The sequence below is a fragment of the Oryctolagus cuniculus genome, chromosome 16 (genome assembly GCF_964237555.1).
Source record: "Oryctolagus cuniculus chromosome 16, mOryCun1.1, whole genome shotgun sequence".
Taxonomy (NCBI): domain Eukaryota; kingdom Metazoa; phylum Chordata; class Mammalia; order Lagomorpha; family Leporidae; genus Oryctolagus; species Oryctolagus cuniculus.
In genome coordinates, this window is record NC_091447.1 from 69,939,278 (window position 1) to 70,083,456 (window position 144,179).

General features: G+C 41.6%; 1 protein-coding gene and 2 long non-coding RNA genes across 3 annotated transcripts; 1 reads left to right on the forward strand and 2 right to left on the reverse strand.

The window, feature by feature from the left end:
• Window positions 1-31,478: 31,478 nt before the first annotated feature.
• Window positions 31,479-100,161, reverse strand: LOC138845733 (uncharacterized). Its single transcript, XR_011382919.1, has 3 exons — window positions 98,274-100,161; window positions 32,577-32,670; window positions 31,479-31,572 (listed from the first exon to the last, which is right to left on the reverse strand). It is a non-coding gene; the product is annotated as an uncharacterized lncRNA (long non-coding RNA).
• Window positions 32,684-35,869, forward strand: LOC138845885 (zinc finger protein 271-like). Its single transcript, XM_070059769.1, is given in 3 exon segments — window positions 32,684-34,441; window positions 34,443-34,825; window positions 35,408-35,869. Coding segments are annotated over 3 exon segments (2,400 nt in total). The 3' UTR covers window positions 35,667-35,869.
• A 4,886-nt stretch (window positions 100,162-105,047) lies between the features above and the next one.
• Window positions 105,048-120,863, reverse strand: LOC127485784 (uncharacterized). The gene is made up of 3 exons (XR_007912668.2): window positions 120,666-120,863; window positions 106,828-106,953; window positions 105,048-106,604 (listed from the first exon to the last, which is right to left on the reverse strand). It is a non-coding gene; the product is annotated as an uncharacterized lncRNA (long non-coding RNA).
• Window positions 120,864-144,179: the final 23,316 nt, after the last annotated feature.

Here is a 144,179-nt window from a genome sequence, read left to right on the forward strand (position 1 = left end):
TAAGTACACAGTGACTCCTGTTGTTGACTTTACAAATTCACACTCCTATTTATGGCATCAGTAATCACCCTAGGCTCTTGTCATGAGTTTCCAAAGCTATGGAAGCCCCCTGAGTTCACTGACTCTGATAATATTTAGACAAGGTCGGAGTCAAAGTGGAAGTTCTCTCCTCCCTTCAGAGAAAGGTACCTCCTTCTTTGATGACCCGTTCTTTCCACTGGGATCTCACTTGTGGAGATCTTTCATTTTTTTTTCCCCAGAGTGTCTTGGCTTTCCATGCCTGAAATACTCTCATGGGCTTTTCAGCTGGATCCGCATGCCTTAAGGGCTGATTCTGAGGCCAGAGTGCTGTTTAGGACATCTGCCATTCTATGGGTCTGCTGTGTATCTCACTTCCCATGTTGGATCATTCTCTCCCTTTTTGATTCTATCAGCTAGTATTTGCAGACACTATTCTTGTTTATGTGATCCCTTTGGTTCTTAGTCCTATCATTATGATCAATTGTGCACAGAAATTGATCACTGGGACTAGTGAGATGGCATTGGTACATGCCACCTTGATGGGATTGAATTGGAATCCCCTGGTATGTTTCTAACTCTACCGTTTGAGGTAAGTCAGCTTGAGCATGTCCCGAATTGCACATCTCTTCTAATGAAGAACTGGATTAAGGATTCCTCTGGGTTGCCTTTAGAAATCTTTTTTTTTTAATAATAGGTAAAATCCAACAATTTTATGTAGTACAAGCAAGTGGTATTTATCCCACGTAAGCAAGGCTGTCAGCATTTAAAAAAAATCAATAAATTGGACATACTACACAAACTGCAAAAATGTTAAATGATTACATCAACTTTTGTGGAAGATATTTGGCATAAAAAAACTGAGCAAACAAGGAACAGAAGAGAAATTCCTCATCTAGATAAAGAATATCTACCAAAACCAGCTTTAATATTGAAATTGGACAGTTTTCCCTTAAGTTGGGGAAAGGGGGAAGTGTCTTTTTCTCACCACTACTTTTCAATATTATGGTGGAATTACTAGACAGTGCAGTAACACAAAGAAAGGATACAAAATGCATACATATTGGGAAGGAAGACATAAAACTGCTAGCAAATGTCATTATTGCATGTATAGAAAATTCAAAAGTACATCATAAGTACCCCTGGAACAATGTTAGTGTAGCAAAGTGGCGAATTACATGTACAATTTAATTGTTGTTCCATGTATGGGTAAGAGCTAGGATTTGAAATTTAAAAACAAAATTAAGCATCATTTAAAATTGCATCAGGTTATGGCGGAATAGGAAGGGAGCACACTGATAGTCCGGGGAGAGATAGTTTAATAAAAGTGGAGATACTGCAGGTTCAAGGAAGAGTAGGGGAGGAAACAGCAGAAGAAACTCTTCCAGAACGCGTGATTCACAGCGGACCTGCGTGGAGAGCGTGGGAGCCCACAGTTCGGGACACCAGCGGCAGACTCAACACACCAGCGCTGGAACGCAAGGTGAGCCGAACCTCAATAGCCTGAGACACCGGCAGGCAAGCGGAGAGAGGAGACTAGAGGGAACGACCCCCGGGGGGGAAAAGTTCACCAGGCTAACTGGAAGAGAGAGAGAGAGAGAAAAAAAAAAGGTGACTGGTACGGACACGGGTTTCTCTCTCTCCGCTCACCTCTCAAGGGCGAGCAAGACAAAGAGCAGGCGCCATCTTGGACATACGTCATAAGCAGAGCGACCTCAGGTCTGCACCGGCCCTGAGCCTAGCAGAAAAACCTGACTCTGGGCGGGGCGAATTAACAGGAGATTAGGACCTAGTAAATTTGTGGTGCTACTGAACTGAGACTGAAAAAAGAGACGGTGGGGGAGAGAACTCAGGGAATTCACCTGAGTACTCTCCAGAGACGCTACAATTCTGTAACTTTGGCAACCCAGTGGGAGTCTGAAGGAGAATTTGAACCCACTCTGAGGGCCAAACAGATTCCCTGTGTGGTCCTTGGGAAAGAGCTTCCGATCTCTGGCTCCTGTGGGTATATCATTTGCCTGCTAACTACCTCCAACTTCGTTCAGCTGTGCGGAATTACTTCCCTTTTGAATCAAAAAAAGAAAGAGAGAGAGAGAGAGATTTACCACGCCTAACCTGGGAGTGTCACCTTTGGCACACCAAACAGAGCTCTCAGGCCACACCCATCTCAAGCCCTAAGGCTCCATCAAAAACAGATAGCCCACTTAATCTAGAGTCATAGGATAACAAGAAAAAGCACCACAGTGAAGAAACCAAACATCTCCAATATGCCAAATAACAAACGCAAAAACCGAGGTAATAAAAACAAGGAAGTCACCATGACGCCCTCAAATGAAAAAGATACCCCAATTCAAGATTATGAAAATGATGACATAGAAGAAATGCAAGAAGCAGATCTCAAAAAATTGATAAGAACATTAAGAAGTTCTCAAAAACAAATTCTTGAACTACATAAAGCCTTAATGGACAAGATAGAAAATCTCTCTCGTGAAAATGAAATATTAAGGAGGAATCAAAATGAAACGAAACAATTAGTACAACAGGAAACTGTGATAGTGACTGAAGTGAAGAATTCAATAGATCAAATGAAAAACACAATAGAGAGCCTTACAAACAGAATGTGTGAAGCAGAAGAGAGAATATCGGACTTAGAAGAGAGAGAACAGGAAAGGATACAGTCAGATCAAAGAAAAGAAGAGGAAATTAGAAATCTAAAACATATTGTCAGGAATCTTCAGGATACTATTAAAAAAACCAACATTCGGGTTCTAGGAGTTCCTGAAGGCATGGAGAGGGAGAAAGGATTAGAAGGCCTTTTTAGTGAGATATTAGCAGAAAATTTCCCAGGTTTGGAGAAGGACAGAGAAATCCTAGTACAGGAAGCTCACAGAACCCCTAATAAACACGACCAAAAGAGATCCTCACCACGACACGTTGTAATTAAACTCTCCACAGTGAAACATAAAGAAAAGATCCTAAAATGTGCAAGAGAGAAACGTCAGATTACTCTCAGAGGATCGCCAATCAGATTCACTGCTGACTTCTCATCAGAAACTCTACAAGCTAGGAGGGAATGGCAAGAGATAGCTCAGGTACTAAGAGAGAACAACTGCCAGCCCAGAATATTATATCCTGCAAAGCTCTCATTTGTGAATGAAGGTGAAATAAAGACTTTTCATAGCAAACAGAAATTGAAAGAATTTGTTGCCACTCGTCCAGCCCTGCAACAGATGCTTAAAGATGTGTTACACACAGAAACACGGTCATCAGTATGAAAGAAGATAAAGGAAGGAAACCTCACAGCAAAAGATCACAGGGAATTCAAAGCATATATTAGAACATATCTTTGGCAAATGGCAGGGCAAAGTTACCACTTTTCATTAGTCACATTGAACGTTAATGGGATTTGCTTTGATATACTTTGTAATTGACCTCTCTGCTTTTTGTTTTTCTTACCTTTGTGTAAATCCTCTTAGTTCATCCAAACCTTTTTCTGATTGCTCAGGTTCTCTTACTCCAATAACTAGGGAAATCATGTGGCTGGTAGTTCTTTCAACACACCACACAAAAGAATCCTCAGTAAATGCTTACTAAATAATGAATGGAATGCCTTACAAAGCTAGGGTGAACATTTAACCTGCTTGGCCATGGATGGTTTCTGTTTATACATTTCAACCCTGTGTCATTATTAATATGTCTCTTTTATGATCAAATTTATCTCTGAGCAACAAATTATACAGTCATCTAATTGTGGCAGTTATCAAATAGATATCTATTTCATTGTCTCTTCAACTAGGTAGTTCTTGGGATCAGAAATTGTATTTGTTTAATTTTTATAGCCTCATTTATTCATTCAACTAAAAGAATGACTCTATCAAGATGCTGAATTTTAATGTCAAAGCAAACATGTTTCTTGCCCTCCTGAATTTTCAATCTGGCAAGAAAAAGCAGTCTACACAAATAATATTGCCTGACATGATAAACATTAGTGTGAAATGAATGGATACATTTAAGCATTCCTAATCCAGCAATTCTAATCCCATGAATTATAATTGCCCGAAGTAATCACAAACAGAACTCCATGTCATCCTGCTTCCACTTACATTCCTACTTAAATCTTAAAAATCAGACACCACACATATACCTAAGAATGCATAATATTTATATGCTATCTTGATGCTAAACATGAGAAAATTAACCATACAGCAATAGCAACTTTGAATCTCCTTTCTTTTTTAGATAAGTTATAATCCTATGTGTTTCTCTATAGTGAAGATTAGCATTGTAGATACTCTTCCTCTCCTTCACTTTTTATTTTAGAGATGAGAAATCTGGGGTTTAGAAACTGAGCCCCAAATTAAAAGAAATATTTCCTTTTAAAGATTTATTTTTTTATTTGAAAGGCAGAGTTACAGAGAGGCAGAGGTAGAGAGAGAGAGAAGTCTTCCATCCACTGGTTCACTCCCCCAAATGGCTGCAATGGCCATAGGTAAGCTGATCCAAAGTCAGGAGCCAGGAAGTGCTGGGTCTCCAGTGTGGATGCAGAGTCCCAAGCATTTGGGCCATCTTCTACTGCTTTCCCAGGCTAGACCAGAAAGCTGGATTGGAAGTGGAGCAGCAGGGACTTGAACCTGCACCCATGTAGAATGTCAGTGCTGAAGGCAGAGGCTTAGCCCACCATGCCACAGTGCTGGTCCCAAAATATTTCTTTTTTTAAAATTTTATTTAATAAATATAAGTTTCCAAAGTACAGTTTTTGGATGTTAATAGTTCCCCCCCAATAACTTTCCTCTCACCCGCAACCCTCCCATCTCCCACTCCCTCTCCCATTCCATTCGCATCAAAATTCATTTTCAATTATCTTTATATACAGAAGATTAACTTAGTATATAATAAGTAAATATTTCAACAGTTTGCACCCACACCGAAATACAAAGTGAAAAATACTGTTTGAGTACTAGTTATAGCATTAATTCACCTTGTACAACACATTAAGGATAGAGATCCTACATGAGGAGTAAGTGCACAGTGACTCCTGTTGTTGACTTAACAAATTGACACTCTTGTTCATGGCATCAGAAATCTCCCTAGGCTCTAGTCATGAGTTGCCAAGGCTATGGAAGCCTTTTGAGTTTGCTGACTTCAATCTTATTTAGATAAGGTCATAGTCAAAGTGGACATTCTCTCCTCCCTTCACAGAAAGGTACCCTTCTTTGATGGCCCATTCTTTCCACTGGGATCTCACTCACAGAGATCTTTCATTTAGTTTTTTTTTTTTTTTTTTGAGAGTGTCTTGACTTTCCATGCCTAAAATAATTTCATGGGCTCTTCAGCCAGATCGGAATGCCTATAGTTAACTTTGGTTGGCTTTTAACCTAGACTTTTTAACCATATTTCTGTGGGCAAATTCAATTCTGAACTCTTTCCACCTCGGCTTTCTCTTTGTAAATTGATAATGCTGTCTCCAGAATTGACCTAATGTATAAATGATACAAAGTAAGGCATTTACTCTGTTAATCTGGCCCCTAGAAGATACTTGGCAATGTTAGTCCTGTATCCAGCTCTCCTCTTTTTTTTTTTTTTTTTTTTTTTTGTACTTGGTGAATTTGAGGGTGGTGTGAAATGCTTTGAAAAGAACAACAAACATCAACAAGACACAAATAAAAATTGTATTCTCACATCTATATGTTAAACTATGCCGTCTACACCTGTGCTAAGAGTTACATTGAAATAATTGCCATTTATTACTTGAGAGAAGCTGCCCAGGAATAAAGCAGCAGGGGGATTTTTCTGAGGGAAACAGCGTGTGTGAGGGAACTGGCATTTGGGACTCAGCTGCAGTGGCTGTCAGTTCTTAAGATTTTGTTCAAGAAAGGAAGAACAGCACCTGACCCTTGAGATTTGGGGTGGGAAGGAAGGGAAGGAGGGATGTAAACAAAAGCAAATGCCCTCTGGTTCCCAGCCTGTCTCCACCTACCCCACACTGAAGCCCTAGGAGAGGGCCAGTAAGTCTATCTAGGAATGCCCTGGCCTGGACTCCATTTCCCAGAGTCACCCGGTGCTCTAACGTTTTCCTCTCTGAATGCCTGTGCGCGTGAATGTGGGAGAACGTGCGCATGCACATGCCTTTCCCTGTGGCTCAGGGTTGGGAACAGATGAAGTTCATTTACTGATCAGAGTGTTCCCTGAGAGGCTGCTTTGCTCTTTCTCCCACATTCACTGGGGCGTCTTGCTCTGCAAGTGCAATTGCAGGCATTTGGGGAGCACACACCCCAGACCTACCACCCGCTGCTTCTGTGCTTCTGCATCTGCCACCCGTGGGTCCCAAATTCCAGTGACTTCTCCTGTCCCACACTCTCCACTTTGCCCTCCAGGTGTCCTGAAGAAAGGGGACGTGCTCCTAAGATTTTCCACCGCAAGTATGGAGAATAGGAAGGGGCATCTATGCATGTGTGGGAGAGGGGTGGGTGTGATGGTGGATGTCGGCTCCCAGACATTGATCACTAGCTTCTCAGTGATTCTGGGAGCTTCTCCGGCAGAGTCAAGGCTGGGGCCCAGGTGTTGTGTCTCCCACCGCCGCTTCCCAGTCTCCCAATGCTCGGCCAGTCCCACAGGTTGCCTCACTCAAATTCTCCTTAAAGTACACAGGACGAGTAACGGCACAAGGAGGGCAGTTGAGAGTAAGGTGAAGGAAGGGGTCCCATTCCCTATATTTAAATAAGCCCAGTTCTCACTTTGGGTGGGTCAAAGAATGTTTTCTGGCTGGGCCTCCTGTTATATCCCATGGTAGTTCCAGCTGGGCGGGCTTGGTGGCCTTCAGCTGGGAGCCTGAGGCAGCAGAGAGGTGGAGATAGAAGATCAGAGTAGGATCTGGCTCATGGCCCCCATGCTGGACCCCGTGGACACATCTGACAGCTGGGGCACCTTGTGTTTGGATGTATTTCCCAGCGGCAATGTGAAGCTTGTGCAGTAGCTTTGTGCATTGATCTCTCCTGTGTGTTTAATTAACAGACCCTTTTTCAATCTGGAGCTTGAGGCCATGGAAACACAGCTGATTTATTTTCCTGCTATTCAATTTCTGTCTTCACCCCTTCTTTCTTATGTTATTCGGGATGTCAACTATTACTACCTGCTGCTAATCTCTTTGCAAAGTGAGAAGTGAACTTTTTTTTTTTTTTGCAGGCAGAGTGGACAATGAGAGAGAGAGAGAGAGAGAGACAGAGAGAAATGTCTTTCTTTTCCATTGGTTCACCCTCCAATGGCCGCCGTGGCTGGCGTGCTGAGGCCAGTGCACCGTGCTGATCCAAAGGCAGGAGCCAGGTGCTTATCCTTGTCTCCCATGGGGTGCAGGGCCCAAGCACTTGGGCCATCTTCCACTGCACTCCCTGGCCACAACAGTGAGCTGGCCTGGAAGACGGGCAACTGGGACAGAATCTGGTGTACCAGTGCAGTGCCGCTAGGTGGAGGATTAACCTATTGAGCCGCAGCACTGGCGTGAACTGAAATTAATGCAAGTCTACCATGTGTGTTAATAATGAGCTACTTTAATATGGATTTTCATAAAGTGGAGAGCTATGAAAACATAAATACAGAAAAGTGCAATTTTTCTCTTCTGGTTCTTTACAGTCACTCAATGCTCCACCAAGCTGGTTATCTTACAGTCCATACAGTTTTAATTAAGAGGGCCAATTACTTTTTAAAAAGAAAACATTTATTTATTTGAAAGGCAGAGTTACAGAAAGGAAAGGCACACAGAGAGAGAGAGAGAGGTCTCCCATCTGCTGGTTCACTCCCCAGATCTTCACAATGGCCAGAACTGCATGGATCTGAAGTCAGGAGCCAGGAACTTCTTCCAGGTCTCCTACACAGATGCAGGGGACCAAGCACTTGGGTCATCTTCCACTGTTTTCCCAGGCCATAGGAGAGAGCTGGATCAGATTGGAGCAGCCAGGTCTCGAACTAGCACCCTTATGGTTTTACCCGCTCAGCCAGAACCCCAGCTTCCAATTACTTTTCTTATTCTGGGTTCTGTGTTTAACCCCATGACATTTTCAACATGGGAGGATATTAGTGATAGATTTTCATAATGACTGTGGTCTGTGTAAGCCTTTGTACAAGGTGTTAATGTGAGGAGGAGTAAAGAAGAAAAGAGAAAATATGCCCCTTCCCCCCAAGAGATGCACACACAGTACAGTAAAAGATGTGGCTTTGGGCTGGCACTGTGATTCAGCAGGTTAATCCTCTGCCTGTGGTACCAGCATCCTATATGGGCACTGGTCAAGTACCAGCTGCTCCTCTTCTGATCCAGCTCTCTGCTGTGGCCTGGGAAGGCAGTATAAGATGGCCCAAGGGCTTTGGCCTCTGCACCCATGTGGGAGACACAGAAGAAGCTCCTGGCTCCTGGCTTTAGATCAGTGCAGTTCTTCTGGCCATTTTAGCCAACTGGGGAGTGAACTAGCGAAGGAAGACCTTTCTCTCTCTCTATCTGTCTCACTATCTGTAATTCTACCTCTCAAATAAATAAATAAATCATCTTTACAAAAAGAGAGATGTGGCCCTAAAAACTATTGCTATAGACTTTCAGTATAATGAAGTTTTCACTTGATTAACTGAGTGATTCATAGATTCTGTTAGAGTCCTGTTGTCACAAGATTAATAATCTGTGAAACTCATTTAGCATAGTAAAAAATAGGAAGTATAAATAGAAAGGGAATCCTGGATAGAGGTTGTTAGGGTAACAGCATTCTTCTTGTCTAACCTAGTGTGTTTTGACCTTTTCCCCCATGTACTCCCTATCACAGTGCTTGTGAGTGGACAAGCAGTCATGTATTTCTGCTGAAAAGAGTTGCTTCACACCCAGGAAACAACTGTAAGACACTTTCTCAGCAACTATGTTGTGTGTACCTTAATACAAACTTGAAAACAGCCAAGAACAGGATTCCTAGACTACTCAGGCTAACTGACTGTTCTTAGCACATCATTCCCTGCTCTGCTCTAAGTTTCTGGCAAGTTTTTAAAATTTTAAGGAGAGATATGTTTCACATGAGAGACATCTGTTAATGTAGTAGTGATGTCTTTAAGAAAATGTGCCATGTGAGGAAGCAGTCTGATGGTATCCATTCATCTTCCCATTTTTTTTGACAGGCAGAGTTAGACAGCAAGAGAGAGAGACAGAAAGGTCTTCCTTCCATTGGTTCACCCCTCACATGGTCGCCACAGCTGGAGTGCTGCACTGATCTGAAGCCAGGAGCCAGGTGCTTCCTCCTGGTCTCCCATGGGGTGCAGGGCCCAAGCACTTGGGCCATCCTCCATTGCCTTCCTGGGCTACAGCAGAGAGCTGGACTGGAAGAGGAGCAACTAGGACAGGACTGGTGGCCCAACTGGGATTAGAACCCAGAGTACCAGTGCTGCAGGTGGAGGATTAGCCTAGGGAGCTATGGCACTGGCCCATTCATCTTCCCATTAATAACTTTCATTGATGTCTACCACAGGGTGGCAGAAGGCAATCATCCTTCTGAATTGCATCAAACCAGGAGAATTCATCTACAGTTTATCCGAGCTTTCTTTGTATGAGGGAATAACCAAAATACTACATTGTGTACAGTGTATTTTTTTAGATTCATTTTATTTACTTGAAAGGCAGATTTACAGAGAGATTGAAAGAGAGGTCTTCCATCTGTTGGTTCACTCCTCAGATGGCCACAATGACTTGGGCTGGGCCAGGTGAACCCAGGAGCTAGGAGCTTCTTCTGGTTCTCACACTTGATTTCAGGGGCCCAAACACTTGGGCCATCACCTTCTGCTTTCCTAGGTGAATTAGTAGGGAGCTATATTGGAAATGGAGCAGCCAGGTCTTGAACTAGTGCCCATGTGGGGTGCTGGCACTGCCAGGGTCTGCTTAACCTACAACACCAGCCCCATGTGCATTTTTTCAAAGTGTGGGAGGGGTTAATTTTTTTCTAATATGACTCAAAGATTATAATTTGTAGTAGATTATTTTGGTTATATTTTGAGTTTCATTAAATTTCTATATTTTTGGAGTTAATGAGTACTAGTAGTTATTTTCTAAAGATTTATTTATTTTACTTGAAAGTCAGAGTTACACACAGAGAGAAGGAGAGGTAGAGAGAGAGAAGTCTTCCATCTGCTGGTTCACTCCCCAATTGGCTACAGTGGTCGGAGCTGTGCCGATCCAAAACCAGGAGCCAGGAGCTTCTTCTGTGTGGTATTATCTTGTTATCCTTGCTTTGGAGAAACAAACTCTCTCCCATCCCTCATTTAAAATGCTTTTTAAAATAGGTTTATTTTGAGGGCTGGCACTGTGGCATGGCAGGTGAGGCTGCCACCTATAGTGCTGGCATCCCATATGGGTGCTCTTTTGAGATCCAGCTTTCTGCTGTGGCCTGGAAAAGCAGTGGAAGATGGCTCAAGTTCTTGGGTTCTGCACCTGCATGGGATATCTGACAGAAAATTCTGGCTCCTGGCTTCAGATAGATCCAGCTCTGGCTATTGCAGCCATTTTCAGAATGAATCAGTGCATGGAAGACCACTCTCTGTGCCTCTGCCTCTCTGTAATTCTGCCTTTTAAATAAACAAATAAAATTTTACATGCTGCACCACTGCACTGGACCCAAGACCTAACAGGTTTTCTGGGTGCTTATCCTGGGGTTCACTTTGAGCACTAAGCACAGTTATTCTGTGTGCCTGAATATTTCATGTTCCTTCATATGGAAAAGTTTTTCTCATGTTCTGAGTGATTGGGCTACATCTGCCCATAGTGGAAACTAAAACTTAATTTGGCATTTGAACACCCAGAGTGCTGATTCCTGTAATCTTCTGAATTTAATCAGAAAATGGGTTTTGAAACATTTGGTCTATGGATAGGCAGGGCAGTTTTCCTGGATCCCTGTGAGAATTGATGAACTGATGGTGTTTTTCTACTCCACATTATATTCTGAAATTGACTTCATTTTATTTTCTTAAAATAACTATATTTGAAATTTGCTCCCCCCTTCTGAAATGCTTGTGCTTCTGTCCTCCTTATAACCATGCACATGAGTAGCTCTTTTCATTCTCTTTATGATGCTACAAGAGCAATGAGACAATGCAGCTCTCTCCCCTGGCAGCACATTTTCCTCAGTATGTCTCTTTGATTTAGACCCTGGGTTAACTTGGATGCACAAAAGGCTTATATCTAAACCCAGTGTACCTATTGAATGAAAGTTACCATAAAACAAATATGCTTTGTAAACCTCTCATCTGTTGTTTTGAAATGTCTTGTGAATGTGTCTTTTATGTCAGTGTCTGTAAGCTGGAGACATCCCACTTAAGGCAGAAGGCTGCTGAGGGACAGCACAACTGTAGCTTTGCTCTATTACTTTACTATGGCTACTCTTTCACCCTTTCCCTTTATTTTATTAAGATTTAAAAATTTTAGTTTAAAGGCAGAGTTACAGAGAAAGAGGCAGAGACAGAAGGATGGGGATCTTGCATCTACTGGTTCATTCAAGAGACTGAAATGAATAATGCTGGCCCAGCCTGGAAGTCCAACCAAGTGTTGCATGTTGGTGCAAGGACCCAAGTACTTGTGCCATCTGTTTCTGCTTCCCCAGTTGCATTAGCAGGGAGCTGGACCAGAAGTGGAACAGCTGTGACTCAAACTGGCACTCATGAGGCTGACATTGTGGCACAATGGGGAAAGCCACCATCTGCAATGCCAGCTTCCCAGATGAGCAGCAGTTCATGTCCCAGTTGCTCCACTTCTAACCTAGCTCCCTTCTGATGGCCTGAGAAAAGCAGCAAAGGATGACTTAAGTGTTTGGGCCATTGTAAGCCATGTGAGAGACCCAGATGAAGTGCCTGGCTCCTGGTTTCTGTGTGGTTCAGCCCTGGCCATGGCAGCCATCTAAGATGGAAGATCTCTCTCTCTCTTTTAGCATTTATTTGCAAGGCAAAGATAGAGAAAGAGAGAGAATGAGAAAGAGATTTTCCATCTGCTGGTCTACTTCCTAGATGGCTGCAATGGCCAGAACTGGGCCAGGCCCAAGCCAGGTGCCAAGAGCTTCATTCAGGTCTCCCACTTGGGTGTCAAGAACCCAGGTATTGGACCATCTTCTACTTTTCCAGGGCCACTAGCAGAGAAGTGGATCAGAAGTGGAGCAGCCAGGACACGAACTGGTGCCTATATGGGATGCCAGCATTGCAGGCAGCAGCTTTACCTGCTAATCCACAATGCCATCCCATCTGACTCTCCCTCCTCTCCATAACTCTGACTATTTTTAAGATTGATTTTATTTATTTGACAGAGTTACCGATAGAGATAGAGACAGATAGAGAGGTCTTCATTCTGCTGGTTCACTCCCCAAATGGCCTCAGTGGCCAGATCTGAGCTAATCTGAAGCCAGGAGCCAGTAGCTTCTTCTGGATCTCCCATGTGGATATAGGGGGCCAAGGACTTGGGACATGCTGTGCCACTTTCCCCAGCACATTAGCAGGCAACTGGATTGTAAGTGGAGCAGCCAAGACCCAAACCGGTGACCATATGGGATGCCAGCCAGGACCTCAACCAGCTGTGCCACAGCACCAGCTCCCACAACTCTGACTTTCAAATAAATCAATCTTTTTTAAAGGGTGGACACACATATTATTTTATTTGGTGGTGGCTTAATCCACTGTGCCACAAAGCCAGCCCCACCCTTTATCCTTCTGATGACTTGTATGTCAAGATCTTGGTAATATCTGCTGAACAAATGTTGGTATTATGTTAGACTGTTCTGTTTTATTTTGGTTCTCATTTGTTGAGTTTATTTTGGCTGTCCCTTTTGGGTAGCAAGCTGTGATGTCAGCAGTGGCTAAAGCTGCCATGTGTTAGGCTGGCACTGATTCTACCTTTCCATTTCTTCAAATGGAAGTGGAATATGAAATCCTCTCAAAACTAACATGCTACAAAGTAACAACTGGAAATCAAGCTTCCTTCCTTCTCACCTAACAGACTCAACTGGTCTCTGTGTTTCTCATTTTAGCCCAAATCTGTATCAGATTTCTAGAGCAGAAGGAAGCTTATTTTTTTAAGGCAGAATTCATAGATGTGGTTGTCCACTCACCTCTGAGAATTAAAGCCATAACTCTGCTTTTTGACTGGTTTTCAGTTTGTGGTGGTGCCATCTCTCACAGGAAGACAGATTCCTCACAGAAGAATACTCCTAGGTGGAGAAAAATTTATGGAGTGGGTTTTCCAAAGTGAAATGGAATTCTGGCCTGGACATCTTTGAGATCATGATCAGCAGAGTGGGGAAATTCTTAGCTATGTCCATTCACACCTTTTCCTTTTGTGTTCAATGTATTCCTCCCTTACATAGTGCTCTGTGCTCTCCTTCTGTTGCACACACACAAGGCGTGTCTGTGATTGAGGCTGTTTGTGTACCACTGCAGTATCTGGAGTTGCCTTTGTCTCCCTCTCTAATCAGAAACTCAGATGCAAAGTGGGGAGGGGACTGTCACCCTGCCACACAGGGTTTGGGCCCCTTGCCCCTTTACTTTTCCTCAGTGCAGGAGCACCCTTAAACAGAGCTGTACTGGGTAGTATTATTTCTTTTGGATTTGAATGTTTGGATAGCAAAAGAAATAAATACTTTTTTCTTATAGAATGGATTGAGGAGACACTACATAAAGTCAGCAGCAACTTTCTTGGCTCCTGTTACATGTCAAGATGAGTCAGAATATTTAGGGCCATTTGTTAAATTTTTTAAAAAATTAAAAATATTTATTTATTTGAAAGGCAGAGTTACAAAGAGAGAGAGAGAGAGAGAGCTAGAGAGAGAGAGAGATGTAAATCATTTATCCACTATTTCACACCCCTAATGGCCACAACAGCTGGGGTTGGAGCTGGATTAAAGTCAGGAGCCAGTATCTTCTTCCACATTTCCCATGTGGGAGTAGGAGCACAAGCACCATCCTTTGCAGTTTTCCTAGGCACATGAAGGAGCTGGATCAGAAATAGAGCAACTGGGACATGAACTCATGCACAATATGGAATACCAGCATCACAGGCAATGGCTTTCCCACTATGCTCTACTGTCTGTTTTTAAAATTATTTTTATTTATTATTATTATTATTTATTTTGTTTTGTTTTCTTTGAGTTAGAGAGATGCAGAGGCAGAGAGAGAGGGAGAAAGGTCTTCCATCTTCTGGTTTACTCCCCAGATGGCTGCAATGGCTGGAGCTACCCCAAACTGAAGCCAAGAACTGGGAGCCTCTTCCAGTTATCCCACATGGGTTCAGGGGCCCACGGACTTGGGTCATCTTCTACTGCGTCCCCAGACCTTAGAAGAGAGCTGGATCAGAAATGGAGCAGCCGAGACTCAAAGCAGCACCCATAAGGGATGCCAGCAATGCAGGCAGCAGCTTTTCCTTCCAGGACACAGTACCAGCCCCTCTATTGCCTGTTTTATGGAAATATATGTTTAAGGGATATTAGAAGGCCATTCAGGCCCTTCCTACAAAACATTTTGCAATAATGATTGACAGTCTACAAGACTGGTTTGAAAGGGAGAGAACTGCAGGGACAGAGAGGCAGTGATATTGAAAGGGCATGAGGAACAAGGGAAGGCAGGAAGGCCAGAAAATCTTGAAAAGTACTCCAATGAATAAAGTAATAGGACACAGGTCATTTGTGCAGATTGCCAAAATGAACCATTTCTATTTTAGGGTTTTCCTTTTTTTTAAATTAGAGATAATTTCTAACATAATTTGTGATATACTTGACTCACTTTTCAGTTTTCTTCTTACAGATAAGATGTGTTTATAAGATGTAGAGGGGATGGTACTGTGGCACTGGCACCCCATATGGGCACCAGTTCTAGCCCCAGCTGCTCCTCTTCTGATCAAGCTCTCAGCTATGGACTGGGAAAAGATGGCTCAAGTACTTAGGCCCCTTTAACCAAGAGGGGACAAAGAAGAAGCTCCTGGCTCCTGGTTTCAGACCAGTGCAGCTCCATCTGTGAGAGCCATTTGGGGAGTGAACCAGCAGATGGAAGACTTTTATCTCTGTCTCTTCCTCTCACTGTCTATAATTTGACCTCTCAAATAAATAAAATGTGAAAAAATAAGATATAGAAAAGTACTGTAATTCAATGCAATAGAACACTCCTAAATATGCAGTTAGCATTAAATTTTTGTTGAGAAAGGGATGAGCTTGGCTTTATGTGTGTCTTGCTTAGAGCAGAATTTTTATGACTAATGATAGGATTAAGAGTCAAAGGTCTGTACTAGTTGATAGAATTAAAAAGGTGAGAATATTCCAACATGGGAAGTGGGATACACAGCAGACTCATAGAATGGCGGATGCCCTAAACAGCACTCTGGCCTCAGAATCAGCCCTTAAGGCATTCAGATATGGCTGAAAAGCCTGTGAGAGTATTTCAGGCATGGAAAGCCAAGACAGTCTGTGAAAAAAAAAAAAGAAAGATCTCCACAAGTGAGATGCCAGTTGAAAGAACAGGTCATGAAAGAAGGAGGTACCTTTCTCTGAAGGGAGGAGAGAACTTCCACTTTGACTATGATCTTGTCTAAATATGATCAGAGTCAGTGAACACAAAAGGCTTCCATAGCCTTGGCAACTCATGACAAGAGCCTAGGGTGATTACTGATGCCATAAACAAGAGTGTCAAATTGTTAAGTTCACAACAGGAGTCACTGTGCACTTACTCCTCATGTAGGATCTCTGTCCTTAATGTGTTGTACATTGTGATTTATTGCTATAACGAGTACTCAAACAGTATTTTTCACTTTGTGTTTCCATTTGGGTGCAAACTGTTGAAATATTTACTTAATATATGCTAAACTGATCTTCTGTATATAAAGAGAATCGAAAATGAATCTTGATGTGAATGGAAGGGGAGAGGGAGAGGGGGATGGGAGGGTTGTGGGTGGGAGGGAAGATATGGGGGGAAGCCATTGTAATCCTTTGGAAATTTATATTCATTAAATAAAAGTTAAAAAAATAAAATAAATAAAAAAAGAAATGAAAATGTCCTTAAGACAGTAAAAGTCATCATGACTGAGCACTGAGGAATCTATTGAAATGATTACATTTTAAAAGATTTATTTATATATTTGAAAGGTAGTGTTAGAGTGAGAAAGGGAGAGACTAATCTCTCTGCTTTGTTCTCCTCCAGAATGGCTACAATGACTGGGGCTAGACCAGGCTGATCTCGTAAGATAGGAGCTTCTTCCAGATATCACATGGGTTCAGGGGCCTAGGCATATGGGCAAGCCTTTGCTGTTTTCCCAGACACATTAGCAGGGAGCTGGATAAGTTTGAAACATCAATATCTATGACATATTCCTTGCAGTACAAAGATATAGAACCCATCTGGCACAATTAACATCCTATTTATGGATGGGCCAAGTATAACAGCTTCCAACTCTCAACACGTGGACTAGATGGGTTCTGAGAAATTGTGTTATAATAGATATTAATCCATAACTCTTGGTTTAAGCTTTTGTTAGCAGATAATGGCTGTGACTACTTTGGGTCTCTGCTTTGTCACAAGTGAAGGCATTCCGATTAACAGTAATGAGATCAACAGTCAGCAGAATGGTGTCCAGCTGAACTTAAATGGTTTTTCTATTTTATTGTTAGAATAGTGACCTCCTGCAGTACCCTGGCATCTCGATGTAGACAGTAGACATTGGAAGCCATCCCCTTTGCCAAATGCAGTATGTCAAGTTTGGGTCCATCATATATTAAGGAGGCCATAGTAGCCATTCTCATGTTTTACTGTTCTATATCCATGGCCAAAGTCCTACTAGACAACAAGGTTTGGAGAATCACAGGCTCAAGGTGTGTGGGTGACTGTTTTTCCAGTATAGCACAGTTAATAGCCATCTAATTTAATTTTACTGGCACATAGCAAGGTTCCAAGAGAGGCTATTCCTTGCATCACAGCCCTTGAGAAGTAATGGATATCATAACTGATCCAAAGAATTTAGAAGGCGTATGAGCTCCACAAGTGAAGAAGTCACTGAGAGCACTAATGAGAGTGCCTACAGAATTCAATTTGACTGATTTTAGGACTTTTCATTGGAAGGGGGGCCATATAAGCTGGGCTGATTTGTAGCATCCATGACAAATAATTTTTGAAAGGAGGCATGCATTGCACCAAAACCCAGGAAGGACTAAAAGGCATTAGCATTGTATGTTCTTCAAAGGCAGGTCAAATAGTCTCATTCAGGGAGGAAGTCATCAATGTGATGACTTCTTGCTCTCCTGATAAAAGCTGGGTACAGTTAAATTCTTTGCAAAAATTATGTTTGATGGCAAAGTCAATGAAATGCTCATGTATACCCTAGAAAAAGTATCTTTTCAAAGTGAAGGCAAACTAGACTGAGGAGCTGTTGGAAAAGCTTTGAGCAAAACACATTTTCCACTTTTGTAATAATTAAGACAGGTCCTGAAATCTGGTATTGTGATGTCTCCGGCTTTGTGTTGTTGTACAAGATTGCTTTAGCTATTTGAGGTCTCCTGTCTCTCCATATGAATTTCAGCATAATTTTTCCAAATCTGAGAAGAATGGCTTCAGTATTTTGATTGGTATTGCATTGAATCTATAAATTGCTTTTGGAAGTATGGACATTTTGATGATATTCTTCCAATCCATGAGCATGGAAGATTTTTCCATTTTTTGGTATCCTCTTCTATTCCTTTCTTTAAGGTTTTGTAATCCTCATCGTAGAGATCTTTAATGTCCTTGGTTAAGTTTATTCCAAGGTATTTGATTGTTTTGGTGGCTATTTTGAATGGGATTGATCTTACCAGTTCATTCTCAGCCGTGGCATTGCCTGTGTATACAAAGGGTGTTGATTTTTGTGCATTGATTTTATATCATGCTACTTTGCCAAACTCTTCTATGAGTTCCAATAGTCTCTCAGTAGAGTTCTTTGGATCCCCTTAATAAAGAACCATATCATCTGCCAAGAGGGATCGTTTGACTTCTTCCTTCCCAATTTGTATCCCTTTAATTTCTTTTTCTTGCCTAATGGCTCTGGATAAAACTTTCAAACTATATTGAATAGCAGTGGTGAGAGTGGGCATCCCTGTCTGGTGCTACATCTCAGTGGAAATGCTTTCAACTTTTCCCCATTCAATAGGATGCTGGCCATGGGTTTTTCATAAATTGCTTTGATTGTATTGAGGAATTTTCCTTATATGACCAGTTTTCTTGGAGTTTTCATTATGAAAGTGTATTGTATTTATCAAATGCTTACTCTGCATCTTTTGAGATAATCGTATGGTTTTTCTTCGGCAATCTGTTAATGTGGTGTATCACACTGATTGATTTGCAAACACTGAATCATCCCTGCATACCAGGGCAGAATCCCACCTGGTATGGGTGGATGATCTTTCTGATGTGTTGTTGCACTCTATTGGCCAGAATTTTATTGAGGATTTTTGTGTCTATGTTGATCAGGGATATTGGTCTATAATTGTCTTTCAGTGCTGCATCTTTTTCCGGCTTAGGAATTAAGGTGATGCTGGCTTCATAGAAAGAATTTGGGAGGATTCCCTCTTTTTCTATTGTTCTGAGTAGTTTGAGAAGAATTGGAGTCAGTTCTTCTTTAAATGTCTGGTAGAATTCAGCAGTGAATCCATCTGGTCCTGGGCTTTTCTTTGTTGGGAGGGCCTTTATTACTGTTTCAATTTCTGTCTCAGTTATGGGTCTGTTTAGGTTTTCGATGTCTTCCTGGTTCAATTTAGGTAGGTTACATGTGTCCAGGAATCTATCCATTTCTGATAGATTTTCCTGTTTGCTGGCATACCAGTCCTTGTAGTAATTTCTGATGATTCTTTTTATTTCTGTGGTGTCTGTAGTTATGTTTCCCTTTTCATTTCTGATTTTATTGATTTGGGTCTTTTCCCTTCATTTTTAGTTAGTTGGGCCAATGGGGTGTCAATTTGGTTTATTTTTTCAAAGAACAAGCTCCTCCTCATTTGGCTGATTTTTTGTAATTTTTTTTAGATTCAATGCTATTCATTTCTTCTCTGATTTTAATGATTTCTCTTCTCCTACTAGATTTGGGTCTGGTTTGCTTCAGTTTTTCTAGATCCTGGAGATGCATTGAAAGCTCATTTATTTGGTGCCTTTCCAATTTCTTGATGTAGGCACCTATTGCTATAAACTTCCTCTTAACACTGCTTTTGCTGTATCCCATAAGTTTTGGTATGTTGTGTTGTTATCCTCATTTACTTCCAGAAAGTTCCTGATTTCTCTTTTGATTTCTTCTATGACCCATTGTGCATTCAGGAGCATGTTGTTCATTCTCCATGTTTTTGCATATGCTCTAGGGATTCCTGAGTTGCTAATTTCCAACTTCATTGCTCTATGGTCTGAGAAGCTGCATGGTATGATTCTAATTCTTTTGAATTTGCTGAGACTTGCTTTATGGCCTAGTATGTGGTCAGTCCTAGAGTAGGTTCCATGCACTGCTGAGAAAAATGTGTATTCTGGAACTGTAGGATGAAAAGTTCTGTAGATATCTGTTAGATCCATTTGGGCTATAGTGCCAATTAAATATGCTGTTTCCTTTTTGATCTTCTGTACAGTTTATCTGTCTATTTCTGAGAGTGGAGTATTGAAGTCCCCTGTTCTATTGTATTGGGGTCTAAGTCTCCCTTTAAGTCGCATAAAAATTTTTAAATAAACCAGTCCCCTGTAATAAGGTGCATACATATTTATAATAGTTACATCTTCCTGTTGAATTGATCCCTTCTCATTATATAAAGCCCCTCTTTGTCTCTCTTAACAGTTTTTTGTTAAAGTTTATTTTATCTGATATTACAATGGCTACACCAGCTCTTTTTTCATTTCTGTTAGCATGGAATAACTTTTTCAAACCTTCCACTTTCAGTCTGCATGCATCTTTGTTGGAAAGATGTGTTTCTTTTAAGCAGCAAATAGATGGGTTTGGTTCCTTAATCCACTCAGTCAGTCTGTCTTTTAACTTGACAGTTGAGGCCATTAACGTTCAATGTGACTACTGATAAGTAGTAACTTTGCCCTGCCATTTGCCAAAGATATTTTCTAATATGTGCTTTGAACGTCCTATGATCTTTTACTGTGAGGTTTTCTTCCTTTACCTTCTTTCATATTGATGGCTGTTTCTGTGTTTCTGTGTGTATCACATCTTAAACATCTTTTGCAGGGCTGGACGAGTGATGACAATTTCTTTCAATTTCTGTTTGCTATGAAAGGTCTTTATTTCACCTTCATTCACAAATGTGAGCTTTGCAGGATATAATATTATGGGCTGGCAGTTTTCCTCTCTTAGTAGTTGCGCTATATCTTGCCATTCCCTGCTATCCTGTAGGGTTTCTGATGAGAAGTCTGCTGTGAGTCTAATTGGAGATCCTCTGAGAGTAATCTGACGTTTCTCTTTTGCACATTTTAGGATCTTTTCTTTGTATTTCACTGTGGTGAGTTTGATTACAACGTGTTGTGATGAGGATCTCTTCTGATCATATTTAGTAGGAGTTCTATGAGCTTCCTGTACTAGGATGTCTGTGTTCTTCTCCAAACCTGGGAAGTTTTCTGCTAGTATCTCACTGAAAAGGCCTTCTAATCCTTTCTCTCCATGCCTTCAGGAACTCCTAGAACCCAAATGTTGTTTTTTTTTTTAATAGTATCCTGTAGATTCCCAACAATATTTGTTAGATTTCTAATTTCCTCTTCTTTTCTTTGGTTTGACTGTATACATTCTTGTGCTCTGTCTTCGAAGTCCAATATTTTCTCTTCTGCTTCACTCATTCTGCTTTTAAGGCTCTCTAATGTGTTTGTCATTTGATCTATTGAATTCTTCATTTCATTATGATTTCTCATCACTATCACAGTTTCATCTTCTACTAGTTTTTCATTTCATTTGCTCCTTAAGATTTCATTTTCATGAGAGAGAAAATGTCAATTAAGGATTTCTGTAGTTCAAGAATTTGTTTTTGAGAACTTCTAAATGTTGTTTTCATAAATTTTTTGAATCCGTATCTTGCGTTTCTTCTATCTCATCATCTTCATAGTCTTGAATTAGGGTGTCTTGTTCATTCAGGGGTGTTATGATATCTTCTTTTTTCTTTTTTCCTCAGTTTCCTCATTCATTGCTTGGCATTGTGAATATATTCTTTGGTTTCTATCTCTATTTTTTTTTGCTGTGGTGGTTTTTCTCTTATACATTGACTCTAGATTAAGTGGACTGTCTGCTTTTGATGGATTCTTAGAGGCTTGTGATGGGTGTGGCCACAGAGCTCTGTTCGGTTCTTCAGGGTTAATGGTGACACACCCAGGTTAGGCATGCTAAATATTCTCTTTCTCTCCTTTTTTTTTCAATTCAGAAGGGAAGTAATTCCACACAGCTGAGTGTAATTGAAGGCAGTCATTGTCTGAGCTCTGGCCCCTGTGGGTATAATATTCATCTGCTCTGTCACAAGGACCACCCAAAGGATCTGTGCAGTCCTCAGTGTAAGCTCACATTTCCCTGCAATCTCTCATAAGGTTGCCAAGTTTACCAAGTTTGTGGCAACTCCCGAGAGTACTCACGTCTCAGGCACTCCATGAGTTCTCTCACACACCTTCAGCTTTTTTTTTTTTCACAGTCTCAGTTCATAAGCTCCACACATTCACTAGGTCCTAACCTCCTGTTATTTCTCCCCACCAGAGTCAGGTTTTTCTGTTTGGCTTAGGGCAGGCACAGCCCTGAGGTGGCATAGCTTTTATGTATATCCAGAATGGTGCCTGCTCTTTGTCTTGCTCACCTTTGTAAGGTGAGTGAGAAAAAGAATCGTGTCCGTACTGGTCCCTTTTATTTTATTTTATTTTATTTATTTTTTTCTCTCCTCTAGTTAGACTGGTGGACTTTCCCCCATGGGGCTTCAAGCCTCATTCCCTCTAGGCTCTTCCTGCTGCTTCCCCACCAGTGTCAGGCTACTGAGGTTTCACCTCACCTCCCTTTCCAGAGCTGGTGCATAGACTTGGCAGCTGGGGTCCTGAGCCGTGGGCACCTGTGTCCTCCACATAGGTTCACCGTGTCCCACTACTTCTGGAAGAGTTTCCTCTGAAGTTTTTTCTGTAACTCTTCCCTGAAACTACAGTATCTCCACTTTTATTAAACTATCTTTTCCTGGATTATCAGTGTGCTCCCTCCCTATTCCACCATCTTGGAGGACTCCTTCCCCCTGTATTCTAATAGTCCTCCCTGGTAGCTCAAGGAAGTTTTGCCAGGATCTTTGTAAAAAAGATGAAACATATTGTATTTCAGGAGAAAAGTGCTTTGTGTAGTGTCACATGATTTGTAAATGCCTGGCACCCTAACTTCTGTCTAATGTGCTCCACTTTGCCACACTTAATTAAAAAACATTTATTTTTCAGATCCATTTCAGAAATTGTCACCAGTTCACATAGTATTGCTTTAGAAAATTTTCCTGAGCATGTCTTCCCTTTTGCTACTAATGCTATGTTTAGAGTGTGTGACTTCAAAAAGCATATCATGAGGCCGGTGCTGTGGCACAGTGGGATAATGCCCTGTCCTGAAGCACCCACATCCCATATGGGCATGGGCTCAGGACTTGGCTGTTCCACTTCTGCTATGGCCTGGGAAAGCAGTAGAATATGGCTGAAATACTTGGGTCCTTGTACCCATGTGGGAGACCTGGAAGAAGCTCCTGGCTTTGGATTGGTGCAGCTCTGGCCATTGCAGCCATTTGCGGAGTGAGCCATTGGATGGGAGACCTCTCTCTCTCTCTCTCTCTCTGTGCCTCTCCTCTCTCTGTGTAACTTTGACTTTCAAATAAATAAATAAATCTTTAAAAAAAAGCATATCATAAAAATTTCCCCCTTTCAGTAATTTCTTCTTGAACAATATGCAGTATACATGCAGCTACAGAAAACTACTCTGAACCTTTATCCTGCTTTCTGAAATAGTAAAATTATATTAAACTAGATTTCATGCAATAATAAGCTTATTAAAATATAAACCAAAAGAACACAATGACCATATATAAGCTGAAATGTGAAGCACAACCATATGATCTCCAGATAATTTATTTGTATGAATCCCAGGAATTTTTTTTTTTAGTGTCAGCAGCTTTCCTAAGTTCTAACTGATAGGCAAAGATTGTGTTTATAGGAGCTTTTTTCTAAGCTTTTAAAAAATTTATTTGAAAATATTGTATATAGAGGAGAGACCCAGAGAGATCTTCCTTCTGCTTTTTCACGTCACAGATGGCCTCATTGAGCAGGGCTGGGACAGAATGAGGCCAGGAACCAAGATCTTCATCTGGATTTCCCACATTGGTAGCATTTGCCCAAGTATTTGGATCATCTTTCATTGCTTTGCTCAGGCCATCAGCAGGAAGCTAGATCAAAAGCAGAACAGCCAGAACATGAACCAGTGCTCATATGGGGGGCTTGCATTGCAGACAGCAGGTTTACTTGCTATGTGACAATGCTGGCCTTGTTTTAATGCAACTTCTAAATGAAATTTTGAAGTTGTATGCATTGTAGTTTGCATGTAACTCAACTTTCTGCCATACTTAATGATATGTATCAGCATTTGAAGTAAGACAAATCAGAAAACACAATGGCTTAACAAATAGCCATTTGATTTGCAGTTCTTTTATTTATTTTTTGACAGGCAGAGTGGACAGTGAGAGAGAGAGAAAGGTCTTCCTTTTCCGTTGGTTCACTCCCCATTGGCCGCTGTGGCAGGCGTGCTGTGGCCGGCGCACCACGCTGATCTGAAGCCAGGAACCAAGTGCTTCTCCTGGTCTCCCATGTGGGTGCAGGGCTCAAGGACTTGGGCCATTCTCCACTGCACTCCTGGGCCACAGCAGAGAGCTGGACTGGAAGAGGAGCAACTGGGACAGAATCTGGCACCCCAACTGGGACTAGAACCCGGGGTGCCAGCACCTCAGGCAGAGGATTAGCCTATTGAGCCATGGTGCCAGCCCTGATTTGCAGTTCTGACCCAATGTTATGGGCTGCACTCAGCTGGGCAGTTCCTGTGATCACTCCAGGAGCAGAAATGAGAGTTTAGTCACTTGGAGAACTTATTGAGGCTTCACTTAAGTGTCTTGGGTTTGTGGTGAATCTTGGCTACATATTATCATTTTTTTGACAGGCAGAGTTAGTGAGAGAGAAAGGTCTTCCTTCTGTTGGTTCACCCCTAAATGGCCACTATGGCTAGCATGCTGCGCCAATCCAAAGCCAGGGCCACATGCTTCCTCCTGATCTCCCATGTGTGTGCAGAGGCCCAAGCACTTGGGTCATCCTCCACTCTGCCTTCCCAGGCCACAGCAGAGAGCTGGACTGGAAGAGGAGCAACCAGGACAGAACCAGCACCCCAACTGGGACTAGAACCTGGAGTACTGGTGCCACAAGCGGAGGATTAGCCTAGTGAGCTGCAACGCCAGCCTACATACTATCTCTTCAACAGGCAGGCCCCAGGGTTTTTCAGAAGATAACAACTGTCAGAAAAAGAAAATCTGAAAAGGCAAATACTTTACAAATTGTCTATTTCTGGTGCTGGTTCTGTGGCATAGCAGGTAAGGCCACCACCTGCAGTGCCAGCATCCCATATGGGTGTCAGTTCGAGACTCGGCTGCTCCACTTCTGATCCAGCTCTTTGCTATGGCCTGGGAAAACAGTAGAAGATGGACAAAGTCCTTGGGCCCCTGCTCCCATGTGGGAGACCTTGAAGAAGCTCCTGGCTCCTATCTTTGTATCTACACAGCTCCAGCCTTTCACTGCCATCTCAGGAGTGAACCTGTGGTTCGAAGACCTCTCTCCCTCCCTCCCTCCCTCCCTTTCTGTGTCTCTCTCCCTCTCTCTGTATAGCTCTTTCAAATAAATAAATTTTTTATCAAATTGTCTATTTGTATCACATTTTCACATTTACTGGTATCTCATGGGGTAAATGAAGTGAAATGGTGAAATTCAGGGTCTTTTTAAAAAAGATTTATTTATTTATTTGAAAGAGTTTCACACACAGAGAGTGAGAGGCAGAGAGAGAAAGGTCTTCCATCTGCTGGTTCACTCCCAGTTCGCTGCAATGGATAGAGTTGTGCCAATCCAAAGCCAGGATCCAGGAGCTTCCTCTGGGTCTCCCACATGGGTGCAGGGGCCCAAGGACTTGGGCCATCTTCTACTGCTTTCCCAGGCCATAGCAGAAAGCTGGATCAGAAGTGGAGCAGCTGGGAATTGAACCAGTGCCCATATGGGATGCCAGCGCTACAGGTGGCAGCTTTTGCCACTAGGTCACATTTCCAGCCCCAATCCAGGGTTTTGTGAAGGGATGAATACAGGGAAAGGTTCTATTTAGAATCATTACTGGTAAAGTGTACTGCATGAAATATACAGTATGTGTATTTGTTAACTTTCTTTAGTATAAACGTTGATAACAACATAATGTTTATCTATGATAACCTCATTTATTTCAACACTCTGAATATTTCTCTTTACTTTTACATTATTATTTTACAAAATTTGTACATAATGCTTTTATTAAACCAATGATACCTTCTGTTTAATCTCTGCCACTTAATATAGGTGGGTGCATTTTCCTATATACATGTATATTCCTCCACAGTGAAGCTGATGTTTTCTTGGTTATTGTATTTATTATTCTTTATTCATTCCATCATATTCTTTTTTTCCCACTGTTCAGTGCATAAGGAAACCAGAGGGTTTTTTTTAAGTTTCATTTATTTATTGAAAGAGTTGCAGAGAGAGAGAAAGAAAGCCTTCTATCTGCTGTCTCACCCTCCAAATTACTGCAAAGGCCAAAAGCTGAGCTGATCCAAAGCCAAGACCCAAGAGCTTCTGGGTCTCCCATGCAGGTGTAGTGTCCCAAGGACTTGGGCCATGTTCCACTGCTTTCTCAGGACATAGCAGGGAGCTAGATTGTACATTCAGCAGGAAGGATTTGAACCAGCCCCCATATGGAATGCTGGCACTGCAGGCAGCAACTTTACCTGTTATGCCACAGTGTTGGCCTCCAGAGTTTTCTTTGAACTCCTGCCATTCACCTTCTCTCCCAGGTATGATTCTAGGCCCTCCACATGATTCTAGGAGGAAGGAAAATCAATATATCACTTGTAAGTGTTTTTTTTTTTTTTCTCAAATTATTCCCCAGCTTGTCAGTACTCATTTTAGGAGTTTAATGATAGTTTTTTTTTTAGATTTTTTTTATTTATTTGAAAGTCAGAGTTACAGAGAAGCAGAGGGAGAGAGAGAGTCTTCCATCCACTGGTTCACCCCCCAGTTTGCCACAATGGCTGGAGTTGCACTGATCCAAAGCTAGAACTGAAGAGCTTCTTCTGGGTCTCCCACATGAGTACAGGGGCCCAAGGATGTAGGTCATCTTCTACTGCTTTTCCAGGCCATAGCAGAGAACTGGATTGGAAGCAAAGCCACTGGGACTTGAACTGGCACCAATATGGGATGCCAGCACTGCAGGTAGTGGCTTTACCTGCTATGTCACAGTGCTGGTCCCAGTACACTAGTTAATTAAAATGGAAAAATACAGGGCTGGCTCTGTGGCTCAGTGGGTTAATGCCCTGGTCTGAAGTATCGGAATAAAATTTGTCCTCATGAAATATGCAGAAATGAATGATGAATTTGGCATTATTGTGAAACATTATCGTCATCTTTAATAATGCAGTTTGGTCTCTTGTTTTTCTGTTGCTATAGCAAAATATATATTTGTTACATGAATTGAGTTGAAACTAAGCACAATGTGCCACATTTTGGGGGTCATGTTGTGTGAATCAGTCTTTGTTGTCACATAGATGATGTACTGAGCAGTGTTTTAGTGCTATCTATGAAGTTAACACAGCATTCTGCAAGAGGAAGAGTTACCGAGTGCTAAAGCACAAATCAGTTAAGTTTGTTTTTGAATTTTTAGAGTAATGGAGTCCTTAATACCTTTGAGAAGCTTAATTGGATTCGGGAATAGGATAAGGAATGTGTGGAGAAGAGAATCTACTAGAGGCTCATTTATTTTTTAAGATTATTTCGTTGAAAGGCAGACTTACAGAGATTGGGAGAGACAGGGAGACAAAAGGAGATATCTTCTATCTACTGTTTCCTTCCCCAAATGCCTGCAATGGCTGGGACTGGACCAGGCCAAAGCCAGCAGCCTGGAACTCCATCTAGGTCTCCCATATTGGTGGAAGGGTCCAAATACTCAGGACATTTTCACTTCTCTTTCAGTCAGATTAGCAGGGAACTGGATTGGAAGTGGAGCAGCCAGGACTCAAATCCTCTGTTTACATGGGATGCCAGCAGTGATGGTGGAGGCTTAGGTTGCTGCATCACAATTCTGGTGACTATTGCAGGTTCTTAAACAAATCTCTAAGCATTTTTCTCAGTGAGTCACAAGTGCAGATTGTACTGCAGACATTCCCAGGTTCTCTTTTTGGGCAAATAATTCCATTGCTTTCACCTTAATTATGTATAATGTTATTTCAAATGTTTATCATTTGAATGTTTTGGGCAAGTAATTCCATTGCTTTCTTTCTTTTTTTTTTTTTTTTTTTTTTTTGGACAGGCAGAGTGGACAGTGAGAGAGAGAGACAGAAATGTTTTCCTTTTGCCATTGGTTCACCCTCCAATGGCTGCCATGTCTGGCACACTGTGGCAGGCGCACCACGCTGATCCAAAGGCAGGAGCCACGTGCTTCTCCTGGTCTCCCATGGAGTGCTGGGCCCAAGTACTTGGGCCATCCTCCACTGCTCTCCCGGGCCACAGCAGAGAGCTGGCCTGGAAGAGGGGTAACCGGGAAAGAATCCGGCACCTCGACCGGGACTAGAACCTGGTGTGCCAGCGCCGCAAGGCAGAGGATTAAGCTAGTGAGCCATGGAGCTGGCCACCATTGCTTTCACTTTAATTAGGTATAATGTTATTTCAATTGTTTATCAGTAGAATAATCATAGACTAGGGCAAAAACTAATTTGTATTCTTTGTCTTACCTGTATTTTCTCTCTTACTTAAAAATATTTATTAGCTTGATAGAGAAAGAAGTTGATGGACTGAGAGATAGAGAGCTTTGACACATTAATTCACTCCCTAGATAACCATACCAAACAAAGTTGGGGCAGGACTGAAGCCAGAATTAAGAAATGGAATCTAGGCCTCCTTCATTGGTGACATCACAACTCTTTCCCCAGGTCTGCATTATCTGTGAGCTAAAAACTGCAGCTGGCATTGGAAATCAAACATAGACACTCTGAGGTGGCACCAGAAACACTAAGCTTAATGCCTGTCCTGTCTTTTAATGTATTTTTTCTCTGACATATTGGAAATGATAGGCATGGTGTTTTCCTGAAAATTATCTTCTGTTCATTCCCATCATAGTTTCACTGATGCTTTCTTGCCTTTTTTCCTCAATGCTTCTACATACTTCTCCTTAACCCTGCCCATTCAAGAGTCAATATTGCCCCTCTGTTAGCCTGCTGTGCAATTCCCCTTGACAAATGTGGCCTTTGTGATTTGAACTACTTGTTTCCCTCCAGCTTAGGCATTTCTCACAGCCTGTAGATCATGGGTTTGACTCTGTTGAATGCTTCTGTGTGGATTTCTAAACACTCAACAAGTTTAATGAGAAACCATATCCTTTCTTTTTTCCTTTGTATCCACACACAACTGTGGGTGTTTATTTTGTGATAGAATTAATATGTTGACTGGAAGTGTAATATTACAGGTGATGATAGCATTTGAAGACCTGGCTGTGTACTTTACTTGGGAGGAATGGCAGAAAATGAACAATGCTCAGAAAATCCTGTACAGAGATGTGATGCTGGAGACCTACAGCAGCCTGTTCTCCTCGGGTGAGTAACACCCATCACATACCCAGTGATAACATTTTCTTGCTATTTGACAAATAAGGGAACACATTATAATGTTTAATATTGGGCTGGTGTAGAATTTGAGTCCAGGAATGATCTGAATATCTACCCTCTAATAAAAGATTCAAATTGGAACATTTGTTACATAGCTCCTGGACCAAGCTGCAGTCCTTTAAATAACCCAAGATAGTGATTTCACAAAGTCTTACATGTTTCCATGAATAGGGCACTGCATTACCAAACCTGACTTGATCTTCAAGTTGGAGCAAGGAGCAGAGCCATGGATAGTGGAAGAATGCCTGAATCAGAGCCTTCCAGGTCAGTCTGCACATAAGAGAGAGGGAGACCAAGGCAGAAATTCTGCAGATGGTGACTGGTGTTCTTTCCATGAATTTTTCTCAAGCCTTACTCCTGATGACAGCTGGTTTTGTGCATCAGACACAGGCATTCTAGAGTATTTAGTGATACCAGTGTCTTTCTAACTTCTGTTCTTAGTGAAGATGTTCTTTGAATAAAAAAAATCCAATCATTTTCTGATGTTACTAAGGCTTTTATCTAGGTTTGATAATTCCCCAAATTCTAACTTGTCCTTCTCTAAACTTTCATACCTTTTCCTTCATGCACTTATTAGTTCCTTCAGTGCTTGTTAATTAGGCAATGTACAGAAACATTTTTTTTAAGATTAATGTTTCTGTTTTTTTTTTTTAAAGATTTATTTATTTATTTGAAAGTCAGAGAGAGGAGAAGGAGAGGGAGAGAGAGAGATTTTCCATCCACTGGTTCACTTCCCAATTGGCTGTCATGGCTGGAGCTGCACTGATCCAAAGCCAGGAGCCAGGAGCTTCTTCCAGGTCTCCCACATGGGTACAGGGGTCCAAGGACTTGGGCCATTTTCTACTGCTTTCCCAGGCCATAGCAGAGTGCTGGATCAGAAGTGCATCAGCTAGGACTTGAACTGGTGCCCATAAGTGATGTTGGCACTGCAGGTGGTGGCTTTACCTGCTATGCTACAATGCTGGCCCCCAGAAACATATTTCTAACTCATTGCTCAAATTGAGTACCCACTCATGATTTTGCGCAGGCATAGAACTTTCTCAGGACGGAATCAATAAATGTGAACTCTCTCTCACTTAGTCTCTTTCCTTTTTTTTCCTCTGTGCCTCTCAAATAAATAAGAAAATTATAGTTTGTTGGAAACATTTGAGGAGTGAGCCTATAGCTGGCAAACCTCTGTTCAGTCTTTATCTCTCATTCTGTGTCTCTGACTCTCAAGTAAGTAAATGAGTAAATGCTAAAATATGGTCACGGGGCTGGTGCTGTGGTGCAACAAGTTAACACCCTGGCCTGAAGTGCCGGCATCCCATATGGCCACCAGTTCAAGACCCAGTTGTTCCACTTCCAATTCAGCTCTCTGCTATGACCTGGGAAAGCAGTAGAAGATGGTCCAAGTCCTTGGACCCCTGCACCCAAGGGAGACCCAGAAGAAGCTACTGGCTCCTGGCTTCAGATCAGCACAATTCTGGCCATTGAGGCCAATTGGGGAGTGAACCATTGGATGGAAGACTGTACTCTCTCTTTGCCTCTCCTCTCTCTGTGTAACTCTGACTTTCAAATAAATAAATAAATCTTTCAAAAAAGGTGGTCATGAGTAAGCCTCTGTGCTGTAACATCAGAAATTATGAAGCTAGGAATGACACTGTGGTGCAGTGTGTTAAAGCTCCAGCCTGCAGCACTAGCATTGCATATGGGTGCCAGCTCAAGTCCCAGCTGGTCCTCTTCTAATCCAGCTCTCTGCTAATGCACCTGAGAAAGGAGCAGAGGTTGGCCCAAGTCCTTGGTTCCCTGTACCCATGTGGGAGACAAGAAAGACACTCCTGGCTCCTAACTTCATCTTGGCCCAGTATTGGTTGTTGTGTCCATATAGGGAGTGAACCACTTCTCTCTGCCTCTCCCTCTCTCTATAATTCTAGCTTTCAAATAAATAAAGTAAATCTTTGAAAAAAGAAATCATAAACTAAGCATGAATTTATATAAAACATGATAATAAGTGATCCTAGACTAACCAAGAAAGTAATGAGATTTTGAGACCCAGGTCAAGTAGCCTCGTGGGTTTATGTTGAGTGGTTCAGATTTCTTTAAGGGTGGAGTTTGAAGTATGATTTCTCTCCTATTTTTCAGTATCATTGAAAAATAAGCAAACAAAAAGATGAGAAATGCATAGGAAATGAATCTTTCTGTGCAAATAGGAGGCAATTGATCAAAAGCCTCCAGAAATTCAAATTATCACATAGGAATGTTTATAGAAAGAATTTAGAGGAGGTAACCAGCACTGATGATTTCAGAATGAGCTAGAAAACACTTTTAAAGAAGATGAGCACGTCCCAGTTTGCAGAAACACATTCTTCAAACTGATTGGAAGTGTTTAACTACAGTGGTATATTCTGACTTTTCTCTACCTGTTGCACTTCTGAGAAGCTGAAGGTATTGGGTGTCCTTAGGAATTTGGGGGAGCTGTCCTAGAGTAGAGGCAAAGTATTTTTTCATTTGAAAAATCCCACAAATGATGTTTACCTGGGAAGACTGAATGTAAGACAATCATAGATTCCAATCATACTCTTTAAATGTTGTCTTGCTTAAAGTACAGGAACATTTCACTCTTCTCCACCTACAAGTAAGTGATCAGTAAAACTTTTTCATGTTTATATTTGAAATATCAGAGAAGCACAAAACACACAGTTTTTATAAAAATAAACTGGAGAAAAAGGACAGGGAAAATGGTTGCTAGATAGTGGGTGAATATTTTTATTAAACATTTGTCCATTCTTTAGAATACTTTATAGTTATTTCATCTTTGTGAAAGGCAGAGTGATAGTGAGAGGAGAAAGAGAGAGAAAGAGGTCCTCTCTTAGCTCACTTCCCAGATGCCTGCAACACTTAGGTCTAACTAGTCTGAAGCCAAAACTCTAGAATTCATCTAGTCTTCCCTGGTGTCTCACAGGTTCCCAGGCACATGAACCATTATCTACTTCCTCTCTGTTTACATGGGTAGAGAGCTGTACTGAAAGCAGAGTAGCCAGGGCTGAAACTGACACTGTTTTGAGATGCAGGGATCACACACATCATAGCACAAATGAAATTCTACCATCCTTGAAAAATTCTCATAGTAAAAAGAATCATGTTTCAACTTTGGGAAATCTCACGGTACAATTTAATATATGAATGTATTAAGGAGAAAAGCCATATAATGGTCATAAATAAGTACCTCATACTGATTTTGTGAAAATATTATGCCACTTGGATAACAAGTGACTTCATTCCCTTTACATGAGTATGCCAGGAGAAATAGTTACATGTGATTCAGTAACATGATTGCTTTTTTTCTCATTTCAGTGGTCATGGAAAGGGATAACCTGATTAGGATCAACCAGGAAAGTCATGACAAAAATCTGAATCAGGATTTTATGAAAAATAATAAGACATCAGCTCTCAAGAGAGTTGAATTAAGAAAAACACTTAGTTTAAATTCAAGCCATATTCCAACACTGATTATTAAAAAAGGAACCTATACAGGATTGAAGCCTGAGGAATGCAGTAAATGTCACAATGTGTATCCCCCCAGTGGGCCTGATCAACTACAGGCTGGAGAGAAATTTGATAACACCAAGATACCTGGAAATTCTCTCCAGTTCTGTGAGCCTCTTGGTCAGTATGACAATATTCACATCATGAAGCAGCCATTTGGACCCACTGGACAAGCAAACGTCTGCACAAGAAAGATGTTTTATAAATCCGAGAGGATTCATATGGCAGAAAACTATAATAAATCAACTGTCACTTTTGGAAAAGCAACTCAAATAGAAAAAGCTAAACATGAAAATTTTAGCCTCAATATGCACCAACAAACCCACACAAGAGAGAAACTTTATAAGTACATTAGGTATGTTGAACCTGTCATTCACCAGTCACATCCTGCAATAAATCAGAGATTAAATACAAGGGAAAAACTCTACACATGTAAACCTTGTGGAAAATCAATCAGTTTTAATTCACCTTATGAATGTAATGACTGCGGAAAAGCTTTTGGACAAAAGTCAGTCCTCAGGAAACATCAGCAGATTCACACAGGGGAGAAGTCTCATGAATGTAATGACAGTGGAAAAGCCTTTACACAAAAGTCACACTACATGAATCATCAACAAATTCACACAGGAAAGAAACTTCCTGAATTTAATGACTGCAGAAAAGCCTTTGCACAAAAGTCACAAGTCATAAACCATCAGCGAATTCACAGAGGGGAGAAACTTTATAAATGCCTTCATTGTGGAAAAGGCTTTCTGTGGAAGTCAGTCCTCATAGTACACCAGAGAATTCACACAGGGGAGAGACCCTATGAATGTAATGACTGTGGAAAAGCCTTTGGACAAAAGTCAAACCTCATAATGCACCAGAGAATTCACACAGGAGAGAAACCTCATAAATGTAATGACTGTGGAAAAGCCTTTGCACGAAAGTCAGCCCTCCTCGTACATCAGCGAATTCACACAGGGGAGAAACCTCATAAATGTAATGATTGTGGAAAAGCCTTTGCACGAAAGTCAGACCTCCTCATGCACCAGCGAATTCACACAGGGGAGAAACCTCATAAATGTAATGACTGTGGAAAAGCCTTTGGACGAAAGTCAAACCTCATCATACATCAGCGAATTCACAGAGGGGAGAAATCTCATCAATGTAATGACTGTGGAAAAGCCTTTGGACAAAAGTCAAACCTCATAATGCACCAGCGAATTCACACAGGGGAGAAACCTCATAAATGTAATGACTGTGGAAAAGCCTTTGGGCAAAAGTCAGCCCTACTCATACACCAGCAAATTCACACAGGGGAGAAACCTCATAAATGTAATGACTGTGGAAAAGCCTTTGGGCGAAAATCAGTCCTCATCATACACCAGCGAATTCATACAGGGGAGAAACCTCATAAATGTAATGACTGCGGAAAAGCCTTTGTGCGAATGTCAGACCTCATCATACACCAGCGAATTCACACAGGGGAGAAACCTCATAAATGTAATGACTGTGGAAAAGCCTTTGGGCAAAAGTCAGCCTTCATCAAACACCAGCGAATTCACACAGGGGAGAAACCTCATAAATGTAATGACTGTGGAAAAGCCTTTGCACGAAAGTCAGCCCTCCTCGTACATCAGCGAATTCACACAGGGGAGAAACCTCATAAATGTAATGACTGTGGAAAAGCCTTTGGACGAAAGTCAAACCTCATCATACATCAGCGAATTCACACAGGGGAGAAACCTCATAAATGTAACGACTGTGGAAAAGCCTTTGGACAAAAGTCAAACCTCATAATGCACCAGCGAATTCACACAGGGGAGAAACCTCATAAATGTAATGACTGTAGAAAAGCCTTTGGACGAAAGTCAGACCTCATCATACACCAGCGAATTCACACAGGGCAGAAACCTCATGAATGTAATGACTGTGGAAAAGCCTTTGGGCAAAAGTCAGACCTCCGTCATACACCAGCGAATTCACACAGGGGAGAAACCTCATAAATGTAATGACTGTGGAAAAGCCTTTGGGCAAAAGTCAGCCCTCCTCATACACCAGCAAATTCACACAGGGGAGAAGCCTCATAAATGTAATGACTGTGGAAAAGCCTTTGGACAAAAGTCAAACCTCATCATACACCAGCGAATTCACACAGGGGAGAAACCTCATGAATGTAATGACTGTGGAAAAGCCTTTGTGCGAATGTCAGACCTCATCATACACCAGCGAATTCACACAGGGGAGAAACCTCATAAATGTAATGAGTGTGGAAAAGCCTTTGGACGAAAATCAGCCCTCTTCAAAATCCAGCAAATTCACATGGGACAGAAACCTCATGAATGTAATGACTGTGGAAAGCCTTTGGATGAAATTCAGCCCTCATCATACACCAGCGAATTCACACAGGGGAGAAACCTCATGAATGTAATGACTGTGGAAAAGCCTTTACACAAAAGTCACACCTCATAAACCACTAGCAAATTCACATAGATGAGAAGCCCTATGAGTATAATGACTATGGGAAAGCTGTTGGATGAAAGTCAGACCTCCTCATACATCAGTGAATTCACACAGGGCAGAAACCTCATAAATGTAATGACTGTGGCAAAACCTTTTTATGAATGTCACACCTCATATCACACTGAAGAATTCACACAGAGGAGACCCATGAATGTAATGACCAGGGGAAAGCCTCTTGATAAAAGTCAGTCCTTTGGAAACATCAGAGAATTCACACAGGTGAGAAACCTCATGAGTGTAATTACTGTGGAAAAGCCTTTGGACAAAAGACAAACCTCATATCATAGAAGAGAATTAACACAGGGTAGAAAACTCATGAATGGAATAACTGTGGAAAAGCATTTAGCCATAAGTCAACCCTCATCGTGCATCAGAGAATTCACACAGGGCAGAAACCTTATGAATTTAATGACTGGAAAACCCTTTGGACAAATGTCAAACCTCATAATGCACCAGAGAATGCACACAGTGTTGAAAATTCATGAGTATAATGACTGTGGAAAAACTTTTGGTTCCAACTCCAAATGCATCAGAGGATTCACCCAGGGAAATAATCTTATAAATGTAATGACTGCAGAAAAGCATTTTTCTATAAATTATACCTCATATCAAACAGAATTCACACAGGGCATAAACCTTATGAATCTAATGAGTGTGGAAAAGCCTTCATAAATCATATGTTATAAATCATAGCTCATATCACACCAGAGACTTCACACCAGGGAGAAACTTCATGAATGCAATGACTGTAGAAAATTTCTAGGGAATAAGTCACATCTCAGAATGCATCAGAAAATTCACATGAAGAGAAGCCTTTTGAACATAATGACTTGGAAAGCTTTTTCCCATAATTCAGCCCTCATTGCACATCATCTAATTCATATGAGGGAAAACACTTTGGATATAATGCATATGGAAAAGCTTTTATCCTCAAGTAACACCTCATAAAACATCAGAATTCACATCGGGGTGAAACCTTATGAATGGAATGAGTGTTGAAAACTGCCAAAATCACACAATATAACAGCAGAGAATTTAGTACATGGTGGAAATCTTGTAATAAATGTGAGAAAGACTTTTTTCAGAAGGAATACCTCATAACACATGCAGTTCAAACAAGGGAGAGAACTTGAATATAATGAATAAGAAGGACTTTTTCCAAAATCAACATAACCATGTGACAGAGCCTTTTAATGGAAATCCCATAAGGAAGAAAGTTGGGGACCAGCGCTGTGGCACAGTAGGTTAAACCCTGGCCTGAAGTGCCAGCATGCCATGTGGGCACTGGTTCTAGTCCCAACTGCTCCTCTTCTGACCCAGCTCTCTGCTATGGCCTGGGAAAGCAGTAGAAGATGGCCCTGCACCCAGGTGGGAAACCTAGAAGAAGCTCCTGACTCCTGGCTTTGGATCTCTGTAGCTCCAGCCATTGCATCCATCTGGGGAGTGAACCAGTGGATGGAAGACCTCTTTATGCTTCCCTGTCTCTCTGTAACAATCTTTCAAATAAATAAAGTAAATCAATAAAAAATGAAGAAGTTCAGAAATATTATTAGTGTGACAAAAAGCCATTTGTCAGAAATCGATCATTATACATCAGAGAATTCACATAAGGGGTTTCTTAGGAGTGTAATGAATGTGGAAGTATATTTTCATGGAATTCAGGCTTGAATAAATATGCAACGCAATAAAGGTGATGTCCTTCAAGTGCAGTAGATTTGAACAAACCATAGCCAGAAATTAAACATCAGGCTGGCACCGTAGAGCAGTAGGTTAATCCTCCCCCCGCAATGCTGACATCCCATATGGGTGCCAGTTCTTATCCCAGATGCCCCTCTTCCAGTCCAGCTGTATGCTGTGCCCTGAGAAAGCAGTAGAAGATGGCCTAAGTGCTTGGGCCTCTGCACCCACATGGGAGACCAGGAAGAAGCACCTGGCTCCTGGCTTTGGATTAGTGCAGCTCTGGCCATTGCAGCCATTTGAGGAGTGAACCCACAGAAGGAAGACCTTTCTCTCTGTCTCTCTCACTGTCTGTAACTCTACCTGTCAAATAAATAAATAAAAATCTTAAAAAACAAGAAATTAAACATCAACAAACAAGAGAATTCAAATAGTAAAATGTCAATTTAATGAATGTGAAAAATTCTTCTGCCATTAATCAATTCACATGAAGAGACTCAGAAATGAGAAAACATACATGCATAGGAAAGTCATGTATCATACATCATCTCTCAATGGTTACCTGACAGCTCACAGAAAGAAAAAATCCTATGATTGTATTGTAATGGGAAATACCTTTATTATTAGGTGAACTTCCACAAAACATAGCAAGATTACAGAGAAGTCCCTGAAATATAATTTGTCTGGAAGAATTCTTTGGTGGAATCACACCTTAGTAGGTATTGGGCAGTTTTCATGATGAATTGTGACAGAGTGGTTAACCGTTCTTCAGACATTTTTCTCTTATACAACCTACAGTTTTGGTTTCTCATTGAGAGTGGGATCAAGTATATGAATTGAACTGTGCTCTCTTGTGTAAATTTTGTTAATAAATATTTCAAAGTTGAGTAACAGTTATTGCAACAGTTATTTGGAATACCATCTTCATCAATTACAAAGTTATTTGTTTATAGCTGCTTTGTTGGCCACCCAGGATTCTTTCCCCACATTATTGTAGTGCAAATCATAGGCATATGAAGTGACACATGTTCCAGCCATAATAGTGTACCCTGACCCTGGATAAGTGTTGTGTGCAGCACAAAGGAATGCGTTTGTGGTGACCTATATACCCATGAGAAATTTCAACTTATCTGTGTGCACATCTGGATTAGACTCCACTATCCAAGGTCTATTTGAATATGCAAGTAGATGTTGTCCCACACATCACCCTCATTCTTTAAAGGGACAACCTCAAACACTATAAGTTGCAATACTCATCTGAATTTTCCTGTATTACTGAGTGCATAATACCTTTTTCATTCATGATCCCCCTATTCTACATGTCTTCATTCTATTCCTAATTGCCTTGAGACAAGAACATGCAATGAAGTCTGTCCAGGTGGTACCCATTGCAACGGAGAAGCAGGAGCATAAATGTAGTACACTTTTTTTTAAAAAAAGATTTATTTATTTATTTGAAAGAGTTACACAGAAAGAGCAGAGGAAGTGAGAGAGGGAGATCTTCCATCCAATGGTTCACTCTCCAATTGGCCACAATGGCCAGAACTGTGCTGATACAAAGCCAGGAGCTTCCTCCGGATCTCCCATGTGAGGCGCAGGGGCCCAAGGACTTGGGCCTTCTACTATTTCCCAGACCATAGCAGAGAGCTTGATTGGAAGTGGAGCAGCCGGGTCTCGAGCCAGCACCCATATGGGATGCCGGTACTTCAGGTCAGGGCGATAACCTGCTGTGACACAGCACTGACCCCTGTAGTGTACTTTTGTATTAATTTAACTTTACTATAATTTTTATAAACTTTTACTGTTGTATTATTTCCTGCTCCTACAGGTGGCTCTCATTTTTACAGAAAATGTGTGTTTTTATCCCTTCCAATTTACAATGTCATTTCTTGATTTATATAAACCTGATTTACATTCAGGTAATTCCTCAGGATCCCCTCAGTAGGAACACTTTTCCTAGGTTGCATGGCTATCCCATGATAACAGGGCTACAAATGCTATGATGCATCTAGTTGCAGTAGCTCTTTTATTTCCTATCTAGAGAATAGCTGTGCAAGTCATCCATTCCACCTCCATTACTACCCATTAGAAACAGCTCTTCATCCCTGTTTAAGTCCCCATGGCTTCTTACAAGTGTTCATCAAATTAAGTCTTATATAAACAGATTTAATAGAAAATGAATGGTGTGTCTGCTGGTAGTTTCAGTGAGGTTGAATGATTTGCTGGACTGCTGTTTTGTCTGGGTTATCTTTCATATTACTTAGAACTAATTTTTCACAATATTGCTTGCCTGAGCACTTTTTCTAGGCTCCCAGCTAAACAGGTGTTTGAAGACTAGATTTACTATTAATTCTCATAGTACAACTCATTAAGGACAGAGGTCTCAATGGGGAGCATAGATCTTTATGTGGTACTTGGGACAGAGTAAATATTATACACACTTGATTTAATGCTCAGGCACTGGGCTCCATCAAGGAGAAGAGCTCAGCTGAACAGAATATAACTCCCTTCTGATTAAAAAAAGAGAGATTTACCATGCCAAACCTGGATGTGTCACCTTAGGCATACCCTTTACCCTTGAGAACTGAACAGAGCTCTCTGGCCATACCCACTATAAGCCTCTAGAGATTCACTGAAAGCAGAAAGTCCATTTCTAGCCCCAGTGATTATATTTGTCTGCTCTTTCCAAAGAACCACACAAAGGATCTATGTAGTCCTCAGTATAAGTTCAGATTCTCTAGAAATGTCTCTCATCTGGTAACCAGGAACCCCCAAGCTTGTGGCATCTCCCATTGAGAGTGCTCAAAGTCCCAGCCACACCATGAGTCTTCCCACACATGCTGAGTTTTTTTTTTTTCATTTTTTTCTCATTCCTGCTTCAGAAGCTTCACACAGTCACAAGTTCCTAATTCCATGTTATTTCTCCCCACCAGAGACAGGAGTCTCCTCTCAGCTACTTGCCAGGTGCAGACACAAGCTGGCATAGTTGTTATGCATGTCCATCATGGCTCTTGCTCTATCAGCTTGCACACCTTTCTGAGGTGACTGGAGAGAGAGAAACATGTCTGTACTGTCCCTTTTTTTCTCTCCTCTAGTTTGGCTGGCACACTTTCTCCCATGGAGATTTAAGCCTCATTCCCTCTAGGTTCCTGCCACTATCCTTTCCTTGTTTAGAGCAGTAAGCTCCCTGCCTACTCCACCATCCAACTATTGGCTCATCTCTATATGATTATGACTCTGTTTCTGCCAAATTACTAATTTATACACCATATAATCAAAATTAAATGCCTTCCATGGAATGCATATTTATTTTGTCATTTACTACTCTCACCTGCATGTGTAATGAGTAACCTGATTTGTGACAGTCCTAACACAGGGACATGATGGGTACCATGGTTTGGTTCATAATTGTGTGGGCATCAACTCACTCTAAATGCTTGGAGTTGTCCCAGCAACTGTCATGTGTATAGGATTTGAGTATATTGCAGTGCCAGCATCATCATGGTCATCAGCATGGTGTACATTCTTAATGTTTCTAGATGCTCCTGGAACTTTAAATTATTTTCTGATTGTGGAAATTTTCTGAACTATAAGTCTGTATCATACTTTAACTTTTCCAGTTTATTCTGGACTGTTTTTCACCAAATATTCCTCCACATATTTGTTTTTAAATTATGGCTCACATTAAAATACACATTGTTACCAAGGGCAAAGCAAAGTTTTAACTTCCATGTGCATCAGGTTTCTATTTTTTATTTTGCCTTTCATTTTATTAATTTCAACTGAGTATGTCAATATCCACATGGAAACCAATCTTAGCACTGCCAAGGTATGATGATTCTTTTGGGCACTTACATTTTCATGTCATGAATGCACCAAATAATGTTCAAGTTGTCTTAGCAACCTCCATCTTTATGGCCTATCAAATAATTTTAGAACGTTAGCATTCTTTTACACTTTCAAGGACACTTTTATATAGCTTCTTTATATTTAGAGAATCAAAATTGTCATTCTCTTTAAAATTTCCATGCATTAGATTGAGACAATTTTATCTTGGTTTTAAAATTACTGAATTCAATGGCATAAGCTTTCTTTGATTTAAGAGAGCACACATTTTCTGTATTTAAATGTGTACTTAGGGCTATTTTTGTTAATATCTGTTACATCTCCTTGTAATCTTATTCCTGCTTCTACTAAATTTACCATTTGTACACACAACTGTCAATATACAACATATATTGAACTGAAAACATCTCTTTTTCATGTTGATTCAAATTTATTATTACCACCTCAATAAATAGTCAATAACCTAATTTGTGCCAATTCTAGTGCAGGGAACTTCAGGCTACCATGATTTACTTTATCATTGTAAGGCCATCAACTATCTAAATTCTGGAAGATGTCCAAATTTCATTTTCACAGTATATGAGAACAATTTAGGGCCAGTTCCATCACTCATTAGCAGATTTAATTTTAGCCTTAGAGACATTCATGGAACTTGAAGTTAACCTTTAATTATGAAAATTTAAGTTAATTTTTAAATTCACTGGAGTCACTCTTTTGCACAAATATTTTAGGCTAGGCCAATCCCAGCACTGTGAATCTGTAGCCAGGGTGATTTAACATTTATTGTAAGATCATCACCCCCAACATTCTGTAAATTGCCCTGGAAACTGTCAGGTACACAGTGTCTCAGGGCCATTTTAGCCAAGGGTAATATTTTTTTCTCCTCAGTGTAAAATATATATGAATATATGTAACATATATAACATACATATATTATATATATATATATATATATATATATATAAATTTACCACTGTGTGTAGATACTAGTATATTTCCTGAAAATTATGCAGGAAAATAGTGAGATCTTAATGTTATTTTTATCCTAAAATTATGTATGTTTATTTAATTTTAGAGGTTGGTAGACTTGGAGACACAGAGAAACAGATTATGAGCTACAACTTGGTAGCTTACTCTTCATTCTTGTAATGATCAGAAACTGGTTTATTACAGAAATCTGAGCTATTCTTTGCTGATGATAAATACATTATAAAAATTTCAAAGTGTTGCTCTATATACATTTATATTACAAATTATATATATGTACATTTACATTATAATGTCATAAATCACACACACACATATGATTATATATAAACACCTTTAAAATTCTCCTGGTTATTGGTATAATTTTTTTGAATTTTAAATGTTTACTTCTTTTTAAAATTTTATTTAAGTAATATAAATTTGATATATTTCATATATACAGATTAATGAATGTGACACTTCCCCCAATACCCTCCCTCCCACACACACTCCAACCCTTTCTCCTCTTCCCTCTCACATTCCCACTTAACTTTTACAAAATATGTTTTCAGTTTATTTAATGATTGTATAGTTAACCTTACACTAAGTAAGAGTTCAGCAAGTCAGCAAATAGTATGAAGAAAAAATAAATTAAAAAAATCACTGTTCCTCAATGGAAGAGACAAGGGCTGTAAACAATCATCAAATCTCAAAATGTGTATCTAACTCCAATACATTACATTTGAGGTACTCTATTAGGTACCTCAGATCAGGGAAAACATATGATATCTGTCTTTTGGGGTCTGGCTTATTTCACTAAGTATAATGGATTCCAGTTGCATCTATCTTGTTGCAAAAGACAGGGTTTCCTTTTCTTTCTTTCTTTTTTATAACTGAGTAGTATGCCATAGTGTGCATATCCCATAATTTTCTTATCAAGTCAACCATTGATTGATATCTGGATTGTTCCCAGATCTCAGCTATTGTGAATTGTGCTGCAATGAACATGGGGTTATAGATAACTCTTTCATATGCTAATTTCTTTTGGTTTGGGTAAATTCCAAGGAGTGGGATGGCTGGATCATATGATAGGTCTATAATCAGATTTGTAAGATATCTCCATACGGTCTTTCACAGTGGCTTGCACCAGTTTACATTCCCACCAATAGTGGACCAGGGTAACTTTTTCCCCACATCCTCATCAGTTTTGTCACTGTTGATTTTTTTTTTGGACAGAGAGTTAGTGAGAGAGAGACAGAGAGAAAGGTCTTCCTTCCATTGGTTCACCCCCAAATGGCCACTATGGCTGCTGCGCTGCAGCTGGCACACTGCAGCCAGCACACTGCGCAGATGTGAAGCCAGGAGCCAGAACTTAAGAGGCATTACGAGAACATAATATATTACTTTAAAATAACACAGAATCTGTCTCTCTGGTTGTTAAAAAGTCAGAAATAAAACCTTAAATTTAAGACCTGGTGCATTGAATCAAATCCCATAATTTGGAACAGCTTTAACAGAGTCAGAACTAGGGAAGAAAGAATAGCACCCACATGGGAGACCAGGAGGAAGCACCTGGCTCCTGGCTTCGCATCTGCGCAGTGTGCTGGGCTCCAGTTCAAGTCCCAGCTGCTACACTTCTGATCCAGCTCTCTGCTTTGGCCTGGGAAAGCAGTGAAAGATGCCCCAAGGTGTTAGGCCCTTGCACCCATGTGAGAGACTTGGAATGAGGCTCATGGCTTTGGATTGGTCCAGCTCCAGCCATTTGGGGAGTGACCAGCAGATAGAAGATCTTTTTGTCTGTCTCTCTCTTTGTCTATAAATCTGTCCAATAAATAAATAAAATCTTTGAAAAGAAAAGATAAAGTCGGCCTGATTTTGTATCACTGTTTTCTGTTGTTGCTGAGGCCTGAGGCAGCTTTCCTAGTTTATTTCTGCCTGCATAGGGGGGTTCATTCCCTATACTTTTTCAGTGGATAGGGGTGTTTGACAAATTTAACATGGTCTCCTGACTTAAAAAATCTCAGGAAATTGAAAATACAATAATACTCCATCAATATGAAAAAGAGTATATACAATAAAACTCCAAAACATATTTAATGACAAAAAATAAAATACTTTACTGTTAATATCAGGAACAAGATAGTAATTTGTTTGCACTACTTTTATTCAACTTTGTAGTGAAGATTCTAGCAATAAAAATAAATAAAAGTAGTGAAATTGAAAGGAAGAAGGAAAGATGTCTATTCACAAATATGATCACAACATAGGGGTGAGAATTCTCCACCCTCAAACTCTCACTTGTAGGCAGCTTCAGGTTTTAGTGATAAAGTTTTATTGGAACACAGCTATGCTCATGGATTTATTTATCTATGACTACTGTCACACTAAAATGACAAAAAGTTGTCACAGAAAATGTATTGGTACAAATAAAAAATATTTACTATCATTAGTAAGAGAGTAGTTTGAGAAAGAAAACAACTGACAAGAATTGGTCTAGACAAAAATTCTGATGGCATAAACCAAAAACATAATGCAGCAATAAGTGAGTTTAGTAAAATGAGAAGAAACAAAATCAATACAGAAGAATAAAATGCATTTAATGTAACACCAATGAAAATCAAAATTTTAGAATCACCACTAGTTCACTTAAAATATGAAATGCACATCTGATGAAATACTGACAGACCTACAAAAACAACTTAATATTAAATGAAATTAAGTATTCCTCTCTAAGTGGAAACATTTTATTCAAGAATCTCAGGATTCATCAATGTTAAAATATTAATTATCCTAACATTATATTACAGACTCAACACAATTTCAATCTTTTTTCCAGCAAGCTACCTGGTTTTTTTAAAGTAACAAGCTGATATAAGCTCATATGAAAATGCAAAGAATCTATGATAGCCAAAATAACTCTGTAAAAATTATAAAATCAAAGGGATGATTTTAAGTGTTATAAATGTTTACTAACTAAAGTGTGCTGTTGACATACAGAAAGCCAAACAGATTAATGGAACACAAGAGGTTGCATAGAAGATCTGAACACAAACAGTAAACAGGTTTTCTACAGAGTCTCAATTGCAATGCAGTGGAGAAAGTATAGCCTTTTCAACACATAGTGTTAGCACAATAAGATATTTCCAATAAAATAGCTTCTACTTACAAAATTGAAAAAAAAATGTGCCACAGATATAACTATAGTACTGAAAACTGCAATACTTCCAGAAAAATTCATAGAAGAAAATTTTCTTTTAAGTTAGGGAAAGATTTACTAGATATGAGAAAAACTTAAGAGAACATCCATTCACTGGTTCCCTCCCCAGATGGCCACAATGGCCAGAGCTGGGGTGATCTGAAGTCAGAAGCCAATAGCTTCTTCTGGATTTCCCAAGCAGTTGGGCCATCTTCTACTGCTTTCCCAGGCCATAACAGTGAGTTGGATCAGACGTGGAGCAGCCAGGACTCAAATTGGTACCCAGGCAACAGTTTTATGCACTATGCCACAGCACTGGCCCCAAAAACTTCTTTTCAAAACACTGTTTAAAGAATGAAAGTCAAAGCAAAAAAAAATCCTTGAAAAATATATCATGGGACCAGCTCTGTGGCATAGTGGGTAAAGCTTCTGCCTAGAGCGCCAGTATCTCATATGTGCTCCAGTTTGAGTCCCAGCTGCTCCACTTCTGATCCAGCTCTCTGCTATGGCATGGGAAAACAGTAGTAGATGGCCTGAGTCCTTGGGCCCTGAAGTCCTCATGGGAGATTTGGAGGAAGTGCCTGCCTCCTGGCTTTGGATCGGCACAGTTCCAGGCATTATGGCCAACTGGGAATGAACCAACAGATGGATGACCTCTCTCTCCTGCCTCTCCTTCTCGCTCTGTGTAACTCTGACTTTCAAGTAAATAAATAAATCTTTAAAAAAAAAGGAAAAGGAAAATATACCTGATAAATTAATGGTATCCATAATATATGAAGAAATTTTATAGTGCAACACATAAGATGCCAACAAAACAACCCTTAATTCTAAAATAGTAAGCATGTTAGATATAGTTCACCACAGAAGATGTGAGAGGGTGCTGTTGTTTAATGATGGGTTGAACCACCCCCTACAATACTAGCATTCTATAAGAGTGCTGATTTGAATTCTGTCTGCTATACTTCCAAACCAGTCATGTTGTTAATGCTCCTGGGAAAGCAGCAGTAGATTCTATATATATTCTGACCCCTGGCACATATGTGGGAGACCTATATTCAGTGATCCTCACCAGGTAATCAGTGAGCCCTGAGTATGTGTAACTTCCCACAGTGACCGCCCAAAGTACCAGCCATACCCTGAGCCCTCCCATGCAACCTCAGTGTTTTCACAGTCCCAGCACACAAGCTTCCCACAGTCATGAGCACCAAGTCCCCTATTAGTCCTCCCCACCAAATTCAGGTTTCTCTGCTCTGCTGGTTGCTGGGTGTGCAGATACGAACTGGCGCATCTGTTACATATGTCCAAAATGGTGCCTGCCCTCCATCAGCTTGTTACAGGATGCCAGTATCAGGGTGGTCATGGAGAGAGAAACAAGCCTAGTTTGGCATGTACACTGTCCCACCTAGGGCTCCTAGCTGGATTCCCACCAGGATCTTTCTGCAACTTTATTACCAGTGGCTTGGGCTGCTCCAGTCTGGTCTCACCTCCTAAGCTACTGTTGAGGTTCTTGGCTGCTGGGTTTCTGAGTTGTACATGTCCACACCCTGCATATGGTCCACAGTGTCCCTCTAATTTGTGTGGAGTTTCCTCTGACATTTTTTCCCTAACTCTTCCTTGAGACTGTACTCTCCATTTTTTCATACTATCTTCTCCTAGATTACAACAGTAAGCTTCCTCTCTACTCCTCTATTTTAACACAATCCCTGATTTATTTTTCTCAAGAAATTCATCAATAGGCTTTTTTATACTCATCTGTTCAATTGTTTATTATTGTGTTCAACAAATACTTATTGAACAACCAAGGCATGTCCGTGATAGCCACAGTGGAAAGAAGCATGGCTTTAAAATTTTATAATAAAAATAATAATCTGTGATAGATTACCAATATTTTATTTTCTAGAGTATGTATACCAAGTCCTCTTATTTTCCCTAGAGTTTAAACCACTATTATATAGCATGTTGAAAAATCATAGCCATTTGGCCAGCGCCACAGCTCACTAGGCTAATCCTCTGCCTTGCGGCACCATTACACCGGGTTCTAGTCCCCATCAGGGCTCCGGATTATGTCCCGGTTGCCCCTCTTCCAGGCCAGCTCTCTGCTGTAGAAAGGGAGTACAGTGGAGGATGGCCCTAGTGCTAGGGCCCTGCACCCCATGGGAGACCAGGATAAGTACCTGGCTCCTGCCTTTGGATCAGCGTGGTGTGCCGGCTGCAGCGTGCTGGCCGCGGTGGCCATTGGAGGGTGAACCAACAGCAAAAGAAAGACCTTTCTCTCTCTGTCTCTCTCTTTCACTGTCCACCTGCCTGTCAAAAAAAAAAGAAAAATCATAGCCATTTATGATGATAGTGTCAATGACACTGTCATATATATAATGCTAAGGAATGGCTAAATTTCATCTTTCAAATTGCTTTTATTGGATGCATGATTGTGAGAACATTATTAGAAAGGCTTCACCCTAAGCTCATTTTCCCAACCTCACCTCCCTCCCTACAAACTACCCTCTCTAACTTGGATTCTGTATCATATTCACTCTCTCTTTTTTTTTTTTTGACAGTCAGAGTGGACAGTGAGAGAGAGAGAGACAGAGAGAAAGGTCTTCCTTTGCCGTTGGTTCACCCTCCAATGGCCGCCGTGGCTGGAGTGCAGTGTCCTGCGCACCGCACTGATCTGATGGCAGGAGCCAGGTACTTATCCTGGTCTACCATGGGGTGCAGGGCCCAAGGACTTGGGCCATTCTCCACTGCACTCCCGGGCCACAGCAGAGAGCTGGCCTGGAAGAGGGGCAACCAGGACAGAATCTGGCACCCTGACCGGGACTAGAACCCGGTGTGGTGGTGCCACAAGACGGAGGATTTGCCTAATGAGCTGCAGCACCAGCCCATCTTCACTCTCTAACAGAGAATGCACCTGCCAACTAATGTGAAGAGCAAATCACTTCATCTCCTGTTTAGATGTTGCTTTGTGGATACTTGTGTGCTTCTACCTCCAAAAGCAGCCACTCTGTCATTCAACGGTCACTGTTACCTCCTTCAACAAACAGGCACTAAAAAAAGACAAGAGAAATCTCATACTTCGTGGAGTTTGTGTCTTCACAGAGCCTGTAGTTACAATTTTCATTGCTAAGGTCACCAAGGAGTTAGATCAAGACAGAATGGAGTTCCCTGTTAAAAAAAAATCTTCCTCTAACATATTTGTGTTAGCCCATTAATATTTATTAGATTATTATATAAGGTAGTTACTATGTTAGGACAAAGAGATAACAGCATCATGGAATGCACAAGAAAAATAAACCTAGGGTGCAGCTATTTTTTCCTTTTTTCATGGAGGTAGCTGGCAGTTTGAGAAAGGAAAGAGTTTGGGCAAGAGTGCAGGCTCTGGAGCAGCAAAAGCCAATTTTAGCTGAAGGAGTGATGATCCACACTAAAAAGTTCTTGCTTTCCAAAATTCAGATACAAGCTTCCCAAATAACTAACAAGTAACTGAGATGCCCCAGGAAGAAAAGGCAGCTAAAGGATTCAGCTAGGTTGACTCCAATGAGACAAGAAGAGAAATCCATTTTTCAACATGATTCTTGAAGGATACTCTGTACCACATGAAGCATCTGTCCAGGGTCTGGTGTCCTCTTGGTAATGTCAGCCATCAAACAGACATCATAATTCCCAGCTAGCTGAACTGTACCCATCATCATTCATTGGCTGGCCCCTACCCTGGTCAGCAGCACTGAAGCCTATACCCTCTCCCAAGCCCTACTTCAACATCCCCAGCTTCCGCAGGACCAGAGACTGGTAAACCAAACTCAAGTGAAGACAAGGCACAATAAAAAGAAATATGGGGAAATGTGTGATTCAGGTTTGAGTAGTAGAGGCAATATGTGCTTAACTAACCAGTCTTGGTTCTAACCCAGGTCCTGCAACATGTTAGTCTGTGACAAGACTGAGCCAATTATCTTGCTCCTCAGCATCTGTCTCCTCATCTGCAAAGATAAAACACCTACTCTGCAGAGCTGATATGAAACTTAAATATATATGAAGTGGCCTTCAAAAAACAGTAATTAAAATTCTTATTTCTTTATTAAAGGACAATCCCAAATGGAAGTGAGGCAACAATCAGATTTTACTAGACATAAATCCTACAGTATAACTCTAAGAATATAAAAAATCAAACCTGAATAACATATAGCAGCTACTTTGATGCAGCAAAATATACATGCACATGCAACAGGTCTACAAATTCCCAGCTTGTGAAATCAGAATTATCTAAACAAAACAGATGTTAATAACCAAAGTGTCTGATGACTTCTGCTCATTTCTTTACCACAAATGAAAACCTTCCAGGATGAAGTCAATGTCCTAATTTGCTTTCTCTAAGTTTGGGGATGGTTAGGATCACTTCATTGACACTCTGGGGTTTCCAAGGCAACTGTTAGGGTAATTCTCAAAAGGAAAAGAACACCAATTCTGTGGCAACTGTTCTAGAGACACTCATACAGTAATAGACATTATTACTAGAAATGCAGTGCTCTCAACAGCAGCTATCTCCTTTGGATAATTTACTACATTCAACGCTCTAAGTAGGTAAACTTACACTTCTGCATAAAGAGTAATAATTATTACTACAAGAAATAATCAGAACTCTAAATGGAAAATAAAATTAATTTCATAAAAATAAATTATGAAACCTAAAGCCCAAATTTGCAGCATAACCCAGTATTGTCTTTCTAATAAAAATGTTAATTCTCAAGTGTCTACACCTAAGAGATTCCCACAGCTGCCTCATGCCATCCTTTTCTAGGTGTCCTAGGGAGGGAAAGAAATGGATAAATTATATTCAGCATCCTGAGTGTTTCTGTTTATTATCACATAAATTTATGAGAGGTCAACTTTCAGTTCAGCATTTCAATGTTCAGTTATGCTAGAATATTTTATTTGTGGAGCAGGTATGTAACCTAGCAGTTAAAATGCTTGCATACCATGTAAGAGTCCCTGGGTTTCATTTCTGGCTCTAGAACCTGACTCAAGCTTCCTGATAATCCAGATCCTGGGAGACAGATAACTGCTCTTGCTACCGACCTAGGAGACCTTGACTGAGTGCCATTTCTGCTGACTCAACCCCAAGTGGACATGAAGAATTTAGCTCTTTCATTACATCCCTATATCTTTGTCTCTATGCCTTCCAAATTTAAAAAATGAAACTAATTCTATTTCTGAGCCATTTAATAATGAACCACATCTAACCCTAAACTATAAAGCAACTGAAGTTCTAAACAGAATTTTTTTTTAATTTTTTATTTACATAAGGTGAACAAATTCCATGCATTTCATATGTACTGATTTAGGAGCATAGTAATACTTCCCACCAACCCTCTCTCTCGCTCTTGCTCCCATCTTCCCTTTTCCTTCTTTTCTTGATTTTTCTTTTAATTTTTACAATGACATACTTTTAAAACACCACCAAGTAAAGAATTCAATAGATATCAAGAAAACCACTGTTCTTAAAGAGTATAGACAAGGACAGTAAACAATATTGACATTTTAAAGTCTCAATTTTGCTAACATACATTATATTTTGTCACAGTAAATTTATAAAATATGTTTCAAGATTTGTACTACCTACACAAACAAAAGTATATAGAATAAACACAGCCTTCTCTACCAGATCACTTAAAGCACTGTAAAAACATATTGTAGTTGATTTATTTTTAAAAGAAAACTTCTTAGAATTCCACATTCCTCAATTATCACCAGTTTTTCTATTGCCTTTCTTAGTAAAAATTCTTTAAATTCTCTGAACTTATCCATACCAGTCAAAATTCCATAGCAACCATGTATTGAAATGGTCCCTTAACAAACTTAATTATTATCTACTTATAAACCATTCAAGGTCATTGATATAATGAAATATTTTCTTGCTATGCCCCAGGGAAGATACAATCCTATTTTATTTCCAGCAAACGTTATCACTGCTAAAATTTTTGCAAAAGAAAATGAAGAATTTATAGTTTATCTTTTTTATCCTGATCACATAAACAGTTTTCATCATTCACTTGTAGCAGACTCCTGCATTAAAATCAATTAACTGAGTATTTTATTAAAAAATGAAGAAAAGCAATTAGCCTACTAATATAGACTGCAGCTGTTGGTGAATTAAAGGTAGATATTTCTAGCCTCTGGACACATCTTTGAAGTAAACTTGATAGGATTTCTTTACAGACAAGAGAGGAATTGTGAAAGAGATATCAATCAAGAATTGTACTGTGGATCTCAGCAGAGCAACTGCAGAAGCTGCCATTAACTCAAGTAGAGAAGACTACCCAAGGGACAGGTATGAGAAAGAAATTGGCAAGAAAAAGAAACTAAAGGGATACAAAATGGGAAGGAAGAACTCAAACGATCCCTCTTTGCAGATGATATGGTTCTTTATTAAGGGGATCCAAAGAACTCTACTAAGAGACTATTGGAACTCAGAAGAGTTTGGCAAAGTAGCATGATATAAAATCAGTTTACAAAAATCAATAGCCTTTGTATACACAGGCAATGCCACAGCTGAGAAAGAACTTCTAAGATCAATCCCATTCACAATAGCCACAAAATCAATCAAATACCTTGGAATAAACTTGACCAAGGTCGTTAAAGATCTCTACAATGAGAATTAGAAAACATTAAAGAAAGGAATAGAAGAGGATACCAAAAAATGGAAAAATCTTCCATGCTCATGGATTGGAAGAATCAACATCATCAAAATGCCCATTCTCCCAAAAGCAATTTACTGATTCAAGGCAATACCAATCAATATACCAAAGACATTCTTCACAGATCTGGAAATTGATCATGAAATGCATATAGAGATACAGGAGACCTCGGATAGCTAAAGCAATCTTGTACAACAAAAACAAAGCCGGAGGCATCACAATACCAGATTTCAGGACATACTACAGGGCAGTTGTTATCCAAACAGCATGGGACTGGTACAGAAACAGATGGATAGACCAATAGAACAGAATAGAAACACCAGAAATCAATCCAAACATCTACAGGCAACTTATATTTGATCAAGGATCTAAAACCAATTCCTGGAGCAAGGACAGTCTATTCAATAAATGGTGCTGGGAAAATTGGATTTCCACATGCAGAAGCATGAAGAAAGACCCCTACCTTACACCTTACACAAAAATGCACTCAACATGGATTAAAGACCTAAATCTATGACCCAACACGATCAAATTATTAGAGAACATTGGTGAAACCCTTCAAGATATTGGCACTGGCAATGACTTCTTGGAAAAGACCCCAGAGGCACAGGCAGTCAAAGCCAAAATTGACATTTGGGATTGCATCAAATTGAGAAGTTTCTGTACTGCAAAAGAAACAGGCAGGAAAGTGAAGAGGCAACTGACCTAATGGGAAAAATATTTGAAACTATGCTACAGATAAATGGTGAATAACCAGATTCTCAAAGAGATCAAGGAACTCCACAACAAGAAAATAACCAACCAACTCAGGAGATGGGCCAAGGATCTCAATAGACATTTTTCAAAAGAGGAAATCCAAAGGGCCTACAGACACATGAAAAATGTTCAAGATCACTAGCAATCAGGGAAATGCCATTCAAAACCACAATGAAGATTCACCTCACCCCGGTGAATGGCTCACATTCAGAAATGTACCAACAATAGATGCTGAAGAGGATGTGGGGAAAAAGGAACACTAACCCACTGTTGGTGGGAATGCAAACTGGTGAAGCCACTATGGAAGTCAGTCTGGAGATTCCTCAGAAGCCTGAATATAACCCTACCATACAAGCCAGCCATCCCACTCCTTGGAATTTACCCAAAGGAAATTAAATTGGCAAAGAAAAGAGCAGTCTGAACCTTAATGTTTATTGCAGCTCGATTCACAATATCTAAGATCTGGAACCAACTCAAATGCCCAACAACAGTAGACTGGATAAAGAAATTATGGGACATGTACTCTATAGAATACTATACAGCAGTCAAAAACAATGAAACCCGGTCATTTGCAACAAGATGGAGGAATCTGGAAAACATTATGCTGAGTGAAGCAAGCCAGTCCCAAAGGGGGAAATATCATATGTTCTCCCTGATCAGTGACAACTAACTGAGCACCAAAAAGGAAACGTGTTGAAGTGAAATGGACACTTTGAGAAACAGTGACTTGATCAGACCTTTTACTGACTGGTGATGTACAATTTAATATTTTATCCCTTTTAGTATTTTTTGTTCTAGTTAATACTATTGGTTGAACTCTATAATCAACACACATTTATTCTTCGGTGTTGAAATTTAACTGCAAAATAATTCCTGTTAAATATAAGAGTGGGAACAAGAGAGGGAGCAGATGTACACTTTGGGACATGCTCAAACGGTCTTGCCCCAAATGGTTGAGTTAGAAATGTGCCAGGGGATTTCAACTCAATCCCATCAAGGTGGCATGTAGCAATGCCATCTCACTAGTCCAAATGATCAATTTCAGTTAAGAATTGATCACACTGATAGGTCTCAGAGTCAAAGGGATCACACAAACAAGACTAGCATCCGTGAATACTAATAGAATAAAAAAGGGAGAGAACGATCTAAAATGGGAAGCAGGATACACAGCAGACTCATAGAATGGCAGATGTCCTAAACAGCACTCTGGCCTCAGAATCAGCCCTTAAGGCATTCAGATCTGGCTGAAGAGCCCATGAGAGTATTTTAGGCATGGAAAGCCAAGAGACTCTGGAAAAAATGACCCAAATGAAAGATCTCTGTGAGTGAGATCCCAGTAGAAAGAACAGGCCATCAAAGAAGGAGGTACCTTTCTCTGAAGGGAGGAGAGAAATTCCACTTTGACTATGACCTTTTCTTAATAAGATCTAAGTCAGCGAACTCAAGAGGCTTCCATAGCCTCAGAAACTCATGACTAGAGACTAAGGAGATTCTGATGCCATAAACAAGAGTGTCAAATTGTTAATCAACAACAGGAGTCACTCTGTACTTACTCCTCATGTGGGATCTCTGTCCTTAATGTGTTGTCCAATGTGAAGTAATGCTATAACTAGTACTCAAAAAGTATTTTTCACTTTGTGTTTCTATGCGGGTGCAAACTCTTGAAATCTTTACTTAATATATGCTAAGCTGATCTTCTTTATAGAAAGAGAATTGAAAATGAATCTTGATGTGAATGGAATGGGAGAGGGAGTGGGAGATGGGACGGGTGTGAGTGGGAGGGAAGTTATGGCGGGGGAAGCCATTGTAATCCATAAACTGTATTTGGAAAATTATATTTACTAAATAAAAGCTTAAAAAACATAGAGCTGCTGAAAATCCAGTGAAAGCATTTTGGGCATGGAATGCCAAGACACTGTGGCAAAAAAATGATCTACATGAAGCATCCCTGTGAGATCGAAGTGGAAAGAAGGGGCCACCAAAGAAGGATGTACTTTTCTCTGAAGGGAGGAGAGAACTTCCACTTTGACTATGGCCCTATCTAAATACTGACAGAGTTTTTGGGCTCAAAAGGCTTCCATAGCCTTGCCAGCTCATGACAAGAGCCTCGGGTGATCATTGACATCATAAATAAGAGTGTCAGTTGTTCAATCAACAACAGGAGTCACTGCGCCCTTGCTCCACATGTAGAACCTCTGTCTTTCATAAATTGTTCTATGAGAGTTAATGGGAAAACTTGCTTCAAACAGTACTTTATACTTTGTGTGTCTGTGTAGGTGCAAACTGTTAAAATCTTTACTTAGTATAGAGTTGATCTTCTGTATATAAAGATAATTAAAAATTAATCTTAATGATGAATGGGATGGGAGAGGCAGTAAGAGATGTGATGACTTGGGGGTGGGAGGGTGGGTATGGGGGATGAATTACTATATTCCAAAAGTTGTAACTATGAAATTTATATTTATTAAATAAAAGCTTTCTTAAAAAAAGATATAGGGTGTGTTCCCTAAGAAGCTAAAAGTGCTGATATCTTTCAGACTAACCTTAGCATTTAAAGCTCTGGCTTTGTTTGAGATTGAATGATGACTATTTGTGCTTGAAGATCCTCCCTGTTAGTTCCTTTTCAGTACGTGTGGCTCAGGTAATCCTTGAGTGGGAAAAAAAGAATTCTAAATTCTGACTTCTGCAAGTTGGATTGTGGAAATGAGGGTTGCCACTGATCTGAAAATAACTGCAGTGGAGCTGTCATCCTACCACTGATTGTTCAGTATCAGTCTAATCCTGCACTTGGAGACTACATGTATCTGACGTTCTCCCTTTGTGTATCTATTCCTTCGGGTATGTGCAGTCATCTCTGTCCATCCTTTTTCTAAAGATTGGTTTACTTATTTAATTGAAAGGCAGAGTTACAAAGAGGGAGGGGGAAGAAGACAGATCTTAAATTAAAAAAAAAACATAAAGCCACAATGAAATAGATCCGCTATGGCCTTTTTTATGAAATGCATTTTTCATTCTCATAAACTCCATAGTTTTCAAGATTTTTGCAACTGTTAACCTGTTTATATTTTCATAGTATTAAAATCATTGGTGTTCAATTATTTTCTTTGCTTGAGTTCAGATCCAAATATTTGAAGAAAGAAACTATTATGGCAAATTAGGTACAGATTTTATGGTTGAGAGATTTCAGTATGTTGTGCATATTCAAACTTCTACAGCTTCATGCCTCCTGCTTTTGAAGCAGTGTATGCTGAGCACTTGAGAGACTGTTATGCATTTGCATGTATATTTTTAATATAAATATGTAATTTCCTTTTCGCTCTATATTGCTAAGTCATAATTCACATGTGTGGTTATCCTATTAATAATGGGCTTTGTAAGCTTTGAACCATTTGAAAATAATAAATATGTACTGCTGCATATTAGTAATGCTTTCTTTTCTTGTATTTACTTCTCTTTTTTAAAGATCATTTTACATTCTTATCTAATATTTGATGCATACAAAATAATATAATTGCTATGCTGAGATAACAAACACAACAAACTAGCACTCCAAACCACTTAAGATTAGCACTGTATTTGTTTTTGGCAAGTGCTTGTTCTTTTATTATATATATAATAAAAGAAATAACATAAATATTATATAATGCATTAATATAATAATATAATGAATATTATATAATACATAAATATAATAAAATATATTATATATATATATATATAAAACCTGGTACATTTGGGAAAAATTCCTTAAATGACCTCTGATTTCCTGTTTATTCTACTTTACTGAGCTGGCATGGAAAGGGATCTCAGCATTTCTTCAATCTTTCCATTACAGGCCCTTGCCAAGAGCATTGTGGTTGTAAAATGAAAGCAGCATTCCCACCTAAAAACATAAAACATAGCAAACAAGGAATCTTCTCTGTAATGGAAACAAGTCTGGGAGACATCTGCTGGAAAGGAATGAAAAGCAAAAGTCAGCTCCATCTCTTACTGAATTGGCAGATTTTGCTATTGAGTTCCTCAGGTTTCATGAACTTACAGTGTCAGCAGCAAATGATAACATCAGTCACAACACCCATTTTATATTATATGAATTTATGGTTGAAAGAAATTTCTACAAATATTTTTGTCAAAATATTGTGGTTGCTACCAAAAGTAAGCATCTAAAAATGAAACCATCTAAACCTTGAATTATGTATTTAAAATAAATACTCAGGTGAATTTTTACAAACAGCACTTCAGTTATTCTGGGTAAATATAATAAATCTCTGTAATTCCATAGCATCTGGCTTCAGAGTCAACACAAAGTCAGAAAATTAAACTGCCATGTACACAATAGTGAATCCATTAAAGAAACCAGCACTGCTTGCTATGAGGCAAGTGGTGGGAATAGGCTGGGAGTGGGGGGCAGGGAGGCATCAGCATCCTGTCCTGTAGCACAGACTTTGGCACCTGGGGAAATCTGGCAGAGCCTGGCAAGATGAGACACCCCAGCCTCCAGGACCTGCTAGGAAGCTGAGATACCTCAGCCAGCCCCCAGAGTCCTCAGGTCTAACTTCAGAACTGGACCCCATTGCTGATCTTGGTGCCTTCAGTTCCTGCATCTAAGGCAGCCCACAAGGTGGCAGTGGTCCAGGTGACTTCCTGTGCCCCTATGCCAACCTACTTCCCAAAGCCAATGCACCACAAGAAGATAAAAAGACAAAGTTAATTTAAAATGGGCAGTTTTTTTTATTTTTATTTTTATTTTTGATAGGCAGAGTTAGTGAGAGAGACAGAGAAAGGTCTTCCTTCCATTGGTTCACCCCCAAATGGCCAATCCGAAGCCAAGAGCCAGGTGCTTCCTTCTGGTCTCCTATGTGGATGCAGGTCCCAAGCACTTGAGCCATCCTGCACTGCCATTCCAGGTCACAGCAGAAAGCTGGACTGGAAGAGGAGCAACCAGGACAGAACTGGCACTCCAACCAGCACTAGAACCTGGAGTATAAGCGCCGCAGGCAGAGGATTAGCCTAGTGAGCCATGGTACCTGCAAAATGGACAGTTTTGAGGTCAGGTGCAAAGCCACAGCACCATTAAATCACAAACAGATTTAAGTTCGCTCAGTTTCTCAGTCCTCCACTTCCTCTCTGCTCTGATGATTGCATATTTTGCTGCTATTCTGATGGGGAAAATGTAAAATGCCATTTTCTCTTTTGTGTTTTGAAGAGTTATCTAGAGCTGGACTTGGGATCAAATCCAAGGTTTTCTTTTTCTGTGGAGTGTTTTAGCCATTACATCTACATGCTTGACTGTGAGCATCACTTTTCCAGGCCTTCCTGAGAGGGTGCAGTTTATTTTCACAAGTACTACTCAGATATTACCTTTCATCATAAAACACAGCCACTGTTGGCATTCAGCTCATTTCTTCATTTGTAGACAATACAATTCATTTGATCTGCCTTCTATATTTGATATTTCCACTTAATATCTTTCAAATGATACATTTTCGGTATTTTGTCTGTTTTCCTCCTGTTACAAACTTTACACTAGGACTGGAGGGCCAATCCGTGGCAGTTACTCACAAAGCCTCTATTAGACTTCAATAACTGACTGATGTTTCCTGAAATTTTTTTGCCAAGTTGCAGTTTTTTTCATCCTAACCCACAAGTTTTCCCATATGTATCACCACAGTAACACCTAGAAGTTTAACAACAATTTGTTTGAAAATGGGGCGTTTTCAGAATTGATGACTAATGATGGCACTATTTGTACACAGATGGGCTTGGGCTCTCTTTCTGTTTCTCTAACCATTTCAGTTACTCAAGTGCACATAAACTCTGACAGCTCATGTGAATGCAAATTCTGTCATTTAGGGTTAGAAGTAAGTTTAGGGCTAGGTATAGGATGAGTGTTAGTGTTAGTATTAGGATTAGGATGAGAGCTAGTATTGGTGTTAAGGTTTAGAATGAGTGTTATTATTAAGGCTATTATTAGGATTGGGGTTAGGGTAAGATTTAGAGCTAGGTTTATGTTTAGTGTCGGTGTTAGTATTAGGCTTATGGCAAGAGTTAGGGCTAGTTTTAGGATTAGGGTTCTGTTAAGTTTAGGCTTAGGTCTAGGGTTAGATTAAAAGCCATGGTTAGGGTTATGGTTAGGGCTAGGCTTAAGGTTAGGGCTACACATAGAGCTATGTTTAGCTTTAGGGTTAGAATAAGGATTAGGTCTAGGACTAGGGTTATATTTAGGATTAGATTTGTGATTAGAGTTATAGATAGGGTTAAGGCTATTGTGAGGCCTAGGGATAGAGCTAGGGTTATGGATAAGTTTAGGTGTAGGGTTAGGTATAGAGTTAGAGATGTGGTTATATATATATATATATATATACATACATATATAATATGGTTACATATATATATAATATATGGAGAGAGCTGTGATTATATTATATATATATATACATATATATATAATATACAGTTATAGTTGAAGTTATGGTCATCATCACCAGGATGAGGCTTAGTCTTTGGGTTAGCATGATGGTTAGTTTAAGGCTAGTGTTAGATACAGCATTAAAGTTATCATCAGGAGTATGGTCAAATTAATGCTGAAATCTGGTTTGTTTTAGGGTTAGGCCTAAGCAGAAAGATAAGATTAGTGTTGGGGTGAGATTCAAAATTAGTTTAAAATTAAGGTTAGATTTAGTTCTGTGGTAAATTTTAGAGTTAGAACCAGAGTTAGGACTAAGGTTAGAGCTAGTTAACATTAAAAAAATGTTAACTAAATATTTTCAAGATTTATGTATCTATTTACTTGAAGGCAATGTGATGGAGAGGCAGAGAGAGAGAAAGGGGTGGAGAGAGAGGAGTGAGAAAAGAGAACTTCCATACCTTGTTTGACTCACCAAATTGCTGCAACAGCCAGGCCAGGGCTGGGCAAGACCAATGCCAGGAGCCAGGAACCACATCTGGGTCCCCCACATGTGTTAGGAACCCAGAAAACCAGATCTTGGGCCATCTTTCACTACCTTCCCAGGTGCATTAGCAAGAAAGTTGTACTGGAACTGGAGCATAAAGGACTTAGATCTACTCTGATAAATGAAATTTGGGCATAAGTGCAGTGGCATAGCCTGATGTGGCATACAACAGTTCCAAGGGGAAATTATTTTTTACAGTCTGGAGGCTGGATAGTCTAAGGGGCTGTATCTTTCAGAGGTGATATTTTTGCTTCATAACATGGCATATGGCATTTCATAGTGAGAGAAAGCAACAGGTGGCACCCACAAACTCAGGCCCTTTTTATTTATTGCTTAAAAAGGTTTATTTTATGTGTAAGGCTTAATTACAGAGAATGAGGGTGAGACAGAAATCTCCCATCCATTGGTTCATTCCCCAACTGGCCACAACGCCTAGGCTGCACCAGTCTGAAGCCCAGAGCCAGTAGCGTCACCTAGGTGTTCCATGTAGGTGGCAGCAGCCCAAGTACTTGGCCCATCCTGTGCTGCCTTCTCAGTCTCATCACCAGAGAGCTGGATCAGAGATGAATTATCTGGAACTCAAACTTGTGCGCTTATGAGATGCTGGCATCACAGGTAGAGGCATAACAATGTTTCCTCCAGTACTGGCCGCTCAGGCACTTAAAAAGTTGTGTGAATCTATTCCTAAGCACAGAAAATATCACCCTGGAAAATTTGTTTCCCACACATCATTGTTGGGTGATATGAAAATTCTGTAATATTTCAAATTTGATAGTGTGATTCTTTTCTTTTTCTAGTGTTTGTTTAACACCCTATTCTGTTCATTGGTTTATGTGTCTAATTTTTTTTTGCCAGTACCAGGCTGTATGTAACTGCCCTGTATTATGTCTTGAAATCTGGTGTTGTGGAGAGGAGGCAAGATGGCGGAATAGGAAGGGAGCACACTGATAGTCCGGGGAGAGACAGTTTAATAACAGTGGAGCTACTGCAGATTCAAGGAAGAGTAGGGGAGGAAACAGCAGAAGAAACTCTTCCGGAACGCGTGATTCACAGTGGACCTGCGTGGAGAGCGTGGGAGCCCACAGTTCGGGACACCAGCGGCAGACTAAACACACCAGCGCTGGAATGCGAGGTGAGCCGAACCTCAATAGCCCGAGACATCGGCAGGCAAGCAGAGAGAGGAGACTAGAGGGAATGACCCCCGGGGGGGAAAAGTTCACCAGGCTAACTGGAAGAGAGAGAGAGAGAGAGAAAAAAAAAGGTGACTGGTACGGACACGGGTTTCTCTCTCCCCGCTCACCTCTCAAGGGCAAGCAAGACAAAGAGCAGGTGCCATCTTGGACATACATCATAAGCAGAGCGACCTCAGGTCTGCACCGGCCCTGAGCGTAGCAGAAAAACCTGACTCTGGGCGGGGTGAATTAACAGGAGATTAGGACCTAGTAAATTTGTGGTGCTACTGAACTGAGACCGTGAAAAAAAAAGATGGGGGGGAAGAGAACTCATGGAATTCACGTGAGTACTCTCCAGAGATGCTATAATTCCGTAACTTTGGCAACTGAGTGGGAGACTGAATGAGAATCTGAGCCCACCCTGAGGGCAGAACAGATTCCCTGTGTGGTCCTTGGAAAAGAGCTTCTGATCTCTAGCTCCTGTGGGTATATAATTTGCCTGCTAACTATGTCCAACTTCGTTCAGCTGTGTGGAATTACTTCCCTTTTGAATCAAAAAAAGAGAGAGAGAGAGATCTACCACGCTTAACCTGGGAGTGTCACCTTTGGCACACCAAACAGAGCTCTCAGGCCACACCCATCTCAAGCCTCTAAGGCTCCATCAAAAACAGACAGTCCACTTAATCTAGAGTCAAGGTATAACAAGAAAAAGCACCACAGTGAAGAAACCAAATATCTCCAATATTCCAAATAACAAACGCAAAAACCGAGGTAATAAAAACAAGGAAGTCACCATGATGCCCCCAAATGAAAAAGACACCCCAATTCAAGATTATGAAGATGATGAGTTAGAAGAAATGCATGAAGCAGATCTCAAAAAATTGATAAGAACATTAAGAAGTTCTCCAAAACAAATTCTTGAACTACAGAAATCCTTAATGGACAAGGTGAAAATGAAATATTAAGGAGGAATCAAAATGAAACGAAACAACTAGTACAACAGGAAACTGTGATAGTGATGAGAAATCATAATGAAGTGAAGAATTCAATAGATCAAATGAAAAACACAATAGAGAGAGCCTTACGAACAGAATGGGTGAAGCAGAAGAGAGAATATCGGACTTAGAAGACAGAGAACATGAAAGCATTCAGTCAGACCAAAGAAAAGAAGAGGAAACTAGAAATCTAAAACATATTGTCAGGAATCTGCAGGATACTATTAAAAAACCCAACATTCGGGTTCTAGGAGTTCCTGAAGGCATGGAGAGGGAGAAAGGATTAGAAGGCCTTTTTAGTGAGCTATTAGCAGAAAATTTCCCAGGTTTGGAGAAGGACAGAGAAATCCTAGTACAGGAAGCTCACAGAACCCCTAAGAAACACGACCAAAAGAGATCCTCACCACGACACGTTGTAATTAAACTCTCCACAGTGAAACATAAAGAAAAGATCCTAAAATGTGCAAGAGAGAAACGTCAGATTACTCTCAGAGGATCTCCAATCAGACTCACAGCTGACTTCTCATCAGAAACTCTACAAGCTAGGAGGGAATGGCAAGATATAGCCCAGGTACTAAGAGAGAAAAACTGCCAGCCCAGAAAATTATATCCTGCTAAGCTATCATTTGTGAATGAAGGTGAAATAAAGACTTTTCATAGCAAACAGAAATTGAAAGAATTTGTCACCACTCGTCCAGCCCTGCAAAAGATGCTTAAAGATGTGTTACACACAGAAACACAGAAACATGATCATCAATATGAAAGAAGGTAAAGGAAGGAAAACTCACAGCAAAAGATCACAGGGAATTCAAAGCATATATTAGAACTTATCTTTGGCAAATGGCAGGGCTAAGTTACCACTTATCATTAGTCACATTGAACGTGAATGGCCTGAACTGTCCAGTTAAAAAACACCAATTGTCTGATTGGGTTAAGAAACAAAACCCATCTATTTGCTGCTTACAAGAAACACATCTTGCCAACAAAGATGCATACAGACTGAAAGTGAAAGGCTGGAAAAAGATATACCATGCCAACAGAAATGAAAAAAGAGCAGGCATAGCCATCTTAATATCGGACAACATAAACTTTACCATAAAAACTGTTAAGAGAGACAAAGAGGGACACTATATAATGATTAAGGGATCAATACAACAAGAACATAAAACAATTATCAATGTATATGCACCTAACTACATAGCAACGGTTTATCTAAAAGATTTGTTAAGGGAATTAAAGGGAGACTTAGACCCCAATCCAATAGTCTTGGGGGACTTCAATACTCAATCCAGAAATAGATCAACAGGACAGAAGCTCAACAAGGATACAGTAGATTTAAACAACACCATAGCCCAAATGGATCTAACAGATTTATACAGAACTTTCAATCCTACAGCTAAAGATTTTACATTCTTCTCAGCAGTACATGGAACCTTCTCTAGGATTGACCACATACTAGGCCATAAAGCAAGTCTCAGCAAATTCAAAAGAATTAGAATCATACCATGCATCTTCTCACACCATAAAGGAATGAAGTTGGAAATTAGCAACTCAGGAATCCCTAGAGCATACGCAAACACATGGAGATTGAACAACATGCTCCTGAATGAACAATGGGTCATAGAAGAAATTAAACGAGAAATCAAAAATGTTCTGGAAGTAAATGAGGATAACACCAAAACATACCAAAACTTATGGGACGCAGCGAAAGCAGTGTTAAGAGGAAAGTTTATATCAATAGGTGCATACATCAAGAAATTGGAAAGGCATCAAATAGATGAGCTTTCAACACATCTCAAGGATCTAGAAAAACTGCAGCAAACCAGACCCAAATCTAGTAGGAGAAGAGAAATAATTAAAATCAGAGAAGAAATCAACAGGATTGAATCCAAAAAAAAAAAATTACAAAAAATCAGCGAAGCGAACACCTGGTGTTTTGAAAAAAGAAACAAAATTGACACCCCATTGGCCCAACTAACTAAAAAAAGAAAAGATCCAAATCAATAAAATCAGAGATGAAAAAGGAAATGTAACAACAGACACCACAGAAATAAAAAGAATCATCAAAAATTACTACAAGGACTTGTATGCCAGCAAACAGGGAAACCTATCAGAAATGGATAGATTCCTGGACACATGCAACCTACCTAAATTGAACCAGGAAGATGTAGAAAATCTAAACAGACCCATAACTGAAACAGAAATTGAAACAGTAATAAAGGCCCTCCCAACAAAGAAAAGCCCAGGACCAGATGGATTCACTACTGAATTCTACCAGACATTTAAAGAAGAACTAACTCCAATTCTTCTCAAACTATTCAGAACAATTGAAAAGGAGAGAATCCTCCCAAATTCTTTCTATGAAGCCAGCATCACCTTAATCCCTAAGCCGGAAAAAGATGCAGCACTGAAAGAGAATTACAGACCAATATCCCTGAAGAACATAGATGCAAAAATCCTCAATAAAATTCTTGCCAATAGAATGCAACAACACATCAGAAAGATCATCCACCCAGACCAAGTGGGATTTATCCCTGGTATGCAGGGATGGTTTAACGTGCACAAGACAGTCAATGTGATACACCACATAAACAGACTGCAGAAGAAAAACAATATGATTATCTCAATAGAAGCCGAGAAAGCATTTGATAAAATATAACACCCGTTCATGATGAAAACTCTAAGCAAACTGGGTTTGGAGGGAACATTCTTCAACATAATCAAAGCAATCTATGAAAAACCCACAGCCAACATCCTATTGAATGGGGAAAAGTTGGAAGCATTTCTACTGAGTTCGGGTACCAGACAGGGATGCCCACTCTCACCACTGCTATTCAATATAGTTCTGGAAGTTCTAGCCAGAGCTATTAGGCAAGAAAAAGAAATTAAAGGGATACAAATTGGGAAGGAAGAACTCAAACTATCCCTCTATGCAGATGATAAGATTCTTTACTTAGGGGACCCAAAGAACTCTACTAAGAGACTATTGGAACTCATAGAAGATTTTGGCAAAGTAGCAGGGTATAAAATCAATGCACAAAAATCAACAGCCTTTGTATACACAGACAATGCCATGGCTGAGGAAGAACTTCTAAGATCAATCCCATTCACAATAGCTACAAAAACAATCAAATACCTTGGAATAAACTTAACCAAGGACAGTCAAGATCTCTATGATGAAAATTACAAAACCTTAAAGAAAGAAATAGAAGAGGATACCAAAAAATGGAAAAATCTTCCATGCTCATGGATTGGAAGAATCAATATCATCAAAATGTCCATTCTCCCAAAAGCAATTTATAGATTCAATGCAATACCAATCAAGATACCGAAGACCTTCTCAGATCTAGAAAAAATGATGCTGAAATTTATATGGAGACACAGGAGACCTCGAATAGCTAAAGCAATCTTGTGCATAAAACACGAAGCTGGAGTCATCACAATACCAGATTTCAGGACATACTACTGGGCAGTTGTAATCAAAACAGCATGGTACTGGTACAGAAACAGATGTATAGACCAATGGAACAGAATTGAAACTCCAGAAATCAATGCAAACATCTATAGCCAACTCATATTTGATCAAGGGTCCAAAACCAATTCTGGAGTAAGGACAGTCTATTCAATAAATGGTGCTGGGAAAATTGGATTTCCACTTGCAGAATCATGAAGCAAAACCCCTACCTTTCACCTTACAAAAAAATCCACTCATCATGGATTAAAGACTTAAATCTACGACCTGACACCATCAAATTATTAGAGAGCATTGGTGAAACCCTTCAAGATATTGGCATCGGCAATGACTTCTTGCAAAACACCCCAGAAGCACAGGCAGTCAAAGCAAAATTAACTTTTGGGATTGTATCAAATTGAGAAGTTTCTGTACTGCAAAAGATACAGTCAGGAAAGTGAAGAGACAACCGACAGAATGGGAAAATATATTTGCAAACTATGCAACTGATAAAGGGTTGATAACCAGAATCTACAAAAAAATCAAGAAACTCCACAAGATCAAAACAAACAACCCACTCAAGAGATGGGCCAAGGACCTCAATAGACATTTTTCAAAAGAGGAAATCCAAATGGCCAACAGACACATGAAAAAATGTTCAAGATCACTAGCAATCAGGGAAATGCAAATCAAAACCACAATGAGGTTTCACCTCACCCCGGTTAGAATGGCTCACATGCAGAAATCTACAAACAATAGATGCTCGCCAGGATGTGGGTAAAAAGGGACACTAATCCACTGTTGGTGGGAATGCAAACTGGTCAAGCCACTATGGAAGTCAGTCTGGAGATTCCTCAGAAACCTGAATATAACCCTACCATTCAACCCAGCCATCAACTCCTTGGAATTTACCCAAAGGAAATTAAATTGGCAAAGAAAAAAGCAGTCTGCACATTAATGTTTATTGCAGCTCAATTCATAATATCTAAGACCTGGAATCAACCCAAATGCCCATCAACAGTAGACTGGATAAAGAAATTATGGGACATGTACTCTATTGAATACTATACAGCAGTCAAAAACAATGAAACCCAGTCATTTGCAACAAGAAGGAGGAATTTGGAAAACATCATGCTGAGTGAATTAAGCCAGTCCCAAAGGGACAAATATCATATATTCTCCCTGACTGGCGACAACCAACTGAGCACCAAAGGGGAAACTTGTTGAAGTGAAATGGACACTATGAGAAACAATGACTTGATCAGCTCTTGTCCTGACGGTTGATGTACAATGTAATACTTTATCCATTTTAGTATTTTTTTTTGTTCTAGTTCCATTGGTTGAACTCTGTAATTAACACACAATTATTCTTAGGTGTTTAAATTTTAACTGAAAAGTGATCCCTGTTAGGAATTTGGAAAACATTATGTTGAGTGAAATCAGCCAATCCCAAAGGGACAAATACCACTTGTTCTCCTTGATAGGTGACAACTAACTGAGCACCAAAAAGGAAACCTGTTAAAGTGAAATGAATATTATGAGAAACAGTGACTTGATCAGCCCTCCCCCTGACTGTTGATCAGCAGCTTAATATGTTATCCCTCTTAGAATTTTTTTCTGTTTGTTCTACTTAATACTTTTGGTTGAATACTGTAATCAATACACAATTCTTCTTAAGTGCTGAAACTTAACTGAAAAGTGACCGCTGTTAAATATAAGAGTGGGAATAAGAGAGGGAAGAGATGTGCAATTTGGGACATGCTCAAGCTGACTTACCTCAAACAGTAGAGTTAGAAACATACCAGGGGATTCGAATTCAATCCCATAGAGGTGGCATGTACCAATGCCATCTCACTAGTCCCAGTGATCAATTTCTGTTCACAATTGATCATAATGATAGGACTAAAAACCAAAGGGATCACATAAACAAGAATAGTGTCTGGAAATACTAGCTGATAGAATCAAAAAGGGAGAGAATGATCCAACATGGGAAGTGAAATACACAGCAGACCCATAGAATGGCAAATGTCCTAACAGCACTGTGGCCTCATAATCAGCCCTTAAGGCATGCGAATCCGGCTGAAATGCCCATGAGAGTATTTCAGGCATGGAAAGCCAAGACACTCTGGGGGAAAAAAAACCTAAATGAAAGATCTCCACGAGTGAGATCCCAGTGGAAAGAATGGGTCATCAAGGAAGGAGGTACATTTCTCTGAAGGGAGGAGAGAACTTCCACTTTGACCATGGCCTTGTCTAAAATGATCAGAGTCAGTGAACTCAGGGGGCTTCCATAGCCTTGGCAACTCACGATAAGAGCCTAGGGTTATTACTGATGCCATAAACAAGAGTGTCAATTTGTTAAGTCCACAACAGGAGTCACTGTGCACTTACTCCTCATGTAGGATCTTTGTCCTTAGTGTGCTGTACATTGAGATTTAATGCTATAACTAGTACTCAAACAGTATTTTTCACTTTATGTTTCTGTATGGGAGCAAACTGTTGAAATCTTTACTTAATGTATGCTAAACTGATCTTCTGTATATAAAGATAATCAAAAATGAATCTTGATATGAAAGGAAGGGGAGATGGAGTGAATAAGGGGAGGGTTGCGGGTTGGAGGGACGTTATGGGGGGGAAGCAATTGTAATCAATATTCTGTACTTTGGCAATTTATATTCATTAATGAAAAGTTAAAAAAAAGAAATCTGGTGTTGTGATGACTCCAGCTTTGTTTTTGATGCATAAGATTGCTTTAGGTATTTGAAGTCTCTTGTTTCCATATGCATTTCAGCCTTCTTTTTTCTTGATCTGAGAGGAATGTCATTGGTATTTTGCTTAGGATTGCATTGAATCTGTAAGTTACTTTCAGTAGTATGAACATTTTGATTATATTCATTCTTCAAGTCCATGAACTTGGGGGATTTTTCCATTTTTTGGTGTTTTCTTCTATTTATTTCTTTAATGTGTTGTAATTTTCATTGTGGAGATCTATGACATCCATGGTTAAATTTATTCCATGGTATCTAATTACTTTCTTTAGCTAACATGGATGGGATTGATCTTCTAAGTTTTTCCTAGACATGGCATTGTCTGTACACAAAGGCTGTTGATTTTTGTGTTAATTGTATATACTGCCACTTTACCAAACTCTTGCATGAGTTCCAGTAGTCTATCAGTGGAATCTTTTGGTTCCTATATGTATAGAAGCATGGCATTTGCAATTAGGGATAAGTTTGATTTTCTTCTTCCCAATTTGTATGCCTTTGATTTCTCTTTCTTGCCTGATGGCCCTAGATAAAACTTCCAGGACTATATTGAATAGTAATGGTGAGAAAAAAATTAGTAATGGGGAGAGTGGGCCTCTTGGGTTCCAAATCTCAGGGGGAAGGCATCCAACTTTTCCCCATTCAATAACATACTCGCTGTGGGTTTGTCATAAATCACCTTGATTATGTTGAGGCATGTTCCTTCTATACCCAATTTCTTTAAGGTTTTTGTCATGATAGGATGTTGCATTTTATCAAATGCTTTTTCTTCATCTACTGAAATAATCAAGTGGTTTTTGTTCAGTTTGTTAATGTCTTAACACTGCTTTTGCTGCATCCCATAAGTTTGGATAATGTTGTATTGTCACCTTCATTCATTTCCAGAGACAGTTTTGCTTTCTCTTTCAGTTTCTTCTTTGTTCATTCAGCAGCATGTTGTTCAGTCTCCATGTGTTTGTATATGTTCTTGAGACTATTGAGTTGTTAACTCCAGCTTCATTTCATTGTGGTCAGAAAAGAGGCACAGTGTGATTTTGATTGTTTGAATTTGCTGAGACTTGCTTTATGACCTAGCATGTGGTCTGTCCTAGAGAAACTTCCATGCACTGATGAAAAGAATGTGTATTCTGCTTCTGTGAGATGAAAGGTTGTGTACATATCAGTTAGGTCTATTGGGTCCATAGTGTAGATTAGCTCAATTGCTTCTTTGTTGAATTTCTATCTGGTTGATCTGTCCATTGATGAAACTAGGGTCTTGAAATCTCCCATTACTATTGTTTTGGAATCTGTCCCCCTTGAGTTTTTTTAAAGATTTATTAATTTATTTGTAAGGCAGAGTTACAGAGACAGAGGCATATACACACAGAGGTCTTCCATCTGCTAATTTACTCCCTAAATGGCCACAACAGCCAAAGCTGGCCTGACCAGAAGCCAGGAGCCAAGATTTGTACCATCTTCGACTGCTTTCCCATGCCATAGCAAGGACCTGAATTGGAAGTGGAGCAGCTAGGACTTGAACTGGTGCCCATATGGGATGCCAGCACTGCAGGCAGTGGGCATACCTGCTATATCACAGCACCAGCCCTCTGTCTCACTTTAGAGACATAAACATTTTTTTAAATAGCCAGGCACCCTGTGATTGGATTCATATACATTTATTATAGTCACTTCTTCCTGTTGAATCGAACCCTTCATCATTACATAGTGTCTTTTCTTTCTCTTTTTAACAATTTTTGTCTTAAAGTCTATTTTGTCTGATATCAGGATGGCTACAGAAGCTAATTTCTACTTTCTGTTAGCATAGAATATCTCTTTTTCCATCATTTCACTTTTAGTTTGCATATATCTTTGTTGGTGAGATTTTTTTTAACTTTTATTTAATGAATATAGATTTCCAAAGTACAGCTTATGGACTACATTTGCTCTCCCCCCGATGACTTCCCTCCCACCCACAACCCTCCCCTTTCCCACTCTCTCTCCCCTTCGATTTATATCACGATTCATTTTCAATTTTCTATATATTCAGAAGATCAGTTTAGTATACATAAGTAAAGATTTCAAAAGTTTGCACCCACATAGAAACACAAAGTGAAATATACTGTTTGAGTACTCGTTATAGCATCAAATCTCAATGTACAGCACATTAAGGACAGAGATCCTACATGAGGAGTAAGTGCACAGTGACTCCTGTTGTTGACTTTACCAATTGACACTCCTGTTTATGACATCAGTAATCTCCCTATGCTCCAGTCATGATTTTCCAAGGCTATGGAAGCTTTTGAGTTCTCCGACTCTTATCTTATTTAGAAAATGTCATAGTCAAAGTGGAAGTTCTCTCCTCCCTTCAGAGAAAGGTACCTCCTTCTTTGAAGACCTGTTCTTTCCACTGGGATCTCACTCACAGAGATCTTTCATTTAGGTGTTTTTTTGTTTGTTTTTTTTTTTTTTTTTTTTTTTTTTTGCCAGAGAGTCTTGGCTTTCCATGCCTGAAATACTCTCATGAGCTTTTCAGCCAGATCCGAATGCCTTTAGTGCTGATTCTGAGGCCAGAGTGCTGTTTAGGACATCTGCCATTCTATGAGTCTGCTGTGTATCCCGCTTCCCATGTTGGATCGCTCTCCCCTTTATTTATTCTATTGGTTAGTATTAGCAGGCACTAGACTTGTTTATGTGATCCCTTTGACTCTTAGTCCTTTCATTATGATCAATTGTGAACTGAAATTGAACACTTGGACTAGTGAGATGGCATTGGTACATGCCACCTTGATGGGATTGAATTGGAATCCCCTGGTATGTTTCTAACTCCACCATTTGGGGCAAGTCAGCTTGAGCATGTCCCAAATTGCACATCTCTTCCCTCTCTTATTCCCACTCTTATATTTAGCAGGGATCACATTTCAGTTAATTTTCAACACTTAAGAATAACTGTGTATTAATTACAGAATTAAACCAGTAGTATTAAGTAGAACAGACAAAAAGAAAAAAATACTAAGAGGGATAATGTGTTAAGTTGTTCATTAACAGTCAGTGCTTTGCTGATCAAGTCACGATTTTTCATAGTGTCCATTTCACTTCAACAGGTTTCCTTTTTGGTGTTCAGTCAGTTGTCACTGATCAGGGAGAACATAAGATATTTGTCCCTTTGGGACAGGCTTAATTCACTCAGCATGATGTGTTCCAGATTCCTCCATTTTGTTGCAAATGACGGAATTTCATTGTTTCTTACTGTGGTATAGTATTCTAAAGAGTACATATCCCATAATTTCTTTATCCAGTCTACCGTTGATGGGCATTTAGGTTGGTTCCAGGTCTTGGCTATTGTGAATTGTGCTGCGATAAACATTAGGGTGCAGACCGCTTTTTTGTTTGCCAATTTAAATTCCTTTGGGTAAATTCCAAGGAGTGGGATGGCTGGGTCTAACGGTAGGGTTATATTCAGGTTTCTGAGGAATCTCCAGACTGACTTCCATAGTGGCTTGACCAGTTTGCATTCCCACCAACAGTGGGTTAGTGTCCCTTTTTCCCCATATCCTCGCCAGAATCTGTTGTTGGTAGATTTCTGAATTTGAGCCATTCTAACCGGGGTGAGGTGAAACCTCATTGTGCTTTTGATTTGCATTTCCCTGATTGCTAGTGACCTTGAACATTTTTTATTGTGTCTTTTGGCCATTTGGATTTCCTCTTTTGAAAAATGTCTATTGAGGTCCTTGGCCCATCACCTGAGTTGGATGTTTGTTTTGTTGTTGTGGAGTTTCTTGATCTCTTTTTAGATCCTGGTTATTAACCCTTTATCTGTTGCATAGTTTGCTAATATTTTTCACGTTAGGTCAGTTGTCTCTTCACTCACCTGTTTCTTTTGCAGTACAGAAACTTCTCAATTTGATGCAATCCCAGTACTTGATTTTGGCTTTGACTGCCTGTGCCACCTGGGTCTTTTCCAGAAACTGTTTGCCTGTGCCAATATCTTGAAGGGTTTCTCCAAAGTTCTCTAATAACTTGATGGTGTCAGGTCGTAGATTTAAGTTTTAACCCATGTTGAGTGTATTTTTGTGTAAGGGGTAAGGTAGGGGTCTTGCTTCATGCTTCTACATGTGGAAATCCAGTTTTCCCAGCACCATTTATTGAATAGACTGTCCTTGCTCCAGGAATTGGTTTTAGATCCTTGATCAAATATAAGTTGGCTGTAGATGTTTGGGTTGATTTCTGGTGTTTCAATTCTGTTCCATTGGTCTATCCATCTGTTTCTGTACCAGTACCATGCTGTTTTGATTACAACTGCCCAATAGTATGTCCTGAAATCTGGTATTGTGATGCCTCTGGCTTTGTTTTTGTTGTACAAGATTGCTTTAGCTATTCTAGGTCTCTTGTGCCTCCAAATGAATTTCAGCATCATTTTTTCCAGATCTGAGAAGAAGGTCTTTTTTATTTTGATTGGTATTGCATTGGATCTATAAATTGCTTTTGGGATAATGGACATTTTGATGATGTTGATTCTTCCAATCCATGATCATGGAAGATTTTTCCATTTTTTGGTATCCTCTTCTATTTCTTTTTTTAAGGTTTTGTAATTTTCATCGTGGAGACTTTACCATCCTTGGTTAAGTTTATTCCAAGGTATTTGATTGTTTTTGTAGGTATTGTGAATGGGATCGATCTTAGCAGTTTTTCTCAGCCTTGGCATTGCCTGTATATGCAAAGGCTGTTGATTTTATATCCTGCCACTTTGCTAAACTCCTCTATGGGTTTCAATAGTCTCTTAGTAGAGTTCTATGGATCCTCTAAGTAAAGAATCATATCATCTGCAAGGAGGGATCGTTTGACTTCTTGATTCTCAATTTGTATCCATTTAAATTCTTTTTGTTGTCTAATCGCTCTGGCTAAAACTTCCAGAACTATGTTAAATAGCAGTGGTGAGAGTGGTCATCCCTGTCTGGTGCCAGATCTCAGTGGAAATGCTTCCAACATTTCCCCATTCAATAGGATGCTGGCCGTGGGTTTTTCATAAATTGTTTTGATTATATTGAGGAATGTTCCTTCTATACCCAATTTGCTTAGAGTTTTCACCATGAAAGGGTGTTGCATTTTATCGAATGCTTTCTCTGCATCTATTGAGATAATCATATGGATTTTCTTCTGCAGTCTGTTAATGTGGTGAATCATATTGATTGATTTGCGAATGTTCAACCATCCCTGCATACCAGGGATAAATCCCACTTGGTCTGGGTGGATGATCTTTCTGATGTGTTGTTGTATTCTATTGGCAAGAATTTTATTGAGGATTTTTGCATCTATGTTCATCAGGGATATTGGTCTATAATTTTCTTTCAGTGCTGCATCTTTTTCTGACTTTGGGATTAAGGTGATGCTGGCTTCATAGAAAGAATTTGGGAGGACTCCCTCTTTTTCAAATGTTCTGAATAGTTTGAGAAGAAATGGAATTAGTTTTTCTTTAAATGTCTGGTAGAATTCAGCAGTGAATCCATCTGGTCCTGGGCTTTTCTTTGTTGGGAGGGCCTTCATTACTGTTTCAATTTCTGTTTCAGTTATGGGTCTGTTTAGGTTTACTACATCTTCCTGGTTCAATTTAGGTAGGTTGCATGTGTCCAGGAATCTATCCATTTCTGATAGGTTTCCCTGTTTGCTGGCATACAAGTCCTTGTAGTAATTTCTGATGATTCTTTTTATTTCTGTGGTGTCTGTTGTTACATTTCCTTTTTCATCTCTGATTTTATTGATTTGGGTCTTTTTTCTTCTTTTTTTAGTTAGTTGGGCCAATGGGGTGTCAATTTTGTTTCTTTTTTCAAAACACCAGGTGTTCGCTTCGCTGATTTTTTGTAATTTTTTTTTTTGGATTGAATCCTGTTCATTTCTTCTCTGATTTTAATTATTTCTCTTCTCCTACTAGATTTGGGTCTGGTTTGCTGCAGTTTTTCTAGTTCCTTGAGATGCGCTGAAAGCTCATTTATTTGGTACCTTTCCAATGTCTTGATATAGGCACCTATTGCTATAAACTTGCCTCTGAATACTGCTTTTGCCGTATCCAATAAGGTTTGATATGTTGTGTTGTTATCCTCATTTACTTCCAGAAAGTTTTTGATTTCTCTTTGGATTTCTTCTATGACCCATTGTTCATTCAGGAGCATGTTGTTCAGTCTCCATGTGTTTCCATACTTTCTAGGTTTTCCTGAGTTGCTAATTTCCAGCTTCATTCAGCTGTGGTCTCAGAAGCTTCATGGTATGATTCTAATTCTTTTAAATTTGCTGAGGCTTGCTTTATGGCCTAGTATGTGATCAATCCTAGAGAAGGTTCCATGCACTGCTAAGAAGAATTTGAAGTCTTTACCTGTAGGATTGAAAGTTCTGTAGATATCTGTTAGATCCATTTGGGCAATAGTGTTGATTAAATCTGCTGTTTCCTTGTTGATATTCTGTCCGGGTGATCTGTGTATTTCTGAGAGAGGAGTATTGAAGTCCCCCAGTACTATTGCATTGGTATCTAAGTCTCCCTTTAAGTCCCTTAACAAATCTTTTAAATAAACCGGTGCCATCTAATTAGGTGCATATACATTTATAATAGTTACATCTTGCTGTTGAATTGAACCCTTAATCATTATATAGTGCCCCTCTTTGTCTCTCTTAACAGTTTTTGTATTAAAGTTTATGTTGTCTGATATTAATAGGGCTACACCTGCTGTTTTTTTGGTTTCTGTTGGCATCGAATATCTTTTTCCAACCTTTCACTTTCAGTCTGCATGCATCTTTGTTAGAGATGTGTTTCTTGTAGGTAACAAATAGTTCGGTTTGTTCCTTAAGCCAGTCAGCCAATTTGTGTCTTTTAACTGAAGAGTTAAGTCCATTAATGTTTAATGTGAGTATTGATACATAGTGATTTTGCCCTGCCATTTTCCTGGAGATATTTTCTAGTATATGCTTTGAGCTTCCCATGCTCTTTTACTGGTATGTTTTCTTCCTTTCCCTTCTTTCATATTGATGGCTGTGTTTCTGTGTTTCTGAGTGTAGCACATCTTTAAGTATCTTTTGCAGGGCCGGATGAGTGGCGGCAAAGTCTTTCAATTTCTGTTTGCTATGAAAGGTCTTTATTTCACCTTCATTCACAAATGAGAGCTTAGCAGGATATAATATTCTGGGCTGGCAATTTTTCTCTCTTAGCACCTGTGCTATGTCTCGCCATTCCCTCCTAGCCTGTAGTGTTTCTGATGAGAAGTCTGATGTGAGTCTAATTGGAGATCCTCTGAGAGTAATCTGACGTTTCTCTCATGCACATTTTAGGGTCTTTTCTTTATGTTTCACTGTGGTGAGTTTAATTACAACGTGTCGTGGTGAGGATCTCTTTTGGTCATGTTTACTGGGGGTTCTATGAGCTTCCTGTACTAGCATGTCTCTGTCCTTCTCCAAACCCGGAAAGTTCTCTGGTAGTATCTCACTAAAAAGGCCTTCTAATCCTTTCTCCCTCTCCATGCCTTCAGGAACTCCTAGAACCCGAATGTTGGTTTTTTTTTTTTAATAGTATCCTGCAGATTCCTGGCAATATTTTTTAGATTTCTAATTTCCTCTTCTTTGGTTTGACTGTATGTTTTCCTGTGCTCTGTCTTCTAAGTCTGATATTCTCTCTTTTGTTTCACTGACTGTGCTTTTCAGACTTTCTAATGTGTTTGTCATTTGATCTATTGAGCTCTTCATTTCATTTTGATTTCTCTTCACTATCACACTTTCCTGTTCTACTAGTTTCTGCGTTTCATTTTGATTCTTCCTTCAAATTTCATTTTCACGAGAGAGATTTTCAATCCTGTCCAATAAGGATTTCTGTAGTTCAAGGATTTGCTTTTGAAAACTTCTAAATGTTCTTATCATAAATTTTTTGAAATCCGTATCTTACATTTCTTCTATCTCCTCATCTTCATAATCTTGGCTTGGGGTGTTTTGTTTATTTGGAGGCATCATAGTGTAATCGTTGATCTTGTTCACTCGATTTTTGTGTTTGTTGCTTGGCATTGTTAATTCTTCTTCCCTCACTGTGGTTTCTTTATTTTATTTTATACTATGTCTGTGTTAAGTGGACTGCCTGCTGTTGGAGGAGCCTTGGAGGCTTGAGATGGGTGTGGCCTGAGAGCTCTGCTTTGTTCTTCTGGGTTATGTGTGTGCAAAGGTGACACCCTCAGATTATGCATGGTAAATCTCTCCTTTTATTTATTTATTTATTTTATTTTTTATTCAGGAGGTAAGTAATACCACACAGCTGTGCAGAATTGATGGTATTTAGCTTCTGATCTCTGGCTTCTACCCAAAGAGTCTGTGCAGGCTCACTTTCTGCTGTGGACTCCCACTGGGTTGCCTAGGCTACTGAATTGTAGCCTTAGCTCTCCCCTTTTGTTACGTATATTCCGAGTGGGGCCTGCTCTTTGTCTCTTGATCGCCTTTGCAAGGTTGGCGGAGAGAGAAACTTGTTTGTACCAGTACCCCCCACCCTTTTTTCCCCCTTCTCTCCTGTAGTCAGTCTGGTGAACTTTCCCGCCTCAAAGCCCACTTCCCTCTCGAGTCTGTCTGCCGGTTCCCCACCAATGTTTCTGGTTACTGGGCTCACCTCCCCTTCCAGCGCTGATGTGTAGACTTGGAGACCTGGGCATCCCTGCTCTCCCCACTGCTGTCTGTGTCACATCCACTCCCCTTCCCACAGTGGTGCACAGATCCTGCGGCTCCCACAGCTTGGCTTCCATGTGGTGGGCAACCTTGCTCTCCCAGTAGGTCCTCTGAGTCACAGCCACTAGATCTGGAAGAGTTTATTCTGCAATTTTTTCCTCATCCTTTTTCTGAGGCTACTGTAACTCCACTTTTATTAAACTAAATTTTCCTGGACTATCAGTGCATGCGCTCACTATTCTGCCATCTTGGCTCTGCCCCTCCCACTCTTATCGAGATGTTTGTTATAGGCAGCAAATACATGGGTCTTGTTTTTTAGTACATTCAGCTACCCCGTACCTTTTTTATTAAGATTAGATTATTTGAGAGGCAGAGCTATAGACAGAGAGAAGGAGAGGCAGAGTGAATGATCTTCCAACTTTTGTTTCACTCCCCAAATGTTTGTAATGGCCAGTAGCCATTCTGAAGCCAGGAGCCAGGAGCTTCCTCCAAGTCTCCCATGCAGGTTCAGGGGCCCAAGCACTTGGGCCTTCTTTCATTTTCTAGGCCATAGCAGAGAGCTGGATTGGAAGGGAAGCAACTGGGCCTTGAACTGGCACCCATATGGGATGCCAGTATGGCAGGTAGCAGCTTTACCAGATGTGCCACAGTTCCAGCCCCCAGCCCTTTTTACCAATTAAAGAGTTTAGACCATTTGCATTCAAGGTAACAAATTGGCCCTCCCATTTTAATGTAAATATTTTTATTTTTTGCTTCATATTTCCTTTGTACTTTTCTGGAAGATTTTCTGCCTTCACATTTCTTTCATAATAATGATTGTCTTCTCTGTCAAAAAAATGACCTAAATGAAAGATCTCTGTGAGTGAGATCCCAGTGGAAAGAACAGGTCATCAAAGAAGGAGGTACCTTTTCTGAAGGGAGGAGAGAACTTCCACTTTGACTATGACCTTGTCTAAATATTATAAGAGTCAAGACTTGCTTTATGGCCTAGTATGTGACCAATCCTAGAGAAGGTTCCATGTACTGCTGAGAAGAATGTAAATGCTTTATGTATAGGATGAAAAGTTCTGTAGATATCTGTTAGATCCACTTGGGCTATACTGTCATTTAAATCTACTGTCTCCTTGCTGAACTTCTGTCCTGTTGATCTTTCTATTTCTGAGAGTGGAGTATTGAAGTCCCCCAGTACTATTGCATTGGAATTTAAGTCTCCCTTTAAGTGTCTTAACAAATCTTTTAAATAAACCAGTGCTCTGTAATTAGGTGCATATACATTGATAATTGTTATATTTTCCTGTTGAATTGATCCCTTAATCGTTATATAGTCCTCCTCTTAGTCTCTCTTAACAGTTTTTGTGTTAAAGTTTATGTTGTCTGATATTAAGATGGCTACACCTGCTCTTTTTTCATTTCTGTTGGCATGGAATATCTTTTTACAGCCTTTCACTTTCAGTCTGTATGCATCTCTGGTGGAAAGATGTGTTTCTTGTAAGCAGCAAATAGATGGGTTTTATTCCTTAAGCCACTCAGCCAATCAGTGTCTTTTAACTGGACATTTGAGACCTTTAACGTTCCATGTGACTACTGATAAGTGGTAATTTTGCCCTGCCATTTTCCATAGATATTTTCTAATATATGCTTTGAATTCCCTGTGATCTTCTGCTGTGAGTTTTCCTTCGTTTAACTTCTTTTATATTGATGACCGTGTTTCTGTGTTTCTGTGTTTCTGTGTGCAACACATCTTTAAGAATCTTTTGTAGGGCTGGATGACTGGCGACAAATTCTTTCAATTTCTGTTTGCTATGAAAATTCTTTATTTCACCTTCATTCACAAATGAGAGCGTAGCAGGATATAATATTCTGGGCTGGCAATTTTTCTCTCTTAGCACCTGTGCTATGTCTCGCCATTCCCTTCTAGCTTGTAGGATTTCTGATGAGAAGTCTGCTGTGAGTCTAATTGGAGATCCTCAGAGTAATTTGATGTTTCTCTCTTGCACATTTTAGGGTCTTTTCTTTATGTTTCACTTGGTGAGTTTAATTACAATGTGTCGTGGTGAGGATCTGTTTTGGTCATGTTTACTATGGGTTCTAGGAGCTTCCTGTACTAGGATGTCTCTGTCCTTCTCCAAAACCTGGGAAATTTTCTGCTAATATCTCACTAAAAAAGCCTTCTAATCCTTTCTCCCTCTCCATGCCTTCAGGAACTCCTAAAACCCGAATGCTGGGTTTTTTAATAGTATCCTGTAGATTCCCCACAATACTTTTTAGATTTCTAATTTCCTCTTTTTTCTTTGGTTCCACTGTAACCTTTCCTGCTCTCTGTCTCCCATGTCCAATATTCTCCCTTCTGCTTCATCCATTCTGTTTTTAAGGCTCTCTAATGTGTTTGTCAATTGATCTATTAAATTCTTCATTTCATTATGGTTTCTCATCACTATCTCAGTTTCATATTCTACTGGTTTTTCCTTTCATTTTCATTCCTCTTTAATATTTCATTTTCACGAGAAAGATTTTCTATCTTGTCCATTAAGGATTTCTGTAGTTCAAGAATTTGTTTTTGAGAACTTCTTAATGTTCTTATCGATTTTTTGAGATGCACTTCTTGCATTTCTTCTATCTCGTCATCTTCATAATCTTGAATTGGGGTGTCTTTTTCATTTGGGGGCATCATAGTGTCATCCTTGTTCTTGATACCTTCTGACTTTAACTACAGGTACTCATTGAGAGAAGCTCTTCACAATAACCAGTGCTTCCATTTTTATGGTATCTAAATATCCTACTGTTTAACATAAGCAGAAGATTGAGGAATGCATTCCTTTCCTAATGGGTAACCCCATGCCATTCAGTATATTCCCTTATGTTGGAAATTTTGTGCATTTTTTCCATTCATTTCCTTTCATTTTCATTCATTGTAACCCAAATATTTGCTTACTATCATAGCCATCTGTAACAGTTTTCAAAAGCTTACTGTGAATTTTAATTTGAAAACTGGGTTTCCATTAAGAAGACATGGTAAAAACCTAATACAATAGTACTGGGGACTTAAATACTCCTCTCTCAGAAACGGACACATCAACCAGACAGAAGATCAACAAGGAAAAAGCAGGTTTAATCAACACTATAGCCCAAATGGATCTAATAGATATATACAGAACTTTCAATCCTACATTTAAAGATTTTACATTCTACTCAGCAGTGCATGGAACCTACTCTAGGATTGACCACATACTAGGCCATAAAGCAAGTCTCAGCAAATTCAAAAGAATTAGAATCATACCATGCAGCTTCTCAGACCATAAAGGAATGAAGTTGGAAATTAGCAACTCAGGAATCCCTAGAGCATACGCAAACACATGGAGATTGAACAACATGCTCCTGAATGAACAATGGGTCATAGAAGAAATTAAAACAGAAATAAAAAACTTTCTGGAAGTAAATGATAATAACAGCACAACATACCAAAACTTATGGGACACAGCAAAAGCAGTGTTAAGGGGAAAGTTTATATCAATAGGTGCCTACATCAAGAAATTGGAAAGGCACCAAAGAGATGAGCTTTCAATTCATCTCAAGGATCTAGAAAATCTGCAGCAAACCAGACCCAAATCCAGTAGGAGAAGAGAAATAATTAAAATCAGAGAAGAAATCAACAGGATTATATCCAAAAAAAACATAACCAAAAATCAGCCAAACGAAGAGCTGGTTTTTTTAAAAAAGAAACAAAATTGACACCCATTGGCCCAACTAACTAAAAAAAAGAAGAGAAAAGACCCAAATCAATAAAATCAGAGATGAAAAAGGAAATGTAACACAGACACCATAGAAATAAAAAGAATCATCAGAAATTACTACAAGGACTTGTATGCCAGCAAACAGGGAAACCTATCAGAAATGGATAGATTCCTGGACACATGCAACCTACCTAATTTAACCAAGAAGACATAGAAAACCTAAACAGACTCATAACTGAGACAGAAACTGAAACAGTAATAAAAGCCCTCCCAACAAAGAAAAGCCCAGGACCAGATGGATTCACTGCTGAATTCTACCAGACATTTAAAGAAGAACTAAGCTGACACCATCAAATTATTAGAGAACATTGGAGAAACCCTGCAGAATATTGGTACCGGCAATGACTTCTTGGAAAACACCCCAGAAGCACAGGCAGTCAAAGCCAAAATTAACATTTGGGATTTCATCAAATTGAGAAGTTTCTGTACTGCAAAAGAAACAGTCAGGAAAGTGAAGAGGCAACTAACAGAATGGGAAAATATATTTGCAAACTATGCAACTGATAAAGGGTTGATAACCAAAATCTACAAAGAAATCAAGAAACTCCACAAAAACACAACCAACAACCCATTCAAGAGATGGGCCAAGGACCTCAATAGACCTTTTTCAAAAGAGGAAATCCAAATGGCCAACAGACACATGAAAAAATGTTCAAGATCACTAGCAATCAGGGAAATGCAAATCAAAACCACAATGAGGTTTCACCTCACCCCCGTGAACGGCTCACTTTCAGAAATGTACCAATAGATGCTGGCGAGGATGTGGGGAAAAAGGGACACTAACCCACTGTTGGTGGGAATGCAAACTGGTCAAGCCACTATGGAAGTCAGTCTGGAGATTCCTCAGAAACCTGAATATAACCTTACTATTCAACCCAGCCATCCCACTCCTTGGAATTTACCCAAAGGAAATTAAATTGGCAAAGAAAAAAGCAGTCTGCACATTAATGTTTATTGCAGCTCAATTCATAATATCTAAGACCTGGAACCAACCCAAATGCCCATCAACAATAGACTGGATAAAGAAATAATGGGACATGTACTCTATAGAATGCTATACAGTAGTCAAAAACAATGATATCCAGTCATTTGCAACAAGATGGAGGAATCTGTAAAACATTATGCATAGTGAATTAAGCTAGTCCCAAAGGGGCAAATATATGTTCTCCCTGATCAGGGACAACTGACTGAACACTGTCGCTCCCCCTCTACGTGGAGGAATGACACTAGACCCTGCGCTGTTCTTTCGTCTGCTCGGCCCTTCCCGGGTTTGCTAGTGGTTCTTCCCGGGTTGGCTACCGACCCTTCCACCTCTGTGGAAGGGCGGTTCCCCCTAGCCACTTTCCCCACTTCCACGGGGGAGCGGCACACCACCGGCCAGCTCTCTCGGGGGCTGCTCAGGTGTTCCTTCAGATAGATGTTCCCCTTAGATGTTCCTGGTGCATGTTTTCTCTCTCCTCCTTTATAGTCCTCTTCCACCAATCCCAACTCTGCTACCCACACGCCGAGTACGCTGCACTCCTCCAATCAGGAGCAGGTCCTGCTGTTTATTGGTTGAACTGGAGGCAGCTGTGTAGAAGCTGTTTCCTCCTCTCCCAGCGCCATATTGTGGGAGAGCAGATTTATAGAATAAGTCTTAATTCGAGTAACAGTCTAGTCTGAGTTGCTCCCCACAGATACCCCTTTCTTTTTATTTTTGGCATTGATACGCGCCTGTCTTTGGTGCCCCGCGGCACACACTCTGCTCCACTTGCTAGAGTTGCCCACAGGTGCTTACAAGCCCTACCAATCAGGCAAACCGAACCCGGGTCCTCTCTTCGCCATGTTGTGATGAGGTTTTTAGGCGCTGATGCGTGCCTGTGTTCGGTGCCCTGCAGCGCATGCTCTACTCTGCTAGAACTGCCTGCAGGTGCTTACAAGCCCTATCAATCAGGCAAACCGAATCCGAGCCTTCTCATTGCCGTATTGTGGGGAGACTTATGTTGATAACGTGCCTGTCTTTGGTGACCTGCAGCCACCCACAGGTGCTTATCATCTTACTAATCAGGCAGACCGAATCCAAGCTCTCTCATTGCCATGTTGTGGGGAGGCCTTATTTTTCTCTATTTCTCTATCTCCGGGCATTCCTATCTCTCCTATTTTACTTCTATCTGCCAGCATTCCTATTTCTCTCATTTTACTTCTATACTTCTGTTTCTCTTATCCCCACGGCTTCCTGGCACCCGCCCTGAGGCTGCTTCTCTGCGCCTCACCCCGCGGCGGCTTCCCTGCTCTGCGCCGCTTCAGCCCAAGCTTTTCTCATCTGCGTGGCTTCCTGGCATCGTGCACACCGCAGTCTTGGCGCCCTTTGCGCCTGCACCACGGCCTTCGCGCCAGCCCCACATTTCCTACTCGTGCCCCATGCGCTCTCCCCGTTTGTACCCGTGCGCTCTCTGTGCGCGGCGGCTTCCGCGAGTCACACAGCCTAGCTCACGTTTCTGCCACCAGTATTCAGTCTAAGTTCCCCGGGCTAACCTGGCGAAATCCAACGTAGCCTACATTTCCGCCTTACGGTTTGGCTTCCCGTGTTTTGCTCCCCGGGCTAATCTGAAGGATTCCAACCTAGCTTACATGTCTCCACCTCTGGTTTTAGATTTTTGCCTTTTGCTCCCCGGGCTGACTTGACGAATCCCAACATAGCTTACGTCTCCGCCTCAGCCTGCCCCCGTGGCTTCATCCTCCCTAACATATTTTTCTCTACCCGGTATGTTTCCTAACTTTTCTTCCAACAACATTCCCCTCTCATTTCTCCTGGCTTCTCCCCACAGTCCATATCCGAGTCTAAGTTTCTTCTAGGTTTCACTTTCGCTTTTAATCTCCTAGCTTCCCCGCCATTGTCCGCAACCTAGTCTATGTTTCCTCCAGCTTTCACTTTCGCTTTCAACCTTAGAGATTTCTCCCAGCTTTCACTTTCGCTTTCAATCCTAATGTCCAATCCTAACTTCTTTCCCACAGTCCATATCCGAGTCAATGCCTAGGCTTTCGATAGCTTCTTCCGGCACCTTTTCAGTCCAGCTTTCCCCTAGGCTCTTCTAGTCTCTCTCTCCGGTATTTTCCTACTTCTTCCCATTTCTTCCCTTCTAGGTTTCCTATCCGAGTCACGGCACCATTATGTCGCTCCCCCTCTTCATGGAGGAACGACACTAAGCCCTGCCTAGGCTTCCTATCCGAGTCACGGCACCATTATGTCGCTCCCCCTCTTCATGGAGGAACGACACTAAGCCCTGCCTAGGCTTCATATCCGAGTCACGGCACAATTATGTCACTCCCCCTCTTCGCAGAGGAACGACACTAGAACCTGTGCTGTTCTTTTGTCTGCTCAGATCTCCCTGGGTTTGCTGGTGGTTCTTCCTGGGTTGGCTACCGACCCTTCCACCTCTGTGGAAGGGCGGTTCCCCCTGCCACTTTCCCCACTTCCACGGGGGAATGGCACACCACCGGCCGGCTCTCTCGGGGGCTGCTCAGGTGTTCCTTCAGATAGATGTTCCCCTTAGATGTTCCTGGAACATGTTGTCTCTCTCCTCCTTTATAGTCCTCTTCCACCAATCCCAACTCTGCTACCCACACACCGAGTATGCTGCTCTCCTCCAATCAGGAGCAGGTCCTGCTGTTTATTGGTTGAACTGGAGGCAGCTGTGTAGAAGCTGTTTCCTCCTCTCCCAGCGCCATATTGTGGGAGAGCAGATGCATACAATAAGTCTTAAGTCTAGTAACGGTCTAGTCCGAGTTGCTCCCCACAAAAACTAAAGGGGAAACTTGTTGAAGTGAAATGGACACTATGAGAAACAGTGACTGGATCAGCTCTTGTCCTGACAGTTGATGTACAATGTAATACTTTATCCATTTTAGTATTTTTTTTTGTTCTAGTACTATTGGTTGAACTCTGTAATTAACACACAATTATGCTTAGGTGGTTAAATTTAACTGAAAAGTGATCCCTGTTAGGAATTTGAAAACATTATGCTGAGTGAAATAAGCCAATCCCAAAGGGAAAAATACCACTTGTTCTCCTTGATAGGTGACAACTAACGGAGCAGAAAAAAGGAAACATGTTGAAGTGAAAGGAACACTATGAGAAACAGTGATTTCATCAGCCCTTGCCCTGACTGTTGATGAACAACTTAATACTTTAACCCTCTTAGTATTTTTTTGTTTGTTCTACTTAATATTTTTGGTTGAATACTGTAATCAATACACAGGTATTCTTAAGTGTTGAAATTTAACTGATAAGTGATCATTGTTAAATATAGGTGTGGGAATAAGGAGGAAATTGATGTGAAATTCGGGACATGCTCAAGCTGACTTACCTCAAACGGGAGAGTTAGGAAAATACCAGGGGATTCCAAATCAATCCCATCAAGGTATCATATACCAATGCCATCTCACTAGTCCCAGTGATCAATTTCTATTCACAATTGATCATAATGATAGGACTAAGAGCCAAAGGGAGCACATAAACAAGACTAGTGTCTGCAAATACTAGCTGATAGACTAAAAAACGGAGAGAACGATCCATCATGGGAAGTGAGATACACAGCAGACCCATAGAATGGCAGATGTCCTAAACAGCACTCTGGCCTCAGAATCAGCTCTATAACGAGTACTCAAACAGTATTTTTCACTGTGTTTCTATGTGGGTGCAAGCTGTTGAAATCTTTACTTAATATATGCTAAACTGATCTTCTGTATATAAAGAGAATTGAAAATGAATCTTGATGTGAATGGAAGGGGGGAGGGAGGGGGAAAAGGGAGGGTTGCGGGTGGGATGGAGGTTATGGGGGGAAGTCATTGTAATCCATAAACTGTACTTTGGAAATTTATATTCATTAAATAAAAGTTATAAAAATTGAATTATGTAAATTTGAAATGGGAAATTATAAAGATATGAATAAAGTCTTATCTTGTAGGAGAAAATAGGACATGTACTCTATAGAATACTATACAGCAGTCAAAAACAATGAAATCCAGTCATTTGCAACAAAATGGAGGAATCTGGAAAACATTATGCTGAGTGAATTAAGCCAGTCTCAAAGGGGCAAATATCATATGTTCTCCCTGATCGGCAACAACTAACTGAGCACCAAAGGCGAAATCTGTTGAAGTGAAATGGACACTGTGAGAAACAGTGACTTGATCAGCTCTTGTGCTGACTGTTGATTTATAATGTAATACGTTTCCATTTAGTATTTTCTCTTTGTTCTGTTCTAGTACTATTGGTTGAACCCTGTGATTAACACACAATTCTTCTTAGGTGTTTAAATTTTAACTGAAAAGTGATCCCTGTTAAATATAAGAGTGGGAATAAAAGAGGGAGGAGATGTAGATTTTGGGACATGCTCAAACGGACTTGCCCCAAATGGTGGAGTTAGAATCATACCAGGGGATCCCAATACAATCTCATCAAGGTGGCATGTACCAATGCCATCTCACTAGTCCAAGTGATCAATTTCAGTTCACAATTTATCACACTGATAGGTCTAAGAGTCAAAGGATTCACACAAGCAAGACTAGTGTCTGCTAATACTAGCTGATAGAATCAAAAAGGGAGAGAACGATCCATCATGGGAAGCAGGATACACAGCAGACTCATAGAATGGCACATGTTCTAAACAGCACTCTGGCCTCAGAATCAGCCCTAAAGGCATTTGGATATGGCTGAAGAGCCCATGAGAGTATTTTAGGCATGGGAAGCCAAGACACCGTAAAAAAAAAAAAAAAAAAAAAAAAAAAGAAGCCCTAAATGGAAGATCTCTGTGAGATCCCAGTTTAAAGAACGGGGCCATCAGAGAAGGAGGTACCTTTCTCTGAAGGGAAGAGAGAACTTCCACTTTGACTATGACCCTGTCAGAATAAAATCGAAATCGGCAAACTCAAAAGGCATCCATAGGCTTGGCAACTCATGACTAGAGCCTAGGGAGATTACTGATCCCATAAACAAGAGTGTCAAATTATTAAGTCAACAACAGGAGTCACTGTATACTTACTTCTCATGTGGGATCTGTCCTTAGTGTGTTGTCCAATGTGAAGTAATGCTATAACTAGTACTGAAACAGTATTTTACACTTTGTGTTTCTGTGTGGGTGCAAACTGATGAAATCTTTACTTAATATATACTGAATTGATCTTCTGTACATAAGGATAATTGAAAATGAATCTACATGTGAATGGAATGGGAGAGGGAGCGGGAGATGGGAGGGGTGTGAGTGGGAGGGAAATTATGGGGGGGTGAAGCCATTGTAATCCATTTACTGTACTTTGGAAATTTATATTTACTAAATAAAAAATAAATTAAAAATATAAAAAATATGATAAGAGTCGGTGAACTCAAAAGGCTTCCATAGCCATGGCAACTCATGACAAGTGCCTAGGGTGATTACTGATGCCATAAATAAGAGTGTCAATTTGTTAAGTCAACAACAGGGTTCACTGTGCACTTACTCCTCATGTAGGATCTCTGTCCTTTTTTCTTTTATTTTTTGACAGGCAGAGTGGACAGTGAGAGAGAGAGAGAGAGAGAAAAATCTTCCATTTGCTGTTGGTTCACCCTCCAATGGCCACTGTGTTTGGCACGCTGCAGCCAGTGCACACCGCTGATCCGAAACCAGGAGCCAGGTACTTATCCTGGTCTCCCATGGGTTTCATGGCGCAAGGACTTGGGCCATCCTCCACTGCACTGCCTGGCCATTGCAGAGAGCTGGCCTGGAAGAGGGGCAACCAGGACAGAATCCGGTGCCCCCACCTGGACTAGAAGCCGGTGTGCCGGCGCTGCAAGGCAGCGGATTAGCCTACTGAGCCACAGCGCCTGCTAGGATCTCTGTCCTTAATGTGCTGTACATTGTGATTTAATGCTATAACTAGTACTCAAACAGTAGTTTTCACATTGTGTTTATGTGGGTGAAAACTGTTGAAATCTTTAGTTAATATATACTAAAATGATCTTCTGTATATAAGAGAAATGAAAACGAATCTTGATGTGAATGGAAGGGGAGAGGGAGCGGGAAAGGGTAAAGTTCCTGGTGGGAGGGAAGTTATTTGGGGGCAAGCCATTGTAATCCATAAGCTGTACTTTGGAAATTTATATTCATTAAATAAAAGTTTAAAAAAAGTCACGTCACACAACTAACTGAGCACCAAAGGGGAAACTTGTTGAAGTGAAATGGACACTATGAGAAACAATGACTTGATCAGCTCTTGTCCTGACGGTTGATGTACAATGTAATACTTTATCCATTTTAGTATTTTTTTTTGTTCTAGTTCCATTGGTTGAACTCTGTAATTAACACACAATTATTCTTAGGTGTTTAAATTTTAACTGAAAAGTGATCCCTGTTAGGAATTTGGAAAACATTATGTTGAGTGAAATCAGCCAATCCCAAAGGGACAAATACCACTTGTTCTCCTTGATAGGTGACAACTAACTGAGCACCAAAAAGGAAACCTGTTAAAGTGAAATGAACACTATGAGAAACGGTGACTTGATCAGCCCTCACCCTGACTGTTGATGAGCAGCTTAATATGTAATCCCTCTTAGTATTTTTTTGTTTGTTCTACTTAATACTTTTGGTTGAATACTGTAATCAATACACAATTCTTCTTAAGTGCTGAAACTTAACTAAAAAGTAATCGCTGTTAAATATAAGAGTGGGAATAAGAGAGGGAAGAGATGTGCAATTTGGGACATGCTCAAGCTGACTTACCTCAAACGGTAGAGTTAGAAACATACCAGGGGATTCGAATTCAATCCCATAGAGGTGGCATGTACCAATGCCATCTCACTAGTCCAGAGATCAAATTCTGTTCACAATTGATCGTAATGATAGGACTAAGAACCAAAGGGATCACATAAACAAGAATAGTGTCTGCAAATACTAGCTGATGGAATCAAAATGGGAGAGAATGATCCAACATGACAAGTGAGATACACAGCAGACCCATAGAATGGCAGATGTCCTAAATAGCACTCTGGCCTCATAATCAGCCCTTAAGGCATGCGAATCCGGCTGAAATGCCCATGAGAGTATTTCAGGCATGGAAAGCCAAGATAAGACACTCTGGGGGGGGGGGGAACCTAAATTAAGGATCTCCGTGAGTGAGATCCCAGTGGAAAGAATGGGTCATCAAAGAAGGAGGTACCTTTCTCTGAAGGGAGGAGAGAACTTCCACTTTGACCATGGCCTTGTCTAAAAATGATCAGAGTCAGTGAACTCAGGGGGCTTCCATAGCCTTGGCAACTCACGATAAGAGCCTAGGGTTATTACTGATGACATAATCAAGAGTGTCAATTTGTTAAGTCCACAACAGGAGTCACTGTGCACTTACTCCTCATGTAGGATCTTTGTCCTTAGTGTGCTGTACATTGAGATTTAATGCTATAACTAGTACTCAAACAGTACTTTTCACTTTATGTTTCTGTGTGGGAGCAAACTGTTGAAATCTTTACTTAATGTATGCTAAACTGATCTTCTGTATATAAAGAGAATCTAAAATGAATCTTGATGTGAATGGAAGGGGAGAGGGAGTGGATAAGGGGAGGGTTGCGGGTTGGAGGGACGTTATGGGGGGGAAGCAATTGTAATCAATATTCTGTACTTTGGAAATTTATATTCATTAAATAAAAGCTAAAAAAAGAGCAGTTGTAAATAAACTATGATGGTAATTATTATGTAAATGTCTATATCATTGCAACTACATGAATGCCTGTAGTACTGTAGTTTGAATTCTATCCAATAAAAAAAATTCCATCCTGTAAAAAAAAATTTATTACAGAGATCCTTCATATCCTGGGATAAATTTATTCCAGGGTATTTTGATTTTTTGTGGCTATTGTGAATCTGATAGGCTTATCATTTCCTCCTCAGCTAGTTCACTATTGGTGTATGAAAGTACTTCTGATTTGTTTGTGTTCAGTTGGTATCCTGCAACTTTACTAAGTTCCTTCATCAGCTCTAACAGTCTCTTGGTGGAGTGGTTAGGTGGTTACTCTATAAATATAACCACTCACCTGGAAATGAAAATAATTGAATTTCTTCTTTCCTATTTTCACACATTTTCTTTCCTTATTTTCTTTGGTTGGTTTTGACCAAAACATTACAGTGCAATTTTGAATAACATGGGAGAGAGTAAGCATCCTTGTGTGGTTCTAGATCTTATTGGAAACACTTTCAACTTTTTGCCGTTCGGTAGGGTGTTGGCAACATGTTTGTCCTAAAGAGGCTTCATTTTATTTGTGTTTGTTCCTTCTGCAGGTATTCTGCTCAAAGTTTTGCTCATAAATGAATGTGGGGTTTTATTGAATGCTTTTCCTACATCTGTTGCGATTGTTATAATGATGTTTATCTCTCATTCTATTGGAATGAATTATTTGGCTTATCAATTTGCATATTATATTCATTTCCCTACATTCCCAGGTTGCTGCTGATTCAATTATGATATCTGAGATTTTTGATGTTTTTTCTAGATTCAATTATCTTGTATTATGTTAAGAATTTTTTTCTATATTCATCATATATACTGGTCATAATCTTTTTTATTTGTAAGGCAGAGAATGAGATTGAGAGCTTCCATCTTCTGCTTCACTCTGATTAGATTTCTAATTTCCTCTTCTTTTCTTTGGTCTGACTGTATCCTTTCCTGTTCCCTGTCTTCTAAGTCCGATATTCTCTCTTCTGCTTCACCCATTCTGTTTGTAAGGCTCTCTATTGTGTTTTTCATTTGATCTATTGAATTCTTCACTTCATTATGATTTCTCATCACTATCACAGTTTCCTGTTGTACTAGTTGTTTCGTTTCATTTTGATTCCTCCTTAATATTTCATTTTCATGAGAGAGATTTTCTATCTTGTCCATTAAGGATTTCTGTAGTTCAAGAATTTGTTTTGGAGAACTTCTTAATGTTCTTATCAATTTTTTGAGACCTGCTTCTTGCATTTCTTCTAACTCATCATCTTCATAATCTTGAATTGGGGTGTCTTTTTCATTTGGGGGCATCATGGTGACTTCCTTGTTTTTATTACCTCGGTTTTTGCGTTTGTTATTTGGAATATTGGAGATATTTGGTTTCTTCACTGTGGTGCTTTTTCTTGTTATACTATGACACTAGATTAAGTGGACTGTCTGTTTTTGATGGAGCCTTAGAGGCCTGAGATGGGTGTGGCCTGAGAGCTCTGTTTGGTGTGCCAAAGGTGACACTCCCTGGTTAGGCATGGTAGATCTCTCTCTCTCTCTTTCTTTCTTTGATTCAAAAGGGAAGTAATTCCGCACAGCTGAACGAAGTTGGACATAGTTAGCAGGCAAATGATATACCCACAGGAGCTAGAGATCAGAAGCTCTTTTCCAAGGACCACACAGGGAATCTGTTCTGCCCTCAGGGTGGGCTCAGATTCTCCTTCAGTCTCCCACTCGGTTGCCAAAGTTACGGAATTATAGCGTCTCTGGAGAGTACTCACGTGAATTCCGTGAGTTCTCTCCCCCACCGTCTCTTTTTTCACAGTCTCAGTTCAGTAGCACCACAAATTTACTAGGTCCTAATCTCCTGTTAATTCGCCCCACCCAGAGTCAGGTTTTTCTGCTAGGCTCAGGGCCGGTGCAGACCTGAGGTCACTCTGCTTATGACGTATGTCCAAGATGGCGCCTGCTCTTTGTCTTGCTCACCCTTGAGAGGTGAGCGGAGAGAGAGAAACCCGTGTCCGTACCAGTCACCTTTTTTTTTTCTCTCTCTCTCTCTCTCTTCCAGTTAGCCTGGTGAACTTTTCCCCCCCGGGGGTCATTCCCTCTAGTCTCATCTCTCTGCTTGCCTGCCGGTGTCTCGGGCTATTGAGGTTTGGCTTACCTCGCGTTCCAGAGCTGGTGTGCTGAGTCTGCCGCTGGTGTCCCAAACTGTGGGCTCCCACGCTCTCCACGCAGGTCCACTGTGAATCACGCGTTCCGGAAGAGTTTCTTCTGCTGTTTCCTCCCCTACTCTTCCTTGAATCTGCAGTATCTCCACTTTTATTAAACTGTCTCTCCCCAGACTATCAGTGTGCTCCCTTCCTATTCTGCCATCTTGCCTCCTCCTACCATAAAATTTTTTTTTTTAAAAATCACGATGAGGGTCTGGTGCTGTGGTGTAGTGGGTAAAGCTGCTGTCTGCAGTGCCAGCATGCCATATGGGCACTGGTTCGAGTCCCAGCTGCTCCACTTCCAATCCAGCTCTCTGCTATGGCCTCATAAAGCAGTGGAAGATGGCCCACATCCTTGGGCCTCTGTACCCATGTGGGAGACCTAGAAGAAGCTCCTGGACCCTGGCTTTGGATCCCAACTCCAGCCATTGCAGCCATCATGGGAGTAAATCAGTGGATGGAAGAGCTCTCTCTCTACCTCTGCCTCTCTGTATCTCTGCCTTTCAATAAATAAATAAATATTTTTAAAAAAAATCACTAATAAAAGAAACTGAAGATAAAAACAATGGAAGGATCTCTCAAGTTTAGGGATTGGAAGAATTCATAACATTTCCATGCTATCCAAAGTAATTTATAGATTCAACACAATTTCCAACAAATGCTAATGAAATTCCTCACATAACTAGAAAAAAGAAACTTAACATTCACATGGATTAAACAAAAGGCAATCTTGAGATACAGAAGAAGTCTGGAGGTATCAAAATATCTGAATTCAAGACATACTACAGAGGGATGCTAACCACTATCATAAAAACAGATGCACAGACCAGTGACAGAGAATGGAGGTCCCAGAAATTAATCTAATCTCTAACATCTAAGGGAATGGAACTTTAATAAAGACAACATTAATGTGCAAGAGAAGGAATATCTCTTTAGTAAATGGTTCAGGGGAAACCGATTATTCATATGGAGAGAACTGAACCTAGAATCCCTCCTCTCTTATCCTACATGAAAATCAACTCAAAGTGAGTCAAAGATCTAAATGTAAGAACTGAACCTAACAAAACTTAGAAAAAACTCTATAAGAAATTGGCATAGGCATGGGCTTTTGGAAGATTCCAAAATCACACAAGTACATGAATTTGAGATCAAAGTAAGATGGTTCTTCTCAACAAAGGAAACAACACCCAGAGTGAAGACAGAACCAATAGTATGGGGTAACAATTTGCAAACTATGCATTCTGGAAATGGCTGATATCCAGAATATATGCAGAACTGGGAAAATTATTAAACAGCAATAAATATAGCTAAGAATTGGGAATGGGCCTGAGTAGACATCACTCAGAAGAAGAAATACTAATGGTCAACGAATAGGTGGGAAAATATGAAATATCACTATTCTTTATGGAAATGCAAATAAATACAAATAAATACACTCCAAAAACCTCAAAAATACCAAATGCTAGTGAGAAAATCAAGAATTCAAATTAGTGCAAGCATTATAGAACACAGCATGGTCATTTCTAAAAAAAAAAAAAAAACTAAAATACAATACAACTATATAACTCCTGTGTATATATCAGAAAGAAATAAAATCAGCATACCATAAAGGTATTTGCTTCCTCTTGTTGACTACAACAGTAGTGACTGTGGCCAAGATATGGAACCAATCTAGGTGTCCATTGATGGATAGATGGACAACAGAACAATGAACAGTTAAAAGGAATGAAGTATTATTTGCTACAAAATGAATCAAACAAGGTGATAGTTAATTTAAATGAAAGTAGTCAACAAAAAGAAATAAATCTTGCATATATGGAAGCTTTAAAAAACCAGTGGATATGAACTTAGAATTGTGACTACTTGAGATTGCAAAGGATGAGGACTGGGGATAGAGGGAGGAAGGATTAGGGAGTGAGACAGAAAAACTAAATTCCTGTGTAGACAACACAGTGTGGTAGCTACAGTTTACAATATGATATACTGCATAAAAAAACTGGAATGTAGCCTGCACTGTGGCTCATTTGGCTAATCCTCCACCTGCGGAGCGGTATCCTGGATTCCAGTCCTGGTTGGGGCACCGGATTCTGTCCTGGTTGCTCCTCTTCCAGTCCAGTTCTCTGCTGTGGCCTGGGAGAGCAGTGGAGATGGTCCAAGTGCTTGGGCCCTGCACCTGCATGGGAGACCAGGAGAAGTACCTGGTTCCTGGCTTTGGATAGGCACAGCATGCAAGCTGCATGAAAAAACAAACTAAGAAAACAGTCCCACTTACAATGTATAAAAAAGCAGTTAGCCAATATCTGTTAATGCAGTTAGGTGTTATTTAAGTTAAAAAATAACCTTAAAATCATCAACAAATCAAGGTTGCCTTTCCCAGTAAGACATCTGTATGATTTACAACTGGGTTGTCTGGTATTCTACAAAAGCCACTATTGGAAAGCTAGCTTTAAACTTACACAGGATGGCTATACTGTTTTTGTTAACATTTGTTTATTCATTTGAAAGAGTTACAGCAGACATATAGAGGTGTTCCATCTACTGGCTCATTTCCCAGTGCCTGAAATAGCTGGGGCTGGGCCAGGCTGAATCCAGCCAGGAGCCAGAAATTCCTTTTGCATACTTGGTCACAAGCTGCTGCCTCCCAGGTGCATTAGCAGGAAGCTGGATTAAAAGTGTGGAGTGCCAGGACATGAATTACACATGTCAATATGGGATGCAGGCATCTCAAGTGTTGGCTACCGCAGTGTGCCACATCTCCCTGTCATGCTTATACTGCTTTATTCATTACTAATGCTGTGAAATTATAGGCAAGGTGTTCATCCTTGGGCCTAAGTGTCTCAGCTCAAAAAGCAGACTGGGGACGGGTGTTTAACCTAGTAGTTTGAAACTTATGGCCTACAATGGAGTACCTGGGTTCAGTTCCTGGTTCTGATCTCGAGTCCAAATTCCTATTAGTGTTGGTCCTGGAAAGCAGTGGTGATAGCAAAAGTCACTGTGTTCCTACCATCTACATGGAAAACCTGGATTGAGTCCTCAACTCCCAGCTTTAGCCCTGGTCCCTTCCTGGCAGTTGTGGGCATTTAGAAAGTGAATCAGTGAAAAGGAACCCACTGTCTGTCTCTGTCTCTGTCTCTCAAATAAATAAACAACAAGAAATGAATTCATTAGAGAGGTTTTGAATGCCAGAATATGTAAATAAAAGGCTGTGCTTGAAAACAAATGAAAGTACAGCAACATATTTACTTGATTCCCTTGATTGAATAGATAAATGTTTATTCAAAAGGTTAGTATCAATAAAGATCAGGATTAATCCCACTTCTAATAGCTAGAAGGAATGAGAGGGCCAGCACAGTGGTTCATAGGCTAATCCTCCACCTGAAGCACCAGTACCCCAGGTTCTAGTCCTGGTTGGGGCACGGGATTCTGTCCAGGTTGCTCCTCTTCCAGTCCAGCTCTCTTCTGTGGCCCTGGAAGGCAGTGGAGGATGGCCCAGGTCCTTGGGCCCTCCACCTGCATGGAAGACCAGGAGAAGCACCTGGCTCCTGGCCAGGGACACTATATAATGATTAAGGGATCAATTCAACAAGAAGATATAACAATTATCAATGTATATGCACCTAATTACAGGGCACCGGTTTATTTAAAAGATTTGTTAAGGGACTTAAAGGGAGACTTAGACCCCAATACAATAGTACTGGGGGACTTCAATACTCCACTCTCAGAAATAGACAGATCAACAGGACAGAAGATCAACAAGGAGACTGTAGATTTAAATGACACTATAGCCTTAATGGATCTAACAGATATCTACAGAACTTTCAATCCCACATTTAAAGATTTTACATTCTTCTCAGCAGTACATGGAACCTTCTCTAGGATTGATCACATACTAGGCCATAAAGCAAGTTTCAGCAAATTCAAAAGAATTAGAATCATACCATGCAGCTTCTCAGGCCATAAAGGAATGAAGTTGGAAATTAGCAATTCAAGAATCCCTACAGCATACGTAAACACATGGAGATTGAACAACATGCTCCTGAATGAACAATGGGTCATAGAAGAAATTAAAACAGAAATAAAAATTTTCTGGAAGTAAATGAGGATAACAGCACAACATACCAAAACTTATGGGACACAGCAAAAGCAGTGTTAAGAGGAAATTTTATATCAACAGGTGCTTACATCAAGAAATTGGAAAGGCACCAAATAGATGAGCTTTCAATTCACCTCAAGGATCTAGAAAATCTACAGCAAACCAGACCCAAATCTAGTAGGAGAAGAGAAATAATTAAAATCAGAGAAGAAATCAACAGGATTGAATCTAAAAAAAAAATTACAAAAAATCAGCCAAACGAGGAGCTGTTTTTTTTTTTTAAAACATAAAAAAAATTGACACCCCATTGGCCCAATTAACTAAAAAAAAAAGAATTGAAAAGACCCAAATCAATAAAATCAGAAATGAAAATGGAAACATAACAACAGACACCACAGAAATAAAAAGAATCATCAGAAATTACTACAAGGACTTGTATGCCAGCAAACAGGGAAACCTATCAGAAATGGATAGATTCCTGGACACATGCAACCTACCTAAATTGAACCAGGAAGATGTAGAAAACCTAAACAGACCCATAACTGAAACAGAAATTGAAACAGTAATGAAGGCCCTCCCAACAAAGAAAAGCCCAGGACCAGATGGATTCACTGCTGAATTCTACCAGACATTTAAAGAAGAACTAACTCCAATTCTTCTCAAACTATTCAGAACAATTGAAAAAGAGGGAGTCCTCCCAAATTCTTTCTATGAAGCCAGCATCACCTTAATCCCTAAGCCGGAAAAAGATGCAGCATTGAAAGACAATTACAGACCAATATCCCTGATGAACATAGATGCAAAAATCCTCAATAAAATTCTCGCCAATAGAATGCAACAACACATCAGAAAGATCATCCACCCAGACCAAGTGGGATTTATCCCTGGTATGCAGGGATGGTTCAACATTTGCAAAACAATCAATGGGATACACCACATTAACAGACTGCAGAAGAAAAACCATATGATTATCTCAATAGATGCCGAGAAAGCATTTGATAAAATACAACACCCTTTCATGATGAAAACCCTTAGCAAACTGGGTATAAAAGGAACATTCCTCAATACAATCAAAACATTCTATGAAAAACCCATGGCCAACATCCTATTGAATGGGAAAAAGTTGGAAGAATTTCTACTGAGATCGGGTACCAGACAGGGATGCCCACTCTCACCACTGCTATTCAATATAGTTCTGGAAGTTCTAGCCAGAGCTATTAGGCAAGAAAAAGAAATTAAAGGGATACAAATTGGGAAGGAAGAACTCAAACTATCCCTCTTTGCAGATGATATGATTCTTTATTTAGGGGACCCAAAGAACTCTACTGAGAGACTATTGGAACTCATAGAAGAGTTTGGCAAAGTAGCAGGGTATAAAATCAATGCACAAAAATCAACAGCCTTTGTATACACAGGTAATGTCACGCCTAAGAACTTCTAAGATCAATCCCATTCAAAATAGCTACAAAAACAAATACCTGAGAATAAACTTAACCACGGCTGTTAAGGATCACTACGATGAAAATTACAAAACCTTAAAGAAAGAAATAGAAGAGGATACCAAAAAATGGAAAAATCTTCCATGCTCATGGATTGGAAGAATCAATATCATTAAAATGTCCATTCTCCCAAAAGCAATTTATACATTCAATGCAATACCAATCAAGATACCAAAGACCTTCTTCTCAGATCTAGAAAAAATGTTGCTGAAATTCATATGGAGACACAGGAGACCTCGAATAGCTAAAGCAATCTTGTACAACAAAAACGAAGCTGGAGTCATCAATTAAATAATTATTTGTGGACTTCTGTGTCTCAAGGCCTGTGCTAGTTTTGGGAGTACAAAGTGCTCATCCATGATTTGAGGTATTCTCATGGTGCTTGGTGGAACGACAAACAGCAAAAAATCAGGATTCTAAGCAATCTATTAGGAGTCTCCAGAGAAGCAGAACTTATAGGATGTAAAGAGATGAGAGATAGGTAGATGACAGATTTATGGAACAATGATAGACAATAGGAAGATGATAGGGAAGTATACTTCAAAAACTTTATGGAAATGGAATTAGATAAAGTCATTCTGCTGCTGATATCTTTGAAATACATTTATACAAGGTACTTAAAAGTGTTGAAGGAGAATGCATATTATGAAAAAAGTACATCAATTTCTAAAATTTTTGCACAATTATAAAGTGCTTTTATTTTTTAAATTATTTTATTTTATTTTATTTTTGACAGGCAGAGTGGACAGTGAGAGAGACAGAGAGAAAGGTCTTCCTTTTCCATTGGTTCACCCTCCAGTGGCCACTGCAGCCAGTGCACTGTGGCTGGAACACCATGCTGATCTGAAGCCAGGAGCCAGGTGCTTCCTCCTGCTCTCCCATGTGGGTGCAGGGCCCAAGGACTTGGGTCCTCCTCCACTGCACTCCTGGGCCACAGCAGAGAGCTGCACTGCAAGAGGAGCAAGCAGGACAGAATCTGGCAGTGGGACTGGGACTAGAACCCAGTGTGCCATTGCTGCAGGCAGAGGATTAGCCTATTGAGCTGTGGCCCCGGCCAGTAAACTGCTTTTGTTTTTATTTATTTTATTTTTTTTGACAGGCAGAGTGGATAGTGAGAGAGAGAGAGACAGAGAGAAAGCTCTTCCTTTTCCATTGGTTCACCCTCCAATGGCCGCCGCGGCTGGCACACCACACTGATCCAAAGGCAGGAGCCAGGTGCTTCTTCTGGTCTCCCATGGGGTGCAGGGACCAAGGACTTGAGCCATCCTCCACTGCACTCCCAGGCCACAGCAGACTGCTGGTTGGAAGAGGAGCAACCAGGACAGAATCCGGCACCCCAACTGAGACTAGAACCCAGGGTGCTAGTGCCACAGGTGGAGGATTAGCCTATTGAGCCATGGCACTGGCCAGTGAACTGCTTTTAAAAACTGTTCTTTAAAAGATTTATTTTATTTATTTGAAATACAGAGTTACACAGAGAGAGGTAGGTACAGAGAGAGATGTCTTGCATCCATTGCTTCACTCCCTAGATAGCCACAATGGCCAGAACTGCACTGATCTGAAGCCAGGGTCCAGTAGCTTTTTCTTGGTCTCCCACATGGGTGCAGGGGCCCAAGGACTTGGGCCATCTCCCACTGCTTTCCCAGGCCATAGCAGAGAGCTGGATCAGAAGAGGAGCAGCCTGCTAGAACCGGCAACCATATGGGATGCTGGTGCTCAGGCCAGGGCTTTAACCCACTGTGCCACAGCACTGGCCCACTTTATTTTTTAATATGTGTTTTTTTATTTGAAAAGCAGAGTTAGTTACAAAGAGTCAAAGGCAGAGAGAGACATCCTCCATCTACTAGTTTACTCACCAGAAGGCTACAATGGCTGAAGCTGCACAGATCTGAACCAGGAGCCAGGAGCCAAGAGCCAGGAGCTTCCTCCAGGTATCTCACATGGGTGCAGGGACCCAAGGACTTGGGCCATCTTCTACTGCTTTCCCAGGCCATAAAAGAGAGCTGGATCAGAAGTGGAGCAGCCAGGATTTGAACCAGGGCCCATATGAGATGCCTGCACCTCAGGTGGTGGCTCCACCCACTACACCACAGTGCCAGCCCTTTTATAAACTTTAAAGCACCCTTAAAAACATATAGAAAGAAACACAATGGATAGCACGTAGATGGGTAGGTAGATAAATATTTATCATAAGGTATTGGCTCACGCAGTTATGGAAACTGAGAAATCTCATACTGCAACTACTAATTTAAATTCCAGGAAACCCATTGATGTAGTTTTAAGCCCTGAGAGTCATATAATTAATGATGTAGACTCCAATTTTAGTCTGAAGACATGAGAAACAAGAGCATCAAGGGCAGGGGATGATAAATGTCACACTCATGCTGGCAGATGGGGTGAGCATCAATTCTTCTCTGCTCTTTTTCTCTCTGTGTCAGATTAGTCGATGGCCACCCTCCTTGGTGAGAGCCATCTATTTTATTCTGTCCACTAATTTGAATGCTAATCTTTTCCAAGAACATCCTCACAAACACATCTAAAAGCAATGTTTAGTTAGATATCGGGCATCTCACAATGCAACTAGTGGATACATGAAATTTATCATCACATGAATCATGTTCTAAGGGTAGCAATATAGACAAGATTATTACAGTTTGAGATGTATTGGTCAAATATTCCCTTATTATTGGAGTCCACTGTTGTTCCAATGGGAAACTTTTGACCCCATCCCCAAAAAGACATTTTTTTTTTTTTATTTCTGGAGACATGTTTGATTGTTCTGAGGGAATGATAGGTATGCTATAACTTCTAATAGGTCAAGGCCAAGGATGCTGCTGATCATTCTATAATACAAAAAACAGAACCCACCTCCCCATGTCAATGTGGCCAAGGATGACAAATATTGCTGTATTCATTCAACAAACATTTATTGACTACCTACTTTTCTAGGTACCACTGGCGATATAACCTTGAACCATTTAAAAAAACATGTTTATCAGCTTGAGAGGAGTGGCTATTGATTTTAAGGAAATGACCATATAATTGCCCTTCAAAAACTATATAAGTTCTGCCTTTTTGAATTTGATCAACTATGGCTCAAAATATATTCAATTGCATCTGCAAGGCAGATGTTGTGGCACAGTGGGTTAAGTTGCCATTTGGGATGCTCAAATTCCACAACAGAGTGCTTGGTTTCAGTCCTGACTACCCTGGCCCAGATCCAGCCTAATGGTAATGTGAATTATGGGAGGGAGCTGGTGATTGTTCAAGTGATTGAATCTCTGTTTGCCGTGTGGAAGACCAGGAGTTCCAGGATCTCAGTTTCATCTTGGCCTATTCTAAGGCTTTGGGGGGGGCATTTAGGAAATGAAGCAGGGGCAAGCGCTGTGGCGCAGTGGGTTAACAGCATGGCCTGAAGTGCCGGCATTTCATATTGGTGCCGGTTCAAGACCTGGCTGCTCCACTTGCAATCCAGCTCTCTGCTATGGCCTGGGAAAGCAGTGAGAGATCACCCAAGTCCTGGGGCCCCTGCACCCATGTGGGAGACCCAGAGGAAGCTCCTGGACCCTGGCTTCACATCAGCACAGCTCAGGACATTGGGGCCAACTGGGGAGTGAACCATTGGATGGAAGACCTCTCTCTCTCTCTCTCTCTCTCTCTCTCTCTCTCTGCCTCTCCTTTCTCTCTGCGTAACTCTGACTTCAAATAAATAAATCAATCTTTCAAAGAAAGGAAATGTAGCAGTAAATTGAAAAAATTTATTTTTTTATATCTCTCTCATTCTCTCCCTTTGCAAATAAAAACTGAATAAATAAAAATTTTATAAATTCATATAAAAGTAAGATTAAAAGAAAAATATTTTAATTGCATCTACACTGAAGACTTACAGATTATTGGCATGTCACTACTCCATAAACAATACAGTATAACAACAATTTATATAGCATTTATATTGTATTAAGTATACATAACTTTCATTTTAAAATATGCAGGAGGATGTGCATAGCTTATATGCAAATATTATGCCATTTCATTCAAGGGACTTAAGTGTCCATGTATTTTTGTTAACCATAATGAATACATTTTCTTTTCCTTTCTCACAGCCTAATCCTGTGACTAATCATGTACCTACAACTAAAAAAAAAGTATATTCCTTTCACTTTTCACATTCTTCTCGATCAAAGCTAATTGCTAGCTACTCAGAATTGTGTTTAAACAAATAATTCTTGCTTAAGAATTCCAGGAACTGACTTCAGAGAAATCACCAGAATGACAAACCAGACCAACAACTAGGACCACCTGTTGTAACTAGTCAAGCCTTATATCAAATGAACAACTGCCCAATCAGTTTCAAGCACAACCAGTTGTCAAGTACTTTGGACATATGCTTATCAATCATCTGTGCTCATTTTATCTCCCAATATCTTTTTTATACACATATAAGATATTTTATTTCAAAAAGCACAAGAACATTATACAAGTTTTAAATTTACATTTTTGCAATAGGTTATCAATATATGCATTATTTGTATAACTTCATCATGGATGGAATTTGAATCAGTGCTATAAACCTGTTGTCCCAATATCTTTTAACCCTCATTTATACCTTAAGATTCTCTGATAAATAGTGAGGTTGGAATGTCCACCATTCCCACAACGCTGGTAGCCTCTCAAGTAAACCCATCCCCTTGCATCTATTCTTATCTCTGGTGAACTTGCCATTCAGCAACAAGCAGCTTGGGCCCACTTAAGGTTTTTCCTGTACTATTTTGGTAACTTCTGGGTTCCTGGAGCAAATATGTCACTGATACTGAGGGATGATTAGGTTAATTACCACAGACGCTAAATGGTGATATAAGTTCTGGGAGAAACAAATGTGTTGTGATGAGGTTGTGTACCAAAGGTATAGAGTTATAGAGAGTAGGGTAATTAAGAAAAGCTTCTTAAGGAAGTTTCTTTTAAGTATGGCCTATGTGTGTGTAAAAGTAGACAGGGGGAAGGTGTTACAGGTGGAAGTTTGAGAAGGTGCAAATGTCCTGAAGTCCCAGTGTACTTGGTTTTCTGTAGGAAACATGCGAAAGCCACTGGGGCTACAGAGCTGGCAGGGGCTGGGTAATGGATTCGGAGATGAAGCATGGAACGGTCCTGTGAGCTTTTATAACCAAATTAGAGTCTGAATCATATACTAAGAAAAAAAGGAAGGTTAGGGGCCAGTGTTGTGGCATAGCTGGTAAAGCCACCACCTGCAGTGCCAGCATAACATGTGGGCACCGGTTCAAGTCCTGGCTGCTCCACTTCCAATCCAGCTCTCTGAAAGACCTGGCAAAGCAGTAGAAGATGGCCCAAGTGCTTGTGCCCCTGCACCTGCATGGGAGACCTGGAGGGAGCTCCTGTCTCCTGGCTTCAGACTGGTGTAGCTCCGGCCATTGTGTCCATCTGGGAGAGTGAACCGGAGGATGGAAGACCTCTTTCTTCCTTTCTCTCTCTCTCTGCCTCTCTATAACTCTGCCTTTCAAACAAATAGGAAAATCTTTTTTTTAAAAAAAAAGGAAAAGAGCCGGCGCCATGGCTCACTAGGCTAACCCTCTGCCTTGCAGCGCCGGCACACCGGCTTCTAGTCCTGGTCGGGGTACCGGATTCTGTCCTGGTTGCCCCTCTTCCTGGCCAGCTCTCTGCTGTGGCCAGGGAGTGCAGTGGAGGATGGCCCAAGTGCTTGGGCCCTGCACCCCATGGAAGACCAGGAGAAGCACCTGGCTCCTGCCATGGGATCAGCGCGGTGTGCCGGCCGCGGCGGCCATTGGAGGGTGAACCAATGGCAAAGGAAGACCTTTCTCTCTGTTTCTCTCTCTCACTGTCCACTCTGCCTGTCAAAAATTTTAAAAAAAGGAAAAGAAAAGAAAAATGGAAGATTAAATAGCAGATTTATTTTTAAGAATTTCGTTTCAGAAATAATTTCTCTCCAGTTAAGCAGAGGCAGTCTGGAGAGTTGTGGGGTTGGAGGAGTGATCAAGATGGAAAATACCCTTGAGTAAAAGACTAAAATTTCATCCAGAAGCAAAGAGCTTGTGTCAACATCTGGAAAGAGCAAAACAAGAGAAATGACAGAAGCAAGTCACATCTCACAAGAGGGCATCTGGAAATTAGCATCCCAATACTGGTCCACACTTACTTCAAGGAGTGAATGCCCTAAATTCTAGAGAGTTACCATCAACAGGCTTTCTTCGTGATCCTAATCCTTAATCAGCTCTGTGGGTTCTGAACATGCCCTTGGGATGGCAAAGAATGTGTCACAGATGGGACCATAAGCAAGCACTGCAAACAGTGAGGAATGCAGGGTGGAGAATATAGAATGCAGAAACTGCTTATTGGGAGTATATGAGAATGGGGATCCTGTGTCCACTCCTGCAATGTGGAGGTACATAACCTCAACACCATGGATGGGTTTACATAGATATTTTGACATTTTGGCATTTATTCCTATATCTCCACCACCAGTTAAGTTAATAATGCTTTCATTTTGAGTCTTAAATATTTATTTTATTTGCTTGAAAGGCAGGGTCACAGACAATGAGAGAGGGAGAGAGGGAGAGAGGAAGGGGGAGAGAGAGGGAGGGAGGGAGGGAGAGCGAGCTTCCATTTGCTGGTTCACTCTCCAAATGGCTGCAATGACCACAGTTGGCCAGGCTGAAATCAGGAACCAAGAACTCCATCCAAGTCTCCCACATGTGTAGCTGGGGTCCTAACATGCACCCATTTACAAAGTTTCATCAGTATAATCAATACTGTGGTCCAAATTGGAATTTTATCTAGAGACCTCAATAAGTTTAATCAGAGAATCATGTATGATTTTAGGAAAATTATCAAGCATAAAACAGAAGTAACTTATTTACATTTTACACTTCACTTTAATTATAACATTACTTCAATTTTCCATAGTTAAATGAACCCACTTATTTCATAGGAGGCAGAGAGTCTCTAACTCCATGAGTACAAATTCAAAGTAAATAAAGTTTGTGGAAGCTATAACTTAGCTAGATAAAACAGGACTTCACAGACCCCAAATTAAAAATAATTAAGATGGTCCAATATTGGCTGGCACTGTGGCTCACTAGGCTAATCCTCCGCCTTGCAGCACTGACACACCGGGTTCTAGTACCGGTCAGGGCACCGGATTCTCTCCCGGTTGCCCCTCTTCCAGGCCAGCTCTCTGCTGTGGCCCGGGAGTGCAGTGGAGGATGGCCCAAGTGCTTGGGCCCTGCACCCCATGGGAGACCAGGATAAGTACCTGGCTCCTGCCATCAGATCAGTGTGGTGCGCCAGCTGCAGTGCACCAGCCATGGCGGCCATTGGAGGGTGAACCAACGGCAAAAGGAAGACCTTTCTCTCTGTCTCTCTCTCTCTCTCACTACCCACTCTGCCAGTCAAAAAAAAAAAAAAAAAAAAAAGATGGTCCAATATAAAGAAACTCAAGGCCTTCAAGGAGTGCGATTTATGATGAAAGACTTAATTAACAAAGGGGTGATTAGTGCCACATCTTTCCCTTGCAGCCCAAGTTTTCCTGTTCTTAAACCTGGAAAGTATACCATACAATAAGTAACTGAGTAGATGTCTTGATATTTCTAAGTAGAGCAACATGCTGTTCAGTGGTTTTTCAAAAGCCTCTCAGTTTGCCTTCACCTTAAAGGTGACAATCATGATAAAAATGAGTGCAAAATAACAGGGGCCTTAGCTGTGAAAACAAAAACAGTCAGCCTCCCTGTGCAGAAATAGTGTTTTACCCATGAGAAGAGGCAGGAAAGAACTCCTTGAAAGAGCATGCACAATTATCCTAATTGGCAATAATAAAACACAAGTTGTTAATGGGTTAATAGAAATATTTTATACTTATTTTGTAAAAAAATTGCCATTACTGAAAACAAATAATTTATATATATATATATTAAATATTTATGTATTTATTTGAAAGTCAGAGTTACACAGAGAGAGAAAGAGAGGCAGAGAGAGAGAGAGAGAGAGAGAGAGGTCTTCCATCTGTTGGTTCAGTCCCCAGTTGGCCACAATGGCCAGAGCTGAGCTGATCTGAAGGCAGGAGCCAGGAGCTTCTTCTGAGTCTCACACATGGGTGCAGCAGCCCAAGGACTTGGGCCATCTTCTACTGCTTTCCCAAGCCATAGCAGAGAGCTGGATTGGAAGTGGAGCAGCTGAGACTTGAACCAGCACCCATAGGGGATGCTGTTGCTTCAGTCCAGGGCTTTAACCCACTGCACCACAGTGCTGGACCCCTTAATAAGCATTTCTAAAAGCAGGTAATTTCTTAGTAAACATATTCAACCACTGTCCACTGTCTTACTAGAGTAATAAGTTGAAAAGCTGAGCGCTTTCCAGGAGCCATCTGTTTTATGTATTCTTTGCTGATTGTTCAGCCTTGAAGATAGCAAAGCTTTACTGAGCCACTTACTTGCAGGTGCACGATAGAGGCATTTCTTAGTCCTTCACAGCATATATGCCTATGCTCATCTCATGTTCAGTCCTCAAAAGGGAATGGCTATAGGCATCTCTGGGGTTTTTCAAGCAAAAAAAAAAAAAAAAAAAAAAAAAAAAAACTTTTATCTGCATTCATGGTGATATCATTCCCTCTCTTCCTAAGGAAATCTGAGATCTTCAGCTTCTCACTATCACAAAAGGTACAGAAAAGTCCCAGCATACCATCATAGATTTGCTCTCTATACCAGTTCAAGAAAGTAGGTTCTGCAACCCAGGTTGTGTCCACATACTTTATAAAGTGTTTTCCACCTCAATCTGAGATCAGCATACTTGGTATTCTCTCAAATCCTGATATACACATGCCTGCTTGATAATTTGAAGTTCCCAAGCCCTGATTTCTGTTGGAGGATCAATTGTCTTATTTACACCAACAACTAAGTCTTGTATATTTGCTTATCTCCTTCTCATTTTACAAATACAAAAAAAAGAACAAGGGTTGCATTGTGACACATCAAGTTAAGCTGCTGCCTGCAAAACTGTCATCCCATACAGGAGTGCTACTTTGAGAAAGCTGGTATCTGTGTATGAGACCCAGATGTTGTTCAGGGCTACTGGCTTCAACCAGGAACAGTCCTGGCCATAGTGGCCATTTGCAGAAGAAGCTATTTGTGGAGTGAACCAGATGGATTTTTTTTTCCCTTTCTGCTTTTCCAATTCTCTCTAACTCTGTGTTTTAAATAAAAATTTCTCTCTAAAAGAAAGAAGAAGAAGGGAGAATACTGGGTACAAACTTGCTTTCCAAACAACCATTAGTCTTTCAACATGACTGTATGGGGGTCATTTGACCTTGGTAACCCGAATTTCCTGATTCTCTTGGTGAGTCTAGAAACACTCATTTTCATGTTTCTATTCCAGGTCATTCTTAGTGTCATGATGTCACAATACAGATGCTTCCTCCTGGACCTCTTTCTTCATTTTCTTCTTGATTTATTTGTGAGCCAGAGAATGAGAGAAATACACAGAATCCACTCCATTGGTTCACTCTTCAAATGCATGCAAATCATATCATTTTCTTGTTCATATATTTGCAAGTGAGAGACAGAGAGAGAGAGAGAATGAGAGAGAGAGAGACAATGAGAGAGCTTCAATTCACTGGTTTAGTTCTCAAATTTATGCAAATGCAAGGCCTGTGCCTGAGCAAAACCAGAGGCAGGGGCTCAATTTCTGCAACTAGTCAGAGAAAAGTGCCCATGAATGGCACATCAATAAGTATTGAAACAATAATTATATGAATAAATTTCTGAATAAAACCAAAATGTGAAAGTAGAGAGGATGAGTTAGAATTTAGAGGATGTATCTATCCTAGAAAATAGCCTTATTAGACCCTGAAAGTGATTGCATTTTTGGCAAATCTAAGACAATATTCACCAAATACCGAAAAGCAGCAGATAAATATACACATGAAAGCCTTCCTTAGACAATGGAATGCCTATGTCTGATAAATGACACCAGCTGTTCTTAGGGCAGAGACTTGGGAAAAATTCATAAAAGCTCTACACGGTCGACATGTGCTGAGTGCTTTCTGTCCCAGCCTCCTTGTCCAGTGTTTACTGACTGACCTAGGAAGCTTTGGTTTCCCACCATCTATGGCTCCTCTCCTTGCTCCAACTTGACGATCACCTCAGGTTTGGTACTGCAATATCCTGCGAAAAGGAAAAAATGCTGAACTTTGTGACCACTAACATATATTTTTGAAGGACAACTTGGTATCAGGAGCTGTGTGACAAAAGTGTCAATCTGAATCCTTTCCTCATTTTTCATGGCTTTAAATCTATACCTACACTGCACTAAACTTATAAAGTGTTCATTTATTTACCAAATGGGAAGAAAGTGTTCCATCTGGCAAGAAAGGGGTATGTCACTCACTCAAGGACAGCAGGCTGCTGTAGGTCTCCAACATAATATCCCTGTGCAGGATCCTTTGAGCATGGTCCAGTTCCTGCCATTCCTCTGAGTGAAGTACACAGCCAGCTCTTCAAATGACACCAACATCTATAACAGCACATTTTTCATCAATATATACACTCTGGGTCACTAAGTAGAAAAACTAGACATGCATTCTCCTATGCATATCTGATTTGCTTCTTTTTAAATTTTTATTAATTAATTTTATTAATTAATTTTTATTTATTTAAAAGACAGAGTTACAAAGAGAGGTAGAGACCAAGACAGAGGTCTTCCATCTGCTTGCTCACTCCCCAGAGGGCTGCCACGGCCAGAGCTGCACTGATCAGAAACCAGGAGCTTCCTTGGGTCTTTCATGTGGGTGCAGAGGCCCAAGGACTTGGGCCATCTTATACTGATTTCCCAGGCCATAGCAGAGAGCTAGATCAGAAGGGGAGCAGCAGGGACTCAGACTGGCACCCATGTGGGATGCCAGTGCTTCAGGCCAGGGCTTTAACCCACAGCGCCACAGTTGCTTCTTACATAACATGCAGCTTACTTTGTAAACTACATGGCAACAGGAAGTAAAATCACAATCAATCATAATAGAGTTTCCCTTACTTCTGGAATAGATCTAATTATTCTGAAAGGCGCTCACACTGTAATCTGTTGATGTAAGTATAAACAAATGACTGAAATAACATGTTAGATGATTTACAGGAGAATACATTCACTATCAATCAGGGTAATGAGGAAATTGCTTATAAAATAATTTTTCTTCATTATCAGGTTACTGTTCACTGAGGCACGGAATAAGGCTAGATTTTAAGTACAAATTGCATACATAAATATGATCCAAAAAGTCAGTTGGTAAAAGCACAAAAAACACAGACCTGGTAATAGGGCCAAAATTTTCACTACTACTAGGAGTGGTAATGGACTGTGAGAAGAAAAAAAATGCAGTTATAGTGTTCAAGGAACTCATAATTAAGTGAACTTTTTCTTATATATTAGACATAATTCCAAAAAAACTTCTCTGATTGATTTCCATAAAGCTGTTTGTAAATTATGTTCCTCAGCACTGTAATATTTCCTCCAGCAATAACTGACAACACAGAATCCTGTACCCTACATAGCACTCATTTATGAATGATTGTGAAATACCGACCTTCCATAACAAACAGTTGAAAGAATTTGTCACCACTCATCCAGGCTTACAAAAAATGCTTAAAGATGTGCTACACAGAAAACACAAAAAGACAATCATTATTATATCAGTAATCTCCCCAGGCTCCAGTCATGAGTTGCCAAGGCTATGGAAGTCTTTTGAGTTCACCGACTCTTATCATATTTAGACAAGGTCATAGTCAAAGTGGAAGTTCTCTCCTCCCTTCAGAGAAAGGTACCTCCTTCTTTGATGACCCGTTCTTTCCACTGGGATCTCACTTGCGGAGATCTTTCATGTAGGTCAATTTTTTGTGTGTGTGTGAAGACACACATTAGTCCATAACAAAACAGACCAGTTTACTGCTTCCTAGGCAACCATCTCTAAGGAAGACCTGGCTTTGAGATGAGTGTTAGCATTTCTCATGGTATCATTGTTGATGCTATTTCGGTCAACATTAGCACATGAGTGGACACACACACGAAACTGTTGTATACAGGTAAAATGAATACAGCAATCCCTTTGGTGATATATTAGCAGACATTGATGATGAAAAGTAGAATGATGAGAAAAATGAATATGTATTATTCAATATTTATAGTGTCTAAAAAATAAATATCAGAAATAAAAGAATACAAAAATTACACCTCATAATCCTCTAGAACAGTCAACACGAGGGGTGATTTCCCAAAACTTGCACATTTTACATCACTGCTACTCAGCACTAATATTTAGGAATATATGGACATGTAGGAAAGGTGCATTCCCCAAAAGTGTAAAGCAAGATTTTTAATTAGGGTTTCTTCTTTTCTCAGCATTATCTACTAAATTAACCACACAGTAAATAATTGTGGGTTTTTCTGATCTTTGACCACCGCTTGTAATACCCAAGAGTTTAAATTTATCATTGGGCATGTCTTTTTCAACACATGCACTGATATTACCAGTTCAATGAACATGGGGGCCACCTTTATAGGGGTTAAAATAAAGTTTAATATTATAATTATACAAATCCCCTTAATATCTTCACAACTTCCAAGGCACATAAGTAATATTGTGGGTCATTTATAGGAGATGTTCGATTGAGGTTTTTTTTTTTTTTGTTAACTCACATGTAATTACTGTGTGGACATTAGAAACACAATTCTCAGAGCATGCAGCTTTAAAGTTTTTGGCATGACAGGGTGAGTAACTATGTGGACCAGGGTGCTGGTCTGTCCCAGTTGCTCCTCTTCCAGTTCAGCTCTCTGCTGTGGCCCTGAAAGGCAGTGGAGGATGGCCCAAGTGCTTGGGCCCTGCACCTGCATGGGAGACCAGGAGGGAGACCTGGCTCCTGGCTTCAGATCTGCACAGTGTGCTGGCTGTAGCAGCCATTTGGGGAATTAACCAGTGGAAGGAAGACATTTCTCTCTCTCTCTCTCTCTCTCTCTCTCTCTCTCTCTCTCTTCCACTGTCTATCTTTGCTTGTCAAAAAAAAAAACTATGTGAACCTTCATTCTAGAAATGATAAAATTATTTTAAAAAACTTATTCATTTATGTATTTGAAAGGCAAAGTGACAATGAGAGAAGGAAATATAGAAAGATCCTCCATCCTGCACTTCACTCCCCCAATGTCCTAGGCTTGGCTGGGCCAAAGCCAGAAGCCCAGAATTCCATTTGGGTCTCCCATGCAGGTGGCAAGGGCCATGCACTTGGGGCCATCCTTTGCTGCCATCCCAAGTGTATTATCAGGAAACTGCATGAGAAGCATAATGACTAGGTCTGGAACCAGCACTGTGAAACAGGACGCAAGCCTTGGAAATGGTGGTTCAACCTGCTGTGTCACAGTGCTAACCCTGGTCAAAATTATGGTGAAACAAAAGTAAAGTCTCTAGACATGGTCCTAAAGTTGCAGCAAATTAAGAAATATTTACTGAAGAAAATTTAGTATTTGTTGAAAGCAGGGAGATTCAGTGCCATTTGAATGCAGAGCTGTTTCCTCTCTCCCCTCTCAGAAAACTCCACTCCATACCTGTGGAATGAGAACACTGGGCTCCCTCTCCTGCTAGCTGACAGCTGGGTTCTGTTTCCAGAACTGTGCTCTGAGTGGGGACAGCTGAAAGACTGGAATCTCAAAACTGAGCTTCCTGCATTTACAGTATTGTCATTCAAGGGCAATGGCAGGATTAGAGAAGAATCAGGATTTTAAGCAGGGTAAATCATGTCTTGGGCACAGAGAAGGAAGTGCACATCAATCCTGATCTTCCCCATTTGGAGAGGAGCAGCAGTAGCAGTGGGAACCCCATGCAACCCTGTGCTGACCTTGTTTTGTCTATAGCAGCATGCAGATCCAGCTCTCAGATTTGTGAAGATGTGTCAGATGGACAGATGGATAAAGGAACAGATGGATTTTCAGGAGTTCCTAGCTGAGTAATTATCAGAGTTGGAATTTTGTATTTCCACAATGAGTTTCAAATGCACCCGACTTGAGACCCGCTATTTTATTCCAATATGTGCACTAGTAGAGTTTTCCCAGGTGTGTAATATGATCCATTGATGCATCGCTGATGATTTCACTACATGAGAGCAAGCATCTTTATAAAGGGTTAGACATGAGTAGCCCTAAGAAGCTTGTTTATTTGTTTCAGTGTCTTAAAGTAGAATAGAGTCATTGTTCCTATCCTTGTGCTTTAAGCAAGCATCCATATGAAGTAACAGGGGTTCTATAACTACAACATAACTACCAGAACTTAAAATAAAAGTAGTGACAATTATCATCAAGTCTTGTGCTCACTTTTGATTTTCTCCATTCCTCATACGTTTCTTTGAAACATGAGTTTGCTAAGCTAAGATTCTTCAGAATTTGACTTGGATAGCACAGGGTTGCAGGTGAATTCTGATACATCATGTATGCTGTCCAGACAGCAGGACTGAGTACCCAGGAAATAGATGAATCATTCTTATTACCTGATAGGAGGAGTGCCGGGGCTGTGGGAAATGTGTTTTCCCATGCCATGGCATCCCTGGCACAAAACCATGTGAGAAGATTTTTCAGGATCATTCAGAGCATTGGCCATTCTGCTCTCTCCTTTCCCAGAAATTTCAGGCTTTGTGGCCCCCAATGCTGCCTGATGGATTAAATGGATTCTGTATCCCTGAAGGTTGATCCCAGGAGAAAAGGTGATTGTACAGGCCACAGGGGAGCACTGGGAAGTGGGACATACATTCTCCACTTTTGTGGAGCAGAAACACCCATGATACCCAGGGGGCCGAATCCTGATATTGAGGTGTTAGCCATAAGCCTCAGTCTGTGTGGGAGCACAATGGCACTGGATCCTCTGAACGGGAATCAGGAAAGGGGTTCTGTGGGCTGTGCTTCAAGAGCTTCCCATGTCAGTGGCTGAGATTGTGGTATAGCAGTTAAGCTAAATGACTCTGTGTGCTTACAGATGTTCAGAAGCTGATTACAGAAGCTCCATGAATGTGGTCGATGCAAGATTGCAGTGGGGCACGGGGACTGTGCAGACCACATGAGCAGGAAAGTGTGCAGTATGAGTGGTTCAAGCTCAGCCACTGAAGGATCCTGTTACTGACCTGTATAACATTGGTTTATCCATTTGAAGCATGAGGGCATTCCACATACCAGTAAAATATCTCCCAAATCCTGATCGAAATCACTGTGAAGTGTGTGCAAGATCTATTACTATGGGGCAGTTTGGTTTGTGGAGTCTTTGTGGTGTCTCACCAACAAGTAAAAGGTATGTTCCATTTCTGTGATGTGTGGCCTGCCTAGTACCTTCCTTGAGTTCATAGAAGTCTATACACAGTGTGGTTTTCATGAGCAGTGGGTTTATGGTGGAAATTAGGGTTCTGGATGAAGATCCTATTTCCTCTCTAACAAAGTGGTTCATGCTGAATGAAGGAGTGGACTCCATCAGTTGGAATCCACATGAAAGGACACCCCTTTGATGCACACCCTCGCCCTAGAGCATCATGGACTAGGCAAGGGAATCCTAGAATGCCTAAGGCCCAAACAGTTGTTGATCCTTCTGCCCAGAGTGAGCAAGATTTTAGCGATGCTCTCTTATGTTAACTGTAAGCAAAAACTGGGTGATGTTACAAGTTTCACATGATCTTTGAGAAGGATGACACAGGTGACTTCAGAAACATACTCCCGAAATGTCCATAACTACGAGACTGATGTCAAGTAGAATGTAGTATATCTGGGTTTTCCCTTTGGGATGGCAAGAACCCAAGTTCTTATCCTCCCAGGCACATTAGCAGGAAGTTGCACTGCAGGTATCGAATAGCCAGGACACAAACCAAGCTCTTTGATCTGGGATGTGATTCATCCCAAGAAGCAGTTTAATCTGCTGCACCACAATACCCATCCCTCCTTTGGTGATTTTCTGTAGTTCTTGCTTGCACCCACGTCTCCCATCAAGCAAGTCCCAGGTTTCATCACCAGATGACTGTCTGATAAGGCAAATTCCAGCAGGTACCTACTTTTCAAAGTATGTTAGTATTGTAGTCACTGATGTCCCATGGAATAAAGGAAGTGAAATGGCAAAGGCAAGGATTATTGTGTTGAAGGAATCTGTGAAAGCTTGGGTCCTGGAAGGTGTGTCATTTGGACCAAGTACCAGAAAAATGCACTGCAATGATGTACTACAGTTTGTCCATTTTTTCTATATAGTTGTGGGGAGAAAAATCTAAATGACAAGGTGCATAAATTCTATGGATTTGGATTTGTAGGGATACAACCACAAGAGGTGTTCTACTATAAACAGTAACATGGAGCCCTGCATTGTGCATCTGTATCAATTAGAAATGCTTAACACCGACCAAGCATTTTTTAATGTAGGTTTTAGTGACAGCATTATATTTCTTTCCATGGTGTACTGAAAATGATTTGAACAATAATCCTTAAAATAGAAATTAGTTCTCTTCAGTAACATTTTTCTTACAGAATTGAGGCTGACATTGTGGCACAGCAGGTTAAGCTATGATTTGCATTGCCAGCATCCCATATGGGTGCTGGTTTTGATCCCATCTATTGTAGTCTTTAGGGGAGCAAACCAGCAAAGTAAGTAGCAAATAAATATTTTCACTAACTTGATAATTTGTAAAGCACTGTTCCCATACAGGGAGGCTCATTGCTTTTGTTTCTTGGCTCATGCCTGTTATTCTGTATTCTTTGTTCTACACAGTATGATTTGCTTAGTGCAGTAGAATGTAGGAGCAAGCCAGATCAGCTCTCTCACAACTCCCTCCATTCACCTTCCTTTACAGATACAGTTCTAGAGACTTCTACATAGGTCCGAGTAATGAAGACATCTCCAGTAAATTATTTATTAACTTATTTCCCCATTTGTTTTATGTTGTATTTTAGGAGCTTTAAGAGGTTGTGATAATTAAAATGGAAAAGTAAAAGTAATTAAAACTCATTGTTATAGAATATACATAAAAAAGATAGTTATGTTTACAACACACTAGAACCATGTATTCTAATTGCAAATTGCCCTCTGGTTTTTCTGATTAATAACAAAAGACTATTAGTTACATAATTCAAGCTGAAACTTAGAGCACTCATGTGGGATGTAAAACCTGAAATAGTCTTTAATGGTCCTGTGGTGATATAGTGGACAGTGGTTTTCTTAATAAATTCTCTTATACATTTCTTCCAGCCATGCTAGAGCTAGTGTTAATTTTTATGTCCAGGCAAATCATTCTATTCTTCATTTGGAGTTTAACCTACTCAAAATAGTCAAAATTCAATTCTTCAAGTATTTCAAAAGAACATATAGTCAAAGCCTATATATACATACATATATATATATATATATATATATATATATATTTGAGAGGTTGACAGAGAGAGAGGGAGATCAAGACAGAAAAAAGAGACAGAACTCAATTGACTCACTTCTGAAATACCCAGTGCAGCCAGGACTGGCCTAAGGCTACAGCTGAGAGGCAGGAATGTAGTCCTTGCCCACCTTGCACAGTTACTTGAGTTATCACTACTGCCTCACAGCATCTGCATTAGCAAGCTGCTGGAATCATGAATCAGGGTTGGGACTCAAACCATGACACTCTGAATTTGGATTAGAGTTTCTCAGATGACATCATAGACAGTAGTCTAAATGCCTGCCCTCTTCTTCAATTTTTTTCTCTGAAATATTTGAAACCAATGTAAGTGATCTGCTCCTGAATTTTTCTCTTTTTTTCTTTTTTTTTTCTAACATGACCTCACTGGTGATTTCTCATCTTTCTCCTTGAACTCTTCTATTTTCTTCTCCTTAACATCACTCACCCAGGTATTCCATGTGGTCTACCAGTCAACCCACACTGCATGTCCTATCACTAATAAGCCCCAGATGTCACTGTTATGGGATCATTTGTTCAACATACTTTCTAATTTACCTTGTGAGTTCTTCTCTCACTCATAGATTATTTGGAAATGTATTTCTTCATTTTTAAATATTGGAGACTCTTCTGGTTTTCTTTTTCTTACTGACTTCTACCTTGAAAGTGTGATCAGACAGAACACTTTATTATTTTAGTCCTTAATTATTACTCAGCATATGTTTGTTTGGTGATTATTTTTCACAGAGTGGCCTAGGAATATTAATTAGGTCAACATGCTGTCATTCACATTTATAATTGACTGATTTTTATGTTTTAGCACTATAACAGATATACTAATTGTTTAATATTACTTGTGTTTTTTTTAATTACTTGTTAAATTGTGTGAATTTTGCTTTCTGCCTTTTGAGGCTTTGTTTTTTGGTACATTAACATTTATAATTGTTATATCATCCTGATGTGTAATCCATTTATTATGATGTAATGCCTCTCTATATCTGTGGTAATATATTTTTTGTTGAAGATATTTTGTTTGCTGCTAACTAAGTTGTCAACTTGAGCTTTTTTTTTTAGAGACTTATCTTATTTATGTGAAAGCAGAGTTGCAAAGAGATGTAGAGCCAGAAATAGGTCATCTATCTGCTGGTTCACTTCTCAAATGACCACAATGTGCAGAGCTGAGCTGATGTGAAGCTGGGAGACAGGAGCTTCTTCCAGTCTCCCATGTGGGTGTGTGGGCCCAAGGACTTGGGCCATCTTCTGCTTTCTCAGGCCATAGCAAAGAGCTGGAATGGAAGATGAACAGCCAGGACTCTAACGGTGCCCATATGTTATGCCAGCACTGCAGGCTAGGGATTTAACCCACTGCACCATAGTGCTGACTCCAGCTTTTTTTATTTTAAGATTTATATATTTGAAAGGCAGAGTTACAGGTAGGTAGAAAGAGAGAGAAAGAGGTCTTCCACCTGCTAGTTCACACCCCAGATGGCCACGATGTGTGGAGCTGCTCTGATCTGAAGAAAGGAGCCATCAGCTTCTTCTAGGTCTCCCACATGGGTACAGGGGCCCAAGGGCTTGAGCCATCTTGTACTATTTCCCAGGCCATAGCAGAGAATTGGATCAGAAGTGGAGCAGCTGAGACTTGAACAAACACCCACATGGGATGCTGGCACTGCAGCTTCTACCTGCTACACCACAGAGCCGGCCCCAAGAGGGTTTTATAATTAGTTCTTAAGTCAACAACAGGAGTCACTGTGTACTTAATCCTCATGTAGGATCTCTGTACTTAATGTGTTGTTCAATGTGAATTCATGCTATAACTAGTACTGAAACAGTATTTTACACATTGTGTTCTGTGTGGGTGCAAACTGATGAAATCTTGACTTAATATATATTAAATTGATCTTCTCTATATAAAGATAATTTAAAATGAATCTTGATGTGAATGGAATGGGAGAGGGAGCGGGAGCTGGGGGGGTTGCGAGTGGGAGGAATGTTGGAGGGGGAAGCCATTGTAATCCATAAACTGTACTTTGGAAATGTATATTTACTAATTAAAAGTTAAAAAAAGACCTCCCTGTCTGTCTCTTCCTCTCTCTGTAAATCTTTCAAATAAATAAAATAAATCTTTGAAAAATGAATAAACCTTATTTTATAGTAACAAAAGATCATGAGTTATAGAAACATTTCATCACTATTCCAAATATATCATCCACTATATAATAAATTTCACTTGCTTGCCTTTGCCAGAAAATTTTATAAGGATGTAAGGATGCTTGGAGAAAGATCAGTTTCCTTGCTGTTAGGACCTACTAGACCCATTTTAAGAAGAGAGTTAAGGGCTGGCGCTGTGGAGTAGTGGGTACAGTCACCAACTGCATTGCTGGCATCCCATATGGGTGCTGGTTCAAGTTCCAGCTGCTCCACTTCTGATCCAGCTCTCTGCTATAGCCTGGGAAAGCAGTGAAAGATGAACTGTCGGGGACCACGCAGCATGTGACCTCTTAGTGGAGAGACAGGGCTAGACAGGCCAGACCAGATAGTACTGATAACGCAACCTTGTGTGACCTTGTGCCTTAAGGCCTTGTAACCTTTCCCCTACTTGCACTAGCCTTGCAGCTACAAGATAAGCCCCCCCTCCTTCCCCCTCCCGATACCCTGCCTCGATGATATATAAGTGTGTGGTTGAAAAATAAAGTCGCAGCTTGATCGGCACCTGTCTTGCTGCCATCTTTTTGTCTCCTGTCCCTTTCATTTCTCCTTCTAGGTGCTCGGCCCCAGTTGCTGTCCCGCGGGACGGGACAATGAACCAAGTCCTTGGGCTCCTGCTCCTGCAGAGGAGACCTGGAAGAACTCCTGGCTCCTGGCTTTGGATCAGCCCAGTTCCTGCCATTGTGGCCATTTGGAGAGTGAACCAGTGGATGGAAGACCTCTCTCTCTCTGCCTCTGCCTCTCTGTCACTCTGCCTTTCAAATAAATCAATACAACTTCAAAAAGAATAGAAGGGGGTGAATGAACCATTGAATGGAGAGACCTTGGAGTCTTTCCACTGCAAGATTAGCTCTTCCAGGTTGTGTCATCTTGTGATTCAGTTTTCCCTCCATCAAATGGAGGAAGTATGATTCTACCTGTCCTTATGTCACCTTGTGAAAGTGGTAATAGGGAACATTGGTGTACCAGATATTCTCAATAAGGGACTTCTCTAGTCCTCCAGTCCAGACTAAAATTATTTCTCCCATACTCCCATTGTATATTGACACAGAATGTTTTTACTATTCAAGTTATAGAGAAGGAATGAATTCACACTTCATGACAAATGTTTTACACATACTTTCTACTCAACTTAACCATGGAGATATCTACATTCAACACATAAAATATGCCATGCAGTAGGGTTGACATTAAATTCTTCCTCAGTGAGAAGAAGGGTAAACATTAAGCTTGTGTGACTCTGGATCAACTTTCATTCTAGGCTCTGAATTCATTGTCTTTTTCAACAGAGTTCGGTTCCTTCATGTCCTGTGTGCTCTTGCATTCTCAGACACAGCAGTTAATCCTTCACAGTGGAATATTTTTCATTAACCAACTGTGAAGACATCTTTCTCACTCAGCATCTATTTAAGATTCACATTTGAAATCCCAAGGTTCCCTTGAATTCTTTGGAGTTGAATCTATTATCTGTAACTTCTACCATATGGATCTGTGCAATGTTAAAATTGAGAATGCTTTTCCCCTCTCTGCTGTAATCTGGAGTATTCTTTTGCAGTCTCACACAACATGAGTTGTGGCTACTTGGTGCTGTCAGGTAGAAAGTGGGGCATGAAGTGTTCTCTATCTTCTTCCTTTGTGTGTATGTATTGTTGGCAGTAGTAGATGGCCTTGAGTTTCAAAGGAGGAAAACAGATTCAAGGATTGTAGCTAATTGAGAATGTGTCCTGCTGCAGGTAGAAATAATAAAGTATTATTTTTTGGGTTATCAATTCTTATTTTCCAAATAAATCTCTCATGTTGAAAATTCCTATGAAAACATTGTGGGTAGTCAACAAATGTCAGGACACATCTCTGAGCTCCCAGTAACTGTTGCCAAGCAATGTCTGAACACACAACTGCACAGGCATGCCTGGCTCACGAGCTCGGTGGGCTGCGCATGTGCACAGAAGCCTGGTGGCCAGGAGTGCTCAGTGCACATGAACAGGGTGAATCTGAACACTTGGGTTGCTTTCCAAGGTCAACAGGACTTGACTAAGCATTGGTGATGTTTGTGAAACTGGTCCTTGCAGTCCAGAAGAACTAAGCTAGTAAAAAGTGTCAGGACGCTGAAGCAGGGCTGCCATGTCCAGGGGCAGGACAAAGGAGGACTGCCACAACCAGAGGTGTGGTACAAAGCAGGGCTGTCATGCCCACAGGGGTGGAACAAAACAAGACTGCCACAGCCAAAGGGCTGGGAAAAAGCAGGGCAGACACTCTGAGAGGGGGGGACAAAGCAGGCCTATCATCACAGGGGGCCAGGGAAGCAGGGCTCTCAAACCAAAAAGGGCAGGATACAGCAAGGCTGTGAGTCCCAGGGGGCAGTACAAAGCAGGGCTGTCACCCCCTGAGGGTCGGGACAAATCAGGGCTGTCAGTCCCAGGGGGCTGTATAAAGCAGGGCTGTCAGTCACAGGGGGCTGTATAAAGCAGGGCTGTCACTCCCACAGGAGCAGGATAAAGCGGGGCTGTCAATCCCACGGTGCGGGAATAAGCAAAACTGTCACAGCCAGAGGGCCCGGACAAACAAAATCTGTCACTCTGAGAGGGGATGGACAAAGCAGGGCTCTCAGGCACAGGGTGTGGGATAAAAAGAAAAACCAAAGTTCATATCTGCACATGACATGATTAGACCCTCAGAAACACCTCCACAGCCCATCAAAAAGCTGATATATAATGAATTGCACGCAGATTATTTTTTCTGGTTTAATCAACTAAAGTCAATTTGTCATTATTTTCTTTTCTCACAGAAAATTTTCATGAATATCAACATTTTCCAATGACTGGTTTGGCCACTCGTTCCCATTACAGGGAAACAATATGACTTCAGGAAGCATTGTGTTGATTCACTCATTTACCCACTCACTCATGAAAGCAACACTCCCTGGGACTATCAAGTCACAGTCACAATCCAAAGAGAAGCCAGAAGGATGAAAACTTGATTGTACCCATTATGCAAGTGGAGGACCAGATGGAGGAAAACTAGAAGAGCAAAGCCATCTGTCAGTTCCCCTCAGACCTGGAACCAAAGATATCAACTCCGACTGCTCTTATTTCATGGAGTCTTGGAAGCCATATCAAGAGCAGTTCGAAAAAGAGAAAGCCAGCAGGAGTCAGACATGGGGCTGTCACTCTTGGGTGGGGGGCTAGGACAAAGAAGGGCTGTCACTCCCAGAGGGGAAGAACAAAGCAGCACAGTCAATCCCAGGGGTTGGGAAAAAGCAGGGCTCCCATGCCCAGAGGGGCAGGACAAAGCAAGACTGCCACAGGCCTAGGGCCAGGACAAAGCAGGGTTGTCACCATCAGGGAGCAGGACAAAGCAGGGCTGTCACTGCCAGGTGGCAGGACAAAGCAGGGCTGTAACTCCCAGGGGGTGGTACAAAGCAGGCTATCACTCCTAGAGAGGGCCAGGAGGAAGCAGGGCTCTCACTCCCAAAGGGAGGAGATAAAGCAGCGCTGTCATTCCCAGGGGTCAGGACAAAGAGGGCTGTCAGTTCCACAGGGCAGTACAAAGCAAGGCTGTCAGTCCCAGGGGGCAGGACAAAGCAGGGATGCCATGCCCAGAGAGGCGGGACAAAGCAAGACTGCCACAGCCAGAGGGCCTGCACAAACCAGGTCTGTCCCTCTGACAGGGGCTGGACAGAGCAGGGCTGTCACTACTGGGGTTGGAACAAAGCAGGGCTGTCACACCCAGAGGGGTGCAGCAAAGCAGGGGTGTCACTCCCTGAGGGGTGGTACAAAGCAGGCTGCCATGCCCAGAGGGGCGGGAAAAAGCAAGACTGCCACAGCCAGAGGGCCTGGACAAACCAGGTCTGTCCCTCTGACAGGGGCTGGACAAAGCAGGGCTATCACCCCCAGAGGAGCAGGGCAAAACAGGGCTGTGAGTCCCAGGGGGCAGTACAAAGCAGGGCTGTGACTCCCTGAGAGGTGGTACAAAGCAGGTTGCCATGCCCAGAGGGGCAGGACAAAGCAAGACTGCCACAGCCAGAGGGCCAAAGCAGGTTGCCATGCCCAGAGGGGCAGGACAAAGCAAGACTGCCACAGCCAGGGGGCCGGGACAAAGCAAGGCTGTCACTTCTGGGTTCCAAAAAAGCAGGGCTGTCACACCCAGAGGGGAGGGGCAAAGCATGTCTGTCAGTCCCAGGGGGTGGTACAAAGCAGGGCTATCACCCACTGAGGGGTGGCACAAAACAAAGCTGTCAGTCCCGGGGTCAGGACAAAGAAGGGCTATCAAGCCCAGGGTGCACAGAAAAAGCAAGACTGTCACAACCGGAGGGGCGGGAAAAAGCAAAACTGCCACAACCAGAGGTCCCCGACAAACCAGGCTTGTCACTCTGACAGGGTCTGCACAAGCAGGGCTCTCACTCACAGGGTGTGGGATGAAAAAAAAAAAAAAGAAAGAAAAAAAGGAAAACAAGCCATCAAATTTCACAGGAGGAAAACCAAAAGTCCATATCTGCAGATCACATGATTAGACCCTCAGAAACAGCTCCACAGCCCATCAAAAACCTGTGACAATAAATGAAGTATTCAAGGAGGAGGTCAGTCAGGTAGTCCGTACCTAAGGTGGTCTTGGGCCACTCCACCCGCGCTGACAGATCCCGGACTGGGATTTCATCAGATCCACCGTTTTCACACCTGATCCCCCTTCTGATATGGGAAGCAGCAAGCCTTCTTCCGGGCCGAGACTGGCGGCCACCTCTCACAGACTCCCAGGCCTGAGGCACCTGTGGCAGCTGTTTGGAGCCACAAGCCAGGGCCTCGGGCACTTCTCTGAGCTCACAGTACCTGTTGCCAAGCAACGCCTGAATACACAACTGCACAGGCACGCCTGGCTCTCGAGCTCTGTGGGTTACACATGTGCACAGAAGCCTGGTGGCCAGGAGTGTTCAGTGCGCATGCGCACTTGGGTTGCTTTCCAAGGTCAGTGGGACTTGACTGATCATTGGTGATGTGTTGGAATCTGGGAGAGTGAACCAGCAGATGTGAGATCTCTCACTCCCTCACTCTTCCATTCAAGTATATACATGTCTGATATAATGCAGTAAAGTGTTACAAAGAATAACTTCTAATAACAATATCTGAAAGAAATGAACATCCTATTTGGATCTGAAGAATATAGCAAAAATAGTTGTCCAGCACCAGTTTTTTTTTTAATTGCAAAGTATCTATTATCATAATTCCTTTTTACATTATGTTTTCAACCTAGATTCAGGTAAGTATCTGTGTCTCCCATCAAAGGAGAATGGTCCTGCACATTACAAAGAGCAAATTTTTTTCAGAAATAAAACTTTAAATTGATCCATTTCTATTTTCTAAAGTTTCTTGAGTATATTGCAGAGTGGAAAAAAGAAAGAGGAACAAATATAGCTCAAACAGGGTCATTGTGATAACTTTAGGTTGGTAGGCTATATGTTCTTTTATCTGTAATTCAGACCCTGAACCCTCTGACATCCCCCTCAAAATTCCTAAATCACAATGCTCTAAATTCTCCTACATCTCAATGTCAAAGAGCTCATTGGTAACCACAAATCTATTATCCTTCCCCAAGAAGGCTGACAAAAAGCAGCAGGCTATTGTAGTGTTTTGTTAGTGCTGAGGTCCAGCTTTATTTAAAGGCCACTGGAGATCTATGTTTTTAGAGCCTGGCTGCAGTACCAGTTCTTTAAAAATCCATAGACTCTCAAGTTCAGATACATCTGGGCTTGGATATCAGCTCTAGCAATTACCAGCTCTGTGACTAAGGCACTGGTTTTATCTTGCTTAGGCTCCCTTTTTGTTATCTCTATGAATATATATATTCATATGCATAGCATATATATAGAATATATGTATATATGTAATATACACAGTGCCTATGCTAAGGCACAATAATAAGAATAGTAATAACCAAGTGAGCTAACAGTGTATGTCTGCACATGCTTCATAAGCATTTAACAAGTAGAGGATGAATTTTAATGCTCTCTAGAATCAATACTTTTCAGACCTTGGTTTACTAAACTTCCCCGGAACCCACCTATCTTTCCAATGGAGCCAAAGAAATGTACTTGTCAGAAAGATTAAATACCAGTTTCACTGGATGCTTGAAAGGTGTCATACAAAAAAAAAAAAAAGAGAGAGACCATTTTGCAGGACAAACATGTTTGGGAAATCCTGGGTTAACCAACATTTAATAAAAAAAAAAAACAGTCTCTCTCTTTTGAGACTTCTGAGGACTTCTACTCTAACATGCATTATGGTCTCTAAAAGATGGCGCGAGTACAGCTTGATGTCATTTATCCAGCGCTCACTGTGTGCTAGCCTCTGTTTTAAATGGTTCACGAGTATTAATCCTTGCTTAATCTTGTCACATAACATAGATGATATCGTTACCTTAATGCTATAGATGAAGAAGTGAAGGCATAGAGTGGTTAAGTACCCCATCCAAGATTGCAAGCAAGAAATCAGCAGAGCTGATACTCTGGGGACAGCACAGATGTTCATTGAATCCATTTCCTCTTTTCATAGGGCTCACCACTGAAGCCAATTCCCCAGGCCCTTTGGAAGTTGAACAGATGGGCCCCCACCCTATACTCTGGAGTTGTATGTATGTATTTATTTGAGAGAGAGAGAGAGAGAGAGAGAGAGAGAGAGAGAGAATCTTCCATCTGCTGCTTCACTCTCAAATACCAGGGTTGGCCAGGGCAAAGTTGGGAGACTGAAACCCCCACATGGGGGGTCAGAGCCCCAAGGACTTAATGTCATCACTTGCTACCTTCTAGAGTGTGCATTAGAGGGAATCTGAATTGGAGGTGAAGTCCTGGGACTTGAACCAGGCCCTCTGGAATTGGATGAGGGTGTGCCAAGGGGCAGCTTAATTGCTGTGCCAAATGTCTGCCTTTATATTCCCTTTTCCCTTATCTGTTGGCAGATTACAGAGGACTCAATAAGAGATTCTAAGGATGTAAAAAGATGGACAAGAAACACCATGAAATGAACTTGGACGCCAGAATGACTGCACAAGTAGTCCATCAACCAAACCCACCCCCACCCTTTCCAAGCAGCACCAGACTGTGACACTGATTAGATTTATTGATTACCTTAAACCCCTGAGATTTGGATGGTACCTGTTACAGAATTTATGCTGTCCTATCATGACTAACAGTCAGGACGTCCTTTTTTCCTATGGAATCTCTTGTGCCCAAGATCTGGGGGAGTGTTGGCACTGAGGAATGACTGACTGACTAACATAGCAAACACTAACTTTAAAGTGATCAGAACTGGACTCAAATTTTGGGTCTGCACCAGCTGTGTAACTTCAGGCAAGCCACTTAACTTTTCTGAGTTCCTTTTGCCTAATTTAACAGTGGAGATTTTAATGACCAACTCACAGAGTAATCACAGAGTAATCACTGTGAAGTAAGTGAGTTCATGGACAGAAAGTACCTGAGACTCAATGGATGCTCATTCAAAGGTAGCTATTATGAAAGGGAGACCATGGCACCTGCCTGGCATAATGAGGACCTGATTGATAGTAATTCCCCTAACTCCTTTCCCCACTCTGATGCCTATAGGCTGGCTTAATTTGGCAGGCACCTTGTGCTGGACTGCTGCTCTCCCAGCTCCATCCTGGCCAGCGTCTTCTTGGTGGCATTTTTTCCCTCACTCTTAAGAGCTGGTCCATGACCCATCTTCACCTACCCCAAATGCCAAAGCCCCAGGTGAAGCCACTCTGCTGAGCACCTTCCCCTTGAGAATGCCTTGTGCAGTGAATACTGTCCCTCTTCTGTAGATACTTGTGATCTCATTGTTATCACAGCATTATTCACAATGGCTAAGATAGAGAAGTTTCCTAGGTGTCCATTGACCCATGAACAGATGAATATTATATACAACGGAATCCTATTTAGTCAGAAAAACAAATGAAATTCTGGGGGCTGCTGTTGTGGTTCAGTGGGTTAAGCCACTGCTCACAACTCTGGCATCCATATGAGCTCCAGTTCCAGTCCTGACTGCTCAACTTTTGATCCAGATCCCTGTGAATGTGTTTGTGAAAACATCAGAAGATGGACCAAATGCTTGGATCCCTGATATTCACTTGAGAGACTCAGGTGGAGTTCCAGGCTCCTGACTTTGGCCTGGCCCAGCTCTGACTATTGCAGCCATTTAGGGAGTAAACCAAGCAGATGGAAGATCTCTCTCTGTCTCTCTCTTGCTCTCTCTTGCATGCGCTATTCTCCTCTCTCTTTCTATAACTCTGCCTTTCAAATAAATAAAATAAATCTTAAAAAAATCCAGTCACTTGTAGCATGGATGGAACTGCAGGGCATGCTAAGTGAAATAACCCAGCCATAGAAGGACAAATACCACATGTTCTGTCTCATATCTAAAAGCTAAAATGTTGATTTCACAGAAGCAGAGAGAATGGTTACCAGATCCTGGGAATGGAGAGAAAAAACTATGTACACCAGCTTGATGGGTACAAAAATAGTTATATAGAAGAATTGGTTTCTAGCATTTTATAGCATAACAGGGTAACGGCAGTTAACAATAATAATTTATTGTGTATTCCAAAGTAGCTATTAAGAGAGAATTCTGAATGTTTTAATCACAATAACAAATTGATAAAGGTCTGAGGTGATAGATAATGCCTATTACTCTGTTCTGAGCATTACATTTGGTCTTCATGTATTGAAACCTCACACCAGACCTGATAAATATGGACAATTATCATGTGTCAATTAAAAATCTTTAAAAATGATGTCTGTCTCCTATACCCAGTCTCTCAGCCTCAATCCCCTCCTATGCCTGGAATGGTGTTCTCGTCATTCCTCAGTGCCCAGTCTAATGCTACTGGAGGTGTACAGGGACCAAATGGGAATTCATCAAGTGTCACCTGTAGGCAGAGGCTGGTGGGGGCATAGGGGATTCTGGTGACAAGGGAATCCTTGATCTGTGTGTAGTGAGTAAGTGCTCTGGGCAGTGACCCAGAAAATTTCATTCACAAGTATCTTCTCCTCCCAGAGAATACAAAACAAATGCTTCTTGTGTCCCAGCCAGCACTGGCCATCCTAAGTCTGCCTCCACCATCCAGAGAGAGAAGAAAAAAGATCCAAAGTTCCACTTTTTTAGTTCTCTGCTTCTCCAATGTTGGCCTGGATCTTTCCACTCTCATTTCCTTTCCCAGTATACCAGAGTTTTCGTTGATTTGAATCTCAGTGATTCCCTGTGCCTTGGACTGCTGAGTCTCCTGAGCCTCTTTGTCTGGCTGCATTGCTGGATGTTGGTTGGGAGTTTGCTCTTGCTGGAAGTTGTGCAGGGCCTTCTCTTGGGTGCTGCCAACCTCGTCAGAACTCTGCAGTATCTGTGCCTTGGTTGTCTTTCCCACAAAATGGGGACATTTTACAGATTCCATGCATACTTATCTATGAGCTATACAGAGCAGAGGTTCCAAAAGTTGTAGGGGTGACGGTGTTCAGGAGCAATAAGACATTCAGATCACTTTTGTAAGAAAGAAATTATTTATTTGAGAGGTCGAGGTATAGACAGTGAGAGGGAGAGACAGAGAGAAAGGTCTTCCATAGCACTCACTTGGCCCCATTTACTTTTCTCTTTGGTTTTAATATGAATTTGTTGAAAATTTCAGTGACCAAAACCAAGTGCAGCAGCACATTGGTGTTTACAGGCCTACAAGTGCCTAGAAACCTACGGGCATGTGAATGCACGACCTCCCTGGGAGACCCCTCATGGCAAGGGCGAACTCCCTGGGGACACATATGCTGCAGTTCAATATGTTTTCTAAAAATTTAATTATTTATTTGAATGTTAGAGGAGAGAGAGAGAGAGAGAGAGAGAGAGAGATTTTCCATCCACTGCTTCACTGCCCAGATGGTTGCAATGGCAAGGGCTGGGCTGTGCCAAAACCAGGAGACCAGGAGCCAGGAGCTTCTTTCAGGTCTCCTACGTGTGTGGCAGGGGCCCAAGCACTTGGAGCATCTTCCACTGCATTTCTGAGACCATTAACAGGGAGCTGGATTGGAAGTGGAGCAGCCAGGACTTGAACCGATGTCCATTTGGGATGCTAGAGTCATAGGCAATGGGTTTATCTTCTATGCTACAAGCCAGTGCAATATATATATATATATATATATTACACATATATATGTATATATATTGCAATATATATATGTAATTATTTATTTGAAGATCAGAGTTACACAAAGAGGAGACACACATACACACACGCACACACAGAGAGAGAGAGAGAGGGAGAGAGAGAGAGAGAGAGAGAGATAGAGAGGTTGTTTCACTCCCCAATTGGCCACAATGCCAGAGCTGAACCAATCTGAAGCAAGGAGCCAGGAGCTTTTTTCAGGTCTATAACACGGGTGCAGGGGCCCAAGCACTTGGGCTGTCTTTTGCTGCTTTCCAAGGCCATTAGCAGGGAGCTGTATTGGAAGTGGAGCAGCCAGGACTTGAACCAGTGTCCCTATGGGTTGCCAGAGTCACAGGCAGTGGCTTCACCTGCTATACTACAATGCCAGTGTCTAATAGATTTTTTAAATTAGCCTTTTTCTTGTTGGCTTTACAAACCTCCCATTTGATCAGAAACCAAAGGAAGCCACCTGCCAAGAGTGGAGCTCTTCCTCTAGCTGCTCCACACTCTACTTCCTGTGTTTCATCTCTTCTCCTCACCTCCTCTGTTGTCATTCAGCCAACCTTGCCTGCTGGTCCAGAGTGGTGCATGCACATGCCCCAGAGGAATGGGTCACAAACTCAATGACGCCTACAGCCTGTCCCAATGCACAAGGCCTGCTTGAGCTATGCATCCACTGGCCACAGACTACGCATCTCTACAAATGTTGGAGCCCAGGGTCCCTGAGCTACGGGGCTCACAGGGGAAGAAAGAAGCAAAGGTTTACTTTTTCTGAGGCAGCCAATCCTGCAGTTTATTTTCTCCTCCTAACCCAAGAATTTGCATCCTTCCTTCTCATATCAACAGTGCTATTCCACATATGCCCTCTCCTCTCCACCCTAGCTCAAGAGCCCTCTACTCCCTTGTCCTCAGGTTGTTTTGTTCATGAGCAACCTGGTTTCCTACCTCCAGTGGCTCCCAAAGCCAGAACCATTATCACCTCTAGACTCTGGAGACAACCCTTCCCATGGGACGGATCACTATGGCTTGTTCACTTTGGAGACATATATCACCATCTCTTCTGGGTCTGAATTGCTGCTGGATTACTTGTAGATGCTGCTTCCCAATTCCCAACATCCTCTCTTTGCTCTTAAAAACTCCCTGCCAGCAACAAGGACCACTGCTCCTCTGAAATGTACTGTGCGTTAGGATGCTAACTAAAAGCTGGCCCACTAAGGTGGTGAAGTTCACACCCAGATAGTCCAGGATTTGAATGCTGCCTCTCACACTGACTGATCTTATGGCTTCATTGTACCTTGTCTAAGCATCCTCGTATAATATGATGATTTGCCTCTATCTCCTATGATATTCGGAGCTTCTTGGGAAAATATTACACATCTATAGGTTCCTTGTGTATATATTTGATGAATAAGTGAAATCATCTTTTCTAGGCCTGCTTTCTCAATTATAAAATGGAGCTATTACTTACCTGCCCGATTGAGTTAAGAGGGCACCCATCACATGCCCACTGGCATATGTTGGGCTCTTAATGGGTGAAGTTTTCTTCAATTTCCTCTTCGGTTTGCTCAACAATTTTCACCCAATTCTATCTCAAATCCAAGCTCAGCTTACTGGGGCTTTCCATTTTCTCCCACATGGGTGCAGGTGCCTAAGCCCTTGGAACATCTTCCACCACTTTCCCACACTATAAGCAAAGAGCTGGATAGGAAATGGAGCAGCTGGGAGATGGACTGACACCCATATGGGGGTTGCTGGCACTGCAGGTGGAGGCTTAGCCTATTACGCCACAACACTGGACCCCCAAAATTCTTTTATTAATATAAAGATTTTATGCATTTTATGGGCATGGTTCCAAGAAGATAACCACACTTCCCTTAATTATATATTTGTGTGTGTGTGTGTGTGTGTGAGCGCGCGTATGATTTCTCTATCTATTTGAAAAGTAGATTAATAGAGAGAGAAGGAGAGACAGGGAGAGAGAGAGAGAGAGGGAGAGAGAGAAATCTTCCATCCACTGGTTCACTCCCCCAAAAGCCACAGTACCTCTGGGCTAGATAAAGCCAGAAGTCTGGACTCCATTCGAATCTCCCACATAGGTGACGGGGGCTCAAGTACTTGGGTCATCTTCCATTGCTTTCCCAGGCACATTAACAGGGAACTGGATCAGAAGTTAAACAGCTAGGACTTGAACTGGAACTCATATGGGGGGCCAGTGTCACAGGCAGCGGGAGACCAGAAGCACCTGGCTCCTGCCTTCAGATAGGCGCAGTGCACCGGCCACAGCGCACCGGCCATGACGGCCATTGGAGGGTGAACCAATGGCAAAGGAAGACCTTTCTCTCTGCCTCTGTCTCTCACTGTACACTCTGCCTGTCAAAAAAAATTAAACATAAAAAATGACCATGAAATAATAAGAGTGAGACTTTGAGTGTAATTCATTTTTTTTGACAATTTGCAATCCTACGTGGATTTTTGCAGTGTGTTCTTCTACAGGTATTCTTCCTCTTTCTCACATTGTTTTGGGAAAGATTTATTTATTTGGAAGGCAGAGTAACAGAGAGGGGTCAGAGAGAGCAATCTTTCATCTGTAGGCTCACTCCCCACATGGCCACAATAGCCAGGGCTGCGGCAGGTTGAAGCCAGAACCCTGGAACTCCATCTTGGTCTCCTACATGTGTGCAGGGGCCCAATGACTTGAGTCATCTTACACTGCTTTATCAGGCACATTTTCAGGGACTGGGATCAGAAGTGGAGCAGTAGAGACTCAAATTGACACCCATTTGGAATGCCAGCCTTGCAGCTGGTGGCTTAAGCCACTGTGCTACATTGCTGGTCCTCTCATTTTTTTTTTTTTTCAGTTGGGAAATCTGAGGTTTGAGAAACTGAGCCATAAGACAAAACAATGATTTCTTAAGCTATGTTAGACTTCAGCTGGTATTCCTTCTAACCTAAAAGACTATATTCCCCATGGGCAAATGACAAAACCTTTTCCACCTGAGTCTCCTCTTAGCAAACTAGTGATAATATGGTCCCCAGAATTAATCTATGGGCTAAAAGATATGATGTAAGGCATTTAGTCTCTCAGGAATGTTAGTTCTCTATCCAGGTCTCCTGTTATTCTTTCTGTACTTGGTGAACTAAAGGATGACTTAAAATGATTTGAAAATAACTAGCAAATATCAATAAAACACCATACAAATTTTATTCTCAAATCTGGATGCTAAGCTTTCCCCTCTGCAACTCATCAAAATTATTTTGCATTCATTCTCATTTATTATTTGACTGTTACAGGTAAAAACCCAGAGGAATCTTCCAGGTAAGCAGCACGTAAGGTACTTTTTGGAAGAAGGCAGAGTTTATAAAGCATCCTGAAATTGGGGTCAGCTTCACTGGGTGTCACTCTGAAGGATGTTGGTTCAGTTTCTCTGAAGGGAGGAGAGAACTTCCACTTTGCTTCTGGCCTTGTCTAAATAAGGTCGGAGTTTGTGAACTCAAGAGGCTTCCGTGGCCTTGGCAGCTCGTGACAAGAGCCTCAGGTGATTACTGACGTCATAAATAAGAATGTCAATTGTTAAATCAACAACGGGAGTCAATGTGCACTTTATCCCCACGTAGGATCTCCGTCCTTAATGTGTTGTACTATGTGAATTAATGGTAAAACTAATCTTCAAACAGTACTTTACCCTTTGTGTGTCTGTGTGGGTGCAAACTGTTGAAATCTTTACTTAGTATATACTAAGTTGATCTTCTGCATATAAAGATAATTAAAAATGAATCTTAATGAAGAATGGGATGGGAAAGGAGTAGGAGATGGGATGGTTTGCAGGTGAGAGGGTGATTATGGGGAGGAAAACTGCTATAATCCGAAAGTTGCACTTTCAAAATTTATATTTATTCAATAAAAGTTTTATAAGAAAATTTTAAAAAGGATGTTGGTTGAAGAAAGGAATAAGGGCATCTTTGAGATTTTCGGAGTGGAAGAGTGGAGAGATGCAAACAAAAGCAAAGGCTCTTAGTTCCCATTCTGTCTCCACCTGCTGGAGACTGTCAAGCCCTTGAGGATGGCCAGCGAGTCTGGTCTGCAGGCAAGCCTTGGTCCTGGACTCCATTTTCCAGAGTTCCTCCTGCCCTGACGTCGTGCGCACGCGAGCGCCTGCGTGTGTGTGTGCACGTCGGAGCGCATGTGCGCACAGGTGGATCCAAAGCCCAGGACTGCGGTAGTTCATTCACTCACCTTAGCCAGCGCTGGGAGGCGGGGCAGTGACTTCATTTGCACTCAGCGAGTCTGTTACTCTGCACCTGAGGTCCCAGGCAGTTTGCAAGCGCAACACCGGGGCCTCCCCTGCAGCTTCTCCTTCCCCTGTTGTTGGTCTGTAGCCATCACCACTACTGTTCCTGTGCGCCCCCTTGCTTCGCTGGGTGTCCTGAAGGGAGCCGCCGGGCTCCCCGGAATTCTCACGGCAGATAAGGAGACCATGCAGAGGGGTTGGGTGCCAGGGCTGCTGGCGGCTGGGGTTCCAGGGTCGCTGGGTGACATCGGGCGACGGCAAGGTTGAGAGGGACCCAGGCTGTCCCGCGTTTCCCCACGCTCTCGGGGTCCCGCGTCTCCCCTTTTCTCAAGTTTCCTTAATGCCTTTTATTTACGGGGTACAAGGGGTGTTCCCAGTCGCAAAGGGTGTGTGGCGGGTGTTCAGTGTTACTGGAATGGATCGGTGGGTTCATTTCTTCGGCTCAGTGTAGCAATAAACGGCCGGGAAAAGGTAGCAAAAAAGGCAGAAGCTTTATTGTGCCAAGCGAAAGTAGTCTTAAGCGAGCCGGATGCTGGTTTCCAGGAGGTGTACTAGGTTTTTAAAGGTCTCACTTTTTTTTTTTTTTTTTTTAAATTGGACCACAATCGGAGGGGTGGGGTGGGAGAGTTCATTTTTATATTGTTCTAAGTACCGCAGGGAGCCCTCCTCTTGGGAAGAAAAAACTGGCTAAAAGCAAAAAAAATACAAAAACAAAAATAATAACAACAACAACACATACAACCAGGTAGAGGCTTTGGAGCTGAGACTTTCTGAGAAATGCTGCAGTGCAGAGCTGGGTCAGTGGTCTGGGTGCACGCAGGCAGGTGACTGCCCGGAACTGGAGTCTTTCAGTGCCCATGCGACTTCAGACCTACCAGGCCGTTTTGCCGTGGTTCCCGTGGAGCAGGGCTGGGTGACCCCCAGCAGGGAGCTCAGGGCTGCAGTGGATGGCTCAGCCCCGCTGGCCTCACTCCGCAGGCACACAGTCCCCAAGGTGGGGTGCCCTCAGGCACACTTGGGCGGTTGGGGCTGCGCGGGCTCCGCTGACTTTTTCCCCTGTTCTTCACTTTCCCGAAGTGCCGCTCCACGCTGGCTGTCCTACAGTCCCTGCAGCTGGAAGTAAGGGGGCTGCCGAGTTTTCTTATTTTCTGTTTGGTGCCAAAGCCCAAGACATTTTTAGCATTGGGAGCGCACTAACTACTAATTTGCACAAGGTCTGGTCTGTGGACATCTCTGTACAAGTGTGAGGAGGGGTAAAACAGAAAAAGGGACCAGAAATAAGCACCTGCTTTCCCCCGCAGAGATGCCCACGCAGTGGGGAAAGAGTTGTGGCCTAGGAAAATATGGCACTTATCTTCCACACAGTGGAATTGTCAGCAGAGTAACCAGTCTTGAGTGAGTCCCTGTTCTGTTAGATTAGTGCTGTCACCCGATTGCCGGTTGATGAACCTGATTGCCCATAATGAGGCCGCCTAGGAGGAGGAGCAGAAGGGACTCTAGGCAGTGGGTGTGAACGTTGCTGCGTGCCTCCTCTCAGCCCGTGTGGGGTTTGCTTGTCCCCAGGCTGCATCCTGTTATGGACCCTCTGATGGACCAGCAGCTGTGTGTTTCTTCTGGGAGGAGCTGCTTCAAGCCGGCATTCTGAGCACCCACGTCTTGTGACCATTCATCTCCCAGGGAAACAGCCAGGAACAGGATTCCTAGAGCTGTCCTGTTGGCAGGCTGTCCTCCGCAGATCATACCCACCGCCGCTGGAGGGTGACAGGCAAGGTACTTAGAATGTGGAAGAGAAGTTTTTAATATGAGATACATGCTCTGGTGATTTAGCAGTGATGTCACTAGGAAAGGCGCCCTGTGGGGAAGCTGATGGTGTCTGATGATGTCCATTAATCTCCCCATTACTAGCAGCTACTGACATCTGCTGTGGGCTGGAGAAGGAAGCCTTGTCCTTGAACTCCAGTGACTGGGAGGATTCAGCTACAGTTTAACGGAGGCTTCATTTGGAGGGAGTAACCAAAGTACTTCATTTTGTGTGTGTGTGTGTGTGTGTGTTTTTAAAGAGGTAGTAACATTTTTTCAGTTACAGCTCTGCATGTAATGGTTGTAATTTGTAGCAAATGATTTTTTGGTTACATTTTGAGTTTCATTTAGTTTCTGTTTAATTTATGTTTTCAAGTTAATGAATCGTAGAAATCAGCTTATATTATCCTGGCTGTTAATGTAAGTACCTTTCTCTCATCTCTCACTCAATGTACATTATAGAGATTTATTTTATTTATTTGAAAGGCAGAGTGACACAGAGAAGGAGAGAGAGACAGAGAGACAGAGGGGTCCAGAACTCTATCTGGGTCTCCCATGTGGGTGGCAAGGACCCAAATACTGGAGCCATCTTCTGCTGCTTTCCCAGGTGTGTGAGCAGGCAGCAGGATCAGAAGCAGAGCAAGTAGGTCTTGAGTAGTGTTCACAGGGGATGCCAGCATTGGAGGCAGTGGCGTAACCCTCTGTGCCATGAAGCCAGCTCCTCCATAGATATTTGGAAATGCTGTTGGTAGCATTGAAACTGTAAAGTCTTAATTTTACAAGGGAAAGGGAAAGAAGTCTGTTCTAACTCTGGTCAGTTCCAGGGGCTGTTGGCTCACATAGAAGCTGTTTCTGAAAAGAGACACAGGAAGATGTGTGTGTCTGTGCCACAGTATTGGAGGTATCCGTGTGTTTCCTGTTTGCACACTAACTCACATGTACAGATGTTCCCTGTGCATATGAGCATGATGCAGGGATTCCTCTGTGTCTGGGCCTTGTCTGGGGAGATGAAGAGAAGACACATGGGTGGGGGAACCACACAGCTGGAAACTGGGCTCTGAATCAGGCCCACCTTGCATGGTGCTTCTTCCCCAGAGACCCTCACCTGTTCTGGACGACTTGGCCTTGCAAAACTCATCTTCCCAAGGAATGTTGTAGCTGAAGGTTTTGCAGTTGTTTTTTTTTTTTTTTTTTTTTTTTTTTTTTTTTTTTTTTTTTGCTTGCCTCAACTGCATTTTACCCAGCATGTGTGCAGACCAAAGTCAGCTGTGTGTAGATCCCAGGACGCCATCTGTAGGTTTTCCTAAGTGACAGTGCTCTGCTACTGCTGCCCACTGGATCCTAAGGCCTGTGGTGGCTCTCGGCTGAGCATCTGGAAGCCAGAAAGATGGCAGCTCAGCCACTGGGGCTTCCCTGTTTTTCTGCCCCTGATTTTCTCCCCCCTCTCTCTTTTTCTATTTGCTGTTACTGCTGGTCTGGAAAGAGGAGGATTTTCCAGGAATATTCACTCCTTGATCCAAATTGCCAGTCAGCCTCTGTCCCTCTGGGAAGACTGCTTCTTGTGGGACATTGGCCATTGGCAGAGATGCTGATGGACATGATGTGGGCACCTTTGAGGCAGCCAACTTGTGCTACCTTTGCAGTCCTTTGGCAGTGGAATGAATGCCCCTGCTTTAGCAAGTGTAAGTTCCTGTGGAATGTGGTGGAAGAGATGGCATCCAGAAATCCATCCATCCATCCCTCATTTCTTTGCTTTCCTCCTTATGCCTCTCTGACCTCGGAATTATTTTCCAGGCTTTCTGTTGTTTCACACTTAACAGACTGCATGGGCTTCTGTTTTCACAACTCTCAGCCCTTGTCCACCTCAGGATATTTTTCAGTGAAGGACAGAGGTGTCATCTGTCTTCCATAAAGTATCCATCTTACATTTCAAGCAGCTGTGTTTTCCTGGTGCTTATCTTGTAATAGACTGGAAAGCTGACTTCTCTTGGGATATAACAGGCTTACTGTCCTGGGTCTCACTTGAACACTGAACACAGCATCCTGTGTGACTGCCCCATATTTCATGTCTACAACTTATGAAACAGCTGTTCTCAAGATTTCCAAGTGCCTGGTTGGACTCTGGCTACGTTCACCCAGAGTGACAACTAAATATTTATTTGGCACTTGGAGACTTGGAGTGCTGAGCCCTATAATCTTCTACTCAAATTTGACCAGAAAATAATTGTGTTTTGAAACATTTGGGGGTCCGGCGCTGTGGCTTAGTAGGTAAGGCTGCTACCTGCAGTGCCAGAATCCCATATGGGTACTGGTTTGAGACCCAGCTGCTCCACTTCCATTCCAGCTCTACTATGGCCTGGGAAAGCAGTGGAAGATGGCCCAAGCCCTTGATCACTGCAACCATGTGGGAGACCCGGAAAAAGCTCCCGGCTCCTGCCTTTGGATTGGTGTTGCTGCAGTCATTTCGGCCAATTGGAAGTGAACCAGTGGATGGAAAACCTCTCTCTCAGTCTCCCCTTCTCTCTGTGTTTAACTCTTTCAAATAAATAAGGCCAGCGCCGCGGCTCACTAGGATAATCCTCCTCCTTGTGGCACCGGCACACTGGGTTCTAGTCCCAGTCGGGGTGCCAGATTCTGTCCCAGTTGCCCCTCTTCCAGGCCAGCTCTCTGCTATGGCCAGGGAGTGCAGTGGAGGATGGCCCAAGTGCTTGGGCCCTGCACCCCATGGGAGTCCAGGAGAAGCACCTGGTTCCTGGCTTTGGATCAGCGTGATGTGCAGGCCACAGCATGCTGGCCACAGTGGCCATTGGAGGGTGAACTAATGGCAAAAGAAGACCTTTCTCTCTGTCTCTCTCTCACTATCCACTCTGCCTGTTGAAAATAAAAAAGAATGAAATAAATAAATAAGTCTTGAAAAAAGAAAAGAAACATTTGGGCTCTGGGTAGACAGGGCAGTTTGCTTCAAGCCTGGTGAGAATTTATGAGCTGATGTTGTTTTTACACCCCATATTAAAGATTTGCTTCATTTACTTTTCTTTCTTAAAAAGAAGTTTATGTATTTCAAAATCAGAGTGAAAGAGGAAGAGGGAGAGATAGAGAAAGAGAGAACTTCCATCTATTGGTTCACTTCCCAGATAGATGTAATGGCCGGGGCTTTTCCAGGCCAAATCCAGGAGCTTCTTCCAGGTCTCTGCATTGGTGGCTGGGGCCCAACAACATGGGCCATCTTTCATTTCTTTTCCAGGGCCATTGCATGGAGCCATATCAGAAGTGAAGCAGCCCTGTGGGATGCCAGCACTGCAGGCTGTGGCTTTTTCCACCATGCCACAATGCCAGCCCCATCTCTTTATTTTCTTAAGCAAACTTCCTAAAGTTTTCTTTCCTCTCTTTTGGAATTTCTGTGCTTCCATCCTCTCTATAACCACCCTTTTCTCTCTTCTTTTTATCATGCTGAGAAGAGCAGTAGAGACACTGCAGCTCTCTCCCTTGTCAGCATGGCTTCCTCAGGCTGTCTTCCTGAATTAGGAGCAGCTACTTCCTGTGTTTAGGCAGGAAACTGGTGGATCACAGCACCCTCAGGATTTCTGCTTTGCTCTCCTCTGTGATGTATTTGAAAAACCGTTCTCAGCTCTGAGTAGGGGGTGGCATTTGGTACTCTGAGACGTGTGTTTGTAAAGTCAGGTGTCATGGAGGACCCTGTGTCCTAAGATTCAGCTGAGCCCATCCAGGCCATGGGCAGCCTGTACTGAGCAGGGCCTGGCTGACATCAGGCAGATGGTGTTGGGGGTCGGGGGTACTTTCCAAGGGCTCTGGTCATGAAGCAGGGGTGGGGACACTAGTCTTGGCTTTCAGCAGATCTGTGGTTGCTGGGGAGATGGGGGCAGTGCCCAGGTCACCAGGCTCCACCTCTGGAGCACAGCTGGAGCAGAAGCCCCTGGTGAAGGGTACCGCGAATCCCCAGACGACATGGGCCATCCCTCTGTCTGGACTGCACAGACCTAGCCCTCTTCCTGCTCAGCCGCTCCTGGGTTCTCTGAGCCTCTTTCCTCCTCTGCCTCTTCAAGGGGGCCCAGGCTTATGTGAGGAGCTTGGTGTTTTCTGGTTGCTCACTCTCAACACAATCATGGGGACTCCTTTTCCTGTTGCTGGGTCTGTGCTGTTGGGATGAGGTGATGTTTGCACAGCTGATGTGGGGCCTGGCTGGCAGGAGCAGTCCCTGATGGCTACAGAGCTGTCTGGCCTAGTGTGCCTGGCTCTGCTTGCTGCTGGGAGACAGCTGGCTGCTCTGCCTGGGGAAGCTACTGGGTCACCTGGCTCTGCTCCTGCCCCTTTCAGCCACTGCCATGCAGAAGTGATCCCTGCTGCTGTCCGCTCAAAGCTGCCTGCTGACTTAGCTGAGCTGTGAAGCTGGACATGGATCATCTGTGGGAAGAAGCCTCAGGGATAGCAGGACCAGCCCAGCAGAGGCAAGGCCACAGAGGGGCTCCTTGTGCTCACTTGCCAAGGACATTCCCCCAGTCTCCACCCCTGATGAGGCTTGCAGGTGCTTTTAGAGTTGTTGGTGAGCTCATCATCTCCTTGCAGGATGGGGCACTCATGAGTGAGTTCTCTACTTAGAAACCAGAATGGGAGGGTCCCTTCCACCTCTTTCAGGCTTCTTTGTTCCCCTGGGTCCATTTGCTGTCTTCTGGGTGGAGGCTGGGAGACTGGGTCAGTAGCACGAACGTGACCAGACCTGCAGTGGAGAACAGACTACAGGGCCTTGTTGTGATAGGAGCCAGTGGAAGGAGTAGGTGGCTCTGGGGGTGGGTTGCAGAGGGAAGGCATGTGGGGGCCTGAGAGCATAGGAAGGGCGAGGGGTGTGTGGTTGTGGGAATGGATGTGCAGACTCATGCACTAGGGCCTGGCTTTTAGGAGATCTGCTGTTGCTGGGGGAATGAGGGCAGTGCCCAGGTCACCAGGCTTTCCCTGGTGCACTGGGACTTAGCTTCTCCCTGGGCACCTGGGCAGTTGCACGGCCATCCATTCAGTCCAGAGGCATTTCCCTTTTCCTTTTCAAGGCTGTGAAGCACTTGGGGAGCGTTTCCCAAGCCCAGGCTCTGCAGCTGGCAACCTGTCCATCCATGGGCCATTCAACACTCACCCCCACAGGCAGGCCCACAGCAGGCTCTACAGTGTTCATTAGGGATCCGGTGCTTTCTGGAACTCTTCCCACAGGCAGTTTTTCCAGGGATGCTTGCAGGTCAACCCTAGGTTGATGATTTGGAGGTCTTTCTCTGAATCAAAATGCACACATTGTATCTAAACAGCAGAAGCTGCACCAACTCCTCTGTTGCCATTTATGGTAATGTGGGAAAGGAGGGAGAGAGGCTCAAAATCCCTTTCCTGTGCTGTTCCAGCTGCTCTCCCTTTAGTATTATCCACACACCAGGACTAGGCCTGGGTTTCCTCTGACTTCTTTTTCCTTTTATTTGATTCAGATGTGAGCTCCTATTATAGAAACTGAGTCCCTGCGTCAGATCGACTGGGGATAGAGAACCCCCAATCTCAAGATACTTTCTTGTCCTGTAAATTTGTTTTGTCAGATGTTGTTTGAAATGAACAGTCTGATAGAATTTGTGTGTCAGGGAGTTTGGGGTGATATAGAATCAGGTTTCCTGTGATGATATTTAAGCAGTATTCAGGTACAAGGTCTTAGAGTCTCTGGTGTGTGCTCAGACCGTGAATTACACAGACACCATCACCCTCTGGCCTAGGGGAGACACATCTGCAACCCCTGCCCCCATGTGCATGTCTCAGGACTATGGCAGGATGGTTTATCTGTTCTCAGTGGAGGAGTATATGTCTTGCAGGAGCCTTCTACTTCAGGTGAGAAATAAACAGCAGGCCTGAGTTGGGGGAGTTCTGGACAGGGATTGACAGGGGAGGCAGAAGAAGCATAGCTGGGGAGAGGCCTTTGCATGTAGTCTGTGTGTATCCTCCTAGGGCTGAAGGAGGACTGTCCAATACCCTGAGTGCATAAATAAGTTCAATGTTTTCCTTGTCATAGGAAGGGAACCCCTGGGGCTTGGGAATGCCAGAGAAGGGTTCTGATTGCCAGGGAGTGTGGAGTAGGAGTGTGGGAGTGGGAAACGCTGATCCTCTGCCTGCTGACCTTGTACTGGAGTCTGTTACCTAAGTCCACTTGTTTAAGTAGAGCTTGTGTTTGGAGTCTCACATTCATATGTGTGTAGCAGATACAGGCAGATGCTACCTCAAGTCCTGTCAGCTCTTTTAAGGCTGCCTTTTGATTTAAGGGAAGGGGTTCAGCTCACTGCTGGGGCAGGACCTCACTATCAGTCACGGAACACCCAGTTCTGCCTCTCCCTGTCCCCAGGCCTTCCCATATAGGCTCACAAAGCTGTTTGGGAGGCAGAAGAGCAACACTGAACATGGGATTCAGGCCTAAAGGCCACAATCACAGTGCAGAAGGAATTCTAGAAAAAGCCAAGGTGGGGTGAGAGGTGTCTAATAAGTATGGACAGCAGCCCAGGCTCAGTAGGACTGAAGTTAGGGCCCAGACTTTAGCTTCCTTCTAGAGCCATAAATTAAATAACAACAAGAACAAAAACAACAACAACAAACCACCAAAAACAAAGCAAAAAAGGAGCCATTGAATGAGAAAATCACAATGCATGGGCTTCCTGTGTGAGTGGCCACCCCATGGGGCTTCATTCTGACTGGGCAAAAGTCAAAGGTGGTTTATGGTTAAAAGAACCCAGAGAAGTGCATTTAACTCTTTCCTGCCAGCAGAGATACTTCACAGCTGCCTCTTGACTTCTCAGCCTGCTCTTGACAGTTTTTATTGTCCTTTTTTCTCTATTTGAAGACAGCACCTGCTGTGGAAGTGCTCAGTGCCCTCTCCATGACACAGCTATGAGAAGGCGAGTGTGTGGCTTGCAGGAGACCTTACCATCAAGTCTTGGACACAGCTGTTGATGTGGATCATGGCCAGTGTGGACCTCACTGTCATGATGACATTGTACTGCCCCTAGAGCATTTTGTCCTTCTCTGATGATGGGGAGTGTCCCATGGAGTCTGTATCGCGGTGATCCTGTGAGCTGCAGTTGTGCCCCTGTGAGCTGCTGCTACTACAGAGCTGTAGCCCTGCCTCAGCTTAGGTGTTGATTGCTGACAGTCGAGAAACTGTGGCAGTTGTTGTCATAGACAGAGTGTGACACACTCTCTCATCAATTTAAGCATCCAGCCAGATGTACTGCGTGTCCACCACGTCCCAGGTGCCAGACCAGGCACTGAGGACAGGATGCTGAGCAAGGCAGCTTATGCTTCCTGCTTGTTATACCTTAAACTCTAGTTAGCAATTGTAGGGACTTCTGGAAAGTGTTCTAATCTGAAAAGTATAAAATGCCCTGGATTCCAAGGTCTGCACATCCAGTCTTGTTTAAGAGTCAAGGATAACTTTCTGGAAGAAGTGACATTTGTGCAGATGCCTGAACATCAAGAAGAAGTAATTTATTCTAAGGAGCTGTGCCTGGCAGGTTGCTTTTTTTGGGAAAGTGTACAGCATCTCAGTGGAAGAAAGAACTCCAGTGCTGCCAGGGTTTGCATATGAGAAAGCGAGAATCAGATTCTCCCTGCCAGGACCATGAGCTGACCTCATCTCCCTGCAGTACTTCTTCATCCAACAGCCAGGCCTGGTTGAGAATGTCCACTTGGTGCTCGTGTGGTTCTGAGGCCTGACATCAAAGACGATCTTGCTTTTCAAGTAACTTTGCAAAGAGAAATCACTATCAAATACTTCCTGATGATGTGTGTTCGCTTCACCACCAGAAGACCCCAAGAGTATTCAGAACCGTGCCCAGCGCAGAGGAGACACTCAGGAAATATGTGGTGAGCAAAGGAGGACATTGCCTTACTGCTGTTTTTTGGGAGGCAGATTAGGAGTCCTGATTAAACTGGAGTTAATGCTCAGCTCTATATTTTGCCCTCTGCATGGTTGGTCACTTGGCCATTAGCTGAAGCCCCATTGTCCTTTGGATTCTTGGCAGAGTTCTTTTGTTTCCCATTATAGGTGCATTGCTTGGCCTTGGCTTTCCTGTGGGAGGCTAGGTCAAAAGAAGGGGTCCTACTTCTTCCCGGGAGCCTGGTGGTCATGGTGGGTAGCTAAGATGTTTATATGAAACAGAAATGGTCATGAAAAACCAGACAGGAAGGGCTTGAAAATGTCCTGGGCAGGCATCACGCTGTGATGTCAGGACTGCCGGTTTCAGGTCATGTGTGGTGGCGGTGGTGGTGGAGGAGGGGTGGGGAGTGTGGGGATCATCCTGTGTAATGCAGATTCCCAGGGTCTGCATTCCTCCTGCTGAGCAGAGCCACAGGGAATGCTGCCCAGAGTTCTTTGTCTTTAGCAGGCAGCCTCCTGTGGTGCTGCTTTTGTCCCTTGTGGATTCTGGGTCCCTCTTCTAGGGGGACAGCATCAGAGGGAATGAAGGTTTTACAGAGGAGTTTGACCCTGAGGGACTGGGAGTTAGGGTTAGGAGGGAGGAGAGACAGAGGATGCCATTCTGCAGAGCAGCAGGTGAGAGTGGAGACACAGGTCTGCTCCCAGCAGTGCCTTTCTCACCCAGTCCTGTGGAGAATCTGCCCAGCTGCCTTGTGTCCCTCTGGTGCCCTTGGATCCTTCATGGGGAGTTGCCATTCCTTCCCACGTTGCTGACCAGCTGATGGTGCATGCTCCAGCTGCCCCTTCTCTGCAATTTTGTAATTAGGAGGTGGCCCAGGGGAGGGGCTTGTGTGGCTTAGCCTGATGTGGGTGAGGCTGGGCATGCTTTGGTATGGCTTGGGCTCCCACCAGCTCATCTTGCTGCTCTACTGCCAGGAGGGGCTGGAGGGTTGTTTTGTTTGTTTGTTTGTATTTCAATCACTTTGACTATGACCTTGTCTAAACAAGATAAGAATCTGAGAACTCAGAGGGCTTCCATAGCCTTGGAAACTCATGACTGGAGCATAGGGAGATTACTGATGCCATAGACAGGAGTGTCAATTGGTAAAGTCAACAACAGGAGTCACTGTGCACTTACTCCTCATGTAGGATCTCTGTCCTTAATATGCTGTGTATTGAGATTTAATGCTATAACGAGTACTCAAACAATATATTTCACTTTGTGTTTCTATGGGGGTGCAAACTGTTGAAATCTTTACTTAATGTATACTAAACTGATCCTCTGTAAAAAAAAAAAAAGAAAAAGAAATTATCAACTCCCAACTTGACTCTCACTGGGATTAAACATGACAATAGGTCTGATCTGATTTCATCATAATTTAAAAAAAATCATCTATTATTCATCACTTTATGTTTCGTTGTGGGAGCAAACTGTTGAAATCCTTACTTAATGTATACTAAGCTGATCTTCTGTATATTAAGATAATCGAAAATGAATCTTGATGTGAATGGAAGGGGAGAGGGAGTGGGAAAGGGGAGGGTTGTGGGTGGGAGGGACGGTATGGGGGGGAAGCCATTGTAATCCATAAATCGTACTTTGGAAATTTATATTCATTAAATAAAAGTTAAAAAAATAAAATAAATCAGTGCTCCCTTTCTCTTTGCCAGCTCTCAAGTTTTGAAATCCTAATTTGTAAAGAAATAAGTGCTGGAGGGTGGGAAGTGGCAAATTAGTCACGGCCACATGCAGATTGGCATTCTGCTTCAAGTTCTGCCCCTTCCTGGGGGCAGTGCTGGTGGCTGTGAGGTTAAATGACCTACAGAAAGGGCTCAGGGTGAGGTCTGGTGGCTTTAGATACCTGACCACTAGGGGCTGCCTTCCTCAAACTTGCTTCTAGACTTCTGTGTGGGATTTACTCCTAATGTAATTTCCTACCTCCCTTTAAAAGGCTCATCTCATTTCATTGTAATTATTTGCTTCATTGTTTCTCTACTGTAAGTGTATGTCTGTCTCCTTGTGACACAGTATCCAGTGTATCACTTCATGTTGTGCTTGGCTCAAGAGATAGTGGTTGTGAGAGTAAATGAACCTCTTTGCTGAGAGGCACTGTCTGGCTTCAGCCCAATTGATAGAGTGTGAAGGACCTCTCAGTGTTGAGCACAGGACTGGGCAGCTCCTGGCACACTGACAAGTGGGAAGTGGTGCCTAGAAAGTGAAGAACACCTTAAGGACAGGGTCACAATGCAGGATCAGAAATGCTGGGCTTGTCAGGGATGAGCTGTGTGACTCCAAGTAAATCACTTTGTTCTTCTGAGCCCCAGCTACTCCTACTTAAATGAGAGCTAGCGGCCAGTGCCAAGGCTCACTAGGCAAATCCTCCCCCTGTGGTGCCGGCACCCTGGGCTCTATTCACGGTTGGGGTGCCAACCTCTTCCAGTCCAGCTCTCTGCTATATGGCCCAGGAAGGCAGTGGAGGATGGCCCAAGTGCTTGGGCCCTGTACCCGCATGGGAGACCAGGAGGAAGCACCTGGCTCCTGGCTTCAGATAGGCACAGCGCGCCAGCTGTAGCAGCCACTTGGGGAGTGAACCAATGGAAAAAGGAAGACCTTTCTCTCTGTCTCTCTCACTGTCTAACTCTGCCTGGCAATAAATAAATAAATAAGTGATGAAAGAAATTTTAAAAATGAGAGGAAGCAGATAATCCTTGCCCTGCCTTGCAGGGTGGCTGAGATGGGAAATATCACACAGGTGTGCTTTGTAGTCTAAAAGTAACTAAATAAATATGGCACATATGTACTATATGCAGGGATATGGATACACACAGAAATGCTTGTTTAAAGAACAGCACAATATTAGGGGACTGAATTAGCTTATAAAATACCCACGTGTACAACTTGGAAGTAGAACTCTTAGATGCAGTTCTTGTTTTTTCTTATTTTTCAGTTAATTATTCAGAGAGGCAGAGTTATAGACAGAGAGATGGAGAGACAGAGAGGTCTTCCATCTGCCCTTTCACTTCCCAAATAGCTGCAATGGCCAAAGTTTGGCCGACCTGAAGCCAGGAGCCAGGAGCATCTTCTATGTCTCTCATGTGGGTGCATGGGCCCAAGCCTTTGCACCATCTTCCACTGCTTTCCCAGGCCATTAGCAGAGAGTTGGACTGGAGAAGGAGCAACTGGGACTTGGTCCAGCACCCTATGGGATTCAGGTGCCACAGGCAGTGGTTTAACCTGCTATGCCACAGCACTGGCCCCAGGTGCAGTTCTGAACGTGATTTTGGGCTACAGCAGAGAGTCTATTTCCTGACACCAATGGTAGCATTCTTTGCATAAGTGGTTCAGGACAAAAGTTTCCCAATTTCTGTAGACTTTTGTGAGTACAGGTTGGAAGACAGTTCTGTTTTATACAGACCTGTGACATCTTAGCTGATATTATACTCTGCCGTATCCCCACTGGGAAGAATTCACCCTTTTGCTTTACAGAAGTCCAAGCAGTTTTCTTTTTCTGTGTCCAGGGTCAGTGACTCTTCCCTGTTCTGTGGAGGGAACTGTTCTGGCTCAGAGGCATAGCAACTTGGCCTGGGGAATGACAGGCAAAGTTCAGATGAAAGGGGCTTTCTGCCCTAGAGAGCTTTTGTGGTTGTGAGCAGAGCTGAGCTCTGTGCAGGGCCACTACTGGGGAGATGAAGAGGCCATGTCAGATTTGGAAGGATCTGGAAGGGCTTGTCCCTTAGGTGAGATCTTTAGAAGTGAGAGCTGGGCCAGGAGGATTGGAAAGAACAAGCATTTGGGAAAGGCTATATATCTGTGGCAAACTTCAATGTGTGCTTATTTAATATAATCAGATTCATGAAGCTTTTTTCCGAAAGAATTTATTAATTTATTTGAAAAGCAGAGTTAGAGAAGAG